This window comes from Pleurodeles waltl, chromosome 12 (genome assembly GCF_031143425.1).
Source record: "Pleurodeles waltl isolate 20211129_DDA chromosome 12, aPleWal1.hap1.20221129, whole genome shotgun sequence".
NCBI lineage: Eukaryota > Metazoa > Chordata > Amphibia > Caudata > Salamandridae > Pleurodeles > Pleurodeles waltl.
The window spans coordinates 35,479,396-35,623,574 of NC_090451.1; the positions used below are offsets into that span (position 1 = coordinate 35,479,396).

Here is a 144,179-nt window from a genome sequence, read left to right on the forward strand (position 1 = left end):
TCGTTCGGCGCCGAAGACAACTATGGCGCCTGTAGACCCGGCGTCTGACAGATCCGACGATCTGCGTCATTCTTCGATGTCTGCTGACGCCATGTCGACGCCGAGGATAAAGAAGAGGCTACACTCGAGGAGGCTTGCTCTCCGCCTCCTTGAAGAACAGTAATACCAGAGGCAAGCCTTGGAGGAAGGGGAGATCGAGGATTCTCGTGAGGGTCTCCATGGACTTGACACTGCTAGTGGCCTGGATACCTCCCCCGGGGAGTACACAGAGGAGGCGGACACTTTTCATTCTGTTATCAGGAAGGCAGCTGGCTTCCTGGACCTCTCTTTGCCAGTGACGGAAGCCAAGCAGAATTTATTGACAGAAGTATTGCACCCTGCCTCTACATCAGCGGAACCGCTTTTGCCATTCAATGAAGCGTTGCTGGACCCCATAATGGAAGTCTGGAAAAAGCCGGTGTCGTCTTCGGCTGTCAATGGATCTGTGGCTAGGAGGTATCGGGTTGCACTGGCTGACCCAGGTTTTCTTACCAGGCATCCCAACACCTGAAAGCTTGGTGGTCCAGGCTTCCTGCTCGGCAAGGTCTGCTCCTGGGTCTTTTCCAGCCGTACCCTCGGATAGAGACTCCAAGAAGATGGACATGTCATCCAAAAAGGTGTTCTCGTCATGTAGCATGGCATTGAAGTCCACCAATGCTACATGCATTTTAGGAAGATACATTTATGCCCTGATGGACGAGATTAAATCAACACACACAGAGGTTCCTCAGGAATTGTTAGGCCTGGTATCTGACGCTCAGGCAGCTACAACTCAGGTTATCCAATCTGGGTTGGATACAACTGACTCGGTTGCTAGGGCAATGGGCACTGCTGTAGTTGCGAGGAGGCAGGCCTGGCTTCGTAACTCAGGATTTTCCTCTGATGTGCAGTCGACCCTACTGGACCTTCCTTTTGATGGTGACAAGTTGTTTGGTGCCAAGGCGGATTCGGCCTTAGAAAGGTTCAAAGACAGTAGGGCCACAGCCAAGTCGCTGGGCTTGCAAGCCACTTCTTCTACTTCCTCCAGATTTTTTAGGAGGTTTCGAGGATTTGGTCGTGGTTCCTCCTCCTCCTCCTCCTTTCAAGGGAAATTCCAGCAGCCTACCTCTGCTCTCTCCTATAGATCTTTCAGAGGGAGGGGTAGGGTCCGTACCAGGGGAGCAACTCAGCAGCACTCTGCCTCTTCCTCTGGAGGGGTGCAGCGGGGGAAGCAGCCTTAGGCTTCCACCAATTCCCACTCACTCCTCTCCTGTAGGGGGGAGGTTACTGAATTTTCTCCACAAGTGGGAGGTCATAACATCAGACTCCTGAATTACCAGCATTGTGAGAAACGGCTATACCCTTCCCTTTCGGGAGTTTCCGCCCCCCATCCCGCCCCGCCCATCTTATTGTTCAGAAGAACACCTCCTGTTAGAAAAGGAGGTTCAAGTCCTCCTTTCAAAGGGCGCAGTGGAGTTGGTCCCAGAGCAGGAAAGGGGTCAAGGTTGTTACTCGAGGTACTTCCTGATTCCCAAGAAGGATGGTCGGTTGAGACCAATCCTGGACCTAAGGATCTTGAATTGGTTTCTCAAACAGGAAAAGTTCAAGATGCTGACCCTAGCTCAGGTGCTTTTGGCGCTGAACAATGGAGATTGGATGGTGTCTGTCGACTTGCAGGATGCTTACTTTCATATCCCGATACTCAAGTCGCACAGGAAGTATCTCCGGTTTGTGGTGGGGTCGCAGCACTACCAGTTTACGGTCCTCCCGTTTGGTCTTACTTCAGCACCTCGAGTCTTCACGAAGGTGATGTCGGTGGTTGCAGCGGAGCTCAGAAGGAAGGGGATAGCAGTATTTCCTTATCTGGACGACTGGTTGATCAAAGCCAAGTCTCCAGAGCTCGTGTTGCATCACCTGCAGTCGTCAACCCGGTTGTTGTTCGACCTGGGTTTTTCGGTAAACGTGCCCAAATCTCACCTAGAGCCCTCTCAACGCCTCCTGTTCATAGCGGCAGTACTGGATACAACATTGAATCGAGCCTTTCCTCAGCGGATTCAGGACATTCAGGTGTTGGTTCCAATGTTTCAAAGTGGAGCGGTCATTCCAGTCCTCAAGGTCCTACGTCTGCTCGGTCTGTTTGCTTCCTGCATACTGTTGGTCACTCATGCTCGCTGGCACATGAGGGCTCTTCAGTGGTGTCTCCGAAGGCAGTGGTCTCAACACAAAGGAGATCTCGAAGGCTTGGTGAGGATCTCCAGAGATGCTGCCACGGATTTGAAGTGGTGGATTGCGGACGGCGATCTTTCCCGAGGAAGGCCGTTCTCGCAAGCTCCACCAGTGGCCACAGTATTAACGGATGCTTCCACTCTAGGGTGGGGAGCTCATCTGGGGGACCTGGAAATCAAAGGTCTTTGGTCTCCAGTAGAACAGATGTTTCATATCAATCTGTTGGAGTTACGGGCTGTACGTCTGGCTCTCAAGGCCTTCCTCCCATCCCTTCGCGGTCAGTCGGTTCAGGTCCTGACGGACAATACTACCGCGATGTGGTATATAAACAAACAGGGAGGGGTAGGGTCGTACCTTCTCTGCAGAGAAGCTCTTCGGCTATGGTCCTGGGCAAAGGACCATCAGATTTGCTTGGTAGTAAATCATCTGTCCGGAGTCTTGAACGTACGTGTGGACAGTCTGTCGCCATTTCTCGGCCGATCACGAGTGGCGTCTCCATCCAGACCAAGTCTGTCTAATCTTCCAGATGTGGGGTTTCCTCGGATAGATCTGTTTGCCACCCGGGAGAACTCGCACTGCCCGTAATTCTGCAGCCTCCAGTATCTGGTACAAGGAGCATTGGGGGATGTGTTTCAGAGGACCTGGTGCGACCAGTTGCTTTACGCGTTTCCCCCCATACCCTTGATTCCTCGAGTATTGAGGAAAATACGCCAAGACCGGGCCCAAGTCATCTTAATAGCTCCGGATTGGCCAAGGAGGGTATGGTACACGGGCCTTCTCCAACTCTCACTGTGCCCTCCGCTCCGTCTCCCTCTCAGGGCAGACCTCTTCTCGCAGTCGCAGGGGCAGGTTTTACACCCCCACCTCCAGAGCCTGCACCTTCATGCCTGGAGATTGAACGGGGCAACCTGAGTTCTTTCTCTCTCCCGCCTGATGTAGTGGATGTTATCTTATCGGCCAGGCGACACTCCACTAAATCTATCTACGCTAATAGGTGGTCTAAATTTGTGGTTTGGTGTGGAGAGAGGCAGATTGATCCCTTACGTGCTCATTTGTCGGATGTTTTATCTTTTGCATTGTCTCTAGCACAGAGGGGTTGTGCAGTGGCTACGGTTAAGGGATACTTGTCTGCTCTTTCAGCCTTTATTTGTCTTCCAGACCAGCCTTCTTTGTTTAAATCCCCTATAGTACTTAGGTTCTTGAAGGGTCTTATGAATAAACTCCCTCCTACTCCTTTCGTTATGCCTCAGTGGGATTTGAACTTGGTTCTAACTTTCCTTATGGGGTCCCCCTTTGAGCCTATGCACTCTTGCCCCTTGAGATTATTGGTCCTAAAGACGGTCTTTCTGGTTGCAATTACTTCTGCAAGGAGAGTGAGTGAGCTGCAGGCTCTATCTGTAAAACCCCCTTATACATCTTTTTATGGGGATAAGGTGGTGTTGAGGACCAAGGCTGCTTTCCTACTGAAGGTTGTTTCACCCTTTCATATGGCCCAAACGATTACTCTTTCCTTGTTTTATCCTCCGCCTCATCCTTCGAAAGAAGAAGAAAGACTACACCGATTAGACCCGAGGAGAGCGCTAAGCTTTTATGTGGACAGAACGAAGGATTTCAGGCTGGAGGATCAGCTCTTCATCGGGTACGTGGGAAAGAGGAGAGGAAGGGCAGTCCACAAGAGAACACTCTCCAGGTGGGTTGTTCTTTGCATTAAAATGTGTTACTCTTCAGCAAAGAAGGATCCTCCTCATGGTATAAGAGCTCATTCCACCAGAGCTAAGTCGGCCTCGGCTAGGAGTGTTCCTGTGGTCGACATCTGCAAGGCCGCAACTTGATCGTCCCTTCACACTTTTGCGAAGCATTACTGTTTGGACTCGGAGGTCAGAAGGGACGGCCATTTTGCACGGTCGGTGCTGCAGGATTTCTTGGTTTGACTATTCAGGCACCCTCCACCGAGTGCGGTACTGCTTTGGGACTCTATTCAATAGGTGAGGAATCCACAGGTAGTTGTATCCATCAGAAGAACGAGTTACTTACCTTCGGTAACGACTTTTCTGGTGGATACATTAGCTACCTGTGGATTCCTCACGGTCCCACCCGCCTCCCCGTTGCCTGTCTGGTCTAACCAAGTAATTCTTGAGTGTGCTCCTCTTGGTTTTGAGGACGTGTATATATTCTGTATATATATTCATATTGATATATATTGTTCATATATTTGTTTATTTGTTTAAAAAAAAAAAAATAAGGATTGAGTTATTAGAATTATGTCATTATTTGGAATGTCATTAAATTTTGCAATTTGTTCTTTCATCTCAATGGCCTATTATTCTCAGGCATGTAAAAAAAAATGTTGGTACTGACGTCGGCGAGGACCTCTTATTGCCTGTATGACGTCAGACTGCGTCGCGTGGGCAATTGTGACGTCCTCGTCGACGTGCAGAAGCTAGGAAGAAGATTTCTGTTGAATGCTGGCGCAATGGGAGTATTCAATAGGTGAGGAATCCACAGGTAGCAAATGTATCCACCAGAAAAGTAGTTACCAAAAGTAAGTAACTCGTTCATCGCTCACATACCAAGAGCACCAGAACTGGTTGGAAGGCGCCCTACCACATATACTACAAAGAGTGAAGCTATGTCCCTTAAGTTATGACGGACCAACGTGGCCTATGTTTGCCACATACACACCTCACCCAGACATACAAAATATGATGATAGCAGATCTGTGAGATTTATATAATGAATTAGTGACATTATATATAAGATTAGTTCAGTTCATAATGCGGACATTGAACACCACACTAGCGCGTCCAGCACCAGGTGGTTACCAATTGCCTACAGGGATTAATCCACAAACAGTGCATACTGTCATGGGTAAGGTACCCACAGAACAGGGGAAAAATACTGTTCTGGATTACTCAGAAAACGAACCAGCTGGAATAATGACTCATCCTCACAATTCCGTTCCTTGCACTATTCATTATCCTAATCATTGCAGCCCATGTAACTTATTGCAGTTGTCTTAAATAAAAACTATTGAAACTTTACTGCATCTGTGTCATTGCCTGTGTTTGTATAAGACATGATATATCTGTGAGAAAGGGGTAAACTCCGTTTAACCACGACACTCCCTGAGATGTCTTACTCTTGAGTCCATGCGTAAAGGCTGCCACAAATCACCTTTTACTATTGTGTTTCTGGTGAGGTGCTGCTAGTGAGCCGGTAAGGTTGGGACAACAGTTGCGACTTGTTGTAGGAGAAGACGTAGTCGCCTACAAACAAAAGTACTGTCATCCTTAAACCAGCAGCCTTGCCTAGAACAAGAGTCCAAACTACGACAATGGAATGACTTTCTAGAGTTATATTCATGGGTTACTGGAGGCCTCAGTACAAGGGTGGACAAGCTTCTCACAAAAAATGGGAGGGGGGTGGTGGGGCATATTGCACATGTGGGAAACTAAAAGGCCACTTAGACACCATGACTGAAGTTTAATCCCACAGCACTGGAAAAGCATCTGACTGGGCCCAGAGGAAAAATCCATGGAAAACCTCTTGATCTGTCAGGAACAGTATTTCAGTCTTCGAGCTGCTGGAGGAACCGAGAGCTCTGTCGAAACAAGCAGCCTAGTGTGTTATGGGGGCAGACCAATCCAGATGTTCACTACAGAGTTGGGCTTGGCCCCTTGCAGATTCTAAGGTGTAAAGAGGCAGCTGTCCTGGAACTGAATGTTCAGGGCATAATTCAAGATGATGCAACCCGTGTACCTTCCGGAGGTGTACTATCTTGGCCACTTTTGTGGGTTCTAAATACAGAGGTCTATCTTGGGAGGAGGATAGGAAAATCAATTTAAATGTTGTCTTCTTAGACTCTGGTGCCCAGTTCTCTAGAAAATTCACTTGAAGGGCTAACATCAAGAGAAACCAGTTTATTACTTCTAGCTTAGAGGACCCTCCACTCTCCTCCCAGCTCTTTATTAGCTGCCAACTACTCCAAACTTCTTAATCTAACTCAAGTCCTCCTTTTACTGGCCTTGGGTGGAAAGACAAGAATACGCATAGTAAACATGAACTTCGGGTTACATCTAAAACATGCATCAATTTCTCCCTCTTGCTATCTTGTAGAAACACAGAACACAAGGCTTCTTGAAATATAGTTTTATTGCAGATTTTACAAAAATATGAGAAAATAAATTAACAAGAAATAAATTATTCCCCCTCCTTTTTTTTCTTTTTTTCTCCTTAATTAAAAACAAAAACACAGCCTCATAAATTATCCTTTGTACAGGAATTTTTACCTGCAATTAGATAGACATTACAGAACCACATTTATACAGATAATGGGTAGAGATGAACGACAGACCTTTAGTGCTGTACGGATGATTAAACAAGTGACTGAGTGGGGCCCTAATGGATGAATTGAGGGTGAGCACTGCTCATCCACTTCATGAGACAACAGACATATTCTGTCCTTTTTAGGTGGAACAGAAGATGATAGTTGGAAACACATCTCTACAAGACAAACCAGGCTTTGACGGGCAATGGATTAAAAGGCTGAAAACTAAAAGTGGCGGGCAAGGTTCTTGGGCTCTGCAAAGGGCAGCCCCAGCAAACTGTTTTGAAACATCGAATCATGTTTAGCTACTCGAAATATCAGAGCAACCTTTCCTAAACATTTTCAGGAACTGCAATAATTCTGAATGTGAGGACCGCCACGGTTGACAATTCACAAATTGGGACTTGTTAAGCAATTTTCATTTAGCTAGTAGGATTTAGAAGAAGACACGTTTTTCACCTGATGAGATAAATACATCCTCAGTGGATGAACACAATCTACTGATCATTAATTGATTTAATTGGGGACTAGACCTTTAAAACAAATGTAAAGCAATTTAAAGTCAATGGTGGAATCATTTCTTCCTCACACTACCTCCTCTTCCCTAGACATTTATTGAATGCGCTGCACATCAATAAAAAGTCATTTGGTTCTCTGCGATCATGTTGATCACAAATTCCAGGTGAACAAAAGTTTGTGGTTCGATTTCTTCATAACAGCATTTATGGAGTCCACAATGAATCTATAGGACACCTGAGACAAGGTGTACATTGTAAAAGTCTACTGGCATCTACCTTGTCAAGACTGAATGTTGGAACCTCTAAATTAGAACTTTTATCAAGAAGATTTGTTTTGGTACCTTTGAGTTTGTCTTTTGGTCTTTGCCAAGAACTATGCAATCATATTATGGAATAACTGATCACTCCTTGAGATTACAATAGGTGCATTAGCTCTCAAAACAAACATTTAATAGGCCAAAACCTGTACCAATGAGAGAGGTATGCCTTGCAGCGTTCAATTCCTGATACGTTTAAGTTGGGCATTGCCTTCCAGAAATAAAATCACCATACTCAATTTATCAGGTAGTATGAGAAAAAAATTGAAATTAATACTGCTTTCAGCTAACAGGAACCCACATGGATCCAATGCCAACCATAGTCGCCTTCAAATCATGCTGGCCATGCCAGTCCAGTCCCAGATGGCTTATTTGCCATGGAGCCACCACCCATGATCTCGAATGTAAGCTAGCGGGCTTGCTGCCCTCTCCAAACAGTGCACCACTGCGGACAGAAGACAACTGATTATGATCATTGGTGTATCTGAATCAGACAACCAATAACATGTAATGACCTTTTAAATTTTTCCCTTAGACCTTAAATAATCTCCTTTGTGGTGCTGCATGGCTAGGGGAAGGACAGCAGGCATGGCAGAAACAGCCATATTTTTTCCAGCCCCTGCTTGCATGCCTCCCTTGACCAGGGGTAGCAAGAGCGGTGCCAGGAGTTGGGACGATCCCTCAGCTGACCTCAGTGCAGTTGAACTCTGAATGATCTTATGTGGCACCTTTAGCAAGACAACCACCTGGAAAAGTTAAACAGGAACAAGACTCAATCGTAGCGGGCGAAAAACACACTTGATATTAATTAGGAGATGGGTCTCTTTAAGGATTTGTATGTAAATATAAAATGAAAATGTGACCCTAAGCACGTGAAGACAAGACAAGGGCACTTATTTTAATTGGGCTTACTCACCCCCCGTTACCTCCCAGCCCAATGGGAGTTGAACACAGAAACAAAATGGCAGCCTCACAAGCATGGCCCAGACCCTGGTACTGCCACTGAACTCTGTTGTAATTTTAAATTTAAACCATTTTCCCCAGATCCAAGTAATACCTCGGGCCATACTAGAATCTACAAATATGTGCTGGTGATTGTGGTGCTCACATGAAGGAAACATCTTATGCGGGCGGCATTTAAATACAATTAGAAAATGCTTGCATATGTGGAACACGTAGTGTTCGGTCACTTCCAAGGAAGTGGGCTATGCTCTTGAAGCTACATATCCAGTGGAATTACAATAAAACAAAATTGGTTTCCTTTTACGATGCTGTCTTTTCCTGCACTTACAAACTTGTAATTTTTGTCTACCCCCAATGGTGGAAACCAAACATTGGGAGACCTCATTTGTTAAGGGAGAGGCCCATATCTTGCAGCGTTCACTTGGCAGACCATACTTGTAAACAAATTGCTTTTTAAAATAACGCAATGTAAACATATTAAGCAGAATGCTATAAAGTATATCGCTCAGCTCTTCCAAGGTGCCTTTTGAAAAGAGGTGTCCTCATTTCAGTACATCACCCGCTGAAGCCATGGGCATGAAGATCTCTGCTCAAATAGAGGACTTTTCCCACCCGAATGGCTACACCAACTCTTTACATGTACCCTATATCTGAAGCAGGACTTCGACTGCTTGCCGTTCTTATGCTTTTCTATAATATAAGCTATACTTTGGTGCAGCAATTTCCCCACCCATTTCATTCCTCTGCAAGGACATTTATTTATCAATTTAAAATAAGTTATATTGCTACTATAAATCACCCTTGAGCTCTCTGCAGAGATGCTTTTGAGATGATGTCTCCATCATGAAAAGGCACCCCTGAAAGAAAGACTCATGACCCAGTATTGAAAGATTCCGGTCTACCCATCAAAACCCTTCTGGGTATTTTGTTAGCAAAAACCAGACATATGATGGGGTTTTGTCTACCAAAATCTACATGCGTACAAAGTTGGCGGTGCTTCGTCTTATTGCCATCACCAAATCATGTGGTAGATTTTTCCAACTCATTCTTCCCACTTGCAAAGAGAAACAAAAAGTAAACCAAATGTGTGGTTCCGTAGCACCTGAACTGGAAGCCAACCCCTGTATACACTTTGCCCCTTCCCCTATCATGGCGCGGAGGCACCAGGACCTGCTCTCTCTCTCAAGCCATCTGCAGAAGAATGGAATTCAAGTTGATTAGTGCAAAACAGTGTCACCCATGCATGGAAATATGTTTGTTGCAAACGTGTCCGGATCTGTTCACCAAGCAGAAGTTCCAGTGGAGGCGGCAAGGGGGATATGAGCACGAGTGCTGTGTTTAAGTTCAGGGACCTACTCATGTGTGGTGTTTAGTAAGTGATATGCATAAGATAACACAAAAAAAACAACCATATCGGCCAAAAAGCTCCCTCCCCCATGATCCACTAAAGCACATTTGTGGTAGTCACTAATAAATGGCAGGCCCATCTGCTGTACTAGAGTTTCAGCAGGTCTCGAAGGAGGGGGGTCCGACCTGGAAATCTCAAGAAGCTATTGAGATACAACTTTCAAAGAAACTGGTTCAACTGTGGCCAGTGACCAGCATCCTCAGCAAACACTGGCTTGCACAAGATTGTAACTGCAAGAGTGCCTATGACCGTGCACAGATTTGAGGTTACCAGCACCGACCATGATCTCCTTGGGCGCGGCCAAAGGTTGGCGCAGTGCGGCCTTGCCTAAATATGTTCCGTCAGTGTCAGTTAAGCACTGACATGTTGTGTTGAGTTGCCTCTACTTTTGACAGGGACTGTATGCTCAGAAAGAGTGGGGGTCTTTTCAGATTAACTTGATATACTCTCAATGTGAGCCTGGCCCGTTGACGGTCTAGGTTAAGATTATATTCGGTTTTCAGGGGAATGTGCAGAATTCTGCATCAAACAGCAAATTTGTAGTGGTGAGTCTAAAAGTTCGGTCCAGGACTCCAGAAGGTGTCCCGTGCACTAGTGGATGGCTTCAAAGAGACTAAAGATGGGTTTTGTGTCTCCCACGTTCCATCAGTCAAGGATGGGTCTTGTACAACAGGAAGGCCCCTGCTCTGTTTGAGCAGGTCTTGTTTATTGCTTCTTGCTGTTAGTGGATCAGCACCAACATACCACACAGTTGAGCCAGAGATGGTGCCTCGAAGGGGTAGCCCCGGGGTGCTATAACTGCACGAGAGAAGAGCGATTGTTGATTCACCCCTGGTGCTGGAGGTAGGTTAAGGTTAAGTCGCAGATTAGATGCCGTAGGAGGCGTGTGATATTTGCGTGCCTGATACAGTCTGCTACGATTGGTCAGAGAATTTGACAGCAGGGAGGGGGATGGAAAGGGAGAGGTTTAGTCCTGGTGGAACGTTGGCTGCTCAGTCCACGGTGGGCAGCGGTGAAAATAACACAACAAGCATTTCAACATGGCGCGGGGAAGAGGAAAACCTTTCAGTCGTGCCAGCTTGCTGAAAGGGTCGCTACCTTTTCCAATGTGTCCTCCTACCTGTCAAGGTGACAGCATGCTGACTGTGCAGTTACCAGACACTCGTCCATTTTAACAGCTTCTCTGTGCCTCATCAGTGCCTTGATGCCGCAAGGCGGCACTGCTTGTAATGGGCTTGCCTTTCGTAGGGGGGTGGGTCAGTGTGCCCCTGAATTCTGCTACTAGTTTGCTCCAACTCCTTCCTGGCTCCACAGATTTTGCCACAACCTGTGTACTGCACGGTCCACTGATCTGCAGTGAGACGAATGGAGCAAGGATGGTGAGTCCAATATATATTGCTCCTGAAGCCCTAGTAAAAGGCTGAACTCTTTAACGTTTGTTCATTCGCCTGTGTCCTTCCAATCATTCCGCAGTCCTGAAATCCACCTCACATCAACAGTACCGAAACCCTTACTATACCAGCAGAAGGTCTAATGCAAAGCTCAACCAACACAGCTCAGACACCATTTGCAATATCATCTTAAGGATCCAGGCCATGACTGCCACCAGGAGTGCACCTTCCAGAAGAAGACCTGTCAATCAACTGCTATCACGTACTGTAACCATGGTAACCTTCACTTAGCTACACCACGAACCCGAGCTCCTCTCATCACTGTGCCCCCCACTTATAACCGGGCACATCCAACGCAGGATACTTCAACCTCCTACACCAGGGGCACCCAGGATTAACCCCTTCTCAGATGAAGCGCAAAGCGCCTCCATTTTCATTGATGGCTCGGCTTGCTTCAAGTCAGTGTACATGGCGTTGGATCCATGGAATTCGCAACCAGAGAACTTCATCAGACGTGCCACCAACAGTCTGCAGATCCTCAGCTCCATCTCTCTCAGACACGCCCAACCTTCAACCTACAAAATGGTAGCTCCATCGCACACGCCCGCTTCGACCTGGGGATCTTTGGTTCAATCACACGCATGCCACCTTTGTCATGCAGAACTTTGATTCCATTACACACACTTCACCTTTGACTTGCATAACTTCATACGCACACCCATTTTGACCGGTAAAACTTCCATTTCATCACAAGTGCCTCCTTAAAACATCAGATCTTCAGGCACCATCTAGCGCATAAACGCCCAACAGAAGCAGCGCCATCAGTTCCAATCCTAGCACTGCGCTATATTAACCTCAAAAAGCTTCTTCAGCAGAGTCTACTGATACTTTCCCCCAAACAGTTCGGCCAATGCACCCCTGGCTATTTGAGCCCTGAAATCGCAGAGAAACGCCTCTGTCAAGGCACCTCCTATCTGACAATCGGATCACCTTCCACACTGTAGTTGCACCGTGCCTCCTTCCTACCAGCATCACCTTTACTCTTCCATCGCTGTTGCTCATCCTCCCCCCTTGGCAAGCACATGCTCCCTTGCCCTCTGCAGTCCTGGGAGCAGCCACTTTAGAAACTAATAACCCAGCACTGAAGCCATGCAGGTGCCCAGTCACATGATCCAGTCCAGACAAGGTGGCTGTCTTCACCTGGCACCACTCACCCCTGAAGTACCGGCGGTTGTACCTGTGATTGGCTGATTCCGAAAGACAAAACTAGGTGGTATTTTGAAACTTGGAATTCTGCTTGAAGAACAGATAGAACAGTTCCGCCGAAACCCCCGTTTCATCCCCCCCACTGTTCCTTCTCCCTAAAGTTTATGGCCTATATTTTCCACTTCAGATTTGATTTCTGTGTCCTCGGAGTAGGTCTCCTCTGATACCCCATTGAGGTGTGATTTGCCGGGCACTCTATCTGCACTGTCTGTAGAAGAGCTGGGTCGTGGCTGGGTAGAGATGGCTGTCCCAGCTCCATTGCTATTGGCATCTGATTTACCCCCAAAATTGAAAAGTTTCCCTGGATTGAATGGCTTGGTGGGCGACTGGACCTTCTCCGTCACTTCCCTTTTAGTCTCTGGCGACTTTAAAAACTTGAAACTCAAGAACCCTGGCAGCTTTGTCTCGCTGCTGGTTGGAGACTGTGGTGACTTGACAGTTGTCAAGCCGCCCCCGGCAGTGGTGCCGCTGCCAGACAAGAACTTGCTCTGCAACGGTATGATCTGCTTCAGCTTCATCACATTGTTGCCGGCGAGCAGTGACGTGGGCCGCTTTGGTTTGTCGGAGCCATGGGACCCGCTACCGCTTCCTTTGGACTTCGAGTGGCTCTTTTCATGGGCCTGGCCAGGTCCTGTTCCATCAGCCTTCCCCTCGTCCCTGCTGGACTCCCGCTCCTTCCTGGCGTGGTACTCTGCGTGTCGCTGGCGTTCTTCCTCTTCCCGTTTCCGCCGCTGCTGTTGCTGGTAATGGTGCTGCGCCTGCCGCTCATGTTTCTAGGGGAGACAAGATTAAAATGTGGTTAGAAATAATTAACCCAAGATAATCCACTCCACATGTCCACCTTCTATAGCGAGCTCCATTTGTAGCTTCTTTCCTAGATATCGCGGTGATCACGAGACTTTCTGGAAAGGTCAAAGACTCTAACCTAACACCAGGGCACAGTCCATCCTCTATAAAGGAAATGAACTAAAACCAGTTGTTTGAGATCACACACTTTCTTGATGCTCCTATAGTGATGACAGCAGTGCCTAAAGAAGCTCGAAGTAAGTGGTAGCCACCAGGCTCCTAAAGAAAACAATGGCTGATCCAACTAATGACATGATTAGCACAAATTCCCCCGCTCCACCCAACAGTTAGGGTAGTTCTTTGGCAGCTATGGGAATATGTGGAAGAAAACAAGCCACTATGGCCCTCATTCTGACCCTGGCGGTCCTAAACCGCCAGGGCCACGGACAACGGAAGCACCGCCAACAGGCTGGCGGTGCTTCAGTGCCCATTCTACCGCCGCGGTCAGAAAAGGGGATCCGGCGGTTTCCCGCCGGATTTCCCCTGGGCCAGAGAATCCTCCATGGCGGCGCTGCTTGCAGCTCCACCATGGGGATTCCGACCCCCTTCCCGCCATCATGTTCCTGGCGGTAAAACCCGCCAGGAACAGGATGGTGGGAACGGGTGTCATGAGGCCCCTGGGGGCCCCACAAAGATTTTCACTGTCTGCTGTGCAGACAGTGAAAATTGCGATGGGTGCTACTGCACCCGTCGCACCCCTGCAACTCCGCCGGCTCCATTCGGAGCTGGCTTCCTTGTTGCAGGGGCTTTCCCGCTGGGCCGGCGGGCGATCTTCTGGCGATCGCCCGCCAGACCAGCGGGAAAGTCAAAATGACCCCCGCGGTCTATTGACCGCGGTGCGGTCTTTCGGCGGTTTCTGCCCGGCGGGCTCAGAATGAGCCCCTATATGTCTACCGATGAGGAGTGAGACTACGAAAAGGGACCGAAATCCTGACAACAGAGAGGATCTCATTCTAGTATTACACGATGACCAAGGAGAAGCATTGATTCTACATGGCTTTTCCTGAACTACGATAGGGGAGGCCAGAGCATCACAGATACAAAAATGGCCAAATCCATAAAACATTGTGCGCCTAAGGTACACTTGCCATGTAACAGGTATCTTCTAGCGGAAGTGGCAGATTTAGAATCGTAGACTCGGGCTTTGCGGACAATTGGGCTCAAAGATAGAACTTACCACTTGGATGTTTTTTTAAAAGTTGTGAACTTTTGCAGTCAGAAATTTCAGGTTAGGTTGAGAACATGGGTGTTCCCAGGGTCAGGCCAACAGAAGTGTAATGACACCCAAAAAGTCTATCTTTATGGGTGTTCACACTCCTTGCCAATGGTTTTAACACCCAGTTTCACATTTAAGTTTATTTGCCAAAAATATTGGAAGAATTTTCTAATATGCATATGATAAAGCCCACAGAATCCTAAATCCTTTCTTTCAAAACAAGTCCAATCAAACTTGTTTGACTTTGTATATATTTTGTTACTGTTCCCTCTCTCTTCTATTGTTATTTATGGCATTTTGGTTTTGTGCCATCATTATATATATATATTTTATATTTCTAACATGCACCTTCCAGTTGTTTGCACAGCATCCCATTGCTCTTGGGCTTACGATCCATGCTTTATACTGGCTATAAATACAATTACAAATATTGTTTAGGCCTGCAGGGAAAGGTTTTCTGAGTAGAGAGGGAAAAAGTTACATGTACAAATGCACATATTCTCTGCAGACAATCTGCTGGAGTTCATATAGGGGAATAGAAATACACTTGGAAGTTACAGCTTGAGTTGAATTCCTCTTCTACTCTAGGGGATTTCTGTGACTCGCTAAAATGGGCAAATGTCTGTAGATCTTCTACATATATTTATAATGCACAGAAATCTGCATTTTCCTCTGGATCTGGCACCAAGAGAGCATACAGGGCATATGGATCTACCCTTTCCATTCCAGTAGTAGTACATATTTTGTAACACCATTAGTTGGAAGATCTCATGTGAGAATCTCTAGGCCTTATCATTAGGTTGTCAAAGCTACATTTTAATTTGGGCAACTAGCTGTAGAAAAATAATAACACGTACAGAATCAAAACTGCGTGGGCGATAATCCGATGTGCCTCAACCTGGGCAACCCTAGATTAAACAAATGTAGACCACCAGAAACACGTACACCATGAGATGAGGGGAATCATCTTGGGCCTTAAAACAGCTGCAACTTTGTTCTAATTTTGGAGGAAACTAAGAGTCCTTTTAAAGACAGAGGTTTAAAAAAGACCCCAAATAATCACAATTGTCAATGCTTCACAGGCGTAAAGAACTGGGTTTTTGTTGCAGTACTTCCACCCCCACTTTTTGCCTGGTTCTTTGATGCAACTTCGACTGAGGTGCACTGGGTCCCTGCAAGTCAGGTCTCTAGAGCCAGTGTTTTTTTCCCCCAAAACTGTCGAATTAGCAAACCCTTTAGCACCCTCTGTAACTCCCCAGTAAATGGTACCCCTTGTACCGAGGACCTGAGGTGCTAAAGAGGGTCCCTAAGGGCTGCAGCGCAAATTGTACCACCATAAAGGACCTCTCACCAAGCACATGACAGGCTGCCATTGCAGGCTGCATGTATTGGTGCAGACAAAAGAGACCTTTAAATCATGTTCTTGTTTCATTTGCTCTGTGTTCAGAGGCAGAGGTCAAAAGTCACTTTGCCTTGTTCTATTCTGACTGCAGAGTTCCAGGATTGTCTAAGGTGACCTGTCTGACCTGCTGTAAAAACTGAGATGAAAGGCTAGGTCTGTTTTCCTAACACACAACATTTAAATAACTAAGTTAACTGTGCATTTATTTCAAAATACATGTCTGCAGCTGTGAAAGACCATTTTCTGGTTCTTCAGTGTGATGAAAAAAATATTTTAATAGGATGAAAACAAATAATAACACTTTACTTGGTGTTGTGCAAATGATAAATATGTTTCCTGAAGCCCAGTTTTCACAGATTATTAATGTACTACATAGTTTTCTGAGTAAAATGCAAGTTAGTGGAAAGGGTTGTGGACATTTCTTGGAAATTTACTGTCTGTTAATGAGTGTGCTACCATCTCATGCTTTAGTAAAGTGTTTATTGAATGTGATATTTAAACATAAACTGGGAAATATTTCTGCCCTGAAGGCAATACTGTTAGTAAACTAAGGCAAGTCCCGGAACATGTATAGGCTAGATTATTATTATAAATGGAGCAAACATTTAGGGCCAGATTTACATAGTTTTGGCAGGAGCAGCACAGCAAGAAGGCTTGCGGCGCTGCACTGGCCAAAACATTGTAAACCTGGCCCTAAGCCTTTGCTCTGCATCAAAACAAAAGGGCAGGAACGCGCTGTATCAACGTGATACCGTGCATTCCTGTCCTTTTCCCCTGCACTGGCGCACAAATGGCTGCCGTACGCCAACGCAGGCACCTTGCACCTTGGTGCAAGGCTGCCTGCGTTGCAGGAATAATTGTTTTTGTGCAGGAGGGGGCACCTTCCTGCACAAAAACAATCCCAAGAGGAGTTTTCCTCTTTCTATGTGTGCTGCACACATAGAAAGCAGAAAAAAACAAGGATAAGTAAGGATATTTCTCCCGGTTGCGTCACTTCTGTGCCACCCCTGGAGTGATGTACGGTTTTGACATTTCCAGGCTTACAAAACCTTGTAAATTTGGGAATGCGTCAAAATCTGTGGGTTTTGTGTGGAAACACCCACGCTACACCCATGGAAGTGCCTCCCCAATGCAAAGTAAGGCAACGCAGTGACTTACTCCATATCTACAAGGCCATGTGAAGCCACGCAAAGCGGCTTTCTATGGCCTTGTAAATATGGGACAGCAGCCTGCACCGCCAGTGTGTCAAAAAGGTGACACATCAGCGGCACAGGCGACTTGTAAATCTGGGCATTAGTCTATATAACCAAACAAGAGGTTTTTTTGTTCAGCAGAAATGCTGAACTCACATACAGGGAGTGCAGAATTATTAGGCAAATGAGTATTTTGACCACATCATCCTCTTTATGCATGTTGTCTTACTCCAAGCTGTATAGGCTCGAAAGCCTACTACCAATTAAGCATATTAGGTGATGTGCATCTCTGTAATGAGAAGGGGTGTGGTCTAATGACATCAACACCCTATATCAGGTGTGCATAATTATTAGGCAACTTCCTTTCCTTTGGCAAAATGGGTCAAAAGAAGGACTTGACAGGCTCAGAAAAGTCAAAAATTGTGAGATATCTTGCAGAGGGATGCAGCACTCTTAAAATTGCAAAGCTTCTGAAGCGTGATCATCGAACAATCAAGCGTTTCATTCAAAATAGTTAACAGGGTCGCAAGAAGCGTGTGGAAAAACCAAGGCGCAAAATAACTGCCCATGAACTGAGAAAAGTCAAGCGTGCAGCTGCCACGATGCCACTTGCCACCAGTTTGGCCATATTTCAGAGCTGCAACATCACTGGAGTGCCCAAAAGCACAAGGTGTGCAATACTCAGAGACATGGCCAAGGTAAGAAAGGCTGAAAGACGACCACCACTGAACAAGACACACAAGCTGAAACGTCAAGACTGGGCCAAGAAATATCTCAAGACTGATTTTTCTAGGGTTTTATGGACTGATGAAATGAGAGTGAGTCTTGATGGGCCAGATGGATGGGCCCTTGGCTGGATTGGTAAATGGCAGAGAGCTCCAGTCCGACTCAGACGCCAGCAAGGTGGAGGTGGAGTACTGGTTTGGGCTGGTATCATCAAAGATGAGCTTGTGGGGCCTTTTCGGGTTGAGGATGGAGTCAAGCTCAACTCCCAGTCCTACTGCCAGTTCCTGGAAGACACCTTCTTCAAGCAGTGGTACAGGAAGAAGTCTGCATCCTTCAAGAAAAACATGATTTTCATGCAGGACAATGCTCCATCACACGCGTCCAAGTACTCCACAGCGTGGCTGGCAAGAAAGGGTATAAAAGAAGGAAATCTAGTGACATGGCCTCCTTGTTCACCTGATCTGAACCCCATTGAGAACCTGTGGTCCATCATCAAATGTGAGATTTACAAGGAGGGAAAACAGTACACCTCTCTGAACAGTGTCTGGGAGGCTGTGGTTGCTGCTGCACGCAATGTTGATGGTGAACAGATCAAAACACTGACAGAATCCATGGATGGCAGGCTTTTGAGTGTCCTTGCAAAGAAAGGTGGCTATATTGGTCACTGATTTGTTTTTGTTTTGTTTTTGAATGTCAGAAATGTATATTTGTGAATGTTGAGATGTTATATTGGTTTCACTGGTAATAATAAATAATTGAAATGGGTATATATTTTTTTTTGTTAAGTTGCCTAATAATTATGCACAGTAATAGTCACCTGCACACACAGATATCCCCCTAACATAGCTAAAACTAAAAACAAACTAAAAACTACTTCCAAAAATATTCAGCTTTGATATTAATGAGTTTTTTGGGTTCATTGAGAACATGGTTGTTGTTCAATAATAAAATTAATCCTCAAAAATACAACTTGCCTAATAATTCTGCACTCCCTGTATTTGAAGGTGCACTCATGTGAGAATGAAATAAACTAAAATATTTGCAAAGGATCACACAATTGGAGACCCATTTATGGGTCTCAAATTGGTCAAGTAGATTATTCAAGTTACTCGACCTGCAGGCCTAGTAACACTTTTATGATTTTTCGAGGCACAAGCAGATATGCCCCTGCTATGTCTTTGTCAATTCTCAGACATAGTAAGTGACCAATGAAGCCATTTTAAATGCATGTGCTGGACACTGTTCAATACAAGTTCACCAGCTGCATGATGGCTTCACTGAAGATAAGGATGTTTGGTATCAAACATCTCATATTGGTGAATCCACACTGATGCCAGAGATGGATTTTTCAATGCATGCACTCAGAGGGCACCTTAGAGGTGCACTCTGAAACCCCACCAGTCTCTGGTGTGCTCGCTGACCAGTTTCTGCCAGCCTGCCACCCAAGACATGGTTCTGGCCCTCTAGGGTGAGAGTCTTCTCCTCTCAAGAGGCCCATAACAAAACCCTGTCCAGGCAAAGGGTGTTCCACCCCCTCCCACAGGATGACCTGCCGATTAACCTTCCTAAGGGGGCAAGCCTTCAAGGGCTACCGCCTTTAAAATTCAAATCTGGCTGCTTTCACAGGAGAGGAAGCCACACACCTTCCAGAGCCCATTTGGCACCTGGACAGGTGGGAAAACTAGCTAGTCAGGTAGGTGTGCCACCTCCAGGCTAGTACCAACCCTAAGGTGGGCTAAGGCAAGATGGACACAATTTTTCAGAAGTAGCCATCTTTGAGATGGCATAACTAGAAATCTGGGACAGGGTTATGCCCACTGCCCAGAGGAAGTGGTCATATAGGGGGTGTAGTGACCACAAAGGTCAGCAGTCTATTGGCTACTAGCCTACACACCCGTAACACCCCTAAATTCAGTATTTAGGGGAGCCCCTGGCAACAGGGAAGCAGATCCCTGCTGACCTGGAGAAGGAGGACACTGCAGAAATGCATAAGACAAGCTCATGCAAAAGACAGCGCCAACCCTGCCAGCCTGCCTGTAGACTTTGACAGTTGCGAGAAAGTCACCTCGTCCTCCAGCTGCTGAAACTTCCAAAAGCCCGGGAAGATGGCCTGCGGAGTAGCAGAGCTGCTCCCCTGAGTCCTTGCAGGCACCCAAGAACTGCTGAAGAGGATTCCAGGCTACCAAAATCGCTGCCGGACAACTCCACTGCATCTGAGCCTCCTAGCCCATGTTGAAGTGGGCCAATGGTGCCAATCTGGTCCCAGCCTTTGCAGAGCCAAAGCCCATTGTGGGTTTCCCCACTGTGATTTTCATTCCGACGCCTGCATTCTTTGTGCGCCCCCCCCCAACCATGACTGCCTATGGTTGTCGGCAACCCCAATGGTCCATTGCATCTCTGCACCCAGATGCCCTGGTCCGAGGAGAAGAGAACACCTAGTGTCTCTGCGTCCCCCAGGCTCGTGAGACTTGAGCCCACTTGTTGGTACACCCAGACTAGTTCCCCAGTCCACGCCTGTAGCCTGTTCTGTGTGCCCCCCTCCACTGCGACCGACACCGGTGACGGACACCTGACGGTCCAAGAACCCTCTCCATCCAGACACCCCGGACCGAAGAAAAGAGGACCACTGGAGTCCCTACATCCCTGACCATCGCAAGACCTGAGCCCATTTGGTGACTCAACCAAACTGGACGCCTAGTCGTAGCCTGTAGCATTTTTTCGCTCCATAGGAACGTATTGGGCACCCAACGCTGTTTTGCACTCAGCACCCGGCCACCCCTGTGCTGCTGAGGGTGTACTGCTGGTGCTGTCTTGGACCTTGCCCACAACATCATCTTAACCCCAGGAGACTGGTCTTGTAAGTCACTGTACTCTACCTGTTGGCAGAACCTGTTTTTTCTCCCATAGGATAATATTGCAGAACTCAGAAATTGCATTGTGTCCACTTTTTAAAGTGAAAATAATTCTTATTTAAAACCGTACTTACCTGAACAATTTTTCTCTAATGCCTAAACATATATCTTGCACACCTCTTTATTAAGCCTATGGCTGCTCGACCACACTACTCCTAGAGTGAGCACTTTGGGATTGCATAGCAAGCCCTGTCCACTGACCGGGGAACCCCAGGATTAAGCAACACAAAAATAAAATAAAAAATCAAAGGAAAGAAACCAGACCAATGAAACTAGCCTAAATGCAGCACAGGCATGGTCCGTATACAATGCACCAAACAGGAAACGCCAAGGAGTCAATGATCTGATTATCCACCGACAAAGGCTCAAAAGGTTCATTCGAGAGAGCAGATCTCTCGGTGCATAGTTTTCCAAAGCTATGATCCACTCTCACATGGTGCAGATGAAAGTTGCCTTCTATTACTCGGTAAACAACAGAAGTCACTAAACACATCACCTAATCCATGACATTGGCAAAACTATGACAAACTGTCTTCAGAGCCTTGGCAGCAGTTGAGTAACCTCTGAGCTTCAATATACAAAACTTGTATTAAAATGTTAAGTATGCTGTATTTCAGAGTCCACAACTCAAACTTAATTGGCACATTTTTCTTTCTGTTTCAATTATGCTTTGAAGTAGATTAGAGTTTACATGTTGGCACTATAGAATAACCAACAGATCAATAAGTTCCACACTATACAGCAGTGCTTGTTAAAAAGCTAGGATTGGCTGAAGATTACCTCAATAACATGGGACCACCCGCCTAATATGCAGGGCTTGATTTGAGCCGGTGGTTTCCGGTGCTCGGCACCGGCACTTAATTGTCTCCACTGGCACTTTAGACAGTCTGCCACGTGGTGGCGCTGTTTGTCTAATTTAGAGAGCTGCACAACAGTTGTTTATTAACTCAATATACTTTGAAAATGACTAATACCTGCCACCCAAGCCATTCGTCTAGCTTTGGGGCTCTAGAATAGTCTAAAATGTCACACTTGTGGGTGTGTGATGGATAGTAGCTGTGTTGGTGCTCTCACTGGCGGTGCTGGCAGGGGCAATGGCTAGTGCAAGATGCAGTGGCCTCTCGATGAGGGCCCTGACATTTATTTACAAATTAAGCACTGCTACTATGTAGGTATAGAGACAACTGACATGAAGCTTCAGAGAGCGTCTTACGGTGGCTGGTGCTGGTACATGCTCCCAATGTCCTTTTACCCCCAGTACCATTTCAGGGTGAAACTTACCTTGAACGCCTCTCTACGTTTGTACTCTAGCTTGGCCATTTCCTCCGCCACCCACGCAGGGATATCTGGGATGGCCACATGGATGATGTACTTCAGAAGCATTGCGAAGTGCTGCGGCAACAAGAAAAACGTAGAACCTGTGAGGTTGGTCAAATAGTTTCAAGCCCTGCCCCAATACTAAGGAGATGCCTTTAAATGCAGAACCGCACGCGTCTGACTCATGGAAACCTGATGTATACAGAGTGGTCTTTAATCATTACCAGTGCTTGCTTCTCATATATAGACAGTGGTCTTTAATCATTATCAGTGCTTGCTTCACATGTAAACACTCCACGTCACAAGTTAAACGTATTCCTGCACTGAGGTCAGATTTGATCTCACTATTAATTACATCAGTGGTGTCCTTTGGAATGGCACCAGTGATGTCATTTACATATTTATATATATCAGTGATGTCATGTAGAAGGTCAAGGGTAGTGCATGGCAGGGACAGGAGTTATGGTTTGTACAGCCAACTATTTTGACAACTGGATTTTCTTTGAAGGCAGTTGTGTAGCACTGATAGGAAAATCTCTAGTACAAGAATTTGTGGGGGGAGGTTTTATGTACATAGATAACATTGTTGCAGTGCCAGCATGGTTACACGGGGTCTTTTAATACCTATTTACCAATGCAACCACTGATGTTAGTCATGTGTTGTTACACTGTCTCCAAGAAAAGAATTACCCACAGAAATTCCTTTGTAAACAGTTACTCCATTTTTGATCCAATCAACATCACCCCTGACAGGAATACATGGATCCAGCTGCTTGACCCCGGATAACGCTCCTGGCTTCACGTACCTCCAACACCACGATCAGGATGACCACTGTCTCTGGACTCAGCCACGGGAACAGCCGCTGCAGCTGGCCACATTGACCAATCAGGTAGCAGTTCACAATGATGGCGATCACCCCCATGGCCTCCATAACATTCTGCAAGCAAATGGCGGGAAAACAAGGTGAGGGCGCAAAACACTACCCGAGAGAGCACAGCAGTCACCGCTCCTACAAGAGAGTGTCAGGCCAAACATACAAGCCCTGGCACACCTGACTCAGCCTTTCATCTTTTGAGATCTATTAAATGGGCCTCTCTCTACATGCTACGTGAATATTAGAGCATTGAAGTTCTATTTAACCACATTTTTTAATTAAACACTAGAGCCTCAAAGCACTTAGTACAGAATATATTTTGACTTAACCTTGTTAAGTAAAAACACTTCAAAAGTGAAAAAGCCATCAAGAAGCTCAGGTGTGCCACCTGCACAAATTAAGTGATGAAAATACTGGTGTGTCCGCTTTAGCTATGCTCCTTGCATGATGTAGCCAATACTTCGACCACATTGCTAGTTTCAGTGGTCTATGCCAATCTAGAGTGAAAGAAAGCAAAGCGCAGGGCTCTTTTCTGGAAGGCTCTGCAGTGTGAGAACTGATAGCGCCTCGACAGCAAGGACTCCCAGGAGGAAAGCTCAAAATTCAGATGTTGAGCATCTTTTTCACTTCCCAAAAGGGGGCACATTCAAGTAGCCAAAGCAGTGGTACTTCACTCCACAATTTTAAAAGAGTGGAGCAAGTTGGTGCTGCAGTCCTAAAATATATTAAAATATTTTAATCCATACTCTATCAAAAAGCATACAACTGAAACTAGATAATTTCCCTCAAAGATTATATTTATCAGGCAGCCTTTTCTGACCTTCACCTTGTTGGACTGTGCCAGTGTGGGCCACGGTCAGAGGGGTGGTGAGGTGGAAACAGGACATATCCCTCTGTTCCCTTGACTCCCTGTTTGTCTTTGTGCTGTTGTGAGATTTGTGACTTCTGTTTTCTTTTGGCAGTGTTATTATTCTGTATTTTGAATGTGGTTATTGTTCCTTATTTTGGAGAGGAAAATGTGGTGGCCGTCCTACTACCGGAGTAATTTATCTCAATGACTATGTAGCACTGGTGTGGAAGTTACACAGTGTCTGCAGTTCTTGAATTCCACAAGAAACTGAGGCCCATATTTATACTCTGTTGCGCCGAATTTGCATCAAACTTTTTTGACGCAAATTCGGCGCAAACCTAACACCATATTTATACTTTGACGCCCGACCCCGCGAACATCAAAATTCAGCAGTGTGCGTCATTTTCTGAATGTTTAAAACCGTTCTGCGTTAATGACATGCAAGGTAGGCGTTCCCGTCCCAAAAATGACTTAAAGGCACGTGCGCCTTATTTATACTCCCACGTCATTTTGACGCACAGGAGGGGGCGGGCCTTAAAAAAATGGCGCCCAGCCTGATATGTACCGTTTTTTAACGCCTGGGTGAGGGCAGGCGTTAAGGGACCTGTGGGCTCATTACCATGGTCTCTGACCATGGAAGCAGTCCACAGGTGCCCTCCCCTGCCGATGCCCTCCCCTGCCCCCAGGGACACCCCCTGCCACCTTTGCCCACCCCTGGAGGGGACCCATCCCAGGTAAGTAGAGGTAAGTAAAAAATTTTAAGTGGCATAGGGGGGGCCTAACTTGGGCCCCCCTACATGCCACTGTGCCCATTGACCATGCCCAGGGGACAGAAGTCCCCTGGGCATGGCGATTGGGCAGGGGGGCATGACTCCTGTCTTTCCTAAGACGGGAGTCATTTAAATGGGGGTTGTGCGTGAAAAAATGGCGCAAGTCCGGTTAGAACCATGATTTTGACTCTAACCTGACTTGCACCATTTTTTGACGCACAACCCCCATTCTTCCCTACACCTGCGTTGCCCCGTTAGAGTAATTTTTTTTACTCTAACCAGGCCACGGCGCCCGCTAACGTCAATCCATAAATAAGGCGCCAACCTGGTGCGTTGGAATGGCGTTAGCCGGCGCTGGTTTGCGTAAAAAAGTATAAATATGGGCCTGAATACCTGGCTGTTCACCCAGTCCCATCCCTGGCTCGGCCAATTCAGCTCGTAATCCAGCACCAGGTTATCCTCCCGGGTGAGTTATGTGCTACGCAAACATACATAAGATTGTCCTGCTAATGCCTCTTTCTGGTCATAGGACTTTGAACATGGTTCTTAAACCTTTTCAAACCCTCAAGGGTTTAATTCCAGAATGTAGCTTAAAAACGTTCTCTGAAGAAGTGTGAGATCCTGTAACCACTCACGCCAGCAGAACCTCCCGCACCACAAGACTCAGAAACAAGCCCACTTCCAAGCATGTCTTACCTGCCACTGTCCGATGCTCTCCACACGCTGGCCGAAGGGTCTCTGCAGGCCCGTGCACAGCTTGAAGGCATCGCTGCGGATCTCGATGACGTTGTTGGCGAGGGCGCAGACGGCTGCCAGGGGGAACGCGGATGAAAAGAGAACCACGTAACCAAACTGAATAAACATCTCCTGGTAATCCTGAAACGTGTCCTGAGAGTCAAAGCAGACACGGGTACAATGTGTGTATAACAGGCAGGGATCTGTGACTGACGCGAGGCGCGCTCTACTACAGCAGGCAGGAATCTGTGATGGACACAAGGCTTGCCCTACAATGGCAGGCAGGGATCTGTGATGGACGCGAGGCACGCTCCACTACAGTAGGCAGGGATCATTGATGGACACGAGGTGCGCTCCACTACAGCAGGCAGAGATCTGTGATGGACACAAGGCTTGCCCTACAGCAGCAGGCAGGGATCTGTGATGGACGTGAGGCACGCTCCACAGCAGGCAGGGATCTGTGATGGACGTGAGGCGCACTTTACTACAGCAGGCAGGGATCTGTGATGGACACAAGGCTTGCCCTACCACGGCAGGCAGGAGTCTGTGATGGACGCGAGGCGCGCTCCACAGCAGGCAGGGATCTGTGATGGACACAAGGCTTGCCCTACCACGGCAGGCAGGAGTCTGTGATGGACGCGAGGCGCGCTCCACAGCAGGCAGGGATCTGTGATGGCCGTGAGGCGTGCTCTACTACAGCAGGCAGGGATCTGTGATGGACACAGGCTTGCCTTACAGAAGCAGGCAGGGATCTTTGATGGACGCGGGGTGAGCTCTACTACAGCAGGCAGGGATCTGTGATGGACACCAGGCTTGCCCTACAACAGCAGGCAGGGATCTGTGATGGACGCGAGGCGTGCTCTACTACAGCAGGCAGGGATCTGTGATGGACACAAGGCTTGCCCTACAGCAGCAGGCAGGGATCTGTGATGGACGCGAGGCGTGCTCTACTACAGCAGGCAGGGATCTGTGATGGACACAAGGCTTGCCCTACAGCAGCAGGCAGGGATCTGTGATGGACGCGAGGCGTGCTCTACTACAGCAGGCAGGGATCTGTGATGGACACAAGGCTTGCCCTACAGCAGCAGGCAGGGATCTGTGATGGACGTGAGGCACGCTCCACAGCAGGTAGGGATCTGGGATGCACGCGAGTCGCCCTCTTCTGCAGCAGCAGGGATGTGTGATGGACCAACGTAAACTCTACAACCTGAGGCTAGGATCTGTGGCAGGAAAGTAAGCGCAAGGCGCACTCAGTTGTTGCAGGCAGGGTTCCGTCATGGTCCCAAGCTGTGCTACGTGGCAGAACGCAGAGGTCTGTGGGGGCTGCTACATGTGCTATATTATAGCAAGACAAGGTCGTTTATGGAAACAAGCTGACTGCGTAACAGCAGGCAGGATCTGTGATGGCTGCTATCCGCCTTCTACACCAGCATGGAGGAACCGTCACAACCCAAGTCAAACACTTCCACAGCAAGTATGGGCCCGGTGGTGTAACAGTCTGAGTTTCCGACTTCGAAGCTGGGGGAACCAGGTTCGAGTCACGGCCTCGGCTCACCAGCCTGTCATTCTGGGCAAATCACAATCTCGCGATGCCTACAATTCAGCACCGAGACCCTCAGGAGGGATCTGCCGCGCTTTACACATCCTGGATTTATTTATTTTACTTATGACCTGCTATCACCCATCGGGCATGCTTTGGTACATGCTTGCATGGATCTGACGTACTGTGATCTATCGAGCATGCTGTTGTCCAGTGAGGTGTGCTCTGCTACAGCAAGCATCAGTCCATGACCTACTACCACCAAACATGCATGCTGTGAGTGTACATAAAGCATTTGTCCGTGACATACTGTCACCAGTGGGATGTGCTGTGATACAGCAAGCACGGGTTAATGACAAGCAATGCCTTGTGGGCCATGCTGTGCTACAGCAATCATGTGTCCATGACATACTATCGCCCATGAGGCTTCTCAACTACAACAAGCAAGCGTGGATCGTGATCTACTGTCACCCACGAGGCACGCTTTCCTACAGCAATCATGTGTCCATGACATACTATCGCCCATGAGGCATGCTCAAATACAGCAAGCAAGCGTGGATCGTGACCTACTGTCACACACGAGGCACGCTTTCCTCTAGCAATCGTGTCCATGACATACTATCTCCCAGGAAGCATGCTCAACTACAGCACGCGAGCATGGCTCGTGACCTACTGTCACCCACGAGGCATGCTTTCCTACACCAATCATGTGTCCATGACATACTGTCACCCATGAGGCATGCTTTCCTACAGCAATCATGTGTCCATGACATACTGTCACCCATGAGGCATGCTCAACTACAGCAAGCAAGCGTGGATCGTGAGCTACTGTCACCCACGAGGCACGCTTTCCTACAGCAATCACGTGTCCATGACATACTATCGCCCATGAGGCATGCTCAACTACAGCAAGCAAGCATGGATCGTGACCTACTACCACCCAGGAGGCATGCTTTCCTACAGCAATCATGTGTCCATGACATACTGTCACCCATGAGGCGTGCTCTACTACAGCAAGAATGAATCAATGACATGCTATCGTCCATTAGGCGAGCATGGGTCCATGACATACTGTCGCACATTAATCATGCTCTGCTGCAGCAAGCATGGATCCATGACATGCTATCACCAAACAGGCATGCGGTCCTGCAGCAAGCAGGGATCTTTGCTGGAGAAAGGGTTGTGAAGGGCTCTCAGATGTTGCCTGCTATGCAACTCTTCAACTTTTTAGCACTGATTCACTGTACAGAGCAGCACCCGATATATACGTTGCTTGACCATGGTTATTTTGTACTTTTCATAGAGCGCGAGGCAGCAGTGCATGATTCTATACATGCAATCACTATGGTTACAGCTTATGTTCCCATGCAGCGCTAGCAAGACTAGCCCGATTGTACGCAGTCCAGGGCCGCGGTTTCCTTGTAGGCTTTCATGCAGTGTCAATGAGCAGAAACCAATGCCATGCATCCCATCGCAATAACTACCTCCTAGATTTCCTGCAGTGCTAGTTAGCCTACACAAAATGTAAACGTTACATCGCTATGGTTACCTCGTAGGTTTTCATACAGCTCTCCACCTCGGCTTGGGTCAGGGTGGTTGAGTAGGACTCCTCTGGTGGGTCAATCCAAGACGTGCGGTTCCGTTTCCTCTGCTCTTGTCTCTCCTCTTCTTCGTTCTCGGCCTTCCTCCGGCGCCTCCGCAGAGCAACTGCCAGCTCCTGGCTGCTTATGGCGCCCTTCTGGGGGCTTCCTGAAGGACCCCCATTGTCTTCCTCATCGTCCTCACACAGCTCAAACACTGACGACGGGTCCATTCCTTTTTCCACCATGGTGGGGCTGCCTTCTTCCAGGAAGCTGTCATCCTCCAGGGAGCTGGCGGCATTTTTCCTCTCCGCCCGCTCATTGAAACTCACCCTCTTCAACCTCAGCCCGCAGTCCAGGAGGCTTCCATCCTCCTCCTCTCGTTCCTCCCCAGGCCGCTCCTCTTCTTCCTCTTCAGGAACCCCGCAGCCCCCGTTCAGGCACTTCTCCTCCCTACCATGTTCCTCTCCCAGCGCATCTTCATGCTCCCGCTCTGGAGCAGGCTCCTCCGGCAGCGGGACTTCTGGAGGAGTCTGGGCAGTGGGAGGAGTGGGGTATTTGTCGGTGAGGAGCTTGTAGATGTTCCGAGAGGCCTGCCAGATGGTTTGCCTGGTGATGTTTCCCCTCTTGAACTTCTCATACAGGTGCGGCTGGAACACTTCCTTCACGTTCTGCAGGAACTGCCGTATGATCAGGAGAGTGGCCAGCATCTAGGAAGCAAGGACGACATGACACAATCAGTATTCTCCAATGAAAGTCCAAAGTTACTCCTAAGCAAGCCATCACCAAGCAAACACTGGGGTTAGGGCCACTCCTAAGTGATATTGGAGTACAAGGCAACAGCCACGTGAAAGGTCCTCATGCGAAAACAAAATAATGCCTCGTGCCACTCATGTAACCTGCAGCAGATGTCCTCTTCAAAGCCTTACCAATGAATGAACTGTACCTCACAGTGGAGAGTTGTACTTGACACTCGAGATGTGAAACTTAAACGATTGCTGTCATCATGAATTCATGCTAACACATGCCTCCTAATATTAAAACGTATAGCCATGAGAATCTATATATAACCTTTCAACATGTGCTAGAAATGTTTGTATTGCTTTGCCTAGTGGCGCTTATCTCCTTCGCAGCTGCCATGGGAGACCCTTTTCTGAATTTTCTGTGATCATAGCTTTTTTTTAATAAATACACTTTGCAGATCCATCCCGCCTACAGACTACTGAAGTTTGCTTCAACACTCAACAGATCAACTCTCCATAGAGGCAATGCAGAACTCCTAAACCTCTGTCCACTGGGATCATCTTTGTGATGGGAATTTCCTTTTATATGTGTTGGAAGGGAACAAATGGTTTGCTAATGACCGATAAAACTCAAGCTGTCAGAATGCTGATGATCACCGCAGAATGCACCGACCACAACATTCCCTTGCTTTGGGGGGGACTCTCCTCTCCTAAAAGACAGACTTCCACCTCTGATTTGACACACTGACACCACAGAGATGCAGAGGTTGGTCTGTTCAAGCTGGGTGGATCACGTCAAGCGCACTTTTGGACCCTAGTGGAGAGAAAGCGGAGAGCCCATCAGCCCAAGGTTTAAAACACATTGACATGCACATGACGTATGCAGCTCCCTCGATGGACATTCAAAAAAATTTTTTTTCCCTTTTAATTTTCAGCAGCTGTTCTTAGCGTGGCGGCTCAATCCTTGTATTGTGCTTGAGGTGTGTCAGATGTTTGTGTATATGTTGTATCGCTCATACCTGCTCCCTAGAGATGCCCCCCCACATCCACTATAGTTTTCAGGTCTTCCATTTTCCACATTCTGTTCCTGTTGACACACCTAAGTTGTTTTAATGCAGGCATTTGTAGATGTGCCATCATCCTTGCACACTCCTGGGTGAGCACACACCCACATGGATATTCACCAACACAATGAAGTGTGCATAAGAACGCAGGAAAAAGCACCAGCACAGTCATCTATGCACTCTAACAAGCCTTCCTGCACATACATCCCATTACACACAATTAAATACACTTGCGGCAGTGTGCGCACATGCATGTACAGGATATGAATGAACACAAAGGCATGCACAATGTAATCTACAGACAGGCAGAAGTGCGATTCATGAACTCCCAGATAGCCCCACCCAGCACCTTGTATGTACAGACAAGCATGCATGCACATAGTTGCGTACAGAGATGGGTGTGCATGCGTAGTGCAATGGGGATTGTGTACACCACTGTAAACACACATGCAACCTTTTGTGCCATCGCAGTATTTAAGAATCTTCTCTGCTCATCACAGCTTCCATGGCATGCATACATGCTAAAATACTGTGTACACTCAGACCTGTGCAATCCGACATGGCTGAAAAGCAGCAGTGCTCCTGACCCCAACAGTCTGCAGCCCCTCTAACTTAGAGGATCATTCCCTAACATTCCCAATCTATCGCTGACAAAGTTTTGTGAATTAAAGATTTGTTTTGTCCTTGGCACAGGAGAAACCAGGAAACTTTGCAAAGTTTTTCTCTCTGTGGGGAGATAAATCCACTTCATAGCAAGTATTTCTATATGCTCTTAATAAACTTCACAGAGTGGGGAAATCTATCCGGAACCGTTCTCTGCAAGCTTACCTACCATGGAGGTTCTCTATGCAGAACAGCATTACACAGGTGAAGAGCACCATCTCTTTTCTGCAAATTGTATCTCACGCAGAACCAATTTGTTATTGTCAATTAGGGGTATGTGACATAAATTATGACAAAAGTCTAAATTTTCTGATGTGTGTTGCAAACTGTAAAGTATGCCAACTTTACCAAGTTCATCCCTAGAGCCCTATGAAGGTGCAAAAAACAAACACATAACCACTCCGATAAACTCCAACTAACCGATGGATTACTCAATTTATTTGACCGGCCTGATTTTCAACCCAACATGGACATGAGCTTTCGCAAGGCCTTTTCCAGTGGGTCTACTCTCACACTAGCCAATGCACTGAAGACTCCCAATTCTATTTCAAAATCAACAAGTCAAAAATAGGGCAGTTAAAATACTTCTGGGCACCAAAGAGGCCACTGACTGACACACTACAGACAACAAGGCTGAAGCCCTGCTGACAGGCCCAGAGACAAACTCACCCACACCAAGTTCTAGTTCAAATTCATCACCCATGAGATGGCCATGGGTCCCTTTGATGGTCTGAGCTTGTCTGACGCCCACATCAAGAGGGTCACGGTGTCTTCATTCTTACAGAATGCCTTTAGCTACTACCACAAGACACGCACTGAAGACGTGGTTGTATCATTTAATGATATTGTTTTCATAAACATATTTTACTAAGATTCATTTTTTAAAACATCTTTGATAATCTTTTTAACCAAATTTACTATTGAGTTTTATGGCTAATAACATTTATTTAGAGTTTGACCACACAGTGTTAAAAGTTAGATTTATGATCCATAAACAAAGAAAACTTAGTAAGTATTTTATTTAATTTTTAAATCTGTAAAACCATTTCTTTACACTTAAAATAGTAACTAGAAATACTAAAGTAAGTCAAAACAGCAGACAACTTACTGCAATGGTATTACGTTTTCAAAGAGCTGATTTGAAATGACATATATTTGAAGATATGTGTGGTTGGTGTGGAGGATGGATACTTAAGGGTATACTGGGGCACGGTTTTCCCCGGCAAGGTTAATGGTCAGATAATGGTTTTGGAGTACAAAGAGGCGTATCTATTTATCTATCTATCTATCTTAAAAACTGAGAGAATTGAAAAAAACTAAAATCAATGAAAAAGTATTAAGTAGAGGGTGAAATGTATAAAAAGTTGCTTGTGTCAAATTGCAAAACTACTTAGAAAAACAAGGCTTTTAAAAAATCTATTTTGGATTTTTTTTTAGCAATATATGTTTAGGAACATAATTTTAACACATGGAACAGACATTGTTCTCTGCAGGCTCACCCACTGTAATTCACTAATGCACTGAGACAGTAATCTGCTGGGGACAGACTACTGCTCATTGAAACAGCTTCTGCAGGACTCATAGCAGGCACTTATACATCAGGGCCACATAAGACTAGCACATCATACGTCAGCAGTCTGCCCTCCACTCTTATCAGTGTCAAGGCTTTGGTCGTCCTTGAGAGGCTTGCTCAATGAAGAGTTGATGACCTATCCAGAAATCTTGTACTGCTGGCCAAACAATGTTCAGCAGAATGGCCGTGGCACGGTCCACCCAAAGCACATACTGACCGGATAGAATAACTGGTCTAACTCACTGTCCCTCACCTCCGGACCACACTCCTTGGTCCCACCAATCTGAATTGGCTTTTGACCCTTGTACGTCCTCCAGCACTGACAGCGACAGAACACAGCCTGCCAACCTCTTCAGATCTTCCAAACAAAGTAAGCAACTTCTCCTGCTTCAGACACTCCCCCCCCCCCCCCCCCACTGTTTTGCCCATTCAGAAGGATGTGCACAGAACAGTGACAACGACCCTGTGGCTGGGCCCATAATAATGAAGGGAATCCTTCCTGCTAACCTATTGGCTTTGCTACCACCCATGAACTGCACTCCAATGCAGGGTTTCTCCTACACAACCCCGGCTTGGGCTTTGTGGAAACCACAGAGTTCTGTGGAGTCATGCTCAGGCTTGTCTAAATGAGATTTGAAAGCTCAGTGAGGGAGGAGTCCAACCATATCCTCAACAGGTGACAATCTCGACTGAAAAGCACATGCCCTGGTAGAACATTGCTGACTTGGCTGGGCGATGGGTCTCTCCTGACAACTGCATGGTGCACAACATCTCAAACTCAAAAAGGGAATGTTTCAAAAGGAAAATATTGAAATGTTGGAAGTGTGGAAAAATAAACAGTGCACTCTTTCTATTCCTTGCAAATAAATGTATGTGTGCCTTCATTCCTTAGAGAGTAATCCATTTAAATTAATTTAAAATTAATAGAAACTGGAATTAGGCTTAGACCTGGTGAGTGGTGCAACATGGAAAAAAATGTCAGTGGTGATGACTCGCCTGTCAACAACTCCTCACCCTCCACATCACCCACATGGTGCCCTCTCACTTCACACAGGACAAGACTGGCATGCAGGAAGCCAAGGTAAAACCCCTCAAGCACAATCACCCCCGCCCCTTCATACTTTGGACCGGCTCATCCACCAGGCAAAGCCCAGTAGGCCCCTGAGGAAGATAGTGGACAGGTGGAGCTGGAGGGTGATGAAGGGGAGCAGGGCTTCTCTGATCTGACGGGCAAAGCTTTGGGAGAGGGAGAAGACCAGCAGCAACTGTGGAGCGAGACGGAGACAGAGGAGGAAGGAGTGAGACTGAAAGGAAAGCTAAGAGCAAACAGGCACGTGGTTCAAAGTAATAATAATGAAAAGCAAATAAAGACAAAGTACATCAGATCAAAATATAGGCTGGAGGTAGCACAGGGCCAGTTAGTCGGGGCTGGGCTTGTTAGGCAGGGGAGGGGCTGGTTAGGCAGGGGAGGGGCTGGTTAGGCAGGGGAGGGGCTGGTTGGGCGGGGCTATTTCTGCAGGGTGAGGCCAATTAGGCAGGGTGAGGCCAATTAGGCAGGGCGAGGCCAATTAGGCAGGGCGGGGCCAATTAGGCAGAGCTGTGCTACTTATGCAATGTCTGGGCTGGTTACGCAGGACAGGTATCTGGTTACTCAGGGGTAGAGACTGGCTCCTAAGGGGCAGGATTTGCTTACTCAGGGGCGGGTCCTGGAGACTCAGGGGCAGGGTTAGTAATTTGGGGGCAGGTGTGGTTATTGTGGGGAAGCAGTGGGCATTTTGGGAATGGTTAGTTACTCATCTAGTGGGTTGGTTTAGGAAAGTACGCCCTTGCCGCTCACTCTCAGGCCTATTTACCCACTTGACAGCTATTTTCTGAAACAACCTCCCCATGGGATCCGGTGCCAGTCACCCAGTGAGATCCCGGGCCTGTCTGCCCAATGATGGGGCTCCCGTGTCATCCTCAAAGCTCTCCACCTCCATTTCTCAGAAAGAGACTTTAATCGCACCTCCCTGTGAGACCCTCAATTTCAGGCACAGCCCTATACTGGAGGATGACGGGCTCTGCATCGGAGTCCATGCTGCTCAGGCAGCTTTATCAGTGTTAGAGATGCCCACATGCCTGTAAAGCTGCCTCTGTGAGCAGACACTCTAGAGGAGAGCACAGTGTGTCGAGAGGGATGGAGGTTCACTGTTAAAATTGTGGTCCTGTGGTCAGGCGTTGAATGGTAGAGGAGGGCGCAATAGATGGTACCTTGGTGATGAGAAGTGGTGGCACACAAGGGATGCTGGATGTTAATTTGAAGAGGCTGGAGGGTGAGTCTGTGGGGAGCAGCTGACCCTCAGATGAGGGCCGGGGGTGTTCCTGTTATTGGGTGGTGCTTGAAGGATGCTGCTGGTGGGTACCCCGTGATGAGTGCTCTACAGCTGCAGGTTGGATAAATGGTGATGGCGTGGTGAGGCACTGCCTGCGGGTAATGGCTGGATAGAGAGTACCTTTGTGACGAGGCGTCTCCCAGAGATGAGGTCTGGTGAGTGCCCTGTCAGGGGATGACACTCTATAGAGGATGCTTCAGTGCGCCTCAGCCCTACAGATGACAGTCATTACCGTTCGTGGTACCCTTTCTCGGACTGTGTTACAGTTGAGGGCTGGATGGAGGACTGCCCCTGTGAAGAGGTGATGTTCTCCAAGTGGGTCCCGGATGGAGGGTACCCCAACGATAAACAGTTTTACAGATGACGACTAGACAGAGAGTGCCTTATGATGATGCACTGTTCCACAGATGACAGTTCTGTGCTTTTTTTTTCAAGACATTTGCTTTTCCCAGGTTGGTGTTTTACAAACAGTGTTATGACTATTTTATGCAACAAGCCTTAGTACATCTGGGCACTATGGATGCTTACATCTTTAAGGTAGCCCAATCATAAAACATCTGGGCTGTGCAGGTCTGGAGGAATGGGTAGAGGGGTGAACAAGCGCACTAAAAAGAAATATATGGAGGGAGGGGGTGTCTTGAAGAGGACAGAGAGCACTGGGAGAGGGGATTAGATGGGAGAGAGCGTAGGGCTGGCGGAGTGGGGACAAGGAGAGACATCAGAAGACTGGAGAGGAGAGAAGCAGAAGGGGAATGAAGTGGAGAGATGGGAGGGCTGGCAGAAGGGGTATGAAGCGGAGAGATGGGAGGGCTGGCAGAAGGTGAATGAAGCAGAGGGATGAGAGGGCTGGCAGAAAGGAATGAATCATAGAAATGAGAGGGCTGGCGGAAGGGGAATGAAGCGGAGAGATGGGAGGGCTGGCAGAAGGGGAATGAAGCAGAGGGATGAGAGGGCTGGCAGAAGGGGAATGAAGCAGAGGGATGAGAGGGCTGGCAGAAGGGAATGAAGCGGAGAGATGGGAGGGCTGGCAGAAGGGGAATGAAGTGGAGTGATGGGAGGGCTGGCAGAAGGGGAATGAAGTGGAGAGTTGGGAGGGCTGGCAGAAGGGGGATGAAGCGAAGAAATGGGAGGGCTGGCAGAAGGGGAATGAAGCGGAGAGATGGGAGGGCTGGCAGAAGGGGAATGAAGCGGAGAGATGGGAGGGCTGGCAGAAGGGGAATGAAGCAGAAGGATGAGAGGGCTGGCAGAAGGGAATGAAGCGGAGAGATGGGAAGGCTGGCAGAAGGGGAATGAAGTGGGTGATGGGAGGGCTGGCAGAAGGGGAATGAAGCAGAGGGATGAGAGGGCTGGTAGAAGGGAATGAAGCGGAGAGATGGGAGGCCTGGCAGAAGGGGAATGAAGTGGAGAGTTGGGAGGGCTGGCAGAAGGGGAATGAAGCAGAGGGATGAGAGGGCTGGCAGAAGGGAATGAAGCGGAGAGATGGGAGGCCTGGCAGAAGGGGAATGAAGCAGAGAGATGGGAAGGCTGGCAGAAGGGGAATGAAGCGGAGAGATGGGAGGGCTGGCAGAAGGGGAATGAAGCAGAAGGATGAGAGGGCTGGCAGAAGGGAATGAAGCAGAGAGATGGGAAGGATGGCAGAAGGGGAATGAAGTGGAGAGATGGGAGGGCTGGCAGAAGGGGAATGAAGCAGAGGGATGAGAGGGCTGGCAGAAGGGAATGAAGCGGAGAGATGGGAGGGCTGGCAGAAGGGGAATGAAGTGGAGAGATGAGAGGGCTGGCAGAAGGGGAATGAAGCAGAGGGATGAGAGGGCTGGCAGAAGGGAATGAATCATAGAAATGAGAGGGCTGGCAGAAGGGGAATGAATCATAGAAATGAGAGGGCTGGCAGAAGGGGAATGAATTATAGAAATGAGAGGGCTGGCAGAAAGGAATGAATCATAGAAATGAGAGGCCTGGCAGAAGGGGAATGAAGCAGAGAGATGGGAAGGCTGGCAGAAGGGGAATGAAGTGGAGAGATGGGAGGGCTGGCAGAAGGGGAATGAAGCAGAGGGATGAGAGGGCTGGCAGAAGGGAATGAAGCGGAGAGATGGGAGGGCTGGCAGAAGGGGAATGAAGTGGAGAGTTGGGAGGGCTGGCAGAAGGGGAATGAAGCAGAGGGATGAGAGGGCTGGCAGAAGGGAATGAAGCGGAGAGATGGGAGGCCTGGCAGAAGGGGAATGAAGCAGAGAGATGGGAAGGCTGGCAGAAGGGGAATGAAGCGGAGAGATGGGAGGGCTGGCAGAAGGGGAATGAAGCAGAAGGATGAGAGGGCTGGCAGAAGGGAATGAAGCAGAGAGATGGGAAGGATGGCAGAAGGGGAATGAAGTGGGTGATGGGAGGGCTGGCAGAAGGGGAATGAAGCAGAGGGATGAGAGGGCTGGCAGAAGGGAATGAAGCGGAGAGATGGGAGGCCTGGCAGAAGGGGAATGAAGTGGAGAGTTGGGAGGGCTGGCAGAAGGGGAATGAAGCAGAGGGATGAGAGGGCTGGCAGAAGGGAATGAAGCGGAGAGATGGGAGGCCTGGCAGAAGGGGAATGAAGCAGAGAGATGGGAAGGCTGGCAGAAGGGGAATGAAGTGGAGAGATGGGAGGGCTGGCAGAAGGGGAATGAAGCAGAGGGATGAGAGGGCTGGCAGAAGGGAATGAAGCGGAGAGATGGGAGGGCTGGCAGAAGGGGAATGAAGTGGAGAGATGAGAGGGCTGGCAGAAGGGGAATGAAGCAGAGGGATGAGAGGGCTGGCAGAAGGGAATGAATCATAGAAATGAGAGGGCTGGCAGAAGGGGAATGAATCATAGAAATGAGAGGGCTGGCAGAAGGGGAATGAATTATAGAAATGAGAGGGCTGGCAGAAAGGAATGAATCATAGAAATGAGAGGCCTGGCAGAAGGGGAATGAAGCAGAGAGATGGGAAGGCTGGCAGAAGGGGAATGAAGTGGAGAGATGGGAGGGCTGGCAGAAGGGGAATGAAGCAGAGGGATGAGAGGGCTGGCAGAAGGGAATGAAGCGGAGAGATGGGAGGGCTGGCAGAAGGGGAATGAAGTGGAGTGATGGGAGGGCTGGCAGAAGGGGAATGAAGTGGAGAGTTGGGAGGGCTGGCAGAAGGGGAATGAAGCGAAGAGATGGGAGGGCTGGCTGAAGGGGAATGAAGCGGAGAGATGGGAGGGCTGGCAGAAGGGGAATGAAGCGGAGAGATGGGAGGGCTGGCAGAAGGGGAATGAAGCAGAAGGATGAGAGGGCTGGCAGAAGGGAATGAAGCGGAGAGATGGGAAGGCTGGCAGAAGGGGAATGAAGTGGGTGATGGGAGGGCTGGCAGAAGGGGAATGAAGCAGAGGGATGAGAGGGCTGGTAGAAGGGAATGAAGCGGAGAGATGGGAGGCCTGGCAGAAGGGGAATGAAGTGGAGAGTTGGGAGGGCTGGCAGAAGGGGAATGAAGCAGAGGGATGAGAGGGCTGGCAGAAGGGAATGAAGCGGAGAGATGGGAGGCCTGGCAGAAGGGGAATGAAGCAGAGAGATGGGAAGGCTGGCAGAAGGGGAATGAAGCGGAGAGATGGGAGGGCTGGCAGAAGGGGAATGAAGCAGAGAGATGGGAAGGCTGGCAGAAGGGGAATGAAGCGGAGAGATGGGAGGGCTGGCAGAAGGGGAATGAAGCAGAAGGATGAGAGGGCTGGCAGAAGGGAATGAAGCGGAGAGATGGGAAAGCTGGCAGAAGGGGAATGAAGTGGGTGATGGGAGGGCTGGCAGAAGGGGAATGAAGCAGAGGGATGAGAGGGCTGGCAGAAGGGAATGAAGCGGAGAGATGGGAGGCCTGGCAGAAGGGGAATGAAGTGGAGAGTTGGGAGGGCTGGCAGAAGGGGAATGAAGCAGAGGGATGAGAGGGCTGGCAGAAGGGAATGAAGCGGAGAGATGGGAGGCCTGGCAGAAGGGGAATGAAGCAGAGAGATGGGAAGGCTGGCAGAAGGGGAATGAAGTGGAGAGATGGGAGGGCTGGCAGAAGGGGAATGAAGCAGAGGGATGAGAGGGCTGGCAGAAGGGAATGAAGCGGAGAGATGGGAGGGCTGGCAGAAGGGGAATGAAGTGGAGTGATGGGAGGGCTGGCAGAAGGGGAATGAAGTGGAGAGTTGGGAGGGCTGGCAGAAGGGGAATGAAGCGAAGAGATGGGAGGGCTGGCTGAAGGGGAATGAAGCGGAGAGATGGGAGGGCTGGCAGAAGGGGAATGAAGCGGAGAGATGGGAGGGCTGGCAGAAGGGGAATGAAGCAGAAGGATGAGAGGGCTGGCAGAAGGGAATGAAGCGGAGAGATGGGAAGGCTGGCAGAAGGGGAATGAAGTGGGTGATGGGAGGGCTGGCAGAAGGGGAATGAAGCAGAGGGATGAGAGGGCTGGTAGAAGGGAATGAAGCGGAGAGATGGGAGGCCTGGCAGAAGGGGAATGAAGTGGAGAGTTGGGAGGGCTGGCAGAAGGGGAATGAAGCAGAGGGATGAGAGGGCTGGCAGAAGGGAATGAAGCGGAGAGATGGGAGGCCTGGCAGAAGGGGAATGAAGCAGAGAGATGGGAAGGCTGGCAGAAGGGGAATGAAGCGGAGAGATGGGAGGGCTGGCAGAAGGGGAATGAAGCAGAAGGATGAGAGGGCTGGCAGAAGGGAATGAAGCGGAGAGATGGGAAGGCTGGCAGAAGGGGAATGAAGTGGGTGATGGGAGGGCTGGCAGAAGGGGAATGAAGCAGAGGGATGAGAGGGCTGGCAGAAGGGAATGAAGCGGAGAGATGGGAGGCCTGGCAGAAGGGGAATGAAGTGGAGAGTTGGGAGGGCTGGCAGAAGGGGAATGAAGCAGAGGGATGAGAGGGCTGGCAGAAGGGAATGAAGCGGAGAGATGGGAGGCCTGGCAGAAGGGGAATGAAGCAGAGAGATGGGAAGGCTGGCAGAAGGGGAATGAAGTGGAGAGATGGGAGGGCTGGCAGAAGGGGAATGAAGCAGAGGGATGAGAGGGCTGGCAGAAGGGAATGAAGTGGAGAGATGGGAGGGCTGGCAGAAGGGGAATGAAGTGGAGAGATGAGAGGGCTGGCAGAAGGGGAATGAAGCAGAGGGATGAGAGGGCTGGCAGAAGGGAATGAATCATAGAAATGAGAGGGCTGGCAGAAGGGGAATGAATCATAGAAATGAGAGGGCTGGCAGAAGGGGAATGAATTATAGAAATGAGAGGGCTGGCAGAAGGGGAATGACGCAGAGAGATGGGAGGGCTGGCAGAAGGGGAATGAAGCAGAGAGATGGGAGGGCTGGCAGAAGCTCAGGTGGAGAAGCAGTGAGCAGCGGATGAATGACACCCAGAGAGCGTCCCGCGCAGGGAAAGTACTTACCTCCTTGAGCCGCTCCATGTCCCGCAGGTAGAAGCCAATGTAGAAGAGACTTAGGTACGAGTTCACAAACTGAAACTACAGAAAGGAAGGAAATAAACATGTGAGTCTCAGTAAGAAAGATTGGCCTGTCTGCGCCATCCCTCCACCCCTTGATGATAAATGTGCCTAGTCTGCAGGGCCTCTTGTACTTCCATCCTTCTACAGGCAGCTACAAGTCTGTCCTGCACAAAGCATCTAGCCACCCTAAGAGCTGTTATAGTTATCAGAAACAGGAAAAATCAACTGAAGCACACACTGACTTCTAGGCGCTCTGATAATTTGTGTTCATATGGTTAAGGGCTCATCACCGATGCTGTTATGAGAGTGGAAGAGACTAAGGGCCAGATGTAGCAAAGGTTTTTACCCATTCTGTCTCTATGGGAAAAAGTGTTCGTACATATGGCCCTAAATCTTGTGTTTAAACTAACAAACTACAGGCCATAAGCAGCAAGGCCCCTTTATAACCAATCATCCAATGCAAAATCAACTTCTTCATGCTGCCTGCTGTACAGCATCCATTTTAGGACATCCTCATTCCTCACTCCTCATCCCTGCTTCTCATCCTTCATCCCTACTTCACATCTATCACCCCTGCTTCTCATCCATCATCCCTACTTCTCATCCATGCTGCATCATCTCTACTTGAACTGTAGATGAACTATATAACTCTTTCTCCAAAAGCTGTTTTATGGCCTAAGCTGTGGGCTCCTTCTATTTCCCAAACCAGCTGAGCAAACAGAAAGACACTTCGGTAAATAAAATGAAATACTGTGCAGCCTTGAATTCACTGGAAACAAACACACAGTTGCATTTCCTCTCCCCTGTCTTCACCCAGCAGATTCAACAAGAAGGCTGTTTTTCAGTGAAATATAATGCAGGCCTCTCTCAAAACTCTGATTGGCTGTTGTCAACCAATCAGTGTGAAGGTGCGTTTCACAAAACTGGAAATGTGTTGGTATGACCAAGGAATGCGGAGCAGGGATGAGGGATGAGGTATAAGGAGTAGGAATGATGGCAGATGGATGAGAAGTATGGAAGAGAAGTAGGGATGAGAAGCTGGAATAAGGGATGAGAAGTAGGGATTATGGAAGAGAAGTAAAGATGATGGATGAGAAGTAGGGATTATGGATGAGAAGTAGGGATTATGGATGAATAGTAGGGATGATGGCTGTATAGCATGGATGATGTATGATGAATGAGAAGTAGGGATGATGTATGATGGATGAGTAGTAGGGATGATGTATGAAATATGGATGATGGAAGAGAAGTAGAAATACGGATGAGAGGTAGGGATGATGGATGAGAAGCAGGGATGAGAAGTAGGGATGAGGAGTGAGGAATGATGTCCTAAAATGGATGCTGTACTACTGGGGTGCGTAACACCTCCTCGGGAGTGCAACAGGTTAGGCAAGGCTGTGCACTGCCTCACATCTCTTCAGGAGGACATGCAAGGCTCAACTCTAACAAGTTAGTTTAAAACCAGTGTGAGTGACCCTGGAAGTGAAATCCTTCCTGACCCGGTAGCAAATTGATGAACCACCCGGAATGTGAGATAGCAAGCAGAGAGTGGTGTCCTGCCCACCCACAATCTAAGCACAGTGAAAGATGCATATGCCAGGGTCTCGCTCTCTATGAAGTACTTGTTAAAAAGAGAAACAGGCGGGTCGAAGAGAAATGTAGCTGTGAGGCCGGTAAGATATTTAAAGAGACAGAAAAAGAGACGGAGAAGGAGGTGCAACAGAAATGAAGAGCCAGAAGTGAAAGCAGATAGAATAAAGATGGGCAGAAGAGGAACAGGAAACAGATAATACGGAAGAGAAAGACAGTCACTGGATAGCGTGATCATCCAGCCTGAAAAGGCGACAGGAAAAATAGAAAAAATCCAAAGCGACAGACAGGTAACTGAAGGACTGTCAAAAGAAGACAGAAGAATGAATCTAAAAGAACAAGAGATGGAAGAGAATGACCAGAAACACTCAGAAGATATAGACGTGGAAGAGAGATGCAGATGTCAGATATAAACAGATAAAAAAAGAATCGAGAGAGATGTCTAGAAAGGAGAGGTACCGAAGAGAGCTAGAAGAACGACTCCATGAAGAGGGGCTCTAAAAGAGAGACATTTAAAGGCGAGATGCACCAAGAAGAGAAACTGCTCTAGAAAAGAGGATGATCTAGTAAAGTTATCTAGAAGAGACAAGAGGAGAAAGGGAGGCTAGTGTCTTAGGTGAGGAGAGGCCCTTTAGGAGGAAGAGGGATCGGGAACAGAGAGCATCTAGAAAAGTGAGGCATGTAGACAAGAGGAGATTTGGAACAGAAGTGATTTAAGTAAAAGTGGACTCTAGAAAAGAGAAGCCTAGATGAGAGAGAAGAAAAAGGGTTACTACGGAGAAGGGTGGCGATAGCTATAAGCTGGACAGGTCTGTGTGGAGGTTTAGCTTCAAGGGCCTCAAGGCGCCACTTTGAGGATGATATGCACCCTGTTAAGAGACAGAAAATGACAAGGACATAAGGAGCTAGAAACTGGATATGTCACCAAGGAAGCAATCTGGATGTTCTTTCCTGGTAGAAGCCGTGCAATCAGTCTTCGTCTTCAACAATGTGGTCAATACAGTGTGAGTTCACTGCTAGGATTCAGGAGTCTTCTCCTACCTATGTGCCCAAGGCTGTGTAGGGATTTCCAACGTTGCTAATGTTGTGCTAAGGCAGAGGTCTTCAAACTGGGGGGCGGGCCTCAAGCCAAACTCTGGCCAAAAGAAGCATTATACAGATAACAGGCCTTTGGTTTAAGCAGAAGCATGTTATTGCATTTTTAAAAAGGTAACAGTACCTAACTGCAAAGTTTAAACCGGTCTAGACATATTTAAACATTGCCATCTTTATAAAATAATTGGGAAAAATTCTGAGGGGGGGGGGAAATGATTTTTATTTTTCAACTGGGGGGCACAGCATTAAAAAGTTAGGCGACCACTGTTGTAAGGCCACTGCAGGCAGCTGTCTTATGTTGTACCACAAATGGCCACAAGAGGGCACCAGATATTAACAAGTGGGCATCAAAACTCCTTGTTGCTAGAGCAGATGGAGTGCCTGCTTAGCTACAAAGTCTCACTGCCCGGCTTGTACCACAAATGGCTGCCTGAGACAGGTGCAGTTTGTGTTCCAAATGCTCAAGAAGCACTCAAATTTTCCTTAAACGTGGGACAGTGGTACCTTAAAAACTACAGATCACCTATTCCTTCAACCAACAAAATAAGGGAGTGTTGTCCTAATGAGTATGGCTGGGCAAAATTATTAGGGAATTTTCAAACCGGCAAAACTCAACAAAATTTTAGCTTCCAGAACAGAAATAGAGTTGGTCCGTGGTTGAAAAAAAAAAGCCCAAAGCCAAACTTAATTGCTTTTTGGAGCACTATCCGGGTCGAGTTAATATCATTACTTAAATAGTAATTGCATCAAGATAATCCCATTGCCTGGCCCCTGTCAGAGCGATTGAAAGCAACTTGCCAAGCGGGAAACCTGTTGCAGTCTCTGCCTGCAGGTTCTTACCGGCCCTCGGTCAGGCAGGCGCTCAGCACAGGCTCCCTTTCCTGGGAACTTCATTCAAGCAGAGTCTGGGCTGTGCACTGTGATTAACTTCATCCAACTACTACTAAGGTATTTACACCGCCTGGAGCTGGAAAGTGCTAGAGTGCACAAGTATACCTCATTCTTCTATGAGGAACAAGGAATACCCATTTTAATCTGGGATCGTGGCCATGAAACCAGAAACAAACTGCGGAATTGCCATAGTTTTGGCATCTGCTAATTGCGGCTTCAGCATAAATAAATTGAGCACCATATTAATAAATTCACCGCCATTGTTTCACCAACATATACAAATCATTGCACCAGCAGAGCGGTGCCAATGGATGGCGCTCTGTTACTGTCCGCGACAAAGAGGGTGTTTGAGAAAGATTTACGTTACATTAATTACAAGCTACAAAGATGCATTAGCAAAGCCTATCAGGCTCGCTTTGTCAATACTGTATATGCTGCTTTTGGCTTTGCCAAATTCGGATGCTTTTAAAACGGTCAGCATTGGCAAAGCCAACAGAGGACATCAGTCATTTAAAACCATAGAAAACATTTTTTTCTTTACTTGAAATTATACAAAACATTGCTGTCTATACTACCAAGATGGCTGCTGAGTTGTGAAGCAACGTAATGATGCAACATAACAACACAGGGCGGTGGCCATCTTTAAAGAATGTAGACATATTCTATACTTTCAAGATGGCCGTCTGGTTGAGTTGACCATCTTGAAAGTACAGAAAACAATGTTTTCTCTAGTTTTAACATGGCCATTCAACACTTTGTTTTGAGACTGTAGACACATTTTTAAAACATCAGGCATTGGCAAACACAGTACCGGTGGCCATCATGGAGCCGGACATGGGTGGCAGTGAGGGAGAGAATTTGGTTGAAAAAGGATCCTACACGGCTCAGAAAAGTGCTGCAGGACAACATCCTTCGCTTCTACGAATCTGGCTTTTGGCACCTGGTGAGGCACCGAGCAGTAGTGATTTGGAGAGATTGGGTGTGGATGTTTGGGCTGCAGGACAACATCAGAGCATCACCAGGAAATCCATTCAGAGCCTACCCTGCCATAGAGGATTACTAGGAGTGGGGGTGGAAGAAGAAAGATGTGGTGGAGAAGGTTTGAAGAGCAATAAAAGAGCGTGAGCATGCTCTCAATCTTTAAAGCTGAGAAATGAACACAAGATTCATGGATTGCTAAATAAGAAATGAAAAGGGGAAAGAAAAAAAAAGAATAAGTAGTACAGTGACATCAGCAGTATCCAGTGAAAAGGGAAGGTAAATAAGCTATGCTCCAGGGGCGGAACATACATAGAATTGTGAGGTAAGTCATCCAATAAAGATCAAGGATCTGAGATAGACAAGACAACCATCAAATCATTAGCAAGGAGCTGATCCAGGCCCACTCGTTGTAGGATTGTATACAAAACATGCTCACCAGAACAATCTTGATGATAAGGTGTTTTTCGTAGGCACTCTGCAATCTGTAGTTTTCTGAAAGACAAAGAGAAAGGAAAGGTGAGGTTTCACCCTGCAGCCAGAGTTAGCAATACAATATAAAAGGCTTATTTGTAGAGAAAATACACAAGGAGTATGGGGGGGGGTTGATTTTATATATTCTGTAGTACAACTGGATCCCACTTCTATCCAGATAATCTTTATCTCTGCACTCCCTCTGAGTTATTTTAACAGCAAGGTTGAGCCCGTCCAGGTGTTACTATGCTACCTGGCTGGGGCTAGGTGGTCAAATGATGAAGTATGACATTATATAGTGCGTTAGACCACCTAGTCCGTAAGGAGAAATTCCCGTCCTGACAGCCACATTTTAGCACACAAACAAGTCCCAAAGTTCGGGATACACAGAGGGTCCACAGCAACTTTTGTGTACTTGGTACCCTCTTGAACACCCGATACTCCTTGCGTATTTGGTTGTATATCTTGGGGAGGCAGTATGGGGGGTCTTTGTCATTTCTCTCCCGTTGTGTTAAGATTATTTGTAGAGCACATATTCACCCCAGAGAGGTCTCCTGGAGATATTGACATAAAGGTGAACTCAATGGTACACAATTTATCGACCTCGGAAAGACAAAAGACTGAGCAGAGCGGTGTGAACTTAGTGTGCCTTTTCTGAGGGAATAAATTATCAAAAAAGGCACAAAACTGTTTTCTCATGAAATCAATAGTTTACAGACACCCGAAAATCTATTGATCATACATGTACACAAGCAGGGCCCGCCCATATGAATCAGGTATCGAAACTGGCTGTCCAAGGAGGATTTGAAGCCATATAATTTGACAAACTCCTTGTCAGAAGCATGTGGCACGGTGCCCTAAACCTCTCATTGGATGTCGTATTGTAAACGGATGTACATGTCACTGGTATGACTCCCACCCCCTTCAGTCCCATCCAGTCATCTAGACAGAGGGGGTCATTACGACCCTGGCGGCCGGCGGTATGTTGGCGGTAACACCGCCAACAGGCTGGCGGTGTTCCGCCAGCAATTATGACCGTGGCGGAAAAGCCACGGCCATACCGCTGGCCCCTCCACTTTGCCGCCAGGATTCCGCCTGGCGGTCATAATCCCCAGGGTAGCGGTGCATGCACCGCTGCCCTGGGGATTATGAGTCCCCGACCGCCGGCCTGTCCATGGCGGTACACACCACCATGGAAAGGCTGGCGGTAAGGGGACTTGGGGTGGCCCTGGGGGCCCCTGCACTGCCCATGCACTTGGCATGGGCAGTGCAGGGGCCCCCAGGCATAGCCCTGTTGCGCATTTCTCTGCCCGAATTTCAGGCAATGAAATGCGCGACGGGTGCTACTGCACCCGCTACACATCAGCATTGCCGCCGGCTCTATTACGAGCCGGATGCAATGTTGATGTGACATTTCCGCTGGGCCAGTGGACGGTAACACTGTTACCGTCCGCTGGCCCAGCGGAAATGTCATAATAGGGAGACAGAAATACCGCCGGCAATGGCGGTATTCTGTCTCCCGCGGCCTCAGCGGTCTTTTGAAAAGACCGCCGAGGTCGTAATGACCCCCAGAGTGCTTAACTAAAGCTGTCCCAGACTTCATCAGCGCAGAGGGCCACATTCTCTCGCACAGAGCCGGTCCTTGCTTGAATAACACATAGGCACAAATACATTTGGTGCCTTCACTGCTGCTAGTGAATAATGAGGGGCACTGCTTTTTGCATAACCTTAATGCAACAGCTTGTGGTCCCCTCTGATGATGGGCGCCCTGGGCCTGGACCCAGATTGCCCATGCCGAAATCCGACCCTGCTTGTAATTCTACAAGTATGTTGTCTGTCATCAATTTGTGCATTCATTTTCTAAATGGCTTGAATTTATTTTCAAAGCAGTCCAAATCAGCGCATGGTTGCCTGGACCACTACCTGCACCCTCTGAGGCTGCCCAAGATGTACCTAAAGGGGGGCTTCCCTTTCACACTCGCCTCTTTGCGATTAAGACTGAGCTGCAATAGGTATTTAATGAGTCTGAATTTTTTGCCAGCTTGAAAAGTACATAGCAATTCACTGTTTCACCTTCGCAAAGCCTGTAAAGTTGCGAATGGTAGACCTTGCTTCTGCAAGCTCAAGTCCGGATCTCAGTAGCCACTGGTGATGAAAAAGCTCTTTTTAATAAATGAACTTACATATAGTCAAGATTAGATTTGGAGCCTAGCATCACAGTAGAACAGAGAGAGAGCAGATTGGATTAGCCTTGACTTATAGGTCTGTAGCAGGCATTTACTGAAAGACCTCCCTCCCCCACGCCTACGCCTGTTCAACCTTATTAGTTATCCTACCTCTACCAGCCAGTGACTCTCTGTTTAGGGTCCTAGGCATAGTTCCAAGCAGTCAGGAGTTTTCCCTTTCCTAGATACCAAAAATGGCCCCTCTAAAACTTACCAAATATTATGGATGTGTTTTATTTAAATTATTACAGGCCAATTAATCCTACAGTTTTTGACCAGACAATATTGCAGGCCTAACTTGGTCCTATCAGAAATTATTAGAATCGCCTCTGCTGACTCCACATTAAATGAACAGTTCTGAGGCCACAAAGTGCTGGAAGAGATCACTGAGAAACAATTTAGCAGGGCAAACCTGCCAAAAATTAACCCATGACAATGCCTGCCAAATTCTGATGCATTTAGAATTTTATGCAGAACCCACCAATTCTACGTGTGATTCATCATTTTCAGGGCAGTGCAGAGTAGGAGATATTTCCATTGCTTGGTATGTGCCTCACAGCCACCCAGGGCACTCGTAATCGGGGCCAATGACTGGGAGAACTTCCTACGCCTGACATGCAACAGCTTGAGCTCTCAGTGCAGCAACTGTGTAAGTGAAAAACAGTGTTTTTTTATTTGTGCTATTGTAAAAGCAACTACAAATTGGGTCATTTGTTGAAGATGGGGAATGGCCATCTATACAGTTCTGGCCAACTGATCTCCCACTCATACACCCCAGCGATCGATGGCTGAGTTATAGATGAAAACAGGTGTTACCTGCTTCTGTGAAATCCACCTCTCCCAAGTTCTCAATTCCCACCATTACTGACCAAGTGATACTGTGTTTCTTCTGAACATCACCTCCCATCCTTTTTGTGTCCCATACTTTAGGGAGAGTCGCGGTGGGAGAGAACGTACCCATGTCGTTGAGCCAGTACGCGATCTTCCTGTACACCTCGTCACAGGCGGCCACAAACACCGCCAGGATAATCTTGGGGAGGAAGCGTACGATGCGAGGGAGCTCCTTGATGCTGAGGGCAAATTCCTGTCCAAATACAAGGGGGAGGGGGACACACCAGAAAAATCAGGATGAATCAGAGAACCTGCTTTTTAACCTTCCAAACCAGAAACAGGTAATTTGTGTCCGCGAGGAACTGTTCCAGACACTTGCCATGGAGGGTTTTGGGTGAAGAGTTTAGATATGTTTGACACACAGTGACAGGGATGGGGTGAAAGGGTGCCCTAAATTGGTTCTAGTGGTTGTAGCTGTGTGACCCCTTAGCTTCTCCTGGCCCAGCCCTCAAACCTACATGGAAAGTCTCTTGCGCACATGAAATGATGCCCTGGCCAATTTCTCCAACTTCACGAGGTCACTGAATCTCTTGATACCTCTCTCTGTCTCTTTCTTGCCTACCTGGGTGATGAAACTCACTCCCTCTATATCTGATCTTATAGGAACAAGGGACCTCTCTTGCTTACGTCACAGGGGGTGGTGTAGCCCTCTTCTCCTACTTAATAGGGTCATAGAGTCTTTGCTGATGTCACAGACACAGAGAGATGGTCACATTAACATCAAAGAGGGCTTTCCAGCTGTATCTAGGGCATGGGACACCTTGGTAACCTCACCAGGCCATCCTGCCCAGGATGCTCTTCACTGCAGGGGGCAGCCATCCTTTTGTTCCCACTGCACAGGGTGTGGGGTCCTTTCTTTGGCCAACAATACATCTGACCAATATATATAGACCTGGATTTGAAAGTCTAGTTGTCAAGCAACACTTAACACTCAAAGCATGTTTGCAACTGTGTGTAATGTTTATAGTTAAGGGATTAAAGGCAGAATGAGTTCATGTGAAGGAGGCAATCTTAGGTTGAAAATTAGAAAGTTGGAGTGTTTGCAGGATATTCGTGGCACTGAAAAGAGCTTGTAGTAGGACTTTCAGACACCTACTGGCCACTTCTACCTAACCAGGTCTGGCCCTAGATTTACTGTCCAAATCTCAGGTGCAAACATTACAAACTGCTCATCACTGATAGTTAATTTTCCACACTGCACCCTTCGTGGTACAGAAAATGATGAGTAGTGTTTCATTCAAAATACCTCTTTGGGCTCAGTTTGTTATTCTTTCTAGTACAAATATCAAGGCATAAATAGTAGCAAAGCATGTACCTATTAGACGCAATCAGTGTTACTTTGAGGTAACTAAGGCAACTTTTCCACAAAGAAACAATTTTCAATTATGATTCAATCTCTCACCCACAGGAAAGAGGTAATTTAATGAGCCAAAGCGGGAGGCTGGGGGGGGGGTGCTGACATGAAGATCTTCTGAACCTGACACCTCAGAAGGGAGGAGATCTATTTAAAGACCTCCAGCCCCCAAAAGATACCTGTGTTCACCTACCTGAAGTTCAAAACAGGCCAGCATGACCAGGAAGACGAAGGAGAGGCAGAAGAGACAGACGGGCAGGCTGACCAAGTACTGGAAAAGGACGCGCTTCCAGGCCGGGTAGTAGAACTCCTCTGAGCTGGTGACGGGGCTGGTCCTCTTCACGCCCTGGAATGGGACATAACACAGTGAGCACCCTCTACTCTCTCAGGCTCTGTCACCCACAAAATGGAATCAATCTGCAAAGCCAAGTGAATGTGCATCAGAGAACCCAGGCCTCCATTAAATGACCACCCGTTCCTACATTTTTTAGAAAGTCACAATCACAACAATTAGGTTTTTCTAGTAAAGTGTCTTAGGTAGGAGAATTCTATGAGCAAGAAACAGGGATCGGAATTCCACACCCCAACAGCTTCATGCAATGCTGTGGATTCTAATAGGCCACTGGCTAGGATCTTAAAACAGCTTTGAGATGTCACCCCTGTGCTTTGCCCCACTCATTCCTCACCCCGCATTGATCTCACTGAAACATACTTTTCGAAAAGGCCATCGGCATCTAGAATTGTGTATTCAGAAGCTTAAAAGATGGATTCTCGCCTGCTCTGCGCCATCAGTCCAGGATACTCTCACAGTTATTCCAGGTTTAGTAGTGGGGTTTTAGCAGAGTTCGCTGAGCAAAAGCCTTACATAACTGAACTCAGTTGACCTAGAAGGGACGAATGAGGGATTTTACTGCTTGTCAGGAGGGACGGAATACCAGGCAATTGAACATAAGAGGGTAGCAGGTAACTCGGTGTTTCAAGCTCAGCTCTCTGACTGGACAGTTATAGAGCTGAATCCATGGAGTTATAGCTTCAGTTAGTTTAATGCTGTATGTAACAAACACATTTTAAACTGGGATCCTGTTACAAATAAGGGTGGAGCTCACAGAATTTGAGCTAAAAACATCTGCGGAGTTACATGAAAACTAAGCAAGATTCTGTGGACCTCTGCCAATGGGCAGAAATAGGCACATCATGCTGTTCGCACTGATTTAGCGCAGGGAGCACATTTTGTGCTGAAAATATCTGCACAAACGGCACCACACGGTGTGCCAAAGGGCGCTGCTGCTTTAGTAGATTTTCTACTAAAGCGGTAACTTTCTGACTGCGAATGGTTGCGACTGCTCGTGTTAGAAAAATCTCACAGGTCCTCCTAGCGACCATTCTGGAGCTGTGCACAAGAAAAATTCCGCCAAGTAGCGACTGGTGGAATTTGGCCGGAACTCCACATTACTCTTGTTTTGCAAAGCCACCAAAATTCTGCTAATTCCGCCCACCCCTAGTTACCACCAGGGACACTTAGCTCATGTAGCCAGATTTACAAATTTGAAATTGGCACATAACCTTTCGACATATCCACATGCCCAAAGTGCAACAACACGTCAAGACTGCCCAGAGCTCAATATGATCATTGTAATACAGTTCAAAACCCTTTTCCAAAATACTTAGAGTATTAAATGCTTCTTCTAGCAAAAGGAGAGAACATTTACTGGAAGGATTCTGGATGCACTTAAAAATAAAAAGGGTGTGCGCACTCAACAACGTGTTCTAAGATTCAAATTTTCACCCAGGACATCTGCGAAAAGCAGCCTTGAGATTATTTTGCATAAATTTTAACAAATGAAGGGAATATTGAAAGCAAAACATGCAACAAAACACCACTGACTCGAAACTGTGGACGGGGCTCCTCAATGGATTCTGCGGGTGTGTCCAGAGTTCCCCACTTGTAGGCCAGCTCTGCCCCTCGGCGTTTCCACCCCTCCAGAAATAGAGTGGCCCACACCACGTTGAACAGGGCGAAAACCACACAGCTGATGTCACGACTGGTCTGGAAAGTAAAATCGTAACACTGAGTTCAGTCAACAGACAAAGCAAGGTATCACCACTGGCATAAAAAAAGCAGTAGGATGCTCTCTCCGAAAAATCATATTGGAACACCTGGAACAACTGCGTTGTTTGTCAGAAGTGCACAGTTGGACTGCACAAGTTTAGAGGTGATTCTTTTACACTATTCCAGGTGATGCTGTTAATCTGGTACCCTGAAGATCTCCCATGGCCAAGAGAAGTTATTATTCAGTGTCACATGGCATTAATTTTCCTTTCTCGGGACAACACCCTATTTACGATGAGGACTCCACTTGTTGAGGAACAGTAACTTACACCTGCCTCTTTCCTTCACAGCAATTCTCTGGCACTTCCAATGCTCCAGTGACCCACCTCTGGCGCCTAGTTTGCATCCCTCACAACCTGCATCGATCCCTCACTGTGGCACCATGTTACAAGTCTCTTTTTGCTATATCCTGCTCCAATGACCCACCTGTGGTGCCATGTTTACAAGTCTTTTTTTCCTATATCCCCCTCCAATGATCCACCTCTGGTGGCAAGTTTACAAGTCTTTTTTTCCTACATCCTGCTCCAATGACCCTCGTGTGGGGCTATGTTTTCATTTCTCTCTTCCCGATCCTCCTCAGTTGACCCATCTGTGGTACCCGGTTTCACGTCTCTTCTTGAAGCCTGTGATTGTGACCCACACTCAGAGTCCCGTTCAAATGCCTTTATTCTGGCATCTCACATCCTGATCTCAAGCCTCCACGCTCTCACCTGATCGGACTCCGTGAAGAACCAGAGCATGGATCCGAACACAGCTGGATAAACCATGGCTGACGTGTAGAATCCAAGCCAGGCAAAGTACATGGCGATCTTCACCCCAAAGTAATCACAGATGTCATCTGGGGGAGACAAAGAGAGACAGATGCAGATTTAAGCACCGGTCAAGGACTACAGTGATCACACCAGACGTTCCCACGACAACAAATTTAAAAAATCTATTGTTCCAAGACAATGGCATGCAATGTCTCATTCTTTAAAAGATGTCTCTTGATAAATTAGTTAGCAGTGACTCAACAGATTGCGTTTCAACTCAACGATTGACTTTGCAGCACTCTTTATCCATTGCAATTAAACGGATTCATTTATAAGCCATAATTATACAAACTGATGTGACAAGTAATGTTTTTCTCCATTAGGGATCATTTAACCTCAAAGTTCAACGTGGGACAGGAACATAAATGTGAGGGGGGTAAGTAACCCATGATGGAGAAAGAAAAGCATTGTAGTCCCTTTGTAAATATTTTAATTCATTTATTTTTGTAATTATGTTTCAGTTCTTGCCATTACCTACATTTCCCAGAAATAGGGCGCTTATCATATTTATCCTGCTGATCTTTAAATATCTTCTTTTTGTTTTACACCCTTTGCGTACTGCTCAATCAATAAAAAAATCCTTATAATATATTTGAGATCCTGTTCAATTTCTTGAGCTTTGTGTTTGTATTCCATTAAAAAAAATTCTTATTATTTTAGCCTTTTTCCATAGTGTAAAGTGTTTATAATCTAACATACTAAGTGATTTTGTGGTGATTTCCAGTGATTTGCTGGCTATTGCCGTCTTCTTACAGAAGTGAACAAGAAATAATATTGAAACTAAATTTTCAACTTCCATCTTTTACAGATCTACCTTTTTTTGCTTTTGCATCAAGAGGTTTACATTGTTTGATTGTGTGAGACACTGATTGCAATGATTGATTGTATATGTGCCCCCAACGTATATGTTTACCCTGGATACGGATACCTACTTTTTCTAAACTTAGACAATTTGATTTATGGTGGGCACTGTATATTGTAATAGTGGCATTTACCCGTATTCTTATTATTTCTGTTATTATTGGATTTGAGACATTAGATGAATTTACTCGACACACACGTGCAAGTACGTAAGTGAAGCTCGATCCAGTTTATGACACAGATGATGGGAATTCCTTCTTTGAAGACTGGAGCTCCCCCGCTTGGACACGAAATGGTTTATCCCGGTGAGGGGATTCTGTGCACATGCATGAATGCTGCACAGTCCACTATTGATGCATGAGGTTAGACCTGGTATATGCATTTACTGCAGTTGGAGTATGTGTAAGAGGGATGAATGCCTTTGAGCTCTTCTAGTTTCTAGCTCTTGAGTCTGGAAGTTCCACCCTAGCCTGCCTCCGGCCTTCATACCTAGGGGCTGTCGCTCGCAGATGGCTTGCACCCAGGACTTCATGAGCCGATTCAAGATCCTCTGCTCGTGGATGGGGAACACTTGCTGGATCACGCCCCGGGCAGCCAACTCTGGAACTAGATGAGCCAGAGAGAGAGCGCTTGTTAGAAAGAGAGAGAAGGGATAGTGCATCTGAGAGGGATAGCAGGCGATGAGAGTGAAAAAAAGAGCATGAGAGAGAGAAAAGATAATACTTGTGAGGGAAACCGTGAGAGGAAGCGCAAGAGACGGACAGCAAGAGGAGACTGGGCGGGAGAGCGAGAGACACAAAGTGAGACAGCTGGAGGGTAAAAGAGACAATAACATAAAAGACAGTGAGAGATAGTACAGGAAGAAGAAAGGAGAGCTGGAGAGAGCAGGAAGAATGAGACAAGAGACTTGAAGACAGCAGGAAGATGAGAAGGAGGGAATTAAGAAACAGCAACTAAATGAAAGAAGATAATAAATATCACTTTGATGGTCGACGCGTCCTTCAGAACTGTCTCTTAAAGGTAGGGATGCAGTTAAACGCAATGAGGAGTACATACACAAGAGGGAAACTTATCTGCAGGACATCTTCCCAACGAAGCATGTCATTGTACAGCAGGCAACACTCAAACCCTCTTAGAAGCCCCCTAGCGCTTTAGTGGTGAGCGAGCCGGTTAGTGCTGCGCAGCCCAGCTGAAGGTTACCAGGGTGACCTCCTGCAAGTGACTCACTGATTGGCTGCCCTTCCAGGAAGTAGATGTTGTGTAAAGACTCTCCCTGCTTCGCCCGTAGGTTCTCCAGCCAGTAACGGATGATCTCCTGGCGTTCCTGCAAAGGCAACAGTGGTTTCTGTTAGAAAGGTCTGATGGTTGCCCTGAGACGCAAACAGTTATTTATGGCTCTGACCAGGTAACTATATGGACCCTTATCCCACACTATGGTGGATTCAGAGCCCAGGCACTGCCTCAGATGTGGAGAGGAGAGGGGGACCTCACATGGGGACGAGAGGTGTCGGAATCACCCTGTCTGATGGGGGAAGTGCGATTCGCGTAAGATGCCTTGATTGCCCGGATCCCTTGTCATCGCATCCAAGAACTATGCAGCTCCTAATACATCCACAGGCCATGAAGAAAGAAATGCTTGTTTGGAAATAAGAGAATCTGAAAATATCTTCAAAATTAATCTACTCGTTTTCTGTCCCGAGTTTCAATGGGAAAATATTGTAATAAGCAAGAATGAGTATGAAAAGTCACTCAGATGACATGACCGCTTGCCCAAACACTCCATGTTTTATTATTGCATTGTATTCTAATTCTTTCAGTAAAGGCCAATTAAAGTGAATATTAAGTTCTTCATTTTTACATTCCGCTAGGGTATTTAAATATGGCTTTCCTGTAAGCTTCCAACTTTGAGGCACAGTACTATGACCACCCAAAGACTGCAGGCACCATACTGTGACCACCCAAAAAAATGCCTTAGACAGGGACACACTCAGGAACCTGGTGTTGGACGCGGAGTAGAGAACAGCCGTAGCCTGATATCCAAAGGAGTACGGAACAGGTAGTTCCAGGTTGGATCACAGAGCTAGAACCCCAGGAGCAAGCGAGCAAGGGCTGCAGAACATCACTGTTAAAGTATTGGTGCACTGTGGGTGCGCTTGGGCTCACAATCGTGGGCTCTCTTACCTGAGATGTGAAGAAATGAAACTCGTTTTCAATGTTCTCGTAGATATAGTCCTCCTCGCACGAGAAGCTCCGGGTTCCACCTCCAAATTCCACCTTTACTGGCTTCCGAAGCCCGATCTCCTCCGCCCCCCGCAGCAAGCTGTGAGACGAGCAGAACAGAGTTAATCCAGGGTGTGTTCACTTCTATATCAAGATACCCATTCTAGTGATTCTACTGTATAGATTAACACCTGCCTATATTCAGGTAAATTGTTACAATTTAAAATGTGTTTATTTATTAATTGATGAGGGGCAAAAACAACTTCTAGATACTTTCTAAATATGTGAATGTTTTCAGCTAAGATAACAAAACTCTCTTTCAAAATACACTTGGATCACAAGAACAAATTTGTAGGTCTTGGATTCAGGGGTTTCTAAGGTGTCCTTTTACTTTGACGTCCCATCTACATTCTATTCATGGTGGGTCAGCGTTTGTCAAAAACAGGTGCGAAAGGTGAGCGTCACAGTAACGAGGGAACTCTCTCAAGTCTGGAGAGATAGGGTCTCATTGTGTGGCAGACGGTCTTCAAATGCACTTTGAAGTTGGGGGGCCTGTGTGCAAACCTACCAGGGTCTACTGTTCCAGGTAGAGGTAGCGTGTGGCTCAGGATGAGATGTTGAGGTACACAGGACCCCCAGACATAGTGAAATACTGTAATTCACAGGTGACCCCACAGAGGGAGATGTAGTTATCCTCTGTCACCAGTAGGAGGCAGATCTTGCAATGGAGTTGAAATATAACAAATTCTGCCGGCATTTATGAAGACTCATGGACTGCGTCTGTAATCGCAAAATAGGCTTCTTTGATTTGAATAATCTAGAGTTTAGTGCCATTGGGGTCAATCAAATGAACAAGAGCCTTTTTTTAATTTAGTGTCTCAATGAGATGGTTGTTTCGGCCAATATTCTTCTGAATCCCTGATCTGTTTCAGGACGTGTTTCTAACCCAGAGATCTTGAACACAGCAGCCTTCTGGCTGAGTTCTCTCTCTTGGGTCCACAATCTGTTGCAGGTCTTTTTAACCAATGTACTACAATCATTCATTGTATGATCACCCAGACGTTTAGTATGCAAAGAAAGAACAATCATTTTGCAGATAAAGTTTACCGAATAACTGATATCATATTGTAAAGTTTCTTAAAACAATTGAATTGATTTAAATACATTTTCAAAAAGCTTTTCAGTGCAAATTCTTGTTTTTGGTAACGATAGAGAGCGAATATCTTCTCTGACTTCTGATGCTGAGTGGATCCACGCTTTTGTTTAAACAAATTAGTGAATCCTTTTTAGGAGTGATTGGAAGCCAATCTTTCCTGACTTAGAGACCCTGGGTGATCTGTGTTTGGAGTAAAGTGCCCCAGAGTGGATATCTCGCTCTATAAGTTATCTGTTGCAGAATACTCGGGTGTGCTGTGCAGGTGTCTGAGGTTAGGACTACGAACGGACGTGCGGATGGAAGGACATACTTCTCGTAGGTGGCGGTTACGAAGAAAGCGTAGACCTTGGTGTGCTTGTGGTGCCGGATCTGCATGATGAGCTCGGGAATCCCCAGGCGGACGTGGTTCAGCAGCCAGAGGAGCGTGTGATCGTCAATGGTGTCTGAAAAAGCAAAGAATTAAACTTCAACGAAAGGCGCTAGAGGTCGCACGCCTATCTCTACGTACCCAGTAGAACATCATATGCCATGATCCAGGACTGGGCCATACTAATCGAAACGCCTATCAACAACTCTCAAAGTCCTGCTCCACGTGAAGTAGTACTGCATGCAAAGTACTAGTCCATGCATGGAGCTTCCCTGAGCAAGGTGCTCCCCTCTCCACGAACTAGAACTCTCTGCAAAGTACTCTTCTATGCGAAGAACTCCCATGCAAAGTACTCCTCCTTGCAAACCAGTGCACGTGCTCCTTGCAAACTACTCCCACAATCAAAATACTTCCCCGTGCAAAGTACTTCCCCCTGCAAAGTACTCCACAGTTAAAAGTACTTCTGACAATAATATAATTGGAATTCTTGATTTTGACTGGGTTTAGTTAAGGACACTTTCCGGGGTGCACATGCCACGGAATGTGGCCTCAAAGTGCACGAGGGCAGTGCAAGTAGTGAAGTAACAAGACTTGTAACCTGGTTTTATTCATTTTTTAATTCATACAGAAGCTTTGGGGCCCTTCCCGCAGCAGGAAATGCCCCACCTGCTACAAAGGGTCATACATAGCAACTAGTCAACCAGCAGCAACTGGCAGGCTCCCTCATGCCCTGCTGTGAGCCTCCCTCCACCCTCCTGGGGCAATGAGTCCAAATCTGCCCACATGCCTACTCCCTCCCTGGCAGCTGTGGAACGGCCGGTCTTGATTCTTCCTTCCAAGACCCAACATTTCCTGTCTCTTTATCTCATGAGTACCGAGGCTGCCTGGTCTTAATCCCTCATCCTGGACCTTCCTGCAGGGTTCGATTCAGTCTCCACCACACTCTCCTCAACAGACTCCACAACATAGGCATTCAACACAACGCCCTTAAGTGAGTCGCCTCTTTGCTCTCAGGCTTCACGCAGATCATCCGCCTACTACACCCATGAACATCACCTGCGGCGTACCCCAAGGATCCTCCCTCAGCACAACCCTGTTCAACATATACGTGACCCCCCCTCGCAGACATCATCAGATCCTACGGACTCAATATAGTCTCCTACACCAACGACACTGAGCGCCCAGATACCCTCAGGGGTGATAGTTCTGCGCTTTACAAATGCTATGATTGAGCTGTTTATACACACTTTGAAGAGATAGACTTTAAACTTGCAGAACATAACCAGCCCTGAGTAAGTCCTGGGCACAAGCAGCACATAGAGTGAAACGTGTTGGCAGAATATTATATCTTTCCACTCAAAGATCCGCAAATGTAGAACATACGCAAATGTTTTTCTTCTCCAACGAACCAACGGGAAGCAGGGCCTCACCCGTTTGAGGCGTATGACAGATGGCCAACATTTGTTATGTGGGGTTCTCTAAGTCTAGAACCTGCAGTCTTCCAAAATATTTCTAGCATATAGACATATATCTATATAAAGTTTATTTATTTGTAACGCCCACACTTACTATAGCGCATACTTGAGTATGCTTCTGAAGCTTGGTTCACAGAGCATGAACTCGAGGAGCAACGTGTTTTTGGAGACCCCCCCCCCCCCCCCGGCTCACCTGAGAACGTCATCAGCACGTCACAGCTCTCGGTGGGCACCGTAGACCCCCCCCCCCCCCCCCTGCTCACCTGAGAACGTCATCAGCACGTCGCAGCTCTCGGTGGGCACCGTCTTCATCCAGGACTTGTGGGACATGATGTACCGTCCGGCCTGCAGCAGTCTCTTCCCGAAGAGCTTATCTGGAAGGGGGAGCAGAGGGGAGAGTCAAAGGGAGAGTCAAGGGGGGGGGGGCCGTGACAGGGGGCCAGGGCAGAAGGGAAGAGGGTGCAGGCGGAGAGAAGGAGGAGAGGTAAGGCAGAGAAGGGCATGGGAATGGAAGGAGGGTCTGGGAGAGGAGGGCCGGGGTGGAGTCAGTAGACAAGATGGGAGCCAGAGGGGGGCATCAGGTGAAGGGGGGGGAGGGCGGAATGTAAGGAGAGTAAAGACGGGGGCGTTGCAGAACAGAGAAGGGAGGGGGGGAGGGGCCCAGAAGGGCAGTCAGGTAAAGGTGGACGAGAGAAAGGAGAGATGGTTAGGGGATAGAAAGAGGGGCGTGGGGTGTGAATGGGAGAGGGCAGACAGAGCGCGAGGGGAAAGGGCAGAAAAGAGCCAGAGTAGTGGGGAGACGGAGAACAAGGCGGTGTCCAGCGACGGAGAGGAGGGTGTGGGAGGGGGGGGGGGGGGGGGGGCGAGGGGGCGTCACACGATCCCGCAGGTTCAGCCTGAGCTGTAAATAGCAAGGAGACACCGATACCGGAGCAGACAGCCCCCCCCCAACCTTCACTCCACCCCACCCCACCCTCGAGTAGGCATAAGAACCCCCCCTCCCCACGGAAATATATCAGTGAGAGCGCTTGTCTCATGTCCAGGACACCCTGAAGAGTTTCGATTCTAGGCGCTTGGGTGATTTTGGGGCGAGCAAACAGTGGTGGTGCCAGCTGCTGGCACTGTCACCAGCTCATTACAGTGTCACGGGTGCCACCTCATTAGACTGCCAGTGGTGCCAGCTGCTGACATGGTCACTAATGTCTGCTTATTAGACTGCCACTGCTGCCAGCTCATCAGACTATCACCGGTGCCACCTACTGACACCTTCCTCATTATACATCACTGGTGCCAGCTCATTAGACTGCCAGGGATGTCAGTGATGCCAGCTACTGTCATTGGTGCCAGCTCATTACACATCACTGGTGCCAGCTCATTACACATCACTGGTGCCAGCTGCTGACACCACCACTGGTGCCAGCTCATTATACATTACTGGTGCCATCTGCTGACACAGTCACTGGTGCCAGCTGCTGACACAGTCACTGGTGCCAGCTCATCACACATCACTGGTGCCAGCTCATTAGACTGCCAGTGATGCCAGCTACTGTCACTGGTGCCAGCTCATCACACATCACTGGTGTCAGCTGCTGACACTTTCACCGATGCCAGCTCATTACACATCACTGGTGCCAGCTGCTGGCACCTTCACTGGTGCCAGCTGCTGACACTGTCCAGTATTACAAGGTGCTCACAATCCCACTGCTGTCCTCCTCGCCTTCCGCTGTCCAGAATCAGACAGCTCATCACGCTGCCCACCGGTGCCAGCCTTTGACAATGCCAGCCAGTGACCCAGGTGCTTAGCAGTCTTGTACAGCACCGCAGACGAGTGTCCTCAGGGCGCTGGGTACACGCAGACCTTCGCAAGCATAAGTAGTCTGTCACGACGCTATGAAGAGAGCTGGATATGGTATAGTCGAGGGCCCACTACAGCTACCCGGTGAGCGAAGTACAGTAAGTACAACCCCTGCGCGTGGAGTAACCTCACCATCGTGTGTCGATGGTAAGTGGGAGCTAGAATAAGCCAGAGGTGTGTGCTTAGAAGCCTGCGTGGACTCTACACTCTTCAGAGCCTGCAAGCATCAGGGCTTCAAGGCAAGGAACTTTGAACGTTACTCCAGCACGTGAGTATTTATTTATAAAAGAGCTACAGTGAGTAACGCCTACTCACAGAGTGAGTAAAATGCACGTGGGCACCATGAAGGAAATCCAGGGGGGACACAGATAAAACACAGGAGATTTGCAAGACAACATCAGTTACACATATGAGTTATGGGAACCGCATCTCCACACAGTTACTTACACAGTAAGTAGATCTGGAGGAATACAGGACTTCTGCATTTTAATGTATATTTTTATTATCATTGTTATCTGTAAGGGTACATACAGCTCATACCGGTCATAACAAGACATGTCAATATTAGAGTGTGGGCCAGTATGGTCCTATCGCCGGATATAGCAGTTTGTCCGTATAGTACTGACATGAAGACCAGCAGCTATCACTGATACAGGCTTCAGCATCGTGCAACTAAACAAATAAAAGAGATACGACAACCATGACCAACAATCTTACCAACCTCACTTTTTCCCCCGCACCCACCTCCCTTCCCTCAATTTTCAGAAAAATAAACGCAGTAGCAATCCAGCTGAGGATTATAGCAGTTCTTTGAGAAACACATCAAGGATCACAGTAAGGGTTCAAGTTGTACATGAAGAGTAAGTATTGCATTCAGTTTCGTCAGATAATCATTCCACTGTTCCATAAGATTACACCTCCCATCCCTCGCTCTGGTGTCAGCCTGTGCCGAAAGCTCCACGAATGCCCATTGCAATCAAGGGGCCTGCACCGCCTTCCAAGACATGGCAATACATCATTGTGCCGAGACAAGTGCTAGATCTTGGAACCCCCTGAGTTTGTTTTCTTTTTTCGTCACAGCCCCAGAGTGATGAAGATATCACATAGGGTCACGTGGCAAAATAGAGGGAGACAGGCTGATACAGAAGATTGAAGCCTCAATTATAGGGCGAGACCATACCATGTAAAGAAAGTCTGCGTCTGCTGACAACTGGAGCACAATGATGTGGTTCTGTAACCGTTCTGGTAGATCCCAGACACCTATGCTACATGGTCTCTTGTATGTCTATTGATAGCTTCACCTCCCACCAATCCTTGAGAGTCGAAACCCTGATGCTGCAGCGTCATCTCCTTATGCTCGACAGATACGCGAGATAGGCTTCGTTGGCCCGTCAGCGTTGACATCAGCTCCAAGGGTCTAGCTTTCTTCACAGGTTCCCTATCCAGATTCCATAGTGTCCCTGCCACCGCACGGAGCGCAGAGTATAGAAGAAGCTGGTCTGGGTCCAGTGCGCCTCCTTCCATCGAGTTCTCAAATGTATAGAGCCTGCCATCCTCTACTGTGTCACCCCAGGTCTTGAATAGTGCTGCAGTTCAGGATTCAACCAGATAAACCTCTTGCAGGCACCTTCGCTGTGGGGGAGCCCAGATGGAGATAGTGGGTGCGTATGGTATCATTGCCTTACCATGAAGTATATTTTTCTGCCAACTCCATGTTGCTACCCTTAATAAAGTGCTATGAATTGTATGGTGACGAGGGTCCAAGGACAACTCCTATAGTGAAATAACCGGGAAATCGAACCCAACAGCTGTCTTTCGGGATTTAGAGGGTCTTGGAGCCATCTGAGAGACCACTGAAGGTGAGTTGCAACATAATAATACTCTAATTTAGGAGCAACCAATCCCTCATTTTCCATACTAGCATATAGAGTGTCCACTTTGACCCTGTGACTCTTGGAAGCCCAAGCCAGTGATGGTAGCATGCATTGTAATTCTGTAAAGAATGACTGCTTTAATATCACTGGCATTGCAGTGAAAAAAAATACAGGAGTCTTGGAAGAATTAACAGTTTAGCGATGGACACTTGTCCCACAGGAGATAGGGGGCGGTGTGTCCAAAAAGGAAGTGACTGGAAAATTGCAGTCAGGACATTTCCCAAAATCCCCTCTATCAAATCCTGTTCAGAGTGGTATATGTGGATTCCCAAAAATGTAAAGGTGTCATATTTCCACTGTAATGGGATGTTCCAATGTGGATGGAGCATGGGGTCTGGTGCCACAGATAAGGGCAGAAGAGAAGACTTCCCCCAATTAATATGAAGCCCAGCTATGTAGCCAAAAGTGTCTAACTATGACATGACTTATATGACAATAAAATCGCAGGATTCGCTCGTAGGTAGATCAGTGCGTCATCAGCATACATCAAAACTATATTGGGATGGTCTTCCATGGGGTAGCCCCAATCACCTATTTTCTCCCGCAACATGCAGGCCAGTTGCTCCCTGGCCAGGCCAAACAGTAAAGGTGACAAAGGGCAGCCCTGCCTTGTGCCCTGAGATCCCCCTGCCGGTACACACTCTGGCAACCGGGCACTTGTAAAGGACTCAAACCCATTTACAAAACTCAGGCCCGAGGCCCAGTTTTACTAACACTGCCTGCAGGTACTTCCAGCCCAGGGTGTTGAACGCCTTTTCAATATCAAACAAGGCCACCCACCACTGTTGAGTGGTGTGACGTGCCAACTCCATTACTCTGAATAATTGGCAAATGTTCAAAAAAGTGTTCCTGCCCGAAATTAATAACTGAATCGATCACAGGGGCTAGCCTGTTCGCCAATATCTTACTCAGTACCTTGTAATGCAGGTTGAGCAATGGAAGGAGACAGTAGGAATCTGCCTCATCTGGGCCCCTGCCGCGTTTAGGTAGAACTATAATCAGGGCTTCCTGCATGCTGTCTGGTAACCTGCCCCGGGTCTTGGCTTTGCTCTACGTTAACCGAGGTGGGCTTGGTACATGGCATACAACTCAGACTATCAGCCCGGTGTTTTGCCCTTAGCTAACTACTTGATTGTCAATTTGACCTCCTTGAGTTCAGGGGGGCATCCAGTTGCTGTCGCAGCAGGGGGGATAGTAAGAGGAGCTTGGTATGCTGCAATAACCTCCTAAACCACTTCAGCGGGCTCTTGGTATTAATGGCTACTTGAGCGTTCACTCCGGTTCCTGTAGGCACGCAACTTGCACCACTGACAGTGTGAGGGCGATCCGAGTGCAGTAACCAGGCCAGTAGGCTACTGGCCTTGCCCCCCATGCCATGTTGCTGTTTAGTGTATTCTGTATAGTCAAAGGTGGCCAACCACCAGGAGGCTTCCCTGTGTTGGGATTGAATATCTTCTAAATAACGGAGCCATGCTGGTTCCCTTACCCAATCCCGTTCAGCGGACCTCAGTAGATTCTCTGCGTCAAGAAGCTCTCTTTGAAGTGCACGCCTTATGTCATATTGTGCAGACATACAGGTTCCTCGCACCACCACCTTAAATGCATTCCATTTAATCCCTTCATTTGTGACAGTACCTGCATTTTCTGAAAAGTATCCGTACATTTTTTCACCGGCATGAGTTTGGTAGGCAGCGTCTGTCAGGACATGTGGTTGGAGCCACCATGTGGAGATCACCGGATGAGGCCTACCCGTTGGAAGGTCAGTAACAGCGGGCAGTGGTCCGACAGTGTCCTGGCCAAATACTCCGCTCTCTTACAGTTGGACAGTAGCGGCCCACTGCCGTATGTAAGGGCTATTCTTGTATGGAGTGCATGAGTGGGAGAGTAATGCAAGTATTCTTATTCTAGCAGGTATAGGGTGCGCCAAACCTTAGTGACCTGCATGTTTAGAGCACGATGGTGTAACTCAGTTGTGGCTCGCTTTCCTAATGGGGAGGAGAGTGGGGGCAGCGCGCTGGGGTGGGGGTTGGCGCGCAGGATCGGGTCTTAAAAAACAAACAAAACAAAAAAAAGTACCTGCTTCTTGCACGCCGCTCCTCTCCTCCCTCAGGCACAGTCTCCCAGCCTAACCTGCGGTCAATCCTGGCGCAGCTCAGAGCAGCATCAGGATTGGCTGGGAGCGCCCTGGCTGGGCACTCTCAGGTAGACTGGGAGCCTGTGAGGCTCCCTCCAGCCCAGCGCATGTGTGTTTGGCCAGCCCGAGATGGCCGGCCAAACACACATGCGCTCTGAGGGGACCGCACAGTGCACTCCCATCGGTGCTAGTCACCCTGTGGCCCCGCCCCTTCCACCACGAAGGGATAGTAAAAATAGATTATTATCCCTTCTTGGTGAAAGGTTTGCAGCTTCTCCTGCTGGCGGGGCGGGGGGCGATGCTCCCCCGCACATATGCAGGAGCCGCCCCTGGTGTTACTGTCAGGTGTTAATGTGAGATAGTGCTGTTACCATCGGGGGGCAAGGCCCTATCCAGTGCCAGATCTGGGACACAGTTAAAGTTCCCACACCAAAAAGGGTAGAGCAGGGAATGTACAAGAGATGGTGGGAGAGAGCTAAAGAATAGGGGATTGGCTCATATTCTGTGCATGAAACACCACAAAGGTAAGTACGGGTTCCCCATCTAGCGTGCCCTCAGCTATAACGTCAGCCCTCTGGGTCCACTAATTTGTGTTCAAGAACAAAGAGCACCCCCGGGGAAACCCACAGCAATACCCCGCTAGCATAAGCTGAATAAATGGTACCTATAACTGTGCCTCGCTTGCTTAACCTAGTGAGTTCACCCGCTGTTAAAGGAGTCTCCTGGAGACATGCAAACTGGACATAGCATCTCCTTAAGTATGAGTAGATTCTGTGCCGATTACATAGTTGCCCGTACCCCTCACATTCCATATCTTTATAGTATATTCCCTGGATGCCATGTAAATTGTATCTGGAGTACAACTCTGGCTGCTTGGAGCACTATGGGGTTGAGGTGCGGCAGCCGGTGAACAAAGCAAACTGTCCAACAAGTAAAAGAACAAAACATTATCAACAACCCCCAGCAAACCCCACACCTAGGCTGCACCCTCAATCAGTTACAGCCACTTAATGCCATTAACGATTTATAAACTGCTACAAAGTCTATCCGGTACCAGGGGTGTTACAAGCAGACACTAGTAAATCCCACAGTTCAGCTCTCCCGCCGCTATTATCAAGGCAATAAGCTATCCTCATAGTAAAATATAGTATGCAAGCTTCCACACCTTCCTCCCCCCACCGACTCCCAGGGAGCCAAGCAGACATGACAAGAGGAGAAGAACAAAAGAAAAGAGCACCCTCTATGATCCTCAAGCTGACTGAAACAAGTCTACAGTTATGGGGGTGATCTGCGGGCCATCCCTCAGTTCCTCTTGTTGTGTAACCATTGGTGTGTCATCTCGCTGAGTCTGAACATCATTATCAGAGCTGTTGCCCTCCTGGCTAGATAGAGAGGACTGTTCCACTGATGCCAGTACATCCGCTCTACCCAGAGCTGCTTGGGCTTTCGTAGGTTTATCACAGATGCCTCTAGTGTTCCTGGTCGGTCGCTGGCGATGTCGCAGAGTCTCCCTTCCTCCGTCATCTACTGCTGGGGGCAATCATTGATGGTTCTTTCTTGTTTCCATTCAGGACCACGTATACTTAGGTGTTGTGAAGAACAACGTCTCGTCACCAGCAATAATTCGCAATTTACCTGGAAATAGAAGAGCATGTTAAATATCCAGGGAGCGAAAGTGCTGTTTCACATCCCGAAATGCATCCCGTTGTCTGCGGACATCCATAGTGTAATCTGGGAAGATTGTGATGGTGCTATTGTTAATCAGCCAAGGGCCTTTGGCATGTGCCAGTTGAAATATATTGTCTCTGTGAAATGGAAAAGTCTTGCCACAATTGGCCTTGGCGGCGCTTCTGGTGGGCGACCAGGTGCTCTACGCACCCTTTCTACTGAGAAAAGCTTTCAGGTCTTTCCACCCAGTACTTCCTCCATTAGCAAGCTCTCCATGAACAAGTCCATACTTGGGCCTTTCACACCCTCAGGTATGCCCACCACCCTGATATTATTTCTCTGTGGATGGCTTTCGGAGTCATCAGCCCTTGCTCTCAGAAGCGCCACCTCTTTGCGCGAAACCTTGATCTGTTGCTGCTGCTCTAGAATAGAGGGGTGCATTGTGGCCAATCTCTTTTCCATTTTTTGTGATCCTCCCTTAAGAACCCAACATCAATAATCAGGGACTCCAGTTTGGGTTCTATGGTAGACTTAAGGCTAGTGACAGCCGCCATGAGTCCTGAAAATGTCTTTGAGTGCTCCTGGAAGATGAACTCCATCGCAGTCTGTGACTGATCCAAAAGGGTGCGTTTATGAGCACCATCTCCACCTTTCCCAGTCTTTACTTTACACATTGCAAGCAGGAATGAGGAAAAAAGGGTTGTCGAGTTACCAAGTGAACAGCAAGTTCATATTACAAATACTATAAGCACGACAGAGGCGCAGTACTTAGTTTTTAAATAAAAACGCGCTGGTGCCCAAAGCTCTCTTCTGAAACATTTGGATGCTGCATTTAAATGTGTGAGCACTGAATACTAAGGCAGCGTAATCTTGAAGGCATCTCAGGCCTCTTTAATCCATTTACAGCCATTCCCTGCCCCTTCAGCTCACTATTGCAGCGTTCTGCTTTCTCCCTTTGTGACTCTTTTCTGTCTTTCTTTCCTCCGTATTTCCCATATGTGTCTTTTGCTTGCAGTAAATGTCTGATGCAGAAAAATAAATGCCGGCCCTCAAAAATAAGTGCTAGTGCTCCTCACTGGAAACCACTGGCTCAAATTAAGCACTGCGGAGGTCCAAAATTTGAGGAACGAGTTAGCTGTGTGGGGCCCCTCCCACTTATCACTGCACTCAGTTGCTTGAGGAGTACCACCTGGGGGGTCAGGTTCTGCTTATGTCCAGTGGGCTGTAGAGCCGACAAGTCTTATGGTCACCGAGGCAGCAATGGAATGGTCTCTCAGAGAGTGGGCTGTGCATGAGTGCTTCAAGGAGGTAGCAGGCAGTACTCAAAGAACGAGGTGCAGTCCCGTAGGTGTAGGGGACAAACCTCCCAGCATACGAAATCCTTGCACGATTGTGGACAAATAATATCAAGCATGGCCTTCCCCACGCTACTGAGTTGGTCTTTCGGCCTCCCTCGCAGCTGTGCCACACCGTTGTTGTGCCCAAGTACTGCCAGCGGCTGTCTTGCCGAGCCTGCAGGTCAACAGCGCAGTCCCCACTTCAAGGCCTCCTCCGGTAGGATCAAGTGCGTCCTTGCTCACCTGTTGAAGCTGCCGAGCACGGCCAGCGCCAAATGTCCATGTGTGTCAAGGGCTCCATGGCCTATCAGGATGCTGCAATAAGCTCCCTCCTACGACGTAGCCCGCCAATGTTCCAGGGAGTCCACCCCGCACACCACGGGCCAAGCTCTCGACGCTCCGCCACTGGTACGGGCCTCAGTTGCTCCTCCAGTGTCCGGGGACGATGTACGCGAACAGGTGGCGCCTACAGCATTGGAATGCTCACCCCAAAGTTCCCTGAAGACGGTCACGCTCCCCCTCACTGTCCCTGTGACCTGGGAGGGAGATGGAAACGGATGAATGAATGAGGTGGGTTGGAGCTCACGTTCAAGCGTCTGTTCCGACCGCCATCTTGGACATGCCCCATACATGACTTCTCCATAATAGACTTAGGACACCAAATAGTAGATCGGGAGGTCAACTGAGGTACACCTAGGAGATCCAGAGGATGGGACAGCTTTCAGGTCAGAGATCCAGAGGATGGTGTAACTCATGCAGAAGTCCCGAGGTATGACATAATCTGCATGTAACAGTTCAGAAAGATGAGAACTTACACGGAGGAGGTCTGGACGATGGTATAACTTTCAAATAGTAGGTTTAGAGAACAGCACAACTCACACACATTGAATCAGGGGGGCGCCATGTCTTAAATATGTGGCCCAGAAGAAGACACTCCTCACATAATGAAGATATCAATGGAGACATCTCTTGGAGATCGGATGTACCAATGGTGACGTTTTGCAAATAGGTGGTACAACGCATGGTAGTTCTTGCACATCAGAGACTCAGAGTATGGCATCTCTGAGAATGAGGTACTGCAAAGGACAACATATCTCTGATGTGACTGGCAGGAAGGAATATTTTTTACTTGGAAAGAATGTAAACAAATTAAAAATATGGTAACAAAAGTGACAAAAAGGTAAAGTATTTTAAAAAATAATGTGCTTTTAGATGGGATACGTGAGTAGGTGGGGAAACCTCTAATTAAAACCAACCACATAGATATGTAAATATAGACTGTAAATGCAAAGCTGTTCCGAACAGGGGGACCACAAAATACTTTTTGCCCAGGCCCCCCGAAAACCTTACGCTGTCCCTGTGTTGGTGAAGTTCTGTATTCAGAGCGGTCTAACCCCATAGAATGCTTGGGCACCCCTTTGTGCTGGACAGGACCCCCTCAATCTAAGGGCCTGTGTCATGACCTCTAACACATGCTCTTGTAGGGAACGTGTGGTGCATCGCAGCCCTGTCCAGGGGGGGTTGTTAACCAAATGCCAAGCACGGGGGCCTGAGCTGCTTTGATTAGATAGGCATGGGGGGATTGCCTGATCGTAAAAACACGCCTCGAACGCAATCACCGCGATCCTGACACTTTATGTAACAAGCGTTGTTGTACCTACTAAAAGGCATTGGATTTATCGATTTTGAAAGGTCAGAAAGGCTGATGGCGACCCCGCTGCTTGCACATAGGCCTCTGCGACAGATGCAAAACCCACTGCGCTACCTTATGGCCAGGGCCCCCCATTCTCCGGAACAACAGACAAGACAGAGTGGAAGACAACGTGCCTTTCGTTGGAAGATCTGGTTGCAAGAGTGCTTATATTTCCTCCAACTGTGGTACTCCACCAGGCGCTATACCCGTGTTGCAGAACGCCCCCACCCTCCTTTGAATGTCACCTTACCCCGGGGTCCCTGCTGTCGGCCTGGCCCTCCCGGGCTGTAGCTGCAGATACCCACAATCTGCCTTCGAGAAGGCGCTACCGGAAACACAGAGCAAGACCGTCCCCATCCACGTCTCTATGGCAACGTCAGGCTAGAGAGCATCTCCCATATGTAGACCTGAACCACTCATGTCACGAGGATGCCCCCGTTTTCATTTCTATGAATATTACCGAGAAGATCTGAAGGGAGGGTGGCGGGGCGCTAGGCCTTAAGATGGAAACTAACATTTATGTAGATTTTACATTTCTCTGGCTGGTGCCAGCCTATATTATAACTTCCATATTGAAGGGGAGCCCCAGGGCTCCCGGGGGCCTTAGAGCACAGCTTCCCAAACTTTTTAAACTCACACCCCAACTTTCAGAATGGCAAACTTTCACGACCCACCGAACCTTAATGGTCATGAGGCGGGCGATGACTTCATGTAACTATTGCATCGTGGTAGCGCCCTGGGAATTACAGGCGCCATCTTTTACATTCAAATGAACACTGAATCCTATTAAAATCTGTTTCTAGCACACTTCAGAATTACAAAAAAAAGAGTACTTCATGTTTGTTTCCCTAACTGCTGAACGCATACAGGTGTTTATATTGTGTAGTGTGTTGCAAAAACACAACATTTTACAGCCTTTTCTTTCACACTCCCTGTACCCCTGCAAAATTGTCACATAAACTCCTCGCTGTGCAGTCACGGGAAGAATAGTAAACACCAATCCCCGTGTTAAAAGGATAAGCAACAACTTGTCAGAAGGCATAGCCCGACCTTTGACCTCTGTCACTGAAGCACCAGCAGATGTGGCAAGATGAACACAGAATTCAAAGACATGTTTATTTATTACTCGTACTTTCCCAACCCATCGAAATTCGACTCGTGATCGAGAAGAAAGGCTGGTACAGAGTTTTATGTAGAGCCTCATGCCACTTAAGGGAGTGTTATGGCACTGAAATCACACCTTGTGTTACAACAGGATGGAAGCTTGGAGTAGGGCCCTGAAAAACTGCATTAGCAGAATGGGACTGCACCCTCAAAGAAAAGTATTGTGAAAATGAGACTGAAGATGAGGTTTGTGTTTTAAGTGGTGTACTTAGAAGGCATAAACAGAAAAACATTACATAGTAGATACATTTGACGAAAGGGCGGTCTTTCATTGCATAGTTAAAAACCCCAAGTGTCTTTATTTTGTGGGTACAGGAAGATAGAAATGCAAAAACATGTCATGAATTAAAAGTTAACACATGGACATGCAAGTGTCACTACTGAACAACATTCAGCACTTATGACAGGTTAAGGAACTGAAATAGCACGCACTTCCTAAACAAAAGAAAACTATGTCAGCAAAGTAAATATGTCGAAAAGCACCGGGTGCATGGCCATGGAGCTCCCTGGCACGTGGTCCTGTGCCCCTGCCTCGTCATAGAACATGGGTCTGTCCCTTCGTTTGTAATCCCCGCTACCCCCAGCGGCACATTGTCCAGCACTAGACAATACCCCCACTTGTGCACTCCAGTGGTGCCCAGTAACAGCGGCACAGTCGGTCATTGTTGGTGCCCAGTGCGTCACCCACTCGCCCCAAGGCACAGTGAAGGCTCATTAGCTCGTAGGAGGGGTGTCTGTACCAGAGCCAGGTCTATCCTCCGGCCAGGACAGGCTGGGCCTGTCATACTGAGAGATGCACATGGTAGAGGCCGGCCTGTCCTTGTACCAGAGTGCAGCTCTGGCGCGGCATGTCCTAAAAGAGACCAGCCAGGCCTGTCCTTGTACCAGAGTCCAGCTCTGGCGAGGCATGTCCTAAAAGAGAACAGAACCAGCCAGGCCTGTCCTTGTACCAGACTGCAGCTCTGGCGCGGCATGTCCTAAAAGAGACCAGCACCAGCCAGGCCTGTCCTTGTACCAGAGTCCAGCTCTGGCGAGGCATGTCCTAAAAGAGACCAGCACCTGTCCTTGTACCAGAGTCCAGCTCTGGCGAGGCATGTCCTAAGAGAGACCAGGACCAGCCAGTTACTGAGATAGAGATACATACAGAGCAGAAGCAGGCCTGTCCTTACACAGAGACCAGCGCCAGCCAGGCCTGTCCTTACACAGAGACCAACACCAGCCAGGCCTGTCCTTATACAGAGACCAGCACCAGCCAGGCCTGTCCTTATACAGAGACCAGCAGCAGCCAGACATGTCCTTTTACAGAGACCAGCAGCAGCCAGGCCTGTCCTTACACAGAGACCAGCCAGGCCTGTCCTTACACAGAGACCAGCCAGGCCTGTCCTTATACACAGAGACCAGCACCAGCCAGGCCTGTCCCTACACAGAGACCATCCCCCGCCAGGCCTGTCCTTATACACAGGGGTATAACGCAAGTTCCAGCGCAGGGATTGGGGGGCATCTCTTAAAGGGGCCCCAATTTTTCAGGGGCTCCCATTCAGCCCGCAGCCAATGAATATTTTTGGGATATCGGAGACTCGGGGGCCCCCTCCTCACATTTCGCGGTGGGGGCATCACTTTGCTTACCCCACCGCACAGAGGCCACATTCGGCCATCCTGTCCCTGCCCTCGAGCCCAGACCCAGCCAGCCAGTGTGTAAGTGATCCTGCCCGCCTCGGTGCCAGGCTGCCAGGGACCCGCCACAAACCGCATGGCTAGTTAAATGCCAGAGTGACGTGCAGGTGGCGGCGTATAATTTACACCCCTCCCTCTAGTCTTAAAGGAGCCCCCAACACCCCAGGAGCAAAGGCGCGCCACCCAAACCTAACTAGTGAGAAGCCGTGGAGAGCTGCAGAGGAGAGCCCCAGGGCGTGGGGGCCTGTGGGCACCGCCCCTCATTAACCCCCCCCCCCCCCCAAGAAGCAGATACGGCCCCCCCCCCAAACCTAAATAGTGAGAACCCGTGGGGAGCTGCAGAGGGCAACCCCAGGGTGTGGGGGCCTGTGGGCACCGCCCCTCATTAACCTCCCCCCCCACCCCCCAAGAAGCAGATACGGGCCCCCCCCCCAAACCTAAATAGTGAGAAGCCGTGGGGAGCTGCAGAGGGCAACCCCAGGGTGTGGGGGCCTGTGGGCACCGCCCCTCATTAACCTCCCCCCCCACCCCCCAAGAAGCAGATACGGGCCCCCCCAAACCTAACTAATCAGAAGCCATGGAGAGCTGCAGAGGACAGCCCGGGGTGTGGGGGCCTGTGGGCACCGCCCCTCATTGCCCCCCCAAACCTAAATAGTGAGAAGCCGTGGGGAGCTGCAGAGGGCAACCCCAGGGTGTGGGTTCCTGTGAGCACCGCCCCTCATTACCCCTCCTCCCCCCAGAAGCAGATACGGGGCCCCCCAAACCTAACTAGTGAGAAGCCGTGGGGAGCTGCAGAGGGCAACCCCGGGATGTGGGGGCACCCCCTAACCTCGAGACTGAAACGTAAAAGCGCCAAGTAACCTCCACCGACCTGGGCAATAAGGGTGAGGCCCGTGCCTCAACTGCCCCAGACCCCACACAGCCCCACCCCATCCTCAAAGCCCGTCTCTAGCCTGGGGGTACCCTCCTTCTCAGGAACCACCCAGAAGCCAGGTCTGAGGCGTGCCTTGGCCTCCAAGGACCCCACCCCAACCCCCTCACTCCAGAGCTCCAGGGTAAAGGTGGGCGAGGCAACAAAACAACAGGGAGAGCCAAGCCCGAGCCGAGCCAAGGGCCTGTTCGGCCCTACGAGCCGGTGTGCGAGCCGAGCCCTGAACATGTTTCCAATGCAATCCGTCACATTGTAGCGCCGCACTGAGCCGGGGTACCTCCCGGTGATAGAGCGCACACAAATACACACAACATACCACTGACAAGTACTGAGTAATAGTGAGAGTTTTCACACATGAACCAAACTGAGGCAAACAGTTGTCACGCAAGCCCTGTACATGGCACAGATTCTATTATACCGCAAAATTATAGTCTATTAAATCCAACACAATATATTTTTGTGCACCTGGTATTCTGAACTCAGGTATTCGAAAGTGCTTTCATGCGCGATAACGATAAAAGGAAGTTTCCATGAAATAAAACATTCGCCTTACATCACACAGTTTAATTGGAGCAGCCGGGATTTATCCAGGTTTCACTTTGTACGAATCAGCCAGTAAATGGTTGGTTCTATGTGTGTTTTCCTTTTGTTGATGATTTGTTTTTCTCTCCATGTGCATTTCTGTGCAGTTTTTATATATCCCAAACTCGCTCTGACGGTATATGAGCACTTTCCACGAGCACCAGTTAAATTACACAAGGTCACACTAATTGATTGTAGGCGCAGGGAGGTAAGTGATTTCACACAAAAAGAGTATTCCTCGCACTACACAATTGTCTTTGAGTAAGACTCAACCCAACCTTCTTAATGACAAAGAAAGTATTTTATTTTACAGTGATGTGGGAATGCTTCAGTAGACCATGTCACCAGGTTACCTGTGTACTGAACTGTACGTTTGTCTTTCAATACAAATGGTTACAGAAGAAAGAAAATAATGTATTTTCTTTTTATGACCCTCAGCCCCTCTAATAGTGACATGCTTCTTCATCAGGTCTACTTTGGCACCTATAAGCCAAATTGGGCTCAACCGGATTACGGGAGCTCTTGAGATAACCTGCCGGGGGTCTAAAAAGAAAAATACCTCACTACTGACTAAGGTATCGGGTATCTTTAGAAATACATTATTATGAAAGGGTCATTCTCTAAGACATTATGGTCCTGTGACCCTCTTTCAAAATTGTCAACATGTTTCAGCGCCTTTTATCTGGCTAACAAGGTGGTCCCGGGCTTTCATCAGGACACACAAACAAAACAAAAAAAAGATATCAAGGCAAGAATCCCCGGTCCGTGACCTGATGGTCAAGTCTTCTGTCCGCACTGAGTGATGCAACAAATCGCACACAAAGAGGGAAGACACTAAGGGCCATATGTACGAACACATTTTCTCATAGACACAGAATGGGTAAAACCCTTTGCTACATCTGGCCCTAACTCACTTGAGTGCTCATTGTTTTAAAGATTATTCCCCATTTGGGGAATCATTGTGCTTCTCAGGGGGAGTCGGACGGCACGTCCCTGTAGTCACACAGTCCTCGAGAGTATCGTGCTGCAACAAACGCCTGTTAGCATCCGCTCTGCCATGGCTTGTGCCGCTCGAGGTCGCACTCCTTGTTTCTAGGCACATGGAGATTAAGTGATTTGCCATGACTCAAAGGACGTTGAACCAATCCCGAGACTCGAACCTGGTTCCCCAGCTCCAAAGTCGGTAGCTCTGGCCGTAACACAACATCCTGGGCAGAGGGGGGGGCAAGAGGCAGACGCCACCTGAAAGCTCTGCTCGTTATGGGCACGAGTTTCAAACAGGACCTCAAGCTGAGCCAGACGCCCAGTGTAAGCTTTCAGTGGCCAGCACACGCCTGTTCTAGGACAATAGATAGCCCCCCTTCCTACCTTGCAGCTCAGGAGCCCAAACTTCCATCTTCAGCTGTTCTTACATTAACATTAAAAAGGTACCACACTTTATTTTAAGTTTAACAAAACGTTTAATTGAAAACAAATCACAGCCTTAACTTGTAGTCTCCATAGAGTAAAAAAGGCATGAACTATTCACATAAAAGTTCAAACAGAAAATAAAAAACTAAATTAAAAAAAAGTTTAGTTTTAAAAAGACCCTGCCATCCAGAGGGCCACAAGGAGTCAGGCTCTTCACAAAGACCATCGGGGTTGGGTGATCTCAGTGAGCAAGATGGCGTTGATGAAGTCATTGTTGGGATCGACACTGTACAACTGAAGGCACACTTGGACACTGTGAGCATGCGGCATGTCGGGGATCATAAACTCTGCCTTTTCTCATTTTAATCTTGATGAATAACAACGGAAAAATGTTTTTATGAAAACTGCGAGGCTGATCTATCTGGGAAAGGTTTAGAGCAACGATGAGTGGCCTATCTCAATCATCCTTTAGATAAGGGAATTTATGCACAAACACCTACCACACATCTCCTATTAAAAGAGGCTAATGCCACAAACATATAGCAGAAATCTGAGGTGGGTGTGGAGGAGAGGCGAGTGGAAGTCAATCATTATTTTTATAAAGGTCCATGTAATTCAAGATTACCGAGTACCAAATAATTCCTCAATGAGTATGTGGTTCTAGAGGTGTAACATAGGCCCTTGAGGTTTAGGGGCCCTCCAAACATTGTGGGTTTCTCCCTCAGCACAAGGGCTTTTTGACTCAGTAAAGTGACTGAATTAAAGGTATTTCTCATGACATGCTAAGGGTGTGACTGGGGGGGTCCAAATATGAGTTCTGCTGTTGCTCCCGAGAACTTTTCAGTGGTATATTCCCAATAGACAGTTGAGATCTTCCTCTCTTAGAAGGGTGAGAATACCTAGATTTCAGAAAACTAGATTGGGTGGTCGTCTTTTTCAGTTGCTGTTACCAAGCTGTGGAATACACTGCTCACCCACACTGCAAGCCTAAGTCCTCATGTTGCTTTTTGTAAGCAATTGAAAACTTGCTTCTTTTCCCTCCTGAGATGGTGGGCTGATATTTCTTTCTTGTAGTTGCTCTACTCCTGAGCTAGCGCTTTGACATCCAACCGGTGCAATGCGCTCTACAAATACTAAATACAAATGCCACATTTTACTCTATACAAAAGTGATAAGTATTTCCAGTAAAGCTTTGGCAGCGTTGTTCAAGGCATCATGCGGTTAGGGTTATAGAACACATCGATATGCCATTATGGTTTTCACCTATGGGTTTGGCAAAAACCCTATCTAAGCTTTAAGATTTTGTGTGGACTTAAGGCTTCTTACTAAGTTTATCTCAGTGGACATTCACCTTTTCATAAGAATGAGTTAGTACTAATGCAAAGTAACACAAAACTATTTACAATACTGGTTTAGCTAGTGTGTATGATTAGACAGAGCTGAAAAATAAATCAGCGTCCAATGCTGCTATTACCCAGACACTGTGCTTCTATAAAATCACTTTCCATATGGATTGGCCTAACAATCACTCATTCTTTAGAGAAGTATTTTCAATTTGCTTAAGGGACAGAAAGTGCTCATCTCATTTCAGGACAACATGTAGGCTTTTAAAGTTCTGATAACTATTTGGGGGTTCCTGTATGTGGATTTAATTAAGTTGAAGTAACGTGCAGCTTTCACATAGAGAGCCAACATTTTGCAAATGACGAGTGTAGGAAGCTGGGCTGGTACCTAGGGTACTTACACCTTATACCAGGTCCAGGTATCCCCCATTATTGTAGTGTAGGCAGTGTCTAGAAGCCAAGCTCTCTAGAGGTAGCTGTGGAGGAGCAGCCAAGGCTTATCTAGGAAACATACAAAGCTCATGCAATACCACTGTAGTCACACAGCACTTACACACATGAAAGAAAACAATCAGTGTTACAAAAATAAAGATACTTTATTTTAGTAACACAATTACCAAAAAGTACTAGAGAGCAACTCTCCAATAGGAGGTAAGTAACACACTAAATATGTACACTAGTAATCAGAAATAGTCATAGAACGTGTTAGAAAACAGTGCAACTAGCAATTGGCAATAGTGACCCTAAGGGGAGCCCAAACCATACACTAAAAAAATGGAATGCAAATGTAGGACCCCACACCTAGATACATGGAATGTGTAAAGGTGAGCTGGGGGAACTAGGAAACCCCAAAGGTAAGTACCAGAGTGCCCCCCAGCGACCAGGAAGAAAGGAGTAAGTTACTAGATTTCCCCCCAAATCACCCAAAAAGAAGGAAAAAAAGAAAATGCAACACCCCGACAAGACTGCAAGAAACCAGCAGTGGATTCCTGAAGAGGAAGACCTGTGTAAGAAAGGGACCAAGTCCAGAAGTGGCAGAAGAGTCCAGGGGGAACAGGAGCCACTACCCATCCAGCTGTGGTTGCAGGAGTTGGTCGACGGTAGGACGAACACGGTCAGGGATGCAGCCCTGGAGCAGACGAAGAGTTCCTGGAGGATGCAGTTGACGTCCGACCCGGAAGGATGATTGCAGTCGGTCAGTTGTGTGGAAAAGCCACCAACAAGCCTTGGCAAAGGCAGAAGTCGCGCGAAGCAAAAGTGGAGCTGCCGGGGACCAGCAAGGTCCAGGAGGACTCAACCCACGGGGGGGCCCTGGGAGGACCCTCAGCAAGGAAAATAATCCACAGAAGAAAAGGCAGTACCCACATGAGACACACTGGAAGAGGAACCAGGAGTCACAGAGGAGCTCACACAGCACAACTGGAGAAGGGTCCCAGGCCGCAGGAGAAGCACACAGAGGGCTGTGCGTCGCAGGAAGGAGTGCTGGGGGCTGGGGCTACAAGGAGGAGATGCCAACAAGCCTTGGTAGCTGCAAGAGACACAGGGTACTGTCCTGCAGGGAGGGCAAGAGCTTACCTCCACCAAAGTTGGACAGCTGGCAGAGAGGACCAAGGGCACCACTCCAGATCACCACCCGTGATGCAGGATCCATACAGCTCAGGATGAGAGGAGATCCATGCAGCCAGTTGTCATTGCAGTTGGTGCCTGCGGATGCAGGGGAGTGACTCCTTCACTCCAAGGGTGATTCCTTCTTCCTTCTCATGCAGACTGAAGATTTGCCGCCCTCAGAGGATGCACAGTCGGGGAAATGTTGCAGAAGCTGGAAGGAGCCATGGAAATAATGTTGTAAGCAGAGAGTTCATCATGGATGCAGATTTCCAGTTCCTGGAGGGTCCACTCGTGGTGGCTAGAAGTCGAATTATAGGTTGCAGAGGAGACCTGCTGGAATCTTGCAAGCTGAATCTGAGGGCCCACCCAAGAAAGAGACCCTAAATAGCCCTGAAAGGGGGATTGGTCACCTAGCCAGGTTACCACCTATCAGGAGGGGGCTCTGACATCACCTGCCTGAACTGGCCACTCAGATGCTCTGAGAGGTCCCTGCCCACCTTGGATTCAAGGTGGCAGGACCCAGGGACCCTCTGGATGAGCTCTCGGCACCACCCCTGGGGTGATGATGGACAGGGGAGTGGTCACTCCCCTTTCCTTTGTCCAGTTTTGCGCCAGAGCAGGGACTGGGGGTCCCTCAACCGGTGTAGACAGGTTTATGTAAGGAGGGCACCAAATTTGCCTTTCAAAGCATTGCCAGTGGCTTGGGGAGGCTACCCCTCCCAAGACTGTAACACCTATTTCCAAAGGGAGAGGGTGTAACACCCCTTTCCCAAAGGTAATCATTTGCTCTGCCTTCTTGGGCTCAAGCTGCTAGAGCAACAGGAGAGCAGAAACCTGTCTGTGAGGTGGCAGCAGCTGGGGCTGCCTGATAAACCTCAGAAGGCTGTGGTAACAATGCTGGTGGTCCTCTAAGGAACCCCCAGAGTGCATGGAATCATACAACCAATACTTGCAAAGGTATTGGTGTTTGATTCCAACACATTTCATACCAAACATGCCCAGGTTTGGAGTTACCATTATCTAGCTGGACATAGGTAGTGACCTATGTCCAGTACACGCGTAAAATAGCGTCCCCGCAGTCACAAAGTCCAGGAAAATGGAGCTGGAGTTTGTGAGGGCACCTCTGCTAATGCAGGGGTGCCCTCACACACAGGTACTCGCACCCTGCCCTCTGGGCTAGGAGGGCCTGCGAAAGGGGTGACTTACAGTGACCTGCTGCAGTGACCTATAGTGAAAAGGGTGCACGCACCCTTTCATGCAGGCTGCAATGGCAAGCCTACAGACAGTGCTTAATTTGTGCTTGTTGTTCCCGGTGCTGAGCACCGGCACTTATTTTTGAGGACCGGCGCTTAGTCTTCTGCCTCAAGCATTTGCTGCGAGCAAAAGACGCACATGGGAAAGACGGAGGAAGAGAAAACCGAAAAGGCGTTACAAAGAGAGAAAGCTGCAAGAGTGAGCTGAAGGGGCACAGAGTGGCTTTAAATGGATTGAAGAGGCCCGAGATGGCTTCAGGATTACGCTGCCTCAGTATTCCGTGTTCACACATTTTATTGCAGCAGCCACGTGTTTAAGAGGAGGGCTTTGGGCACCAGCACCTTTTTATTTACAAATTAAACACTGCCTGCAGACACACTTTGCATGTGCTCCCCATGAGTGGCATAATATATGCTGCAGCCCATGGGGATCCCCTGCTACCCGAATGCCCTGGGTACTAGGGACTTACATGGGGGCACCAGTATACTAAATATGGGGTGTAAGTGGTTTAAGTAACCAAGTTGAAGGGAGAGAGCATAATCACTGGGGTCCTGGTTAGCAGAATATCAGTTATCACAAACACACTGACATCGGGCAGAAAATGGGGGTAACCATGCCAGAAAGAGGGTGCTTTTCTACAACGAGACATAGGAGTAATTAGGGTGTGAACAATGGAGTGACCCCATCTGGGTGGAGGTGGGTACCTCGTGCAAAGGATTGTCTATGGAGATATTTCTTACATTGGGGTGCAGCACCTACAGAATGAGACGTGTGAATTGTAAACACAGAGTGGTGTCGAATACAGATGAGTGACACTGTACCAGCCAAGTTGAGATGTCAAAGCGATGAGCATGAATGGCTGGATCAAGGAAAGCATTCAGTCGGCAGCAATATCTGGGTTTCGTGGAAGGAAGGAGTGAAAGCACTGCTTTCAAATCAAACTGCCCCCAGTGTTCCTAAGAGGCGGCCTCTACGTTGAGGTTTTATTTGGAAAGAGTTTTTTGGGGTAGCCAGGTAGGGAAGGTGGCAGGTCAAGGCCCGGGCCATGGGGGTGATGTGATTCGGTGTCCACTATGTTTTCTGCATAATTATGCAGCTGCCACATTTGCCACATAATACACCACCAGATTTCAACGAAAAGACATTCCTATCTCTTAGCAATCATAAGTTACTAAAAAAGGTCACGTGGTGCTGAGCAGTGGAAAAGGTTAAAGGTCACGTTTTGTTGCTGCTTGCTAAAGTCAGGTGTTGAACTGGTGCTAATGAGGGGACACTTCTTCCCAGGCAGTATTAATGTGTGATAAAATAAAGTAGTTTAATAATACTGGCCCTGGACGTGTGCTGAATTAACCATAATCATTTGCCATTTAGTACCGCATAATTTTCTCAACTGTGTGGCATAACTCGGGGGCATAATCACAGCTGTCCTTGTTATGTTGAAGTGGACGTTGCGTCTTCAGGGTCTAAAGGCAGTCATTGGACAGTTGCTTTGAGTGATTGCTCTAACTCGGTGTGTTAATATCAGTTGTCAAATCAGGGTTCGGACTAACTCCAGTATGGAACAGGCAGTGCTTAATTTGTACCGGATTCTGCGGTCACTGGCCTCTGGCGCCTAGCTGCAGGAAACAGCTCTTATTTTCCCTCCTCTTGAATCCGGTGTTAGCAGTGAGCTGTAGTATACAAGTTAAGCAGTGGGACAGGGTGGTCCGGGTGTCTGCACAAGAGCACACGCCACTCGAGCTGAGTAGTGATGTGGAGTGAGCAGTGCACCCTGGGCTCTGGCATGTAGGTGGGGGGGGGACTGTGTGAGCTACACCCCCATGCAGCGCCCCCTGCGGCTCCGGGGAGGCGGTGCACACCCAGCAGGCAATGATGGACGGGCAGGCAGGGGGGGCTTGCTGCACAACCACCCCTCCCACCCCCGGGCACTGCAGCAGGGTGTCACGTGCCCTGGGTCTGCCAGCTCCACACACCAGCCTCTGCCAGGCTGGGGGGGCAGCAGCGGGGGGTGGGGGGGGGGGGGAGGAGAAGGGGGGGTGGGCAGACTCCATGCGGCTGCTGCAAAGATTACAGGTCCATGCGCGATGTCCTGTTTTATAGAGAAATAAACAAGACTACAATTCCCAGAATTCAAAGCAAAAACCTGGAACACCTTGGCAAGGCTGGAAACATTTTTCCTCGAGTGACACTTTTACTGCTACAGATAGTGGGAGGAGGGCTGGGGGTCTCTCTATCCTCCACGCCGCACCCCCCCCCCCAGCATGCCCCGGGAGCTGCATGTCTGGGCTCCGAGTCTGAGGGTCCGCGCATGCGCCCCGCGCTCCTCCGACTGCAGTCACCTTGGCAGGGAGAGCACATTAACCCAGACTGCGGCAAGAGCAGAGCGCGCGCCGTCCCCTCGTGCCCGAGCCAGGGGTGCACCTGCTACCGGGTAAAGGAGCCGAGTGCCTGGCTTCGGCTCGGCTCCAGGGCCCTCAGACACTCGAGCCAAGAACGAGCCGAGCTATCACCAGCCACCCAAGTTTACACTCGTGCGTCAAAGACAGAATCTGTATCCCTGACATACAACAGGGGGAGAGAGGCCCATCTAGGGCATGAATTGCAAATTTAAACCAGAAAAACTGGGAGTAATCCTGGCTCCCTCACTTGAGCAAACTCTACGATTTTAGGCAAATATCTTATTTCACTCTGCCTGATTGTTATCATTATTACATAGAAGGGCACAGCTTGGAATACCGGGGTTCAGGATGTGGCTGTATGGAACCCCCCGTGTTTAATGTAATGCACCAAAGTGTTGCTGCATTTCTAATAAGAATGAACCCCACATAATGAATAGATGCCAATGGGGACTGACATGCCCGTTGGTCCACTGGTGTCATTTCCACGTGGCGGAGAGGGGCACCAATGTTTCTAAACTCCTGTGTAAAAATGATCAGTGTTATATAATACCTCTCAGGGGGGGCATGTAATTTGATGTGCTGTTAAAGAAATACATTTGTTTTAATTTTGAAGAGAGACGTGTACGCTTTACATGCCAAACATTTTATGGTTCGCCCAGGGGCATAATGGAGCTCCCCACAAAGCAAAGCTTTCTTGTTGTTGGGGGGCGTGGGGGGAGGGGGACCCTCAGCCCTTAAACCACGCCGCCGCATTGCTGGCAGAATGTGTGCAAATTCATGGAATAAGAAACAGTCAATGCACCCCAACAGAAAGAAACACCGTTCACTCGATATCACTGGCAGACAGAGGCCTGGGCAAAGTACCCCAAGTCAGGGGCGTAGTGCAGGGCCCAACCCTTCCAGCCCCCCAAGTCTAAGATCCATGAGTATCTCTACGATCTGGGGGGACTCCGGGACCACTCACCCCTTCTGCGGGGGCATCATTGTGCGTTACAGCGCTTGGCTTGTGCGCAGGCTCCACGATATAACCAGGCGCTTGAGTTAGCCATGGACGTTAGTTTATAGAGGAGCTCACCTCTGCTCCAGAGGAGCGCACTCTGACCGACCAGGACATCTGTGAATAAATGCGCAGATGGGCGGATGTGCCCAGGATCAAACAGTTTGGTGGTTTGATGAACTCCGGTTTCCTGGTTCCACAGCTAACTCTGCACATCTTAGCCCGTCGCAGTCGTACTCGTTGGTCACTAAAGTTCCCCCGGGTCAGCCAGGGACCCAGATTTCTCCCTTTAAATTAACCCCTCGTCTCCGTCCCCTCTTTACAACGCCCTAAACTGTACAGAGTGGACCACAGTGGTCTACTCCCACACCCCGAGGGTAGCGGGGTATCTTAACCGCCACAGCCCTGTGGCCCCACTACAAAGCCCATTCATGGAATTAATTAACAAGCAGAACAGGCCAAGGCTGCACGTCCTCACCACCTCCAGGGGGCGACACATACTGACCATGTTTTCTGTCTACCAGGTGAAAGCCAGAGCGTCGGCCCACAAAACCTTGTTGACCGGTCCCCAAAATAGCTTATGGGAAGCCTGCGCACCCCAATACGCCTTTCTTTCTGTCCATGTTCAGACTGCACCCTCCCAGGCCAAGGGCTCCAGGGGACCTGTCCTCTAGGCTTTCAGGGCAGGTAGAGTGAACATTACTTCGCCTGCCAGGGTGTGTGTGCAATATCCTCCCACATAAGCACTGTCAGTACCCCGCGACTCCATGTCATCAAGGTCACGGCGCTCCTTCTCGAGATATAGTCTAAAACACAATGAATTCTGGGAGTTGTAGTCCCGGTGCAGCTCAACGGGCTTCAAGACAGGATCGGCTCTTGAAACCTTCTGGTCGTCACCTCTGCCGATTACCTCTACTGTTAATGGGGGGAGTCGATAAGAGCCCAGGTCTCCCACCACTAGTTGGCAACGTTGCCACAGACTACGTCTCCTCCAGCAGCCCACATCTGGCTACCAGACCACATCCTGGGCCAGCAGGCCACTTATCAAACACCACAGTCCTTGTCCTCCAGGAGACCAGTTCCCACACACTAGGTCACAAGTTCACCACAGCACCCCTTGTCCCCCAGCACTCCACATACTGACCACAGCACCCCCAGCACATACCCTTGTCCCCCAGAAGACCACATTACGGTCACCAGACCCCCATCTTCATCCTTTGACTGGTAACCTGAATGGTGCCCTTGCCACCCTTGTGGGGAGAGAATGACAGACGTGGGGTGAAATAGGACGCTTCCACCAGAAACAACCGATCACATGAGCAGCTACCAAAATATGTACATATGAACACGAGGGACATTTAGAACCGGGAGTGGGAGAATTTAGTTCATATTTCTCGGCTAAGAACAGAACAGTACACCCTGGGAGAACACAACACTCTGAGCTTTGCTGCTTGACAGGCGTCGAGACGTCGAAACGAGGGTCTTAGGGAGTGCAGTATTTTGAAACACTCCCCCCAGAAGGCATGAATTATCATTTTAAAACAGATTATCTCCGAAGACATACGCCTGATTCCAAGTGGAATAATGATTCCAGACCCGAGATTACTGGAAGCACGAAAACCTACCTTGTAATTTTTGGATCAGAAATTTGCTCCTGGTTTTACCCCACCCGCCACTGCAGCAACGCATGGAGGGGGGAAATGCTCAAAGTTTCAGTAAAAATCACTCTCTCCTCCCCTGGAAGCTAAAAAAAAAAAAAGACTGAGCGCAAGCCTGAATGAATAAATGAAGGATTAGCCCGAGGAGTGTCCGGACGCTCAGGCGGAGGCGGGGCAGAGGAGGCCCCCACTCTCCCAAACGCCTGCAGGGTAGAACGCACATCAACCCCCCCCCCACCCCCACACTACCCCAGTCCTGAACTGGACACCTCGGACCCATGGTATCCCTGCACCAAAAGCCGCATAACTGGTGACCAGTGCCCAGAGCCAGCCTTACTCTTGTGAAGTGTTTGTTTTCCCTCAGCAGCCCACTAGGTGGCGCTACTGCAGCACGTCTGCGGACCTGTCGCTTATCGCTTGTTAACACGGGGATAAGATGCAAGCAGGGCCACTGCAGTTATGGTGCCAATGTGGTGCATTTTATGTGGCAAGATTAAACATTATGTGGCATGACAATTCAAAGCCTACACACACTAAATTCCAAATACAATATTAGTAGTAAAGGTTGGAAGATTCAAGTTACCTAAAAAAAACAAAAAAAAAAAAACTTCAGATTATACAGCAGACGGATAATAAAATGTGCGTGAGGTGCATGTATTCACCATAACCAGGTAAAGACCGTGATGTCACAACTCCTGCCGCATAAATGCAGGAAAACCACAAACACGAGAAAGTAGTGAAGAGTGTAAACAGTGGCCGGCATTCAGATAATTCATCCACATTAAAGCAACTTTAATTATGTCATAATACCATGGATTTTGTTGGTAAAAATAATAAGCATTGGCAAAACCAATACATTTGATGCTTGCACTCGAACACGGACAAAAGCACACAGGAATGGCCGCAGCAGTGGAAAACAAGTGAGACAATTTCGATCTGTGCGTGCATCGCAGGGAAGAGATAATGACACGTGCGACCATGTAGGGTATTTTTCTGATGCAAAATACTTCCGCATGCATCCCGGTGCAGACAGAGAGAACCAGCCAGCAGAAATAAGGCGAGAATAAATACTCCTGTGGGCGGAACCAAGATGTGATTGACAATGCCTCCAGCCAATCACTGCAGGTTCCTTAGTCAAAAAAGCTCATGACTGAAGGCTTCTTACATATGTATGTAATACAAAGTGTTATAAATGGCAAACGTCACCCAATAAAAATGAAGAGTGCTTTGCTTGCCTGCATTGTGCCTAATGCTTGATTTGTAAAAAAAAAAAAAAAGAGTGCCAGGGCTCGTCAGGGCGCCACTGCAGCTTGTACCACCCATTGCCTCTGCCAGTGAGAGTAACAACACAACTACTGACCATCACAATCCCGCAAGTGTGAGTAATCCAGACCCCCAAAGTCCTGAGAATGGCTTGGGCGGCAGATAATAGTAATTTTTAATGTGTATTGAATTAATAAACAACTGTTGTGCTCATCTCTAAATTAGACAGACAGCGCCACCATGTGGCAGACTGTCATGAGTGCCGGGGTTGAGAATTAAGTGCTGGTGCAGAACACCAGAAATCACCGGCTCAAATTAAGCACAGACTATGACAAACATATGCCTGCATTTACCCTGTCTATTCGTGTTTCTCTGTTCAGAGAAGCTCTCCTGTGTGAGCTCTGTCCAACAAACCCTGCACCCCCAGCACTTTATGGCTATATCAAAGTAAGACTTCTTCTATATATCAATATACTGCAATGGATAACGTTTTGAAAAAAATGTCAATAAATAAATATTCTTATAATGAATGACTGTTGCATGTGTTGAAACAATATAACCATGCGTTCCTGTTGCCTGAAATATTGAGGCGTCTTTGCACACCTATAGCGCAACAAGCAACGATATATTGTATAGTCAAATTTGGATATCATTTTTATATTAACCTGTTGTGTTCATCAACCTTAACATGCATGCTATGAATTCAGGCCTAAAAGCCATTTTGAGGTAACAAAACTGCACATTTCCCGTATCTCGTAATAAAGCATGGGCTCCCTTTCATACAGGCAAACCCAAGTGTGTTTATACGAAAATAATGGATTCAACTGTATGTCTGTGTAACTCTATCTCTGAATCCAGGTCTGCTCACATTCTGTCTTTGAGAAGATCCTGCCCGCTGCCTTTACTTTCATTCAAGTAAGTTTCTGTCATGTTTATGTTCCATAGAATTATATTGAGAGAAAAGTGTATAAGAACCGTTCAAAATTGCCTGCATTTTAGATGCTAAAACTGACTTTTTGAGTGTGAGCTGAGGTCATTTGGAATCACAATTGTTGCTCTATTATTTCCTGTGACGCTTTCATTTTAAATTGCAAAGCAAAATTCGTATAATTTTGGGAAATTTGTGTTACGCTTGTTACGACATTACGCTATTACACCCGTTTGCGTAATTATGTGCGTCTGCGGGAAATTTGTACTGCAAACACATGGAAACCACAGAACCTGAGCTGCTGTTGTTCACAGTGATTTTCTTTAAACACCCAAAATTGATGAGAGGATGCATTTCAGGCTAAAATATGGCGCATATAGCAGAAAAGGACGGATGTGGATTTCAAATAATTCGATTGAAATTTCGTGTAATTACGCTAAAACTAATGACATGAATTTGCAGACCCCTACTCATGTGCCAGGAAGACTTACCTGCCTACTCGGTGCTACTGCGGTCTCCTCTATCGGTGGTGCATGCACTTCTCTGCTCCCCGGCCTCCAGAGGGAGAACCGAGAACCGGACAGAAAAGAAGAAACGTCTTTCTAGGCGTGCATTCACACATACTGACAGCGCAGGCCTCCAGGACGTTGGCCAATCACCATGTGCTGATGGCAAGTAGCATGGTGACTGGCCAAAGCGCTGCAGGCCCCTGCTGCCAGTTACACTGATGAGCGTGCATGTGATATATATATATATATATATACACACACACATATATATAAATAAATAAAACGGCCATCTTTGTGTATATTTTCTGTAGAATTTGCCAATGGGCCAGGCTCAAGGCTTATGGAAATATGTAGATACCAAGCACCGCAGGGCTGGCTGCTCGGTGCGTTGATCAGCTGCTTTCATCACTAGACAGCAGCCACCATTTGTGAAAGCAGCGCCGAGGATGCTGCCAGCCAGTCACCCAGTGGGTATGGGAGCCGACGGTGCCCAACGGGTACCATTAAAATCCATTGCATACATCAGCCGTATCTATGTGATACATGCATCGTGCAAACCTAGTCAAAAGGCAGTGGATTGCAGTACAGAGTCAAAGGCAAAAGTACAGTCGGCGGCTGATTGGAGGGGAGCTGTGAGTGCGCAAATGGACTTCCCCGTTGCCATGATCCAGTGTTCTTTAAAGAGGTGTGTTCTTCACGTGTCCTAAGATGGCGGTGGTTTGAGTGGTCCTGATAGGAACAGGCACGTCACTCCACATCCAGGGTGCACAGATGGAAAGTGCCTGTTGCCTTTATTATTTTTTGCACTTTTCCAACCTTCAGGTGTGCGGTGAGCTGGTCAGCTGGTTGTAAACATGGCCCAGGACGGGGTAATGAGCGTATATTTATTCGCGTTCTAGATAAGATGTGCTTTACCGTGTAGGATGCTCCTAACCAGAGAAGTTTTAAGGCACGGACAAAGGGAGCTCTGGCCTGGGTCCCAGCCCTTCAGGGGCTCCTAGTAGATCCAGCTTTGTTGTGCAGAGAGTCTTGCCCAGGTGACCTTGAATATTTCATTAACTGACTGTTTTTACTATTATTTTTTTCTTTAATTTATTTATAAGGTGGGTGATGTGTGAGTCTATTACAGACATTCTGCATAGAAATGTAGTTTATGTTTCATACAACAGCCACAGAAAAAGTTTCTTTTAGATCAAACACAAAGATTATTTATAGTAATATTAGCGAGCTGCTGATGTGTTACAGTATTGAAAACACACGTCACTATCCCTGAACATTAGCAGTAAACACTTTTAGAATTTGGACGAGTGCGCCTGTGCACGGTCAGTGACCTGGCCAAAGAGGGCAAGAAGGAGCTCAAACTGGGTCATACATTTAAAACTGTTCCGAACAGGGGCCCTTAAAATATGCTCGGCCCAGGGTCCCCAAAAGCCTTAAGATGTCCCTGTTCTTAAGGGGCCTGTGTGGAGTCTGGGAGGCCTGGAACAGGACTTTAGCACCATCTAGATGTGGGAATGGAGGGCTTGAAGCAGTTCTGAGGTCACTTCCTGGGAGGAACGGTTTCATGTCATTCAGCAGGAAGTGGCCGGCACCTGTTGAAACCAAATGTCTTTGCACTGAATTAAAGCTGTGGCTTGAATCTGTTCACGTTGTTCAGCCAGGGAACCATTAGCTGTTGCTTGTTGTTGGTGGCGACTCGCTGTGGCGGGGTCGAGCTTCATGTAGGGGTTGTACGTACACGAGGTGCAAGCCGTGCTTGTGGCGCTGGATGTCTGGAGTGGAGGAGACTTTCAAGTATGGTTGTATGACAGCGTATCACTGAGTGGGGACTCCAAGTGGAGGCTGGAAAAGAAGGGGTGCAAGATGGAACCTTGGGGGACTCCACAGGTGATAAGAGGCTCTGGGACCTGACGGTACCCATCTGAATACACTGGTGTTGGTTGGAAAGGTAGGAGGAGAACCAGTGAAGACCGCTGCCAGTAAATCCCACCCAGGATGCCAGCCTGTGCATGAGGGCAGATGAGTGCCAGCTGTGGAGTGGGAGCTAGCACCCTGCAGAGGGGTCAGGGACTAAACCATTTCATCTCACAGGACGATCACCACTTCCTGAGAAAGAGGCGAGGACAGGAAGTGCTGGGTAAAAACATGAGTTACTTAGATGCAGGACACTGTGTATCTCTATGTGTGGTAGTCACAGCTCACAAGTTCACTGAAAAAAAACACGCCTCAAAGATTTTGTAAAGAAGATAAAAAATGAGGCCGTAGGAGATGATCAACCATCTCCTCTTATCTGTTCTCAGCTGATCCTTAGTGAGCCACCTCCTGCCAACTGCTCGGCAGCCGGCCGCGTTGGTTTCAAAACCAAATCCTGGCTCAGTCAGTTGACACTCAGTGTGATCTTCGGCAAATCACTATTGCACAGCAGTACCGATCATCACTCTATAGAGGCAGATGGCCCATAGCTACCAGCGTCACTTGAGTATTTTTTACATATATATTTTGGTTTTAAAAACATAGAGGAGTTTCCTTATGTCATAGCTGCTTATTATCATAGTCATGCATGGCTTCTATGGGAAGACTCTGTGGGTTACACCAGAATGTAAATCGGGTAATTCGCTGTTACCCACTGTTGCGGTCTCGGAAAGGCCTCCCAGGCCAGGCAGGCAGAGCAGAAAGCACAGATGCTGGGGTTGGTTAAGGGCAGCAGGTAAGGTATGCTTTCACATTTGGATCAGGGAGGAGAGGCCCTGATCTCAAGAGTAGAGCGCCCACTAGTGGAACGGTGCTGCTAATGCTCCTGGTGTCTAAGGGCAGACTGCAGACTAGCACCACAATGGTCCCTTCTGGTGTCAAACCTGGGCCTCCTGCCCGGGGTGCTCTCTGTGCCACGTTGCAAGGGGCCAGGCCCAGGCTCTGCTTTAGAAACACAACATATCAGGGTACCCCGCATCCTTACTTCTGTCCTAGACACTTTCTGCCAATCACGGACCCTCGAGGTGAGTCCCAGACCTGGCAAGAGGTCCATAGTCAATTCTTTGACCCGCTGTACCAAGAGTCAGCAGCGATGGATTTATGTGTCAAGGGGAAAAGGCAGTTGAGTTTGTGTCTGCTCCGTGTTTATGGTAATAATTATCAAATGGCCATTGCCACATTATAGACTGTGAGGGAGTCTGCCCCATGCGGGGAACTCGGAGGCATCTCGATAAATTACTCACCGTCACTTGTTCGAAAATTAAGTTCAATGTATGGAAAACTTGAACGAGTCAACACTTCCCACTCTCTGGCCCTGAAGTGGACTCAAAATAATGTCAATGTTATTGGATCGATGTAGAAGACAAAACATCAGCAGAATAGGGATCTCATCAATCCAAGAACCCTCTGCAGCGTATAATATACCAGCAAGATGGCCGAATTAAACGCTCACCTCTGACATCTACTGTGATCAGAAGTTCATAAGTGCAATTCTGGAAAGGGCAGACCTGCTGCCCACAACATATATGGTCTGTAAAATGGCTGCTATTAAATTGGGTAATAGTAACTTCTGCTGTTTATAGTGGTTAGAAATATTGTGGGATGTTGCCTCGCATGAAGAGCTCGACCAAAGACAGAGATGCGCACAAAGGAACGGGCAATTTTAGCGGTTAGAAGTCTCTTAACTTGCAAAGATAGGATGTGGAAATCGCAGCAGTCACATGTCCCAGTCGGTGCTCAGGCTTTGCACCACAGGCCTCACTTGTGGCACGTGCTGTTAGTGACATATCTGAAATAACCCTCTCACAGACCCCAGCAGCTAAACCCTTCACCCCTATACCCCAGTGCTGGGGCCCACAGACACAGGTCAATCAATGTACCTCAGTCTTGAGCGGCAGCACCCCTTCCTAGGGTAGTAACTAGACACCAGTAGGTCCATTGGTAGCACCCCTTCCTAGGGTAGTAACTAGACACCAGGAGGTCCATTGGCAGGATCCCTTCCTAGGGTAGTAACTAGACACCAGGAGGTCCATTGGCAGGATCCCTTCCTAGGGTACTAACTAGACACCAGGAGGTCCATTGGCAGCACCCCTTCCTAGGGTACTAACTAGACACCAGGAGGTCCATTGGCAGGATCCCTTCCTAGGGTAGTAACTAGACACCAGAAGGTCCATTGGCAGGATCCCTTCCTAGGGTACTAACTAGACACCAGGAGGTCCATTGGTAGCACCCCTTCCTAGGGTAGTAACTAGACACCAGGAGGTCCATTGGCAGCACCCCTTCCTAGGGTAGTAACTAGACACCAGGAGGTCCATTGGCAGCACCCCTTCCTAGGGTAGTAACTAGACACCAGGAGGTCCATTGGCAGGATCCCTTCCTAGGGTAGTAACTAGACACCAGGAGGTCCATTGGCAGCACCCCTTCCTAGGGTAGTAACTAGACACCAGTAGGTCCATTGGCAGGATCCCTTCCTAGTGTAGTAACTAGACACCAGTAGGTCCATTGGCAGCACCCCTTCCTAGGGTAGTAACTAGACACCAGGAGGTCCATTGGCAGCACCCCTTCCTAGGGTAGTAACTAGACACCAGGAGGTCCATTGGCAGGATCCCTTCCTAGGGTAGTAACTAGACACCAGGAGGTCCATTGGCAGGATCCCTTCCTAGGGTACTAACTAGACACCAGGAGGTCCATTGGCAGGATTCCTTCCTAGTGTAGTAACTAGACACCAGGAGGTCCATTGGCAGCACCCCTTCCTAGGGTACTAACTAGACACCAGGAGGTCCATTGGCAGCACCCCTTCCTAGGGTAGTAACTAGACACCAGGGGGTAGTAACTAGACACCAGTAGATCCATTGGCGGGATCCCTTCCTACCCTGCATCTGTGATCCATGCACAGGGAGAGTAATCTGTACCTGTTGGCTAAGGACAGTCAAATTACAAATCTTATTAATTACATTTTGTAAATTGGTAGCCCAGGAGGCTTCCTCCCGTCAGACTTCCTACATTGAAATCCAAAAGGTGCACTGTGATGGAGTCTGACATCCCACCTCCCCAACCCCCTTGATCAGAGGAGACCACAGAAGATATCTGATAGGTGGGTCAATATCTCCAATTAAAAACGGTTTGAGGCTGGAGCCCCCGGCCTCATGGGACAGCGGGAAAGGTCCTGCTCCGGTTCGAGTCCTCTTTTCAGCCTTCATTTCTAATTCTCTGCAAAGCTGGTGCAGTTGTCAAAAGAATGTGCAGTTTGTTAGGACCCTGATTACACAGTTAAAGCCACCTCAAGGGTGAATTTACCAGGTCCATAAATAGTCATAGTTAGGTCAGACTTAGCACAGGAAGGTGTTTTTTTGAATCGGTAATAACATTTTTACCTTTTGACAAATCTTCACAAATCTTTCCAAAGATAAGTTAATCCACCGTAGTGCCTTCCTGGAAAGCTTCAGGGTGATCCGTCAGGTGGGGGAGAAAAGAGGCAGACCCAAAAATGCTATTTCCCCATGCTGTTGCCATAGAAAAAAATTATTAATTATGCAGCCAAAATAGATTAGCAGAATTACAGCAGCCATTTTTGAGAATTCAAGGTTAAAATTTATCGACGCCTGTTGCTGCGGGACTCCCACAGGGGCACGCGGACACATAAAAAGCAATCCGATTAGCTTGTCCTGCAGGACCTCCGACAATCAGCCGATGGGATTGGCTGGCCGCAAAGGAGAAAAATATTGCACCCGCTATTACAGGACTCAGAGGCTCGGTTCCAGAGTCCTGGAAAAAATGGCATTAGAGGTAGAGTGACCAGACGTCCCGGATTTGCCCGGACAGGCCCGGTCTTTGAAGGAGCGTCCCAGTGTCCCGACACTTTCTTCTAAAACCAAAGAATGTCCAGTTTTTTTAAGGGAGGGTCTTTTGAACCTGCACATTATTCATGGTTTTGTGCAGGCTCACATTTCAACCGGCCCGCTCAGAAACCGGGGACAGAAGTTCACGGGTGGAAACTCTCCTGCTGTGCTGCCTCGCCTCATTCAAGTGGCACAGAAAGATTTAATGAGGTGTAAATCAGAGCCACGTACCTCAAGGCCAGGCCAGCCCACCTGACCCAGGAGCGCTACATAGAAAGGGGAGGGAAATTAATTAATTATATATATATATATATATATATATATATATATATATATATATATACATATATATATATATACATACATATATATATATACACACACACACATACATTTTTAATTCCTATATATGTGTGACATACATATATTTATGATGCCTCGTGACCTAATAGGACATTTAGTCCTATTTCTATGTCTGTGCCCATCCCGGTTTCTCTTGCTGAAAATCTGGCCACCCTAACTAGAGGACAAGATAAGGAGGCCATCCTGATGCCCTAGCCCTGGGGTTGGAAACTGGAAAAACATTTTTTTAAAGTGATCACAGTACTGCAAGACTCAGCAAGCCCCTCTCCCATTCACAGGACGCATGGCCTCTGTCCCGTAAAGAAGCCAGCCCCTCACAAAACCCTAGCATGCACATCCATTGCCCTATACAGAGGTCTTTGAGGAAAGGCCACTCCCTCACCAAATCCAACTATGCAAGCCTTCGCCCTGCAGAGAGGTTTTTGCAGACAGGCTGCTCTTTCAGGAAACACTACCATGCACAACCTATGCCCTAGGCAGAGCTCTTCATGGAGAGGCCATTCCCTCACTAAACCCAACTACACACAGCTGTCGGCCTCTACAGAACTCTTCACAGAGAGGCCACTCCCTCACTAAACCCAACTACACACAGCTGTCAGCCTCTACAGAGCTCTTCACGGACAGGCCAGTCCCTCACTAAACCTTACAACACACAGCTCTCGGCCTCAACAGAGGTCTTCACGGAGGCCACTCCCTCACTAAACCCCACTACACACAGCGCTCGGCCTCTACAGAGCTCTTCATGGAGAGGCCAGTCCCTCAGTAAACCCCACTACACACAGCTGTCGGCCTCTACAGAGGTCTTCATGGAGAGGCCAGTCCCTCACTAAACCCCACTACACACAGTGCTCGGCCTCTACAGAGCTCTTCATGGAGAGGCCAGTCCCTCAGTAAACCCCACTACACACAGCTGTCGGCCTCTACAGAGGTCTTCACGGAGGCCAGTCCCTCACTAAACCATACAACACACAGCTCCCAGCCTCTACAGAGCTCTTCATGGAGAGGCCAGTCCCTCACAGCTGTCAGCCTCTACAGAGATCTTCACGGAGGCCAGTCCCTCAGTAAACCCTACTACACACAGCTGTCGGCCTCTACAGAGCTCTTCACAGGGAGGCCAGTCCCTCAGTAAACCCCACTACACATAGCTGTCGGCCTCTACAGAGGTCTTCACGGAGGGCAGTCTCTCAGTAAACCCTACTACACACAGCTGTCGGCCTCTACAGAGCTCTTCATGGAGAGGCCAGTCCCTCACTAAACCCTACTACACACAGCTGTCGGCCTCTACAGAGCTCTTCATGGAGAGGCCAGTCCCTCAGTAAACCCCACTACACACAGCTGTCGGCCTCTACAGAGGTCTTCATGGAGAGGCCAGTCCCTCACTAAACCCTACTACACACAGCTGTCGGCCTCTACAGAGCTCTTCATGGAGAGGCCAGTCCCTCAGTAAACCCCACTACACATAGCTGTCGGCCTCTACAGAGGTCTTCACAGAGAGGCCAGTCCCTCACTAAACCCTACTACACACAGCTGTCGGCCTCTACAGAGGTCTTCACAGAGAGGCCAGTCCCTCACTAAACCATACAACACACAGCTGTCAGCCTCTACAGAGGTCTTCACGGAGAGGCCAGCCCCTCACTAAACCCTACTACACACAGCTGTCGGCCTCTACAGAGGTCTTCACGGAGGCCAGTCCCTCAGTAAACCCTACTACACACAGCAGCTGTCGGCCTCTACAGAGCTCTTCACAGAGAGGTCAGTCCCTCACTAAACCCAACTAAACATAGCTGTCGGCCTCTACAGAGGTCTTCACAGAGGCCAGTCCCTCACTAAACCCTACTACACACAGCTGTCAGCCTCTACAGAGGTCTTCACAGAGAGGCCAGTCCCTCACTGAACCATACGACACACAGCTGTCGGCCTCTACAGAGGTCTTCACGGAGAGGCCAGTCCCTCACTAAACCCTACAAGACACAGCTGTCAGCCTCTACAGAGGTCTTCACGGAGGCCAGTCCCTCAGTAAACCCCACTACACACAGCTGTCGGCCTCTACAGAGCTCTTCATGGAGAGGCCAGTCCCTCACTAAACCCTACTACACACAGCTGTCGGCCTCTACAGAGCTCTTCATGGAGAGGCCAGTCCCTCAGTAAACCCCACTACACACAGCTGTCAGCCTCTACAGAGGTCTTCACAGAGAGGCCAGTCCCTCACTGAACCATACGACACACAGCTGTCGGCCTCTACAGAGGTCTTCACGGAGAGGCCAGTCCCTCACTAAACCCTACAAGACACAGCTGTCAGCCTCTACAGAGGTCTTCACGGAGGCCAGTCCCTCAGTAAACCCTACTACACACAGCAGCTGTCGGCCTCTACAGAGCTCTTCACGGAGAGGCCAGTCCCTCACTAAACCAAACTAAACATAGCTGTCGGCCTCTACAGAGGTCTTCACAGAGGCCAGTCCCTCAGTAAACTCTACTACACACAGCCGTCGGCCTCTACAGAGCTCTTCACAGGGAGGCCAGTCCTTCCACGTATTCAAGTTTCCATACCATGCCAAGGCCATAATGCATACATTTAGAAATGGTAGTAATATGTCAAGTTAAAAAAATATAGTAATTGACAAAAACAAAGCTTAAATTGACATTATAGTTAGGTCTAGTAATAATTCATTACTTTATGTTGAAAACCCAGGAAATTCATTGGAAAAAAAACTAAGTTTTACAGTTAAAGTTACACATTTACCTTAAAAAAACAAAAGTGTAAGTGTTGTTATATTTTGGTGAAAATTTTAGACTTAAAAAAACCCATTGAAATTCACTGCATAGTTTATTGAGCTAACTATAGCTTGCACCCCCACAAATCACTGCTTATTACCTCACCTATTACATCACTCATGGCATGTTCAATGACATCACTGATGACGTTTGTTTTTCCTCATATCGATCCATTAGTAGGTGGCTGCAGAAGTCCCATCCTGTAGCAGTTGTTATGGCAGAGCCAGGCAGGAAGGACCCGCAGTGCCGGAGAGTCAGAGATCCCGACGCTTTGCCGTAAACACTGCTACAAGATGGTCCTTCAATGAACTTCTGCAATGATGGGTTGATATATGAGAAAAGCCAATGAACTGTGCCCAGATGAGGCGACCTGGTAGTCAGTGGTTAAGCATGTGTTGGCTTTGTTTGTGGTATACAATCTTCGATGAACGGAATACTAGTATTTCAGTCCCGTGAACCCTCATTCCTGTTAATAATTCATTTGAAGCACTGAGCCGGGTATACCTGGGGAAGGGAAGTATTTTCACCAGGTGTGGATTTTTATGGTTAGCCCACTGTGGTATATAAGACTTGAGGTGTGGTGTTGCTGGCAGGCACTTACAAAGCACTGTATATCAGCCCCCGGATGGGAAGGATGATGTAGAAAGTTTACTCTTCTCTTTCATAGTCACACATTTTTACCATTTAATTGTACAACCTATCTGAACTCAGAAAAGTTCACCCTTAAGCTGACACATGCCAGGATTGTGGTCCACACAATTGTGGCCCCTTCCAAGGGCCAGGTCTCGTTTTCTACCCAGATGTTTTTGGTGTCTTTGCACTTCAATCTCTGGCTGCCGCGGTGGGACCATCTGCACTGAGCATGGACTAATATCTTAGTACTCGTGTTACCTAAATAAAGACCTGTTTTCTTTCAGGAGGACACCGCTGGTTGTTATTGTTGAGTTCATCACTGATGTTTGCCTAAGCTACACGTCACTTCCTCCAAGACTCCGCCTCGTCTCTTGATGACCTCCACCACTAGGTGCACCAAGGAGGCTCTGGGGTCCTACGTGGTCCTCAGCGACTAGAAGCTTCACATGGCAACTCCTTGCATCCCTCAGTAGTATGGCCTTGGGGACTAACTTCATCTTACAGGTGTCCACAGACCACCCAAGTCCACTGTGTGTGTAGGCTACAAGGAAGCAGGACCCATCCACAGCCCCATATGGGAATGATGTCCTGCTTTCACAAAGGCGCATCTCTTTCGGCACTTTGCAAATCTAGTAACACCAACTTCTAATACTCCCAGGCTGGTTGGCTCCTGTTGTGACACAAGGTGACCAATCTATTGCTTTAGAGGTGGGCGAGCACCAATAGCTCGAGCCAGATGCCTGGCTGTGGCTCAGCTTGAGGTCCTCTTTGAGAGCTGAGCTTTCCTGGGATGTGAAGTGGCTTGGTTGCTCCAGATGCTGGCCATGCAACACAGGGAAACAGTTTCAAATTCCAGCCTTGGCACAGCATCCTGTGATCACACCAACACTTGATTCCAACAAATCTCCATGTACCAGAAAAAATGCACTTAACATTGTCTGTGTCTGTTGTGAGACAGTTTTATGTCCTTGAACAAGGTTTGCTCTATGTAAAGCTGCCAAAAATATAATGTGGATTCTGTCTGTCACTCCTGCTCTGTTCACATCCTCCGAGAATTAAGGGCAAAGCATTAACCTTTAATGTCAGAAAGAGATACCACTCTAGTGCTATACTTCACAGTGTGAAACTGGGAAATCTGGCATCAATCCTGGCTTCCCTGCTTGATCAAACTGTGTGATCCTAGGCAAAAACTTTATTGCACCAAGTCTCCTTTTTGTTCATTATCACAAATGAGAGAACCTTCAAATACATGCGTCCAGGATGTCAGATGTACAAAAAAAACTTGTATTTGATTGAATAGACTATAATGTCCCTCCATCTATAACATGAATCGAGGCCACATATGGGGTACACATGAGCTCTGATTTGCCTCTTAATTCAAAATAGCATTGTCATTAGGTGTAAGGAAATGCCTCCTTGGCATGGTTACCCCCTAACGTTTTGCCTTTGCTGATGCTAAGTTATGATTTCAAAGTGTGCTGGGACCCTGCTACCAGGCCCCAGCACCAGTGTTCCTTCCCTAACCTGTACCCTTGCCTCCACAATTGACACAACCTTGGCACTCAGGTAAGTCCCTTGTAACTGGTATCTCTGGTACCAAGGGTCCTGATGCCAGGGAAAGTCTCCAAGGGCTGCAGCATGTCTTATGCCACCCCAGGGACCCCTCACTCAGCACATGCTGCCTCTCATATTGTATATGCTGATGGGGAGAAAATGACTAAGTCAACATGGCACTCCCCTCAGAGTGCCATGCTATCCTCACACTGCCTGTGGCATAGGTAAGTCCCCCCTCTAGCAGGCCTTACAGCCTAAGGCAGGGTGCACTATACAACAGGTGAGGGCATATGTGCATGAGCACTATGCCCCTACAGTGTCTAAGCAAAACCTTAGACATTGTAAGTGCAGGGTAGCCATTAGAGTATATGGTCTGGGAGTTTGTCAGACACAAACTCCATAGTTAGTTCCATAATGGCTACACTGAAAACTGGGAAGTTTGGTATCAAACTTCTCAGCACAATAAATGCACACTGATGCCAGTGTGCAATTTATTGTAACATACACCCAGAGGGCATCTTAGAGATGCCCCCTGAATACCTACCCGACTTCTAGTGTAGGCTGACCAGTTTCTGCCAGCCTGCCACACACCAGACATGTTGCTGGCCACATGGGGAGAGTGCCTTTGTCACTCTGTGGCCAGGAACAAAGCCTGTACTGGGTGGAGGTGCTTTCTCACCTCCCCATGCAAGAACTGTAACACCTGGTGGTGAGCCTCAAAGGCTCACCCCTTTTGTTACAGCGCCCCTAGGCATCCCAGCTAGTGGAGATGCCCGCCCCTCCAGCCACTGCCCCCACTTTTGGCGGCAAGGCTGGAGGAGATAATGAGAAAAATAAGGAGGAGTCACCCACCAGTCAGTACAGCCACTAAGGTGTCCTGAGCTGAGGTGAACCCTGCCTTGAGAAATCCTCCATCTTGAGTTTGGAGGATCCCCCCAATAGGATTAGGTTTGTGCCCCCTCCCCACAGGGGGGAGGCACAAAGAGGGTGTAGCCACCCTCAAGGACAGTAACCATTGGCTACTGCCCTCCCAGACCTAAACACACCCCTAAATTCAGTATTTAGGGGCTTCCCAGATCCCAGGAAATCAGATTCCTGCAACCTGAAGAAACAAGAAGGACTGCTGACCTACAAGCCTGCAGAGAAGGAGGAAGACGACAACTGCTTTGGTCCCAGCCCTACCGGCCTGTCTCCAACTTCGAAAATCTGCTCCAGCGACGCATCCGTCAGGGACCAGCGACCTCTGAAGCCTCAGAGGACTGCCCTGGACTAAAGGACCAAGAAACTCCCGTGAACAGCGGCCCTGTTCAAAACCAGCAACTTCTTTGCAACAAAGAAGCAACTTTCAAAGACTGCACGTTTCCCGCCGGAAGCGTGATAATTCACACTCTGCACACGACGCCCCCGGCTCGAGATCCAGAGAACAAACACCACAGGGAGGACTCCCCGGCGACTGCGAGCCCGTGAGTAACCAGAGATTACCCCCCTGAGCTCCCACAGTGACGCCTGCAGAGAGAACCCAGAGGCTCCCCCTGAACGCGACTGCCTGTAACAAGGGACCAGACACCTGAAACCAACACTGCACCCACAGCCCCCAGGACCTGAAGGAACCGAACTTCAACACAGGAGTGACCCCCCCAGGCAACCCTCTGCCTTGCCCAGGTGGTGGCTGTCACGAGAAGCCCCCCTGAGCCTGCCTGCACCGCTAGAGTGACCCCCGGGTCCCTCCATTGTTTCCTACCTGAAACCCGATGCCTGCTTTGCACACTGCACCCGGCCGCCCCTGTGCCGCTGAGGGTGTGTTTTGTGTGCCTACTTGTGTCCCCCCAGTGCTCTACAAAACCCCCCTGGTCTGCCCCCGAGGACGCAGGTACTTACCTGCTGGCAGACTGGAACGGGAGCACCCCTGTTCTCCATAGGCACCTATGTGTTTTGAGCACCTCTTTGACCTGTGCACCTGACCGGCCCTGAGCTGCTGGTATGGTAACTTTGGGGTTGCCTTGAATCCCCAACGGTGGGCTGCCTATGCCCCAGAACTGAGACTTGTAAGTGTTTTACTTGCCTTCTAATCTAACATTTACTCCCCCAGGAACTGTTGATTTTTGCACTTTGGAAATAGCTTATTGTCATTTTTACAAAGACTGTACATGATATTGTTTTCATTCAAAGTTCCTTAAGTATCTAAGTGAAGTACCTTACATTTAAAGTGTTTGATGTAAATCTTGAACCTGTGGTCCTTAAAATAAACTAAGAAAATATATTTTTCAATATAAAAACCTATTGGCCTGGAGTAAGTCTTTGAGTGTGTGTTCCTCATTTATTGCCTGTGTGTGTACAACAAATGCTTAACACTACCCTCTGATAAGCCTCCTGCTCGACCACACTACCACAAAATAGAGCATTTGAATTATCTACTTTTGCCACGATCAACCTCTAAGGGGAACCCTTGGACTCTGTGCACACTATCTCTCACTTTGGAATAGTACATACAGAGCCAACTTCCTACATTAGGTCAGATACATAAATGTTTCTTAAATGTTGCACAATTCATGCTTTAAAACTCTCACTTTTAATAATTAGTTCTGGAAAAATCTGATATACTAGGGTGTAATCCTTCTATGTGTTAGAGAATTACATTTTAAACTTTTAAAACCCCTTACCATATTCTTACATGATCTGTGTTGCATGACTGACATGCCAAATATTTTGAAAGCTTGGATCAAGCAGGGGCTTCAGCGCCAGAGAAGACCCTTGGCTCGGCTCTCCCTGTTTATTTGTGATGCTCTTCAGTAACCCTGGATTTCAGTGTCCAGTACCCAGGCCGTGCTGACAGCCAGGGTCGGACCAGCCTATAGGGCAAACAGGCAGTGGCCAATGGGCCAGTCTCACAGATCAGTTTGTGGGCCTTTTATTTTTATTTTTTAGCGATTGTGGGATGGGTTTATTGTCAGGGGGTGGTTTTACAGTAAATGTCCCTGATATTAACACTTTTCTAGATATCTGCCACTTTTATTTTGGTGCCCAGGCCTATTTTGTGTCCCAGGTCTACCCCGCTGACAGTACTGAACTGCCTTACCCCAGAGTACCTCTCAACTTCCGGCACTCGCTGTACGGGTCACGGAAGGGAAAGGGGTGCACCAGGATTTTCACGCCCCACACATCCTGTTATGATGCAGTTCCGGGATAAACGGCCTGAACGCAGTCACGTTATCTCGATAAAACAGATGTCAGGGCGGGTTGACGCCAATTATAAACTTGTAAAATGCTCTCGGGAGCGGACTGTGCCTCGGAGCCAAACGTCCTGTCAGGTAACACGTGCAGACAGCAGGAGGAGAGATGGCGCGAGCCATAGTCTGAGCGGCACCAGTAGTGATGTGGAGGGTCCTGGAATGGTGGAGTGTGAGAGAACCCACCCTTCTCTGCGAGTGCTGGCCTAAAATGATCAGACCCAGGCCCAAAAATCTTTCACCTGGCCAGTAATATCTGGGCTAGTGTGTTACACGCCATGAAGAGCTCCAACGCCTCCTCAGGGGTAGTAAGCACTATGTAAATGCAATTACAATACAATGTAATGGTGAGGGTGGTGGGTCACCTCACTCCAGGTCATCAGTGGCATAACAAAGCCCCCCAGCCCTAGAGTTGTGGTGTCCCCCGCCCTCGAGCCCCAGGGAGGCCCCTCAGCAAAGTGCCCTGGCCTGAGAGCTCCGGAGTGAGTCTGGAGGGGGGGGCTCCTCCATGTACTTTGCAGGGGGCCCTCCCCCAAGTTTTGTTACACCACTGCAGGTCAAGATGGACACAGTCACCAATCCTGAAGTTTTCACTAACAAATCACTGATTTCAGGTGTGTTAGTCTCAGACTTGCCAACACACGCCGTCATTGTGTGTCACACAATATCAGCTCTCTTCACATGGTCTCCCAAGGCTTGCACACAGTGAGCTGGAAACCCCTGCAGAGTGTGGGATTTTAGCTCGTTGTGTGGAGTTTCTCTCCAGGACGTCGGCGGCAGCCTCGGACACCACTGTAATTTGTTTTTGAGTGAGAATGGGAGGGTCAACTCGGACACTGTTGGCTCTAAGCACCCCCCCCCAGACTTCCACCTCCTCCTAGATTGACCAGGTGTCGATGGGCTCCAAGTCCCACCGCTCGACTCCAAACCCTGTGACTTCAAGGCACCGCCCCATTCTCTCACACATTAAGACTATTTTCAGTGTTGGCAGATATGTAGTCAGAATAGTTTAATAAAAGTAAAACAAGACTACAACACCCAGAATACATTCAGCTATCCCACAAAAGTCCAGGACTGGAAGCAGTGTCTGCAATGACCGGGTGGAGGTGGTCACTCTAATCTAGGGGGTGTCAATACCCAAGCAGGCTTGGACACGTTCCGTAAGCTCAGGAGGCATGATTGATGAATCCAGTCATAGATCTCATGCTTACGCTTCAGACCTCAAATGGGTACTAATGTCCGACCTTTGCAATACACACAGGTTTTCTACATCAGTCCTGGAAACCTGGGCAAACTTCTGTTAATTCCACTTCTGCATCTATTTACATAGGCACAAATATTTTGCATATGGAGAATGAGGAGTTGTTAATGCACAAACTAACTTTTCGCTTTTCTTTGTCTCTTTGTGGAAAATATTTTTCTCTGAAGAGAACCCCATTCCCACAGAGAGGTTTTATTGCATGGACAAAGTGGGCAATTGACCAGGGCCCCCACATTTAAAGGGCCCCCTGGGAAAATCAACTTTCTCTCTATTTGACCCGCTTTGTCTATTTTTCTATTTAAGCCTCTCTACATGTCTCTTCCTCTGAATCTCAACCCAATTTCACCTATTTAGGGTCGAGCCTGCGTATCACTTGCGAGACGTTGTAGTAGTTAGAAAAGGGCTCGGAGCCCCGTCCATGTCGCATCAGTGTTTTTCATTGGTTCGTGTGCTTGCCTTTTAAAATCTGCTTGCTTTCATTAGTGGAAGGCACGCATAGGTCATGCCTTTTCCGGTGGTTAGCCCTCCGCGAGCGCAACAACCAAGTACAGAAAACATGTGAGGCCCGCTGTATTCCGTCCGGTTTGTGGACTACTTTTTCTCTTTTTTCGCAGTGCGATCTCGCTTGTTTAGCAGTGCGATCGCGCTCGTTTTTTTTCCATTTAATGAGGCAAGAAAAGTCTGGTTGGGAGTTTACAACTGCTAATAGCTCTAACTCAGAGAAACGCGAGACCCGTTTCATTGCAAATGCTTGTTGATTTGTGTGGCCGCACAACCCAGACATATTTCAACTGCTTTTGTGTGACCCCTGTTAAAGTCTAACATGTAATTTAGAATTGTTTGGCTTCATGCGTACTTGAATTAGCTGGAAATTGGTAATAAAATTCAGATTTGTTCCACCCCACATCCTCCAAAAATCTTAAGTTGACACTGAATTACCTGACAACCCGCCATTGTTTGTGGGAGGGGTTGGGGTTGCCCTCCCGCCCTGGGAAGACATTTACTTCTACCTTTTTTAGAGTGGGAAAGAGCTGTGGCAACGCTTGTGAACCCCATAAATGTGAAATCTGCACGTGCAAACAGCACTGACCATCTGCTCATGGGGCTCAAGGCACCAGCCCTGCGCCAAACCCAGATTTGGTTTGTGGTTTTGGAAGCATGGTTCAGCAGTGGGTTTGGGTTTGGGTTTTGCTCTGCGTTTTCCCGAAAGGAAGTGACAGGTTTGTTATTTGTGTATGGAAAGGAGGCACACGTCTGGCCCCTGAGTGTGTAACAATCAGTAACTATCAAGGCTGCCTGATGTCCAGCAGTGGAAGCGAGCCCCAGGGCTAGTCGAAAAGGGGAAGGGGCTTGCGTGGCCAGCTCGGATCAAGAGTGGGGTGTGGAGGGGGCTTTGAAGGAAACTCAACCCAAGCACTCGCTGCTCCCAAAAGGTCTATCTACCTGTCTGTTGAGTCTCAATGACCTGTAGGGAGCACGGGCCAGCTTCAATAGAAAACAAGCACAGGCAAAGTCAATATGTTTCGCCTATGAGAGAGTTATTAGCTTTGATGTGGCCAGTGCTAGGGGCTTCATAGCACGTTTGTTTTTGTTTTTTACTGCTGGCTGGACAGACCACAACACAGATGGAGGGAGAGCGTGTCAGATGACAGCGCAGAGGGTGCGAGAAAAAAAGTATTATGATGCAGCCAGCACTGACCATGTCATTTTTCTTAAACTTTTTTTTTTTATTGCCAGGTGGAGGAAAGGAGACAGGAGGAAACAAGGCAGGGAAGCGGGCATCTGGTATGCTCCATGTGCCACGAGAGCAGGTTAAGTTGCTGCACTCCCTCTACCACAAGCAGAGAAGAGAAGTTCACTTGGTGTGCCCCCTGGCATGAGAAGTGAGGACAGGTGAACCTGGAATGTCCTCCCTGTGCCACAAGACGGAAGGACCTATCTGCTGGTGCCCTCCATGTGCCACAAGAAGGGGGGACATATCTGCTGGTGCCCTCCATGTGCCACAAGAAGGAAGGACCTATCTGCTGGTGCCCTCCATGTGCCACAAGAAGGGAGAATCTATCTGCTGGTGCCCTCCATGTGCCACAAGAAGGAAGGACCTATCTGCTGGTGCCCTCCTTGTGCCACAAGAAGGGAGAACCTATCTGCTGGTGCCTTCCTTGTGCCACAAGAAGGGGGAACACATCTGCTGGTGCCCTCCCTGTTCCACAAGAAGGGAGAACATATCTGCTGGTGCCCTCCATGTGCCACAAGAAGGGATAATCTATCTGCTGGTGCCTTCCTTGTGCCACAAGAAGGGGGAACATATCTGCTGGTGCCCTCCATATGCCACAAGAAGGGAGAACCTATCTGCTGGTGCCTTCCTTGTGCCACAAGAAGGGAGAACTTATCTGCTGGTGCCCTCCATATGCTACAAGAAGGGAGAACCTATCTGCTGGTGCCCTCCTTGTGCCACAAGAAGGGAGAACCTATCTGCTGGTGCCCTCCTTGTGCCACAAGAAGGAAGGAGAGACGTGCACCTTACCGCGTCAGGGAAGGCGTAGATCAGGTCTCAGCTGTGCATGGGTAGGTACCTGGGCTCTTACAGTGGACATAAGGTCACTGCTGTGGGCTTCCTGGAGTATATCACTTTAGATTAAGTTGGAAATTTGCAAGACTACTTGGATCATGCAAATTTGTGAGGAGATTTGCAATTCAGGTGTGGCTTTGAAGTAGCCGTCTATATCACTGAAAGCTGTGGTGTTACCTTAAGAAAGAGCACATTTTCAAATGAGGATTAGAAAATTGAACATAGACATATAAAATCAAACGACAGCTGCCTTCCTCCAGACACATCCACCATACCCATCAATTATGCATCTGACCCACGGTGCGGTGGAAGGTGGCTTGTCACTCAGGAGCTCCACTCCTTGCGTCGCCGCAGACCCCTGTGAGTGACATCTGCATAATCGCATCTTGGAAAGACGGGAAGAGCAGCGAGGTAGATGCTCAAAGGCGGAGGATGGCAGGCTGACACCAGAGCTGTCGTGTCTCGGAGACTTACACTCATGAAATAGCTCGTGGCTCAAGTTTTGCCTTCATGAGGGATTAAGAATCTCCTTTCTGCTAAAAAGCAAAAACATTGAATTTATTGAAGTGTATGTATGAGATTAAGACAGCCGAAAGTCTTTAAAAGATGCCAAGAGCCCCTGATGAAGCTGACCTGCAGACATCTTTGAAGGTGGCAGTGTTATGCAACCCCTCCCCCCCCTCTACACAAGTGCTTGGAGGAAGGGGGCTTCACATGGGAGCTGAATGCTCAAAAAAACATAGAAAGTAATAAAAATTCAATTTCTTCCAATTTGTTTTAAAAGAAATGGATAGAAAAGGGTTTGGAGCCTGACGGAGGAAACCATTTTGCAGTTGCAGATGCTGATTCGCAAACCCACTGGGCTTGAAACTGCAAAATGATTTTATACAAAGTGCTAAACCCCTTTTTCAGTGGTGTAACGAAACTTGAGGGGGACCCCCTGCAAAGTACATAGAGGGGCCTCACCTGATCCAGTCAGGAGCTCCTGGGCAGCCTACTGCTGAGGGGGTCCCCTGGAGCCCAGAGGCTGCTGTAGCTACTGTTACGCCAACACCCTTTTTGTGATCCAAAAAGGCTATTGCCACTGATTCCAAAATGTATTAACAAAGGGATCTGAAAAGAAGGTTCATTGGTTTGTCTCTGCAACTTCAGTTGCAAATCATTGAAAGGTTACAGACTCCACAAAACACGCGATAACTCAGTCGTAAAGTTATGCTGTACCCATTGGCCAGCTCCACTTTGGGAATTATGTCAGGTAGCCTCAGGGAGAGCGCCCCTGATCCTCCCTTCACAGGACACATTTTTAGTTTGAAAGCGGTAACTGTTCTTTTAAGGATTATATGATGCCTTAAAAAAATTACAGTTTTGGAATGCAAATGCAAATATGGTCGCCTGTTCCTGGCAGCCATCATCTCTCTGCTCATAACCAATCACAGGGAATTGCAATTATCATATTGGCTAATTAATATTCATGAGGCAGATTGTTCTGTGAAGCCCTGCAACAGGACATTTTGTGATGTCACCTATGAGCGCTTAGTTACATTGCAAAATGAAAGGCGGATCTCAAAAAGCTGGTTTGCAGTTTGCATCCACTATTTGCGACCGGCCTTGTCGTACATCAGGGACCTTATTCGATAAGAAATCCGGGCGGAAGCTCTCATGGGAACGAGAGCTCCAACTATTATTTTCTGTTCCATCTTGAGGTTCAACGGAAGACGAGGTTGTCCTTCAAAAGGTACGCGCTGAGCATCTTACAGTGACGACTGACCTACAAGCTTGCAAATGTGGCTACCTTTACAGGAAATGATGCTATAAGCGGACGTCTAACATTTAAGGTATGTCAACGCTTGAGAATGATAGGTTCATGTTTTGATGGAGTTTAGTGGATAAAACAGGAGCTTGTTATTCCTGCATTTATAATAAAAGTGAGGCAGACATTAAAGGGACCTGATTAGATAACCCTGAGTCCCTCCAGAGACCGGCGACCCAGAAACCTACTTGCAGAGAAGCACGAGTCCTCCAGTGAAGAGACGAGGATCGCATTTCATGAAGGTCGATCACAGCAGATCACTTTGGACCACATGAGTGTGGCTGGTTGGAGAACTTGCAAGTTACAAAGTTAGCTCTAGTGGTCATCATGACGCTGGCAAACATGTGACCTCTGGTGGACACTGTCACCCCAGACCTTCACCAGTTATTAAGAAATTGAACGGCGTCCATGCATTTTACTTTTATCAGCATCACCTTCCAGCCTGTAAAATGTGACTTTTTTTTATGGAAGCACCATTTCTATTTTAAATATCTGGTTCACTGAACTATAGGATGCATTTAGCTGCAACCTCAAGGTGCTGTAGAGATTGCGCCTGAGCAGAAGAGAATGAAGACCTGTCTCCGTACACAATAATAGTGAGTTTGCACAAAGCACTGCTGATGAACAGGTTCTGAAGAGGTCTTCTGAATGGCTTTCCATCCATTTTCATTTATTCTGGTGATATTTTGTTCTTAAAGGGACTGGAGCTTTTCCTACCATACAATTCCTCTCCCACATATTTCTAGTGTTGTGCACCTCAATCTAGGAAGAGTACTTAGCACAGGTTTTCTCTTCTGCGCTTAAATGACTGGTCTGCTTGTGAAAGGGCACTTTCTCGCCGAGTTGATAAGGACCTTTCCCATCTACAGAGTCCCGGACAACCGTCAGAGGTTGAAACTAACCAGAATACCAGTCGAGCCGGTGTCAGAAATCGAAGTCTGTCGCACCATTACTTGGAGTCCGCAAACAGCAATGTTTGGTACCACCAGTGTCAAAACTGACAAACCATAATAGATTACCCTCCTAGAATCAACTACAAAACTTAGGTGTGTTAACAACTAAATCCAATAGTCTGAAATTATGTATATTTTACATTTTTTGATCAACTACAGGTTGTAATGTGTTTTCCTACAAAAGAATCTGGCGCAGAGGTCAATGATTTGTAAAAGCATCCCATCACTGAATCCCTACTAATGTTGGCCCACATGGCCGAGCAATACATTTGCACTGTAGAAACTATGAGGCAAAGGAATCATCTCAACTCTGGGGCTCCTGGAATGAACACAAAGAGTTGTCTTGTGTTGTCTGCAGAGTAAAATTACATGGTGAGGGTCAGCACAATCAGCAGTCGAAAGACATCTAAGGAAGCGGACAGTGTCATTTTTAGGTTTAGAAACCTTGACTCAGCCTGTATTTGACATTGTCACTTTGACTGAGAAACTGGAGAATGAACGGCTAATCCAATCCAAGTGTCATTAACTCAGTCATCACAGCATTCGAAAAAATCCAGAAACAGTGAAGATGCGTCTATATCATGCGTCCAATGCTCCTCGTTCCATTTCACTTATCCAGTTACAATCATTGCTCCAGGATTTGGAGAGACACTCATCAGATAAGGATAAGACAGGATCCATTTCATTTATTCAGGTACGATCGCTGCTCCAAAACTTGGAGAATCACTTCTTGTGCCCCAACGCTGATGACCCGTTCCATTCATCCAGTTACGATGGCTGCCCAGTCCTTGGAGATACATGCCACATCAAGATGAGACGTCTCTAGGCCTCACATTCTGTCCATAAAATGAGGCGGTGAGAATCACAGGCTCAACACACCCACTTGATCACATTCCATCTTCCAGTACCATAGTCAGAACTGCCAAAACTTCAAACATCTCTTCAAGGTGACAGTAACCCAAGCATAAAAAAAAATATGGTTAAAAGAGCACAACAGCCTTCGTCCCAGACCACTAAAAAAAAAGTGCCAAAACAAGGCATGTGTACTATTCACAAACAATAATTTAAAGGGGAACCAGGATTCTCCTCAAGTGTTTTTGTGTAGCGTGTGGCGACCCATCAGGGCCTTGTAGTGCTGAGACGGGCACATCGGCTGGTTCCAGACCGGTATCAGAGTGGCACCGCAACTAATATCAATGAGCAAATGCCCACTTGGATGAGTGGATCCATGTACACCTGACACAAGCACTTTCGGCACATCTGGGAATCGCAGAAAGATCTATCAACCAATGACTGTGCTCTGAGAAGATCCTTTTTCCACTGTTTAATCAAATATTTCAAATCTGCCACCAGCATCATTAGTTAATATTCATACCAAAAATGCGCATGACCTTGTGTATTTTATATGAATGAATAGTATGACGTCGATATAATTCATCTTTTGTGAGTCTCATAAGCTTTTGAGACGCAAACACAACATAAGGAACTTTGTAAATCAGGAATAAGCAGGATGGCCGCTGCTGGGATAAGATTTCTCAGACACATCAAGGCGGCGACCCGGTACCTGGAACCTCAAAGCTCAGCTGCCCCAGGAGAAGATGGGGCAAGAATTTGAGACAGAAAGTCACTTTCCTAATCTCTACTCATAATAGTGTCAAATTTGGATGCTAATAAGGCAAATTTGGTGTCCATTTATGCTCCAAGATTACCACGCCTTGGCTTAGAACTGGCCAAAACATGAACATTAGGAATTCAATGTGGACTGCTCCATAATTCTGTTCACACACAACAGTCCCCTACCTGAGCAGGCACTAACCAGATGATAACACGCTACAGCGCTAGATACTGGAATGTTTCATACATTTTACTTAGATATATCAAGTAGCATACATCTCTAAGAAGTGTTTAGTTTAAAAAGCTATTTAAATGATTGACAGGCTTTTGTTTAACAGTTTAACCACCAACACATTTGTATGTTTCCTACTAAGTGCCCAGAAGATCTGAACAACAGACAGTCTGATGGGCCTTTTGGAGACTAGTTACATCAGCCGGGCTTGTACGTCGATGTATCTGATGAAAGGTTAACTAATTCAAATTGTGAATTTTACACTTTTACTTTAACTGTTCATACAATTAAATAAACATAGAAATGCAAATCGATTAAAGCAAACCGGCACTATAACAAATAAATATTTCAAAAAAAGGTAAGATCAAAGGTTAATGACTCAAAAACCCATATTGTGAATCCACGCGAACCCGCGGATTCCTTGATAATATACCTGGCGACGACGTCTCCTCCGTAACATACTTTACAACTCTGCATTACTGACCAAATATTGGCAAGGGATAGGCTTTTAAAAAAATGTTAATTGTTTAGAATTGTGTTGTTTTAAAACATCTAAATTACATTAAAGCAGCACAGAAAGGTTAGATTAGCCTGTAAGACACAAATATTTAATGTGCGAATAAATTATATTTACAAATTCAGAGGAAATACTCTTAATAAAAGGAAAATTCCAGTTGCAGGCTGGTACGTAAATAGGACTTTTATGATTTTAATAGGAACAGGTATGGGGACCCCTTTACATAAGCTTAACACCGAAGTGCCTTAAGAATTGAGGAACAAAAAATAATGTGAGTTCCAAGAAATGTGGGTGGAGCTCATTCAAGCAGGTATTAGAAATGTTGTTAAAAAGAGTGTGGGTGGGTGTGTGAGGTGATGCCCGAGGACTGAGGGGTCTGCAGGTGGGGTGTGCTTCAGCCAGCTTTGCACACCCCAAGACACACCTCTTGGTAGCCATACAAATGTTATACTCGCCCACTTATGACAACACGTGCCCACAGTCGCCCTGGAGAATGGAATGTACCAATGTGTCAACGTGTGGCCTAATCTAGGGGAGACAACGAAGCGCTACACAAATTAGATGAAAAAAACAGTTGAAAAGCAAGAGAAGAAGAATGATGCTCTTGGGCTAAAAGAGGAAGTTATTCAGATGCGAGGAACAAGCAGCAGCCGAGATAAGCGAAAGGCAAACACATCCCTCTGCCTTCCTTCCACGGAGCATGAAACTCGAAGCGAGAGACATTCTTCCAGGACAAGAAAAGATGCAAAAAACCGAACAACCGGTCGGCCCGGTCGAAGCCCCTCTGTTTGTACGAGGAGGTGTCGGGCTGTTTGAACAGGGCGCTTGGTGAGCAAGAAATCCTCATTTTTATTCTGCAGAGGACAGAGGGAGCCTGGCGCCAGACGCCCGGGGCCTCCTCGGGCTCTGCAGCTAGTGGGGATTAGCCACCCTCCTCTGCCCTCACCCTCAAGCACCTCGAGGCCACCTGGTACACCCCACTCCCAACACAAAACAGAAATATCCGGGGGGCTGTCTCCGACGGGCATCGGTGGCCTCCTCGGGCTCTGCAGCTAGTGGGGATCAGCCACCCTCCTCTGCCCTCACCCTCAAGCACCTCGAGGCCACCTGGTACACCCCACTCCCAACACAAAACAGAAATATCCGGGGGGCTGTCTCCGACGGGCATCGGTGGCCTCCTCGGGCTCTGCAGCTAGTGGGGATCAGCCACCCTCCTCTCCCCTCACCCTCAAGCACCTCGAGGCCACCTGGTACACCCCACTCCCAACATAAACAGAAATATCCGGGGGGCTGTCTCCGACGGGCATCGGTGGCCTCCTCGGGCTCTGCAGCTAGTGGGGATCAGCCACCCTCCTCTCCCCTCACCCTCAAGCACCTCGAGGCCACCTGGTACACCCCACTCCCAACACAAAACAGAAATATCCGGGGGGCTGTCTCCGACGGGCATCGGTGGCCACCTCTCCATGCCCAGGGCCCGGCTCCCTGCTAACCTTGGCGTCAGCAGGAAGGACAGCGCAGCCCCTGCGCCGCCAGCTGCGCTCCTTGAGGCCCCGGGAGCAGCCTCTGGGCGCACCGCGCCTCCTCTCCCGCAGGCACAGCAGGGGCAGGGTGACCCCGAGCTTCGCCGGGAGGACGCCCACGTCCTTTCCTCCTGTGGGTTACATCTCAGAACGCACCAAGGTGCGCACACGAGTGCGCAAACCATCCCTGGACTGGATGCAGCCACAGGGGTCGTGGGGGGCTTTCTGTCGGTGAGCGAAGGGCTGCAAGGGCTGGATGGAGTCACTTACAGCATAATGTACTCGGATCGCTCTGCCCCAGTACTCCTGCATGTCAGTCCTTCCCCACCCCCCCCTTTCCAGGCAGGCCTTTCTTTTCTGTTGTAACAGACTTTATTACATGAAAGCGCCCCTCACTTCTCTGCTCGTGGTAAACACGCGGCTGCACCTCAGGAGGGCGCCTTCAGCCGGCCCAGGTTGTTAACCAGCCGCACTATGAATGCTGGGACTTGTAGTTCGGTTTTATGCGTGTGCTCTATACAATCCCAGCATGCACAGCGGTAGTGACTGGACGTGTCACGACAGGACACGTGCGTACCTGCAGCTATGGAAAGTGCAGGCCGGGTGCGCGCAAACTCGATGTCTGAGCATTAAATACATTATACCACGCGCTGCTAGAACTGATTAATGAACTTTAAACAATCCCAAAGACAAAAGCTTAGATTTCATGCGTAAGAATACAATTCTGGTCCAAGGCCAGTCTACTCCTGTCACCAGGCTCCCGTGCCACAAGCCTCAGGGTGCCATGGGACTGGTAATGTGGTATACTATGGCACCGCACCCCCACCACACACAGGGACTCCCCGTCCTGGAGGCAGCTAGGCAATCCCTGTGGAGCCCCCCTCCCCCCGTGTAGAACCCCCAACCCGAGCGGGAACTACCCTTGCAGGCTTGTTGTGTAGCTGACCCCCCTCACTGACCAGGGGTCTGCACCCCTCAGGACCACCTGCTCAACCATGGATTACAACAGGTGGTGGCCAGCCCCAGAAATCAGGTCCAGGCACCAGAGTAGAAGCGCCTGGTGACGCCGTTAAAAAAGAGCCCCGCATTTGCGAGCTGAGGCAGTTCTGAACTTGCAAGGTATGTATGGAAGGCTACATGTGATTGCGCTGGCTGCAGGCAATGTTTGTTTTAAAATCAGGGAAACCAACCGTGAAAACTGGCCCCGCAGACCATGAAACATACCCAGAAACAGCCCATCCAGTGACCTACCCGACCAGCCCTTCGGGCACTGCTCAGCCCTGCAGGCCAGTCGCCCGAGGTGCTGGGCAATCTGAGGGGAAATTCTAGGTCAGAGGTCTTCAAACGTTTTTGCTCTGAGCCCCCCTTAAGCAAAATGTTTTGATGTCAGGCCCCTTCCACACCTAAAATACAAGATTTGAGGTATCGGTGGAGCAAGGCTGATCGGTCATTTTCAGGGTCACTTTCCTTAGCTCTTAATGCGCATTAAAGGTGAAACTTCTAAAAGAACAAATACACCGAACAGACTTTAACTAAAACACAACTATTCCTCATAATTGGGGTGCTGTCAGCCCCACACACGTCTAGGCCCTAATGCAACTGCTGCACTGATAACAGCTACGGCCGTGAGCAGCAGCCGTCTCCTCTGCCTCCTTCACTGCTTATCCACCTGCCTGACCATCATATCCCCCTGCCTGACCATCATATCCCCCTGCCTGACCATCATATCCCCCTGCCTGACCATCATATCCGCAGTGCCCGACCATCATATCCGCAGTGCCCGACCATCATATCCGCAGTGCCCGACCATCATATCCACCTGCCTGACCATCATATCCCCCGTGCCCGACCATCATATCCCCCGTGCCCGACCATCATATCCCCCGTGCCCGACCATCCTATCCCCGTGCCCGACCATCCTATCCCCCGTGCTCGACCATCCTATCCCCCGTGCCCGACCATCATATCCCCCTGCCTGACCATCATATCCCCCTGCCTGACCATCATATCCCCCTGCCTGACCATCATATCCGCAGTGCCCGACCATCATATCCACCTGCCTGACCATCATATCCCCCGTGCCTGACCATCATATCCCCCGTGCCCGACCATCATATCCCCCGTGCCCGACCATCATATCCCCCGTGCCCGACCATCATATCCCCCGTGCCCGACCATCATATCCACGGTGCCCGACCATCATATCCACGGTGCCTGACCATCATATCCTCTGTGCCTGACCATCATATCCCCCGTGCCTGACCATCATATCCACCTGCCTGACCATCATATCCCCCGTGCCCGACCATCATATCCACGGTGCCCGACCATCATATCCCCCGTGCCCGACCATCATATCCCCTGTGCCCGACCATCATATCCCCCGTGCCCGACCATCATATCCACAGTGCCCGACCATCATATCCCCCTGCCTGACCATCATATCCGCAGTGCCCGACCATCATATCCACCTGCCTGACCATCATATCCCCCGTGCCCGACCATCATATCCCTCCGTGCCCGACCATCATATCCCCCGTGCCCGACCATCATATCCACGGTGCCCGACCATCATATCCACAGTGCCCGACCATCATATCCACGGTGCCCGACCATCATATCCCCCGTGCCTGACCATCATATCCCCCGTGCCCGACCATCATATCCACCGTGCCCGACCATCATATCCACCGTGCCCGACCATCATATCCCCTGTGCCCGACCATCATATCCACAGTGCCCGACCATCATATCCACAGTGCCCGACCATCATATCCACCTGCCTGACCATCATATCCACCTGCCTGACCATCATATCCCCCTGCCTGACCATCATATCCCCCTGCCTGACCATCATATCCGCAGTGCCCGACAATCATATCCACAGTGCCCGACCATCATATCCACAGTGCCCGACCATCATATCCACAGTGCCCGACCATCATATCCACAGTGCCCGACCATCATATCCACCTGCCTGACCATCATATCCACCTGCCTGACCACACCTGCCTGACCATCATATCCACCTGCCTGACCATCATATCCACCTGCCTGACCATCATATCCCTCCGTGCCCGACCATCATATCCCTCCGTGCCCGACCATCATATCCCCCGTGCCCGACCATCATATCCCCCGTGCCCGACCATCATATCCCTCCGTGCCCGACCATCATATCCCTCCGTGCCCGACCATCATATCCCCCCGTGCCCGACCATCATATCCCCCGTGCCCGACCATCATATCCCCCGTGCCCGACCATCATATCCCCAGTGCCTGACCATCATATCCACGGTGCCCGACCATCATATCCACGGTGCCCGACCATCATATCCACGGTGCCCGACCATCATATCCACAGTGCCCGACCATCATATCCACGGTACCCGACCATCATATCCACGGTGCCTGACCATCATCATATCCACCTGCCTGACCATCATATCCTCCGTGCCCTACCATCATATCCTCCGTGCCCTACCATCATATCCACCGTGCCCTACCATCATATCCACCGTGCCCTACCATCATATCCACCGTGCCCTACCATCATATCCTCCGTGCCCTACCATCATATCCTCCGTGCCCTACCATCATATCCTCCGTGCCCTACCATCATATCCTCCGTGCCCGACCATCATATCCACCTGCCTGACCATCATATCCACAGTGCCTGACCATCATATCCACAGTGCCTGACCATCATATCCACAGTGCCTGACCATCATATCCCCCGTGCCCGACCATCATATCCACCTGCCTGACCATCATATCCACCTGCCTGACCATCATATCCCCCGTGCCCGACCATCACTCCAATCATGAAACAGACTCTGTCCCTTTCAGGAACAAAGGGACTTCCAGGGGCGCTCGCCTCTCAGCAGCACGGATGCCCTCAGGCCTAATTCTAGCAATGAAAATGAGCCACCATGCCTCTTTTGGAAGGTGAAACAGTCATAACTGTGACGCAGTGCCCCCCTCACACTTCTAGGCTCAAGTGCCACTGCCCCTGCTTTACGAATGAGAATGTGCCCTTTTAAAAATGTTTGCACTGGCCACGGTCTAATTACCTATTACTAAAATGTATTCTTTGAAAGCACTTTAGCCAGTGCTTAATTTGTAAATAAAAAGGTGCCGTGCCCAAAGCCCTCCTCCTAAACACGCGGCTGCTGCAATTAAATGTGCGAGCACGGAATACTGAAGCAGCGTAATCCTGAAGCCATCTCGGGCCTCTTCAATCCATTTACAGCCACTCCCTGCCCCTTCAGCTCATCCTTGCAGCTTTCTGCCTTCTCCCTTTGTGAGGCGTTTCCGTTCTTTCCTTCCCATATGTGTCTTTTACGCGCAGCCGATACTTGAGGCAAAAGAATAAGCCCCAGCCCTCAGAAAGAAGCGCTGGTGCTCAGCACCGTAAATAACAAGCACGGACTTTAGCTAACCCTAAGTTATTTGTGGCAGCCTGTCCTACTCTGGGGAACTGGGTTTACGATTCTGTGACTGCAGCGTTTTCTGCTTGCGCCGCATAATCCATCATCTGATGAATAATCTGCAGATTTTAATACAAAATAATTGTTTGTAACTCAAATGGAACAGAAGTTACTAAAAACCTGGCAGCATGTGTCCACGTGCGGGGAAAGCCTGTGATAATGGTTGACTGGTGGCCTTTCAATTACATATGGCTGAATTTGTTTATCTAACTGGTGCTCATCAGGTAACATCTTTGCCCAGGTAGTGTTTTAACGATACAAAATACAAAAAAATAAAATACAATCGGAAAACGTTATGCATTATGCCGCATAATTTACCCTTGTTTAATTCAGTCCACCGTGTCGCATAATTTCGACCTCTGCTGCCACATAATTCCAGTAGCCCTGCAACAGTGTCTAATACAATTTTAAATAATTATATATCTTCAAAGTGTTTGCTGGTACCAGCTGGGACTTCTTAGCACTATATATACACAATTCACTCCTCCAACTGCGCCAACTAGGATTAAATTCTCTGACTATATGGTCTCAAACAGACATTTGGCGTAATCGCAGTGACCAACTGAGATTTCATTATGTAAAACAGTGACCCCCCCCCAACCATTACTATAACTTGCATTTATTTTTCACTTAATCATGTCCGCATTATTTATGACATTGTCCAAAGGAGGAAAAAAACACAAAATACTTTAGAACATTGAGTTCATTGGACCCCGGCACCCAGGGGTACAGGATTACAAGTGCCCCGCTTGGGAAGGCTGGGTGTACTGTGGATACCCTGTTAAGGTGACAGGTAACCAAAGCTTGCCTTCCAGGCCATCCCCACGAGTACTGGGAGGCATCTGCCCCCCCCACCAGAGCACAGCCATGAACCCCACTGTGGGGCCACCCCACAGTTTGAAGGCCTCTGGTTCCAGGGGCTCCCCACTAGAGACCATCGTTTTGCATCACTCTAGCAGCACCCCGACACTTTACAGAGACCCACCGAGCTGCACCGGCCCCGGACCCCTTCATCTTCACCCCCAGCGCCCCGTGCATTAACCGGAGCACCCTGCACTGACCGGCTGACCCCGTAGTCACCCAGCCTGCCCCATAGGCCCATGTAGCTCCCTTCCTTAGGCCCGTGCACCAGCTTCTGGGATCTTTGCAGGACCCCTCTGTGGGTCACCGCAGTCCTAGCCCAGGCCCCCTGCACGGTGCACGGGCCCCCAGCAAGCACTCTAGTCTCCTCGGACGAACCTCCGACAGGCACCCTGCATTACCAGGCCAGGCACCCTGCATTACCAGGCCAGGCACCCTGCATTACCAGGCCAGGCACCCTGCATTAACACTCCAGACTACGCACGCCGCATTACCAGTCCAGGCACCCTGCATTACCAGTCCAGGCACCCTGCATTAACACTCCAGACTACGCACGCCGCATTACCAGTCCAGGCACCGTGCAACACCAGTCCAGACTAGACACCCTGTATTACCAGTACATGCAACCTACATTACCAGTCCAGGCACCCTGCATTAACAGTCCAGACTAGACACCCTGCATTAACAGTCCAGGCGAGATTCCCAGCATTACCAGTTCAGACTAGACACCCTGCAGTAACAGTCCAGACTAGACACCCTGCATTAACAGTCCAGACGAGATTCCCAGCATTACCAGTTCAGACTAGACACCCTGCATTAACAGTCCAGACTAGACACCCTGCAGTAACAGTCCAGACTAGACACCCTGCATTAACAGTCCAGACTAGACACCCTGCAGTAACAGTCCAGACTAGACACCCTGCATTAACAGTCCAGACGAGATTCCCAGCATTAACAGTCCAGACGAGATTCCCAGCATTACCAGTTCAGACTAGACACCCTGCATTAACAGTCCAGACTAGACACCCTGCAGTAACAGTCCAGACTAGACACTCTGCAGTAACAGTCCAGACGAGATTCCCAGCATTACCAGTTCAGACTAAACACCCTGCATTAACAGTCCAGGCAGGTAGTCGTAAACTTTATGTATCAACGAGGTTTACAGAATGACACAGGGAAGGGGGCAGGGGTCACAGTGTCAGTAGCCCGAGCTTCTGCAGTGCCCCGGACTCACTCTGTTATATAGCTCCTGCCCCATGGCACTGCCCTGAGCCCCCTGCAGTGCCTCAGACTCTACACTGCCTGCCCCTCTGTACCACCCAAGACAGACCCCTCAGCACTGCCCCCTGGTACAGCCCAGACCCCCCTTTATTGCATCACGTGCAGCGCCTAGAGCCCCGCACACAGCCCAGACGCTCACCTGTGCCCATTTGCACTAGACGAGCCCCCCGCACTCCGAGCTGTGCCCCAGTTCATGCCCCCGCCCCTTGCCCCGGGGTCCCTCAATTACCCCTCAGTGCTCTTGCATTAATGTGCCAGCACCCCCTGGCATTGCCCCCCCCCCCATTGCATTGCCCTCACCCAGCATTGCCCCTCACCTGGTACCCGGCCCCATCACTGCCCTCTGATGCCCTCTGGTACCTGCACCCCCTGCCACTCACCCAGCACCCCGGCCTCCGGCTCCCCCCGGGGGTCCCCGGGCTCGGCTCTCCCGGGCATGCTGCGGCTGCTCTCCCGTGCTCCGGGCCGGGGAGGGACGCCCGCTCCGCCCTGTGCGGCTCCGGAGAGGAGGGACAAAGGCAGGCGCGGGGCAGGGGCGGGCGGGCGCCGCACACACACTATAGCGCCGGGTGACAGCGGCGGCTCCCTGGGTCCTCGGCGCGCGCGGGCGCAGAGAGGGCGCGGGAGGGCGCGATACGGAAACTCAGCGCGGGCGGGCGCAAAACCTCACAATATTCCGCACAAACAACAACGATCCTGCGGTTCACTCCCACTATCTGCGAGATCGGGTCATCGGCCGGGAAGAAAACAAACCCCCATCATTGGATCCTTGGATCACCGCCACCATCTCCTCAGGGGGTTAATTGGGAGGGTTGTTTTAGGACGGGCTGGAGGACTAAATTAAAAAAATTTAATATGTCGGACATGTAATCTGGCTTGTAGTGTAGAAGTTGCAGAAGTAGAAGTTAAGGTGGCCTCCTCAGACCATTATGGGCACTTTCCAGTCCTTGGCTTTTGTGCGAAAACCTAATGCATTCTGGGTTATGTAGTCTTGGCTTGTTACACTGCCCTCGTTAGACTAATAAACTTGTAAACAATTATATGTAGGTGAAACTTGCAGCACACCATGGGTACTTCACATTGCGTGGGATCTGCCACATGGTGGTGTGTGCTTTGATTGACACGGATACATCCCTCAACTTCTCACAGGAGAGGCAGAGAAGCAAATTATATGGCAAAATATTACACCCAGTGCTTGAAATGGAAAAATAAAAGTGCCAGTACTCTCCAATTAAAAGCATTACGTTTATCTTGAGAAGTGAAGGTACTTTCCCTCTCAAATTATAAAATGTCGGTACTGAGTACCGGACAGTACCGGCCCATTTAAAGCCTTGGAATTTATACCACTAGTCGTACTATATGTGTTGGTGGGTCTGGCCATGAAATATTAGGAACACAACCCTTGCCACGAGTTCGCCTATATGCTTGGGGGTCTGACAAGGGGCTGCAGGAGATAATGTGAGTGTACAATATACCCGAATCTGCAGTATAACCATGGGCACTGGGATCATGCAATTCTGCCAAGTTGGCGTTCTCCACATAATTTTGAGTCTGATACATTTAACACATAATCCACCATCTGCTACATAAGTTGCTGGTTTTACAAAACATTAGTATATGTAAAGTCACTAAACAAAAACGCCACATGTGGTTCTGCCCAGTGGTGGCACATTTTGTGAGGTTAGCTGGTCACCTTTCAGTTGCTGATTGATATATTCAGCTGCTAACCTAGTCCTGATGAGATGCAACTTTGGCCAGACAGTATTGGCAGTTGTTTTTGTCATTTGGTGTGTTCCCTATCAGCTTGGCCTCAGCCGGCTGTGAGTTTGGTGGTGGGAAGAGTTTCAAGAATTTTGCTTTAGCCGCAGTGTGATCTGCGGTGGTTACATGACGCGGGAGACTGGAGAGTCTGGGCTGTTTTGCACTCCAGGTCATGGGATTCCGCGAGGACACTTTGGAGTTCCTTTGTGGGTCACTTAACATTGGAGATTGTGGGTGAGGAATCTGGCCTATTAGCTTTACACACGAAGACTGTTCGGTCCCTGGTGGGTCCCTGGTGGTGGGTTCTATCGCTGTGCTTCTGTCTTTCGTTCTTTGGTGTTGACGTACAGCTATTTGTGATTTGTTTGTCTTTATCCATCATTGATCCCAGGTGTTGTGTACCACAATTTAATGTTCATGGTTGTTTTCGGAGGGATGACTTTGCCAAAAGCCCTGGAGAGCCATTCGTACAGCTGGTTTATATCTATTATTTGTTCGGTGGGAGATCTCCGAATGATGCGTTCGAGAGGTCTGTCGTTTCTAGTGCTGATAGGTAGTTGATGGTACCGCTGTGGTAGGTTTGTGTCTTCAGAGGAGATGTAGGTTGAAGGAGATTTGGGGGTGATATGAGTGCGTAGGCTGCTCTATCTTTAGCCCCAGTGGCTATGTTGGGATGAAAACTCTAAGATGCAAGCTGCAAGGTTCTTGTGTTTGGTTGCTGCAGGAGGAAACATTGTTAGTCTCACGTCCAGGTCCCCCAGGACGAAGATAGTGGTGTGTTTTAGGGAGCGGTTTAAGATGGTGTCCACGAAGGTCTGGGCACCACAACTCTTGACTACCCCTTTGAGTTGTTTATGTTTATATCTATGTATTTCTGAAGTGCGACTTTCACTTCAAGGAGATTGTGGCTGCTCAGCTTAACAGGTGAACACACAAGCAGGAGACTGTGTGGGAAGGAATTAACAGATTAGATTGGTTTTAGCTCTTCCCCGATGGACCCATGATATTGTAGCTTACAGATGAGAAGTGGGTGCTGGGAAAGTCTACCCTGACTGCCCAGGTAAAAGGCATCTCCTCACAGTAGCCACAGGGCCACCCTGTACTTAATATATTTGTGTAAATTGTCTCCTTAAGAAAGTCCCAATAAGAAGCAAAAAGCCACAAGGGCAGAAAAACCTCCTTGAGAAGCTTGGCAGTACGCCTTTAAGGATGAAAAAGTAATGCAGGTGCAGGAAAGCAAGCTGCCGAAACAACCATGAACCAGGGTTGAGAAGGAGCCCAGGGTAGATCTCCCAGAGCAAGAATCAGGACAGAACTCTAGTGGCAATGCAGAGCAAAAATGGGGGATACAAATGGTGGCAAGGAGCAATGAATGTGATGGAAAATACGAAAATAAATGCTTTGCGATGCATTTTTCTCTTATCAGAAACTCCTCATATATGTTCTAAAAAGTCAATAATAGATGAGATCCATCTTGGACTGGGAACATCAGGCAATAATCACTGGAAAAGCCACCATCTTGGGAAGGGTCATATGTAAGTAACTATGGCGTCTTGCAAATACCAGAATGCAACACCACATTTAATATCCTTTTTTCCCTGTGTGCTTCCATGTTCTGGCTGCCACCTTTCAAAACAGGTGCTCACAGAAAGAAGCTTAACAACTCTGGGTAACTTTAGCCAGAGAAAATGCAGGGGATGTTTTCTATACCTAACAAATAAAAGAGTGAGGTGTCGCTGAGGGTTAGCAGGACCAACAACCCTATCTTTTGTTCGATCTCGGTGACTGGGCAACCCCAGTGGAAAAAGCAGGTCCTTTGGGTGTTCAAACATCTCCTAGCCTGGATCTTGTAAATACAACATGGCATGCACTGACGACATTAGGACCAAAGTCGAAAAAAGGCGAGACCGTCGCACTCATCCTCCTAGACCTCTCCGCAGCCTTTGACGCTGTCTGCCACCACACACTCCGCACACGCCTCCACAACACAGGAATCCGCCACAAAGCCTTAGACTGGCTCACCTCCTTCCTCACCGACCGGACCCAGAGAGTCCGCCTCCCGCCTTTCCACTCCACCCCTACCAAGATCATCTGCGGAGTCCCCCAAGGGTCCTCCCTCAGCCCCACACTCTTCAACATTTACATGATCCCCCTAGCCAACATCCTCCGAGCACACAGAATCACTATCCTCTCCTACGCAGATGACACCCAACTCATCCTCTCCCTCACCCGCAACCCCACCACTGCCAAAACCAACCTACACGCTGCTCTCCTCGACACCGCCAACTGGATGACTACTAACCACCTCAAGCTTAACTCCAACAAAACCGAGATCATCATCTTCGGCCCCAACAAAACCACATGGGATGACTCCTGGTGGCCCACCGCCCTAGGCCCCGCACCCACCCCCACAAACCACGCACACAACCTCGACATCATCCTGGACCCCTCCCTCTCCATGACACAGCAAATCAATGCCCTAACCTCTTCCTGCTTCCACACACTCCGCACTCTAAAAAAAATTCTTCAAATGGATTCCCCCAGAGACCAGGAAGACAGTCACCCATGCACTCATCAGCAGCAGATCAGACTACGGTAACGCCCTCTACGCCGGCACCACACTCAAACTCAAACGCAAACTCCAGAGAATCCAAAACACAGCCGCACGCCTCGTCCTTGGCCTCCCTTGCCACGAACGAATCTCACCACACCTCAAATCCCTTCACTGGCTCTCCATAGAAAAGAGAATCACATTCAAGATCCTCATCCACGCTCACAAATCCCTCCACAACATCGGCCCAACCTACCTCAACGAAAGAGTGAACTTCCACACTCCCACACGCAACCTCCGATCAGCCGACCTCGCCCTAGCCACAGTCCCCCGCATCCAACGCACCACCACAGGAGGCAGGTCCTTCTCCTACCTCGCCCCCAAAACCTGGAACTCCCTCCCCACCAACCTTGGCAAAACCAAAGACCTCCTGCTCTTCAGAAAGAACCTCAAGACATGGTTGTTCAAACAGTGACCCTACCTGCCCCCTCCCCTTGATCCCTCCCCCCCTCCCAGTGCCTTGAGACCCTCACGGGTGAGTAGCGCGCTCTATTTTTTGATTGATTGATTGATTGAACACTGATAACACCTGCTGGATGCAGGGAAGATCTGTGCCCAGTTGTAACATCTCACAATGTTTAAAACACATAGGGCCTGATTACAACTTTGGCGGAGGGGGTTATTCTGTACCAAATGTGACAGATATCCCGTCCGACGTATTATGAGTCCATTATATCCCATGGAACTCGTAATACGGTGGGCGGGATATCCGTCACATTTGGGACGGATTAACCCCCTCCGCCAAAGTTGTAATCAGGCCCATATTGTTTTGGAAGAATTTAAGATTCACCTGTTCTGCAAAGCACAATCAGAAGTTTTAGTGAAGGTTGGCCTAACCATGAAATCAATAGTATGGTCCCAACTCTTGGGTGTAGTTCCACACCAAGTAGGTATAGCTCTTACCCATCTTTATGCAACACAGGCTAACATTTCAAGTTCTTGGCATGGTTATGTGGAGTTTGTTGGTTAAAAAACATCCCACCTCTATTCAGAAAGTGACTCTTTGTTACTGAGGTGCCCAAAAAGTACCAGAAATCATGACAGTTCATTTCGATAGCCCAAAACAGGTCCAGAAGAACCATCTTGAACATGCTGTATTGTTCAATATTCTGAAAGGACTTGTTCCTGCCCCAAGAACTCAAGTGAGCCACGCTCTGTTCTAGAAAACCTTCAATATCCAGCCCCTCTCCAGCACCATTCCACTTTTTGAACAAAAATAAGGTATCCTCACTTGCCGTCCATCACATGTCTCGCAGAGACCACCACACCGAAGATTCTGAACCTACCTGAGGGCTATCCATGTTTGCGCACCACCAATCCAGGAGTTGCAACCAGTCACTGAGCAGACACTACCTGGAAACCGTCTCTGTGTTCCCCGCAGCGGTGAGTCTTCGCGTATACAATGTTGATACGTTTCTCAATGAACATTCTGAGAAGTGTTGTTGAGGGGCTATAAGATATACCGTCGTCCAAATAAAATGTTAAATAGCCTCATAGATAACGAAGGCTACGGCAGGGAGCAGCGGGAAGGCCCTTTCACTCTCTGTAGCCTAGAATTTATTTTTATTGAACTGAGTAAATTAGAAGCTGAGTGAGAAAGGCCCAGACATGAAGTGTAAGATTATTTTATAATGAACAACACCGTATGGGTGGGATGCTGTATCCTGGGTGTAAAAATGAGGTATAGGCCCACACCCCTGCGACCAGGGCATTAATTTCACGGCATGATCATTACTGAGTTAGACCTCTGTACTTCTCAGAAGGACTCATCGGACTTCACCTCCTGTGAGCTCTAAAGAAATCACCATCAAATATTCAAATTAACACATTCATAAGGAAAACCTTTCAAGGCAGCTGACCCCTAATCTATGTTTTAAACACAACTATCGCAAACTGTATGTTTTACCACGACCCCTGCAGTTCCTGCGCCTACATGCCCACAGGCAGCACGTGATGTGGGGGCAGCAAATGTTACATTGTAACATCTGAAGGGACAATAATCAGTGTTAAGGCAGAGTGGCAACAGAGTAGCAAAGTGCAGAACAGAGGTTACATTGTGGAGAGTCAGAGAACAGTGGCCACATTGTAGCAGAGCATAGAACCGCTGCAACACGCAAAGCGTGTTAAAGAACAATCTACACACTGTAGCACACGGCAAAACGAATTGTATCGCTTTCTAGACTCCTGCTCTGCGAGTCTGCTGTGCAATATAACACAGCAACAAGGAAAATACAACAGTGCTTTGTTTGTCTTGATAAATCTGTAGGTTTGGATACAGTTTAGTTGTTTCCAATCATTTTTTACGAACTTAGGGCCAGATGTAGCAAAGGTTTGTACCTATTCTGTGTCTATGGGAAAAAGTGTTCGTACATATGGCCCTTAATATCTATGAACTTCTGAAAGTACCAAGCGAATGAGGAATAAAGTCAGGATTTAGTGCCCCGTTCTCTAATCTGTAGACGCTTTAAAAATTGTCTTCAGAATGGATACTGCCGAGCCGGTTATGATAGCACCACAAATTGTGTGGTCTCCCGGATGTGGCTTGCGCAGAAGTCCGTACAGGTGTGTGCCTCCTATGTTCTGCTGTGTGCACCTGAGAAGGAGGGAAACACACCCACAGCGCATGTTATTCCCCATTCCGAGGTGCAGAAATACAGCACCTGAGCTTTTTGTCCACCCGATTTGCGAGTCGGTATTAGCTCGCCAATCAGTAATGGGGTGTTGCCTTTTGCAACGGTGAGTGTATGGTGTAGCGCCTTCATTTTGTTGAATAGTCACCCCAGGTGAGCACCTCTCCGCCTCCAGGCTGAGTTTCATCAGCAGCGTCAGATGGGAGTTGCTTCTCGGTCTTTCCCTCAGTATCCAGGAATAATTAGTTTTTATGCCTAAAGAAAATACTGACCCACGTGCATTGAGAAAAACTACTGAAAATTCAGCTGTGCATCTCCAGGCACTATTAGTGCGGCATTAGTAGGCCTGGGCGAAATTTCCATTACACTGGTGAAATCTTGCGTAATTTCAGTAATTTTGTGTTAATCGTAGTATGTGTGATTACCTAAGTCATGCTATTATGCCACATTATGTAATTATGCAGGATATGCAGCAAAGGTTTAGTGTGAGCATGCAGGGACAGCGCGTACAACCAGTGTGGGAGCAGCTACTCTATGTAGCGCTCAAGCGTCTTCTATTGGTTCAGCACAAAAGCCTGTCGTAATGTGCCAAATGGATGCAAGGGTGCATTTCATGCTAAACCATACTGCCAAATGCCAGTTTTGCATTTTGCACAATTTCATGTCATTTTCATGAAATTTGGCTTTATTGCGCTAAAGAAAATGACATGAAATTTGCACAATCCTATGCATCAGTGGCCCATGTCAGTACGCATTACCAGTGACAAGAGATCCCTTGTGATGACGCGTGTTCTATAAATAGCTATTCTATGACTTGGCAACTAAACTTTTTGTGCAAGATTGAGAAAAACGTTCTTGTTTAGTGCCTACGTCAGAGCTAAGCACGCGGCTCTCCATCCCAGCCTGACTGACGTAAACTTGGTCAAACGAAGGAATTCCACGTCCACGGACGTCACTTTACTGGTGGAGACACCTTTCAAATGTGATTTTTAAAAATCCTATATTTGTGGTGCTACCTCGGGATTAATGTTCATCTAGTTATGATCTAAAGAAGTCACAAAAGGCCCACAAATTGTACATCAGACAAACATGGGTGCAGCAGTTGAGGTCCACACTTCTGTAAATAGATGAGTATCTTCTCACATCTCACTCTTCAACCAGGCCACAGCTGGGGCTCCCACACTTACCACAGGCACACCTCAAGGACAGGGGGAAATGAAAGGGGTACATGTAACCCAACACATCATCCATTTCAAAAGCAGGTGGCTCCATTTGGCTCATTTTAGGTAATTTGGCAAGAAAAGTCACCATTTTAGGAACAGAATAACCAGTCACTGGACATACAAAAACTTTGATTTATTCAGGGATTTCTCATCTCCCCGTGAGGAAAGAAGTTCTGCTCTTGATCAGATGACAGGGACAAGCAGTTATTAGCTGAGACATCTGCCAAAACACAAAAAATCTCAATATTGCACACATAATCTGCAGGATTCGTAGTGTGTAAGTAAGATACCTTAGCTACACTTACACACTACAAATCTATCTATCTATCTATCTATCTATCTATCTATCTATCTATCTATCTATCTATCTATCTATCTATCTATCTATCTATCTATCTATCTATCTATCTATCTGAAATGACTATCTATCTATCTATCTATCTATCTATCTATCTATCTATCTATCTATCTATCTATCTATCTATCTGAAATGACTATCTGTCTATCTATCTATCTATCATGACTATCTGTCTATCTATCTATCAGAAATGACTGTCTATGTATCTATCTATCTATCTATCTATCTATCTATCTATCTATCTATCTATCTATCTATCTATCTATCTGCCTGCCTGCCTGCCTGCCTGTCCACCCCCACCTGTCAGGTCACAAATCTTGGTGTTATTGATATCGGTGTCAGACTCTCATTAGGACTTCCGGCTGAGTGTTAGCTCAACCTCCTCCAGTTCTACTGCCTTCACTCCAGAGGCCAGAGAGAAGCAGAGATTTTCTCAAGACTATATCCTCGTCAAAGGTCCAGCAGAATGCTGCGGGCCCCGCACCAGAGTCAGTGAGTGAGAGTACACCTCTGGTTCCTGACACCTTTCTTGGTCAACTGTTAGTTAGGGAATCCGATCTGAGACTCTGGGCCTCATTATGAGTTTGGTGGTCCGCGACCACCATGGCAGCGGTCCGACTATCATCAGTCTGGCGGTCAGACCGCCGTATTACAATTTGGCAGTCATACCAACAAAAGCTCGCCAGCGCTCCACCGGCACCGCCAAGAGCACAGACCGCCACGATCATGAGGAAGCACAAACAGGCCGGCGGAGACGTGTTGCCACCGGACCCATTATGAGGTTGCACACTGCCAATTTGACTGTGGCGGTCCAACCACAATGTGCAACCTGGCGGAAACGGACGGTATAAAGGGAGACACACCTGCAGGAAGCCCCACACGTCCGATGCTGCCATGGAGCCATTCACAAGCATCCTGCCACAGTTGAGGCTCATCGAAAGGCAACAAAATCAACGCCGCCATGGATGTCAACAACCGTAAGTACACACACCAACCTGTATCATTAACCTTAACTGTATATAGCACCAGTTTACACATCATAGGGGGGCACGTCACAGGCAGCAGATACACATCTCAATCTACACATACTCACAAACATACATCACCATAGACACACACACAGTCACAATACACCCCCTTTGGGCAGCACACTTACACTGCACTGCAACACTACAGAAATACACACGGCCACAAAGTTCAGGCACCTGGAGACTGAAGACTACACAACATTGTGATACACATCAACAACAACACACCTACAGCACATATACAAATACAACTCATACACTCATATGCACCACTAGCCAGGGACCGTCCTCACATACAACACACATATGTATTGATGTGGCATGCAATACAAATAACACCATTAAACAACCCTGCAAAGGACACACACATCACACACACAGCACAATGGCATGCACAAACACAGAGAAACAAAAAGACAAAGAAAAACATGCCAACCATACCTGTACAATTGGGAGAGGGCCATCTGGAACACCCAGGGAAGGAGACTGCACTGAGACATATATCACTTTCAACAGGCCCCTCAAACAACATGTGCACAGGAAATGGCCCTACATGGGTCGAAGGGACAAACAATACTAAACCCGAATGTCATGCACATCGGCACAAGAGGAAGGGCAAGTCAACAGAGCACATGGAACTCCTACTGCATGGGACTTACTTCTACAGGAACTAGCTGCAAGGGACACACCTAAATGGACACATGCACAGGCAAATGCAAACACAGCTATCACAACTCAACAAAATCCATGTCTGTAGAAACAAAACCCCAGCTGAGACACATCACATGAATGCATAAGCCTTATCGGGGGATAAGTCAAACATCATACATTCTCACATTGGAAAACATAAAAATAAATACTTACCATAACAAACAGTACACAATGCCAGGGCACCACCATTGCATTTACACACACATACCTATACACACAACATATACCCTTCTCTCAGGGGACACCAGCACTGCCCACAAACTCACATATTGTTAACAACAGCACATAGAGCAGCAAGCAGGCCCAAACACACACAACTAAAGGCAGACAACACAAGTCAATCAGTAACAACATTAAGGTAGAAAAGGAATTGCAGGACAAATGTATACCCACAATAACCAACTGTTTGGGATTTATTCATTATAAAAATATGAAACTCCAAGGGCCATTGGCCAGTCCATATATTTGGTCCCAAAAGAAGCACAGTATTGTGCCAAACATGACTCCTAACTGCCAGGGAACCTCCACAGCACGGGGCAGCAAGGGGGCAGACAGGTAACTCAGGGATTATCCGAGGGGGGGGGTCGGATTTGGGAGTGGGGTTTGGGCTTGAGAGGGGTGGTCTTCTTCTTGGGAAGGGTGGGCTTCTTCTTTGGGGGAGAGGTATGGCTACTTGCAGGAGGACAGGGGAGGCCTTGGAGGTGCAAGGGATGGCCTAGGAGCTGGGTGGGGTCTTTCTGGGTCTGGGATGGGGGGTAACAGGCCAAAGGTCAAGGTTAGACAAGCCTTGATGGACACACAGGGATGGTCATCAGCAGGGGGTTGGGTCTTGGAGGTTGAGAGAGTGGTTGTTGGCTGCATAGGTGGGAACGTCATCGGTGCTTGCTTATGGGAGATATGCTTGTGTGTGGTGGCTGTCTGTGGTGGGTGAGTGTCGGCGTTTGTGTGTCTTGATGGGAGGGGAGGTGGAGTTGATGTGGGAGTGGTGGATGTTGGCTGTTAGGATGGTGACTGCGGGTTGGCTGGATGTGGTGGATGTATGTGTGCCTGTAGTTGTGGTGTCCGCGGGTGTGGTGCTTGTGGTGGACATTTGTGGGTCTGCTGGGGTGGTGTCTGCGCGTTTGATGGGTGTACTGGGTGTGCCTGGGACTGTTGGTGTTGTGCCTGTCGGTATGCTTGATGTTGTGACTGTGATGCTGGGGGTGGAGGGAGTGTCCAGGGAAGTAGGGAGTGTTGTTGTGTCTGTAGGTGGATGCTGTTTGTGTGTTTGCTGGTGTGTTTTGTGTTGCTTGTGTTTGTGTGAGCTACTTTTTGGTGTTGAGATGGATGTCTGCGAATCTGTCTGTGTGCCTTGGGTTTGTAAGGGGAGAGGCAGAGCCTGAAAAGATTAAAGATCTCTGTAGGCCAGCCATTGCACCATGAATGACTTCCAGGAATGCATTTGTCTGTTGGAGCTAAGTTGCCAGTCTCTGGATGGCATTAACGATGGCTCACTGACTCACAGAGATACCCCTAAGGAGGTCAATAGCCTCCTCACTGAGGGCAGCAGAGGTAACAGGGGCTGGGGTGGAGGAGCCTGCAGTGAAGGAGATGTCCAACCCCTTAGGTGAGCAGGCACAGCCAACTGATTGGGGACAAACAGGGACTGCGGTGATAGAATGGGGGAGGTGGGCAAAGATGGTACAGAGGGTTGCCCCAATGGGTCTGCCACCACTAGGAAGTGACCACTGGATGAGGAATCCAATGATTATGAGGATGTAGATCCGGTCTCCCCCATTGCACTCCCCTGGCCCTCCAGGCCACTGGGTCCCTCTGTGTCAGTGGTGTCTTCACTGGTGGTCCCGTGGCCAGATGCTTCCCTACTCAGTTCAGCCTGTCTCCTCCGCTTGCTGGTGCTGATGCTGCGAGGACAAAGAGGAATTGGGTCATCACATGTCCACAATAAAACTTGACCCACAGCTCTGCTTGACAAACAATACCATTATGTCAAGTAGGCCCCTTCAAAAACTTGCACCTAAGTGGCACATACATGTGCCATAACATATGCATGCATGCCATGTGGATTTCTGAAAGTTGCCCACATGAAAATCAGGATCTCAGACAACTACAATTGCATGGTTGAAGTCTAGGAACCACAATAACCATAAAACACATAGGAGACCTCTTCATCCTCAAGGATGTCCCACAGGCAGCAGACCTCAGTTACCTAACGGCAAAGAAAAGTAATCCCATTCTATTGTCCATTGCCCCACATCCCACACAAGGTCATGCACACATCTCCCTGCCACATATGTAATGAACCAACAATGAGAAGTGATGCCCTGACATCCTGCAATGTTGCTTACAAAAGTACAATATCCTGGAGTAGGTGACATGGAAATTCCTATGTCACAGTGGAAACACATCAACAATGTACACTTCACCAAGTGACATCTGTCCCAACAGAGACAGGGGGTAGCATAAATGTCACTCAGATAGTCACACATGACGCAGTGAAAGGAACACTTGATGTCAGGTTCAATACGCCAGGGACAGATGTCTCCAGAATACACAAAACAATGAATCAGCAAGCCCCAGGATAGTCAGCACTAACGTCTGATACCAATTACAACATCCTCAGAGTGTTTCTGTAGTAGACATCTGTCCTTCGCATGTTGGAGAGACACAGAACTAGCAGGGACTAATAGAAGGCCCTCAGCCTGTTGCCCAATGAGAAGTCACAACAACATCCACATGGCAACCCTGGTGTCTCTCTGTGGATGAATGACTGTACCCATACACATGTTATGTCTACATCACTGCAAGTCACTCCATGATGCATGCCAACAGTCAGGACACAATCCTTTACCACTATACATGTGCAGTGCACTCTTCCACACGATTCCACATTAAGGGCACAGATATGCACAAAGTGGTTACACACTGTGGGTCTACCTGTCATGTCCCTCGTTGCTACTGCAGCTCTACATGACAAATGACATACTATGACGCATGAAAGCCATCTGTCAGACAAGAAGCAATGGTGACACACTCCTGACTGGCACAAGATGAAATGTAACCCAATTGTAAATGTGCAATTCCACAAAAAGTTTGCAATGCACATATATTTGAGGGACTACAGACAACATCCCATCAACATAGGTAGAACATGCATGAAACTGCAGCTTGCAAATGTTTCCTAAAGAGAAAGGGATACCTGCTGACATGTAGGCACAAGGAATGTTGGCAACAGTGATGGCACATACATCCTGTCAACTGACATTCCCCACTTACCAATCAATAAATCAGATATTTGTAGAGCACGGTACTCACCTGTGAGAAGGTAGCCTCTTTCTAGCCTTGTTACCCCCACTTTTGGCCTGTTTGTGAGTGTATGTCAGGGTGTTTGTCACTGTTTTCACTGTCTCACTGGGATCCTGATAGCCAGGCCTCAGTGCTCATAGTGAAAACACCATGTTTTCAGTATGGTTGTTATGTGTCACTGGGATCCTGCTAGTCAGGACCCCAGTGCTCATAGGTTTGTGGCCTATATGTATGTGTCACTGGGACCCTGTCACACAGGGCTCCAGTGCTCATAGGTGTGCATGTATATGTTCCCTGTGTGGTGCCTAACTGTCTCACTGAGGCTCTGCTAACCAGAACCTCAGTGGTTATGCTCTCTCATTACTTTCAAATTGTCACTAACAGGCTAGTGACCAATTTTACCAATTTACATTGGCTTACTGGAACACCCTTATAATTCCCTAGTATATGGTACTGAGGTACCCAGGGTATTGGGGTTCCAGGAGGGTCCCTATGGGCTGCAGCATTTCTTTTGCCACCCATAGGGAGCTCTGACAATTCTTACACAGGCCTGCCACTGCAGCCTGAGTGAAATAACGTCCACGTTATTTCACAGCCATTTTACACTGCACTTAAGTAACTTATAAGTCACCTATATGTCTAACCTTTACCTGGTAAAGGTTAGGTGCAAAGTTACTTAGTGTGTGGGCACCCTGGCACTAGCCAAGGTGCCCCCACATTGTTCAGAGCCAATTCACTGAACTTTGTGAGTGCGGGGACACCATTACACGCGTGCACTACATATAGGTCACTACCTATATGTAGCTTCACCATGGTAACTCCGAATATGGCCATGTAACATGTCTATGATCATGGAATTGCCCCCTCTATGCCATCCTGGCATTGTTGGTACAATTCCATGATCCCAGTGGTCTGTAGCACAGACCCTGGTACTGCCAGACTGCCCTTCCTGGGGTTTCTCTGCAGCTGCTGCTGCTGCCAACCCCTCAGACAGGCAGCTGCCCTCCTGGGGTCCAGCCAGGCCTGGCCCAGGATGGCAGAACAAAGAACTTCCTCTGAGAGAGGGTGTGACACCCTCTCCCTTTGGAAAATGGTGTGAAGGCAGGGGAGGAGTAGCCTCCCCCAGCCTCTGGAAATGCTTTGTTGGGCACAGATGTGCCCAATTCTGCATAAGCCAGTCTACACCGGTTCAGGGACCCCTTAGCCCCTGCTCTGGCGCGAAACTGGACAAAGGAAAGGGGAGTGACCACTCCCCTGACCTGCACCTCCCCTGGGAGGTGTCCAGAGCTCCTCCAGTGTGCTCCAGACCTCTGCCATCTTGGAAACAGAGGTGCTGCTGGCACACTGGACTGCTCTGAGTGGCCAGTGCCACCAGGTGACGTCAGAGACTCCTTGTGATAGGCTCCTTCAGGTGTTAGTAGCCTTCCCTCTCTCCTAGGTAGCCAAACCCTCTTTTCTGGCTATTTAGGGTCTCTGTCTCTGGGGAAACTTTAGATAACGAATGCATGAGCTCAGCCGAGTTCCTCTGCATCTCCCTCTTCACCTTCTGATAAGGAATCGACCGCTGACCGCGCTGGAAGCCTGCAAACCTGCAACATAGTAGCAAAGACGACTACTGCAACTCTGTAACGCTGATCCTGCCGCCTTCTCGACTGTTTTCCTGCTTGTGCATGCTGTGGGGGTAGTCTGCCTCCTCTCTGCACCAGAAGCTCCGAAGAAATCTCCCGTGGGTCGACGGAATCTTCCCCCTGCAACCGCAGGCACCAAAAAGCTGCATCTCCGGTCCCTTGGGTCTCCTCTCAGCACGACGAGCGAGGTCCCTCGAATCCAGCGACACCGTCCAAGTGACCCCCACAGTCCAGTGACTCTTCAGCCCAAGTTTGGTGGAGGTAAGTCCTTGCCTCACCTCGCTGGGCTGCATTGCTGGGAACCGCGACTTTGCAAGCTACTCCGGCCCCTGTGCACTTCCGGCGGAAATCCTTCGTGCACAGCCAAGCCTGGGTCCACGGCACTCTAACCTGCATTGCACGACTTTCTAAGTTGGTCTCCGGCGACGTGGGACTCCTTTGTGCAACTTCGGCGAGCACCGTTTCACGCATCCTCGTAGTGCCTGTTTCTGGCACTTCTCCGGGTGCTACCTGCTTCAGTGAGGGCTCTTTGTCTTGCTCGACGTCCCCTCTCTCTGCAGGTCCAATTTGCGACCTCCTGGTCCCTCCTGGGCCCCAGCAGCGTCCAAAAACGCCAAACGCACGATTTGCGTGTAGCAAGGCTTGTTGGCGTCCATCCGGCGGGAAAACACTTCTGCACGACTCTCCAAGGCGTGGGGGATCCATCCTCCAAAGGGGAAGTCTCTAGCCCTTGTCGTTCCTGCAGTATTCACAGTTCTTCAGCCTAGTAAGAGCTTCTTTGCACCAACCGCTGGCATTTCTTGGGCATCTGCCCATCTCCGAGCTGCTTGTGACTTTTGGACTTGGTCCCCTTGTTCCACAGGTACCTTCAGACAGGAATCCATCGTTGTTGCATTGCTGATTTGTGTTTTCCTTGCATTCTCCCTCTAACACGACTATTTTGTCCTTAGGGGAACTTTGGTGCACTTTGCACTCACTTTTCAGGGTCTTGGGGAGGGTTATTTTTCTAACTCTCACTATTTTCTAATAGTCCCAGCGACCCTCTACAAGGTCACATAGGTTTGGGGTCCATTCGTGGTTCGCATTCCACTTCTGGAGTATATGGTTTGTGTTGCCCCTATCCCTATGTTTCCCCATTGCATCCTATTGTAACTTTACATTGTTTGCACTGTTTTCTAAGACTATACTGCATATTTTTGCTATTGTGTATATATATCTTGTGTATATTTCCTATCCTCTCACTGAGGGTACACTCTAAGATACTTTGGCATATTGTCATAAAAATAAAGTACCTTTATTTTTAGTATAACTGTGTATTGTGTTTTCTTATGATATTGTGCATATGACACTAAGTGGTACTGTAGTAGCTTCACACGTCTCCTAGTTCAGCCTAAGCTGCTCTGCTAAGCTACCATTATCTATCAGCCTAAGCTGCTAGACACCCTATACACTAATAAGGGATAACTGGGCCTGGTGCAAGGTGCAAGTACCCCTTGGTACTCACTACAAGCCAGTCCAGCCTCCTACATTGGTTGTGCAGTGGTGGGATAAGTGCTTGAGACTACTTACCACTCTTGTCATTGTACTTTTCATAAGAGAAAAATATACAAAACAAGGTCAGTGTATATACACATAGCCAAAAAGTTTTGCATTTCCTCTTTTCACTCTTTTCTAAGTGCTGAAAAGTACTTCTAAACTTACAAAAAGTTCTTAAAAATTTAAAAAGTTTTTTCTGTCTTTCCAAAAAGTTCTGAAAACTTTTTTCTCTTTGTCTATCACTTTAACTCTCTCTAAAAATGTCTGGCACAGGCCAAAAAGTTGAACTGTCCAAACTTGCATATGATCACCTTAGCTGGAAAGGAGCAAGGAGTCTCTGCATAGAGAGAGGTTTGAGTGTAGGGAAGAATCCTTCCTTAGAACTGTTAATTAATATGCTTAGAGTACAGGATAAGGCCATAAGTGCCCAATCTGTAGAAAAAGTAGCTAATGGTTCTCAATCTGATCCAGGGACTCCCCCAGGAAAAGGTTCAGGAAAGAAACTTCTCAGCCTGCCCATTACTAGACAGTCTAGCATAGTTGGTACAGAGGTTGAATCACACCATACTGATGGTGTGCTCTCACATTATGCTGGTAGCCAAGCTGTTAGGGTGCCCTCTGTAAGGGACAGGTCTCCTTCTGTTCATTCCCATCATACCTCTGTATCTAGAAATGTCCCTCCCACCCACCCTGATGACAGATTGTTAGAAAGGGAGCTCAATAGATTGAGAGTGGAACAAACCAGACTGAAGCTCAAGAAGCAACAGCTGGATTTGGATAGACAGTCTTTAGAAATAGAGAGGGAAAGACAGAAGTTGGGTTTAGATACCCATGGTGGCAGCAGCAGTATTCCCCATAGTCATCCTGCAAAAGAGCATGATTCCAGGAATCTGCACAAGATAGTTCCCCCTTATAAGGAGGGGGATGACATTAACAAGTGGTTTGCTGCACTTGAGAGGGCCTGTGCTGTACAGGATGTCCCTCAAAAGCAGTGGGCTGCTATCCTATGGCTATCATTTAGTGGAAAGGGTAGGGATAGACTCCTTACTGTGAAAGAAAGTGATGCCAATAATTTTACAGTTCTTAAGAATGCACTCCTGGATGGTTATGGCTTAACCACTGAACAGTACAGGATAAAGTTCAGAGAGACCAAAAAGGAGTCTTCACAAGACTGGGTTGATTTCATTGACCATTCAGTGAAGGCCTTGGAGGGGTGGTTACATGGCAGTAAAGTTACTGATTATGACAGCCTGTATAACTTGATCCTGAGAGAGCATATTCTTAATAATTGTGTGTCTGATTTGTTGCACCAGTACTTGGTGGACTCTGATCTGACCTCTCCCCAAGAATTGGGAAAGAAGGCAGACAAATGGGTCAGAACAAGAGTGAACAGAAAAGTTCATACAGGGGGTGACAAAGATGGCAATAAGAAGAAAGATGGTGAAAAATCTCAAGATAAGCATGGGGATAAGGGTAAAACCAAAGATCCCACTTCAAATCTTAAACACTCTTCAGAGGGTGGGGATAAAACAAAGTCTTCCTCTTCTTCCCAACCTGCACACATTAAAAAGCCTTGGTGCTTTGTGTGTAAAAACAGAGGCCATAGGCCAGGGGATAAGTCCTGTCCAGGTAAACCCCCTGAGCCTACCACCACTAATACATCAAGCTCTAGTGCCCCTAGCAGTAGTGGTACTAGTGGTGGGACTGCTGGCAACAGTCAAGCAAAGGGTGTAGTTGGGTTCACTTATGGGTCCATAGTGGAAACTGATGTAATCAGTCCCAAGACAGTTTCTGTCACACCTAGTGGCACTGGCCTTGCCACACTGGCTGCTTGTCCCCTTACAATGGATAAGTACAGGCAGACAGTTGAAATAAATGGTGTTGAGGCCTTGGCCTACAGGGACACAGGTGCCAGTTTCACTTTGGTGACTGAAAACCTAGTGCCTCCTGAACAACACATCATTGGACAACAGTATAAGATTATTGATGTCCATAACTCCACTAAGTTTCTTCCCTTAGCTATAATTCAGTTTAGTTGGGGTGGAGTTACTGGCCCTAAGCAGGTGGTGGTATCACCTAGCTTACCCGTAGACTGTCTCTTAGGTAATGACCTAGAGGCCTCAGGTTGGGCTGATGTAGAGTTTTATGCCCATGCAGCCATGCTGGGCATCCCTGAGGAATTGTTCCCTCTCATTTCTACTGAAATGAAAAAGCAAAGGAGAGAAGGCCTGAAAACTCAGGATCCCTCTCCATCAACAGGTAAAAAGGGTATCACAGTATCCCCTAACCACCCTACCATTCAGGATACCATTCCTGTGGTGGGAGAAACCTCTCCTGGGGTGGCACCTGGTCCAAGGGAATCATCAGCTGGCATAGCTGGACTCCCTGAGGTAGAAGTACCTCTCTGTGGGATAACTAACATTGGTGACAAAAAGAACACCATTTTAGTTAACATGGAGCATCCCTCCAACCCTCCCAGAGAAACTTTAGTGCAGAAACCCTGTACTGCCTCACAACACTTAGGACAGCATCCCTGCCCTAGTGTGGAGCTCATAGGACAGCATCCCTGCCCTGCTCCAACTCAAGAGAAACAGCATCCCTGTTCCCTCTTCCAGCCAAATGGACAAAGTTTTTGCCCAGCTATGGCTTTACTGAGACAGCATCCCTGTCTGGCATTTCCATCATTACAAATAGGTTCAGTGGATAATTCCCACTGCTCTAAACTAAAACTTACTGATAGAAACTCTGAAAATACATCTTCACATTGTTGGTTAGCTAAAAAACTTCAAACAGGGTGGTTTACATCCCCACAGGGAAGTAACCATATAGTGGATGATAAAGGGAGTAACCAGTCTATTGCAGAGCTACTCTCTACTTATCACCACTTAGACAATAAAGTCTCAACTGGCCAAGGTTAGCCTTATTGTCCTTCGTTTGGGGGGGGGGGTTGTGTGAGAAGGTAGCCTCTTTCTAGCCTTGTTACCCCCACTTTTGGCCTGTTTGTGAGTGTATGTCAGGGTGTTTGTCACTGTTTTCACTGTCTCACTGGGATCCTGATAGCCAGGCCTCAGTGCTCATAGTGAAAACACCATGTTTTCAGTATGGTTGTTATGTGTCACTGGGATCCTGCTAGTCAGGACCCCAGTGCTCATAGGTTTGTGGCCTATATGTATGTGTCACTGGGACCCTGTCACACAGGGCTCCAGTGCTCATAGGTGTGCATGTATATGTTCCCTGTGTGGTGCCTAACTGTCTCACTGAGGCTCTGCTAACCAGAACCTCAGTGGTTATGCTCTCTCATTACTTTCAAATTGTCACTAACAGGCTAGTGACCAATTTTACCAATTTACATTGGCTTACTGGAACACCCTTATAATTCCCTAGTATATGGTACTGAGGTACCCAGGGTATTGGGGTTCCAGGAGATCCCTATGGGCTGCAGCATTTCTTTTGCCACCCATAGGGAGCTCTGACAATTCTTACACAGGCCTGCCACTGCAGCCTGAGTGAAATAACGTCCACGTTATTTCACAGCCATTTTACACTGCACTTAAGTAACTTATAAGTCACCTATATGTCTAACCTTTACCTGGTAAAGGTTAGGTGCAAAGTTACTTAGTGTGTGGGCACCCTGGCACTAGCCAAGGTGCCCCCACATTGTTCAGAGCCAATTCACTGAACTTTGTGAGTGCGGGGACACCATTACACGCGTGCACTACATATAGGTCACTACCTATATGTAGCTTCACCATGGTAACTCCGAATATGGCCATGTAACATGTCTATGATCATGGAATTGCCCCCTCTATGCCATCCTGGCATTGTTGGTACAATTCCATGATCCCAGTGGTCTGTAGCACAGACCCTGGTACTGCCAGACTGCCCTTCCTGGGGTTTCTCTGCAGCTGCTGCTGCTGCCAACCCCTCAGACAGGCAGCTGCCCTCCTGGGGTCCAGCCAGGCCTGGCCCAGGATGGCAGAACAAAGAACTTCCTCTGAGAGAGGGTGTGACACCCTCTCCCTTTGGAAAATGGTGTGAAGGCAGGGGAGGAGTAGCCTCCCCCAGCCTCTGGAAATGCTTTGTTGGGCACAGATGTGCCCAATTCTGCATAAGCCAGTCTACACCGGTTCAGGGACCCCTTAGCCCCTGCTCTGGCGCGAAACTGGACAAAGGAAAGGGGAGTGACCACTCCCCTGACCTGCACCTCCCCTGGGAGGTGTCCAGAGCTCCTCCAGTGTGCTCCAGACCTCTGCCATCTTGGAAACAGAGGTGCTGCTGGCACACTGGACTGCTCTGAGTGGCCAGTGCCACCAGGTGACGTCAGAGACTCCTTGTGATAGGCTCCTTCAGGTGTTAGTAGCCTTCCCTCTCTCCTAGGTAGCCAAACCCTCTTTTCTGGCTATTTAGGGTCTCTGTCTCTGGGGAAACTTTAGATAACGAATGCATGAGCTCAGCCGAGTTCCTCTGCATCTCCCTCTTCACCTTCTGATAAGGAATCGACCGCTGACCGCGCTGGAAGCCTGCAAACCTGCAACATAGTAGCAAAGACGACTACTGCAACTCTGTAACGCTGATCCTGCCGCCTTCTCGACTGTTTTCCTGCTTGTGCATGCTGTGGGGGTAGTCTGCCTCCTCTCTGCACCAGAAGCTCCGAAGAAATCTCCCGTGGGTCGACGGAATCTTCCCCCTGCAACCGCAGGCACCAAAAAGCTGCATCTCCGGTCCCTTGGGTCTCCTCTCAGCACGACGAGCGAGGTCCCTCGAATCCAGCGACACCGTCCAAGTGACCCCCACAGTCCAGTGACTCTTCAGCCCAAGTTTGGTGGAGGTAAGTCCTTGCCTCACCTCGCTGGGCTGCATTGCTGGGAACCGCGACTTTGCAAGCTACTCCGGCCCCTGTGCACTTCCGGCGGAAATCCTTCGTGCACAGCCAAGCCTGGGTCCACGGCACTCTAACCTGCATTGCACGACTTTCTAAGTTGGTCTCCGGCGACGTGGGACTCCTTTGTGCAACTTCGGCGAGCACCGTTTCACGCATCCTCGTAGTGCCTGTTTCTGGCACTTCTCCGGGTGCTACCTGCTTCAGTGAGGGCTCTTTGTCTTGCTCGACGTCCCCTCTCTCTGCAGGTCCAATTTGCGACCTCCTGGTCCCTCCTGGGCCCCAGCAGCGTCCAAAAACGCCAAACGCACGATTTGCGTGTAGCAAGGCTTATTGACGTCCATCCGGCGGGAAAACACTTCTGCACGACTCTCCAAGGCGTGGGGGATCCATCCTCCAAAGGGGAAGTCTCTAGCCCTTGTCGTTCCTGCAGTATTCACAGTTCTTCAGCCTAGTAAGAGCTTCTTTGCACCAACCGCTGGCATTTCTTGGGCATCTGCCCATCTCCGAGCTGCTTGTGACTTTTGGACTTGGTCCCCTTGTTCCACAGGTACCTTCAGACAGGAATCCATCGTTGTTGCATTGCTGATTTGTGTTTTCCTTGCATTCTCCCTCTAACACGACTATTTTGTCCTTAGGGGAACTTTGGTGCACTTTGCACTCACTTTTCAGGGTCTTGGGGAGGGTTATTTTTCTAACTCTCACTATTTTCTAATAGTCCCAGCGACCCTCTACAAGGTCACATAGGTTTGGGGTCCATTCGTGGTTCGCATTCCACTTCTGGAGTATATGGTTTGTGTTGCCCCTATCCTTATGTTTCCCCATTGCATCCTATTGTAACTATACATTGTTTGCACTGTTTTCTAAGACTATACTGCATATTTTTGCTATTGTGTATATATATCTTGTGTATATTTCCTATCCTCTCACTGAGGGTACACTCTAAGATACTTTGGCATATTGTCATAAAAATAAAGTACCTTTATTTTTAGTATAACTGTGTATTGTGTTTTCTTATGATATTGTGCATATGACACTAAGTGGTACTGTAGTAGCTTCACACGTCTCCTAGTTCAGCCTAAGCTGCTCTGCTAAGCTACCATTATCTATCAGCCTAAGCTGCTAGACACCCTATACACTAATAAGGGATAACTGGGCCTGGTGCAAGGTGCAAGTACCCCTTGGTACTCACTACAAGCCAGTCCAGCCTCCTACATCACCCTCTAGGGCCTCAAGGCGCGGGGGTGCTACTGCTCGAATAGCCACGACTTGAGGCATTTCCTGAAGGTCAGTCGCAGGTGGATGGGGAGGGAGTTCCAGGTCTTGGCGTCGAGGTGAGAGAACGATCTGCTGCCGGCTGTAGTTCTGCGGATGCGAGGAACGGTGGCGAGGGCGAGGTTGGCGGAGCGGAGTTGGCGGTTGGGAGCATAGAAGGTGAGACGCTCATTGAGGTAAGCAGCGGAGGGTGTTTAAGCAGGAAGATGAGACAGCGTTGACTTGTTGGGTCATGGTGAGCGATGAGTCCAGGATGAAACCTAGGTTGCGTGCATGGTTGGTGGGTGTCGGTGCGGTTCCTAGGGTTGCCGGCCACCAGGTGTCATCCCCGGCGGATGGGTTGGAGCCGAGGATGAAGATCTCCGTCTTGTCTGAATTCAGCTTCAGGCGGCTGTTCTCCATCCAGTTGGCGATGGCCTTTATTCCATTTTGGAAGTTGATTTTGACGGTGGCGGGGTCATTGGTGATTGAGAGGATCAGCTGGGTGTCGTCAGCGTAGGAGATGATGTTGAGGTTGTGTGATCGGACGATGTTGGCGAGCGGTGCCATATAGATTTTGAAAAGGGTCGGGCTGAGTAAGGATCCTTGGGGAACGCCGCAGATGGTATCGGTGGCTCCAGAGAGGAAGGGAGGGAGGCGGAAAGTACTTTGCCACACCTGTGATAAAATTAGACATGTAAGCCATGTCATATGTATGATGGACACCTACGCATCACAGATTGCAGTGAGGCACCAGAACCCATCACACACTAAAGATAAGTAACTTCTGGGTGGCAGATGTCTGCATACACATATGCACAGACAATGGCAGAGTACAGTGATCCATAACCTATTTATCTTAGGCTCGATACAAATTACACCCACTACAACAACAAACAGTACATGAATGATCAGTGTACACAGCCATTTGTGCTCCCTGCAGAGCAAGTGGTTTGCGGATTCCCCTCAGTTTTGTCCTAGGTCCAAAAGGCAAGGCGCTCTAGTTTGATACACTTGACATGTCAACAAATCAAATCAAATCAAATCATTAACATTTATAAAGCGCGCTACTCACCCGTGCGGGTCTCAAGGCGCTAGGGGGAAGGGGGTTACTGCTGCTCGAAGAGCCAGGTCTTGAGGAGTCTCTGGAATATGAAGTGGTCCTGGGTGGTCCTGAGGCTGGTGGGGAGGGTGTTCCAAGTCTTGGCCGCCAGGTAGGCGAAGGACCTCCCACCCGCTGTGGAGCGGCGGATGCGAGGGATGGCGGCGAGAGCGAGGCTGGTGGAGCGGAGGAGACGGGTGGGGACGTAGAAGCTGAGGCGTCGGTTGAGGTATTCCGGTCCCTTGTTGTGGAGGGCTTTGTGTGCGTGGGTGAGAAGTCGGAAGGTGATCCTTTTGCTGACGGGGAGCCAATGCAGGTGTCTCAGGTAGGCGGAGATGTGGCTGTTGCGGGGTATGTTGAGGATGAGGCGGGAGAAGGCGTTTTGAATACGTTGCAGACGTTTCTGGAGTTTTGCGGTGGTCCCAGCATAAAGGGTGTTGCCGTAGTCCAGGCGGCTGGTGACGAGGGCGTGTGTCACGGTCTTTCTGGTGTCGGCGGGGATCCAGCGGAAGATCTTACGGAGCATGCAGAGGGTGAGGAAGCAGGAGGAGGACACGGCGTTGACTTGTTTGGACATGGTGAGAAGAGGGTCCAAGATGAAGCCGAGGTTGCGAGCGTGGTCTGAGGGGGTCGGTACGGTGCCAAGGGCCATGGGCCACCAGGAGTCGTCCCATGCGGTCGGGGTGTTGCCGAGGATGAGGACTTCCGTTTTGTCTGAGTTCAGTTTCAGATGGCTGAGCCTCATCCAATCTGCGACATCCTTCATACCATCTTGCAGGTTGGTCTTTGCGCTGGCGGGGTCCTTGGTGAGGGAGAGTATAAGTTGAGTGTCGTCGGCGTAGGAGGTGATGATGATGCTGTGCTTGCGTACAATGTCGGCGAGGGGACTCATGTAGACATTGAAGAGTGTTGGGCTGAGCGAGGAGCCTTGAGGGACGCCGCAGATGATCTCGGTGGGGTCTGAGCGAAAAGGTGGGAGGTAAACTCTTTGAGAGCGGTTGGAGAGGAAGGAGGCAATCCAGTCCAGGGCCTGGCCTTGGATCCCGGTGGAGCGGAGGCGGGTTATTAGGGTGCGGTGACAGATGGTGTCGAAGGCAGCCGAGAGGTCGAGGAGGATGAGGGCGACTGTTTCACCGTTGTCCATCAGGGTTCTGATGTCGTCTGTGACTGAGATGAGGGCGGTTTCAGTGCTGTGGTTGGCTCGGAATCCGGATTGTGAGGGGTCGAGAAGGTTGTTGTCTTCAAGGAAGTTGGTAAGCTGCTTGTTGACGGTCTTCTCTATGACTTTGGCAGGGAAGGGGAGGAGCGAGATGGGGCGGAAGTTCTTCAGGTCGCTTGGGTCAGCCGTAGGTTTCTTTAGTAGGGCGTTGACTTCGGCGTGTTTCCAGCTTTCGGGGAAGGTAGCAGACGAAAAAGAGGAGTTGATGATGGTCTGGAGGTGCGGGGCGATGATGTCGTCGGCTTTGTTGAAGATGAAGTGTGACAAACAATCTCCATCTACTGTCTGACACATGGCTCATCCCTCATTGTCAGGGGGAGCAGTCAGTACCTCACTCAATCATCTGGCAATGGAAGAGGCAGGAATTTGCTGT

General features: G+C 48.5%; 1 protein-coding gene across 2 annotated transcripts; it reads right to left on the reverse strand.

Moving 5' to 3' along the window:
- Positions 1-6,378: 6,378 nt before the first annotated feature.
- On the reverse strand, positions 6,379-119,069 carry ANO8 (anoctamin 8). Of its 2 annotated transcripts, XM_069216805.1 has the most exons (17): positions 118,944-119,069; positions 59,019-59,129; positions 57,224-57,356; positions 55,719-55,857; positions 54,765-54,861; positions 54,027-54,143; positions 52,575-52,702; positions 51,640-51,801; positions 49,948-50,100; positions 48,467-48,593; positions 45,250-45,305; positions 40,200-40,274; positions 28,366-29,106; positions 25,238-25,429; positions 22,853-22,984; positions 22,011-22,121; positions 6,379-13,207 (listed from the first exon to the last, which is right to left on the reverse strand). In XM_069216805.1, the coding sequence occupies exons 1-17, from the start codon at positions 118,999-119,001 to the stop codon at positions 12,530-12,532; spliced, it is 3,210 nt and encodes a 1,069-aa protein (XP_069072906.1). In that variant the 5' UTR covers positions 119,002-119,069; the 3' UTR covers positions 6,379-12,529. The 2 variants fall into 2 exon arrangements, with proteins under 2 accessions (XP_069072906.1, XP_069072907.1); XM_069216806.1 differs by lacking the exons at positions 59,019-59,129; positions 118,944-119,069 and adding an exon at positions 58,949-58,975.
- Between the last annotated feature and the right edge of the window lie 25,110 nt (positions 119,070-144,179).

What these genes read in the sequence shown, in the direction of transcription:
- ANO8 (XM_069216805.1), bottom strand. Translation starts at nt 119,001, where the DNA reads ATGCCCGGGAGAGCCGAGCCCGGGGACCCCCGGGGGGAGCCGGAGGCC. An exon ending in GCTGTATGAAAACCTACGAG is followed by an intron (nt 25,430 to 28,365) that starts GTAACCATAGCG and finishes TTTGACTCTCAG; the next exon opens with GACACGTTTCAGGATTACCA. An exon ending in AGAGCATCGGACAGTGGCAG is followed by an intron (nt 22,985 to 25,237) that starts GTAAGACATGCT and finishes ATTTGCTTGCAG; the next exon opens with AATGTTATGGAGGCCATGGG.